This window comes from Oreochromis niloticus, linkage group LG12, assembly GCF_001858045.2.
Source record: "Oreochromis niloticus isolate F11D_XX linkage group LG12, O_niloticus_UMD_NMBU, whole genome shotgun sequence".
Lineage (NCBI taxonomy): Eukaryota > Metazoa > Chordata > Actinopteri > Cichliformes > Cichlidae > Oreochromis > Oreochromis niloticus.
This window is the reverse complement of record NC_031977.2, coordinates 16,070,600-16,214,778: the sequence shown is the minus strand read 5'-3', so window position 1 is coordinate 16,214,778 and position 144,179 is coordinate 16,070,600. Positions and strand designations below refer to the sequence as shown.

Here is a 144,179-nt window from a genome sequence, read left to right as displayed (position 1 = left end):
GACTGACTTTTGATGTGCCAAAGTGTTTAAACAATATAAGATGAATTTAAATAAATCTAATTAGACTAACGTGGTACAAACATGTTGGTTGAACAAAAGTCAAATTAATTGAATGTTACTGTTAATATTATGTTAAACCTACACACATATATCGTGTTGACACAACACAACCAAGATGGATTAATATAACATGATTTGTTTAGATGGAATATAAGTGGCAAGATAAAGTTACGTTCATCCAATGACTTATTTTTTTGAGTGCAGAAGTAGCTGTTTGTTCCCGAAGAGTGCTGGTGTTAGCTGGTAAAACCAACCAAACAGAGCCAAAGAAAAAGACAGCAACTTCACTTGATGAATAAAATTTATTTTTTAAATTACACCACCAGAGTCATAGCCAACCAAAAATAAAGAAAGAAACAAAGAAAGAATTGTCTTGTGTATAAAAATTTTACCTCTCTGATTTATTGTTGCTTTACAAAAAACTTTTCTTTTACTGAGCCTCTTAATGGTCTGTGGAAAAGCTGTAAGGCAATCAATTATTACTTTAAATGCTTATATGTGTATTCTAATGTTTCCTGATGGTTTTTGCTAAATTACCTTTCAGGAAATGTTAAATACCTTATCAAACAGGTAACATTTAATAGTATATCGTGCCTTTGCAAAGTACTTTAGTTTGGTAAATTGATTGAAATGATTATTTTGGCATTTACTAACCCCACTCTCTTCTAATGTAACCTTTAAATGACGTTAGATCATCCAAAGTTACCTCTCTTGCTGTTTTGCTTGGTTTTAGTCTGATGTGTTGCTACCTTTCACTGTGCCTACAAAGACTTCAGTACAAGAGACTTGCAATACTTTCACGTTGTCTTGCAATAACAATTGCCTTAATTTACAGTACGCTTCCCTGAGATTCATTTGAACAATCTAGTGTTGGTCCTATCATGTAATACTGCACAGCCAGTGAACTGATAGGAGGAAAGACTATAGATATTAAGGAGAGGAGAGATGATATGACTCTCTACGTCGTGAATTTTGAGCTCATTAATCATGTTATGAGGGTGATCTTTCAGTGTTTAGCTGCTGCTATGAGCATACAGCTGCTTTTCTGTTGTGACGAGTGAAGATGTGGCTGGACATGCAGTTAATATTCAGGTTTCTCCTGCTCTTGTGGTTGAACTTATGGTGGATATGTCTGTGGTGGATATAGATCTGGACTGGTAGCAATCCTAACTACAAAAAACAGCTTTTTAATGCAGAGGTAGCAAAGGTACAGGCATTCTTCACTTGAGTAGAATTATAGAAACATCTTCTAAAAAACAGTCAGGTGAAGTTTGAAGGACTCATTCAACATCTTTACAGAAGTATAAAAGTTAATAAGTACAAGCTCTGAAAAGTGCTCAAAGTATAAAAATAAAATGTAGCTCCTTGAAGGACATTTCTACAGCTCTGTTGTCGATGGGTGACTTTGCTTCTAACAACATGACTATAGTCAGGGGTTAAAGTGGGATTAGCCAGATGTGCTACACCTAAGACTGGCTGTCGTGTGCAGTGTGGGGAAAATAATCACTTAAAAAACAAGAAGAAGATGCTCTGTGTGTACAGGCTGTGATCAGCTGACGTGCTGCTACTGCTCTGAGCTTTATGGAGCTACACGGGCCAATTCATCAATATATAAGAAGATGTTTCATGAGGCATACACTGCTACACTGACAGTATAATGTTTATTCTGTCATTTTACTAGACAGAATAAAGTTGATATAAAAAACAAATCTAAGGTTCATCAGCTTAAATTCAATCTGATGTCAGCAACCATTGATGTAACCTAACCAAGAACCAAGAAAGCCACAAATTCTCCTCATCAGAAAAAACTGAATGCTTTACTGTAAATTCACCCTGAAGTTCCCTCCTTTTAGGTTCAACTTATGTCTGGAAAGTGTGCAGTGAAAAACATAACTGCAAGTTGGAAAGTAAAGATATTGTGTGAAAATATAGGGAGTAAAAACTTACCAGAAGAAGAAATAGCTAAAAATTGTATTTATGTTTGTTGTTTTGGTGTTTTGTTGTTCTCATCATAAATGATCATCTTGGACATGAATGTTTTGTCTCCGCGTATGTTTAGATTCTAAGGAGATGTCTAGGATGCAACTTGACTTTCAATGGTGACCCACAAGTCATAACTATGTTTAAAATAGGCGTCTTTTTATATTCTTTTTAATTTGTAGAATTTCTTTGATCAGTTTCTCTAGACTAAGAGCAAGTTGTTGCAAAAGTATTGTAAAGTAACCAAAAAGTTAATGTTTGTAACTTAACATAATACCTGTTGTAAGGTAATGTGAAAATAGTCCTTAAAAGGTTTTTGTGTACAACACTAAAAAGGAAACAGCAATGGAAAGAAAAAAAACTTTGTTTTTAGTGCATCTTTTGGCGGCTGTTTCACCCACTCATTTATCCTGTGACTGGACTTTAAAAGAGCTACAGTTTTGATGTTCATATTGTCAATACAAAGTCAGAGTCAATGGTTTTGTACAGTAAAAGCTTGTATCCCTCAGGGTTGTGTATGCTCGCTGCTGTGCTGGTTTTGTTTATTGGTCTCTCTCAAGTTCTCTTGTGCAGTCCCCGGAGATATCAACATTAAATTGCTTTTTGGTTCAGAAGCTACTCAGATGCATTAGAAGTTGTAATGGACTTTGCCTTAGTGAAGGCGTCAGGCAGTGTATTGATTGTGCCTACTGGGTACAGCTGAAACTGCTTCACACCTCTGAATAATTCATGTCTCTATTACAATTATTGTCCTAATTGTAACAATGTTTGGATGGCAAACTGCAAGGAAGGGAAAAAGAACTTACTTTGTCTTTCTCTGTCTGCCTTATATTATGTCAAACTGTGAATAGTAATGTGATCATTTTTCATACAATGTTATAATCTTATCCATTATGAAGATGATAACTTGTGTTGCCTGAAAGGCAAACAAAGTTTTAGACGGATCACGCCTCTTAGTTTTAATTAAAAATCACAGACAGCTTAATTGCAGTGCAGTTGTGCTCTGCTGGCCTGTGATTGCTTCAGAAACTGAAAACGAGATTGTACGAGGGACTGCTGCTAATATTGCTCCGTGCTTCTTGCCCCATCGCTCCCCCATCAAGTGGACTTTGCAAACTTTTCTTTACAAGTTCCTTATCACCGTGTAATAAAGTGTCCTTGGAGGATGGATTCTTTAAAACGGTACTTTGATAGGTGAAAACTGCAGGGACAAAATGTCACTTGAACTCATTCTGTATGCAACAGAAAGTCAAGCGAGGCGCTTAAAGTTCTCCAGCTCTTTGAGGCTATTGTGTCATATTTGCATCTATTGAAGTAAGCCGCTTTTGAAATGTACCTCAGCAGAATTATGTATTTCTGAATTGATAATGCTGATCTGTAATTCACTGCAGCCTCTTAACAGTATGTAAGATGCCATACATATTTATGAAAATCTCAGCCTCTGGCTTACATTTAGCTGATTGTGCACTTCCCATACAGTCCAGTCTGGTCATAATCCATCATTATGTCTTGAAGGGGAACGACTGCCCCCACCTCCTGCACCCCGCTCAAGGTGTGTTAAATTATTGGAGATTTTTATCGAAACATTTTAAGTAATTTTTCATTGTATTGTATTTATTGTGTGAGCTTATCAGTGAAACATTCTCGCATGAATTGAAAATGTTGCTGCTCGATTCAACATTTTTTATTATCATCGCTGATTCTTCCCCCTGTTTCAATCTTAATACATAATAAAGAGGTTTAACTATAACCGAGCTTTCCCTTTGCACTTTAAAAAGAATTCTGACTCCTAATAATATTCATCCCTTTACTTGCTGATTTGTTTCTTGTGTTATTCTCTTAAATTCCTTGCATCTGATTCCCTAGGGCACCTTGTTTTTTCCCATTTGTTCTCCAAATTTAGAACCTTTTACCTGTCTGCTGATGTACCCATGTCACCCTTTCACTAGAAGTCTTATTTGTCCCAAAAATGATTTGAGTGATTCTGTGATGCAGTGGGTTGAAAGCCTCCTGTAATCACAAACGTCTTATTTGCGGTCTGCCAGCAATTCAAAGGTAATTGATAAGTGTTGGCGTCGGCATCAAAGTAAAATAACATTTGTACATCAGAAGCTGTCAGTAACTTCACAATCAAGTATTAAATTGGGTTGCTATTTGATAGGGCTAAAAACAAAAAACCACAGAAACAAAACAACATTATCTGATTACCCAGTGCATGCACACTCCACTAAGGAAAAAATAAATAAAAAAGCTGTTTACAGAGACTCCAGCTCCCTCAAATTGAGTTAGGATTAAAAAGTACTATTGATTTCCCTGTAATAACAACACTTTTTGCTAAGCCTAATGTTCCCTTGGTGCAGTTTAAGCCCAAATGTTGCCTGAGTCCTAATTTCCTTAAATTGCTCAATCATCAAGCCCGAGTACAATCAGACGGTGACATTCCAAGTTTCATTGTTACCAACCTTGTTCGAAAAAGACTTTGAGAGTTGTTTAAATCAGGTTCATTTAAAAAGTGAAAAAATTAGCAGTGTTTTTATCATATGGAGCTTCACTCTGGTTTGATTATATCATGGAATTCATCTGGCTTGCTTCAGCTCATTTGTCTCACTTAAGGTAGTAGTAGTTGATGTGTTTTCAGTGAAATGTCCAGGACCCCATTTATAAACACATACACACACACAGTGTCAACAAGAGCCCTGAATATACTAGAATAGCTTGACCATATCTCATTCTTCCATATTCTCCCAGTCTCTGTTGATGATCTAAAACTCGAGTGTTAACCATCACAATTGTTTCCAAAAGCCATTAGTCTGTTGTACATTGTTTATATTTCAAACCTTTCTTGTATGACCAGGGTCTCACTCAGGGGTCTGTAATGAATTTTGATCTACAGATCAATTTACAATTTTAGATTTTACAACACTTTATTTTGAAGAACTATTGTCACAAAATAATAATGCCTGGTTCACCCAAGTCTTAACAATAATGGTTATCAAGGAAATTCTGGAACCTTTGAGATTTATTATATCACTGTATAACCACTAGCCCCACCCTATCATGGGATTTACTGAGGTCAATTGGCCCAGGATGTGAGTGGGCGGTAAGGCGAATGCTCAAACCTCTACTTCAGAGAGACCAAACAGCCACTTCATAAACGGCACGACATAGAAGAGCCACCTCGACGGGTCAAGACTCGGCTGTCCATCTGCAATCAAAGGACAAAGGTCACTGTTTCGAGGATGCCAATGTTCACGTTTTGGAAAGAGAAGACAGATGGTTTGAAAGAGGAGTGAAAGAAGCCATTTATGTGTCTGTGGAGGTTCTCAGACATCCAGGTCATCGTAGTCTAAGGAGCTTGGAAAGAAATCGTCTGAACTTCTTTAAGTTGCTTGAAGATGTTTCACCTGTCAAGCTTCTTCAGTTCTAGGGTCAAATGGTGGAGAGTCCCTATGTCCCTATCTATGTCCACTGCGAACGACCATCTTTGAACAGAGGCAGTGGCTTACGACACCAACTGTCTGCCATCTATAATCCAGTTTTGAGATCCCTTCCCAGATGCCTTAATGCCCACTCACAGGCCATTTGACCTCAGTGAATCACATGATAGGGTGGGGCTAGGTTTCACAATGGGTTCACCCGAAACCTTGGCTGATTGTGACCCACACCCGTTTTCACATCTTGGCTCATGTGATTAGGCACAGGATCAATAGAGGGTCCATGACCCTCGTGGGGGGACTCCTATAGGCCTTAAAATCTCGGACTCTACACCAGTTGCTTTTAGAACTGAAGAAGCTTCTCAGATAAGAGGTGAAACGTATTCTAAGAAGAAATCCACATGCTTTTCTTTCTAAGCGCCTTAGACTACCATATACAATATTAACAACAATAATAAAGGTTATTTATGAAAACAGAAAATGTTTCACAAATTGATTATTTCAAAGCAGTGGTAGAGTGTTTCCTACACTCACTGAAATGGGAGCTCAGGTGCCAATGGAAAACGTTCTGGTAGTTTTCATCTAGTATATTATCCTTTTCTTTATTGGTATTTCTGCAAATAGCAAATAGTAAAGTTCAACATGTGTTTAAAATATACAGAAAACCATCAATAAGAAATTAATTATTAATTATGGCGAATTACTTCATTTTAAAACAGTACATTGTACTGTATTTTGATAGATTTTTTTTTCCAGTGCTGTTTTAGTATGTTAGCACTGTTGTTTCACATGAACAAGGTCCTGGGTTCAAATCCACCAGCTGGCTGGGGCCTTCCTCTGTGGCGCTTGCATGTTCTTTCTGGCCTCTTCCCACAGGCACACACACACACACACACACACACACACACACACACACACACACACACACACACACAGACACATACACAAAGTCTTAAACACAAGAAAATGGGTGGATAGACTGTTTCTGAGATTCCCACATGGCCCTTCGAGGACAAGCAGGTTCCTGTCTCTACCTGGTTGGAACAGAGACAGTTCTCGTGAAAGGGTCATGGTCTCCCTTGACTGCGTGCACGACTGGCATGTACAGTTTCACAGTTTTAAGATTAATATTTTAATAATTTCATTTGTGTCTCTTTGAGTCACTTTAGGAAGTCATCAGATGAGAACAGTGCTGAAGGACAAAGCCATCAACAGAAGCAAATTATTTCGATCATCATTCTCTATTTTTTAAATGTCCTAGAATTAATTTTGAACATCAAGAAATCCTTAAATATAACATTAAGTAACCCAGTGATATTGTATTGCTGTTTGTAACTAAAACTCTCTCTTAAATGCAGACTGGCAAATGCAGTCAATTTTGCCCCCCCAAGTACAATAATATGCAATAATATCTGACATGTCTGGTTATCACTCCTCAGGGCTGCACAGATGTTGAACTGTAAAATCGAGCCCAGGGCAGCTGAAAAATGCAAAGTGACTAAATTAGCATTCAGTTGGCTGTATATCTTTGAGTAAAAATCTTGCTAAAAATGGGGGGAAAAAATAAACTTTAGCCTTGGATTGTGTGCTCTTAATGAATTCAGTGTTGATAAATTTGTTTAAACATGAGGGAAACAAGATGATTTGGAGTGCCAACGTAACAGGGTCAAATCACTCAACAGCTGAGTGCAAACTCATATGCAACTTCACACGGAACAAGGTTAGCACACCGTGCAAGTGGAAAGTACTTACTTCAACTCTTTATGTACAGTAATTTGACTTTGTCCCATTTGATGAAATAGAAAGCCCAACTAGTGCAAAACGTTACACACGGCAACAACCAAGGGATGTTTAAAAAATAATGACAGTAACCTGATTTCATAGTGTAGAAAGTGCAAGCACACACAGTAAAGTCAGTATGTCGGAAGCTTTGAATTGTCATTGCGAGGATTAATAAAGAATGAGCTTCTTTAATGTTTCGCCTGAGTGAGCTCATAAAAGCCGACGTGTAGTGAAGGAAGAGATGGAATACAAATAAACTCAGGCCCAATAAATGTCACTACTCTCCTTTTGTGTTTTCAAGGTATTCAGGAAATGGGAGACTTGGGTGTCCACGTTAGGGAGACAGGAGAAAGAGGCTGGGAAACTAATTTTTCAGACGCTTGGTAAAGGGCATTGTAAAATGCTCTCAATTTGTCATACACAATTGGCTGCATGCTTTCAGAGCACAGAGGGAAAAGGCTGTATTTTTATGTAAGGTCTGTGCTCTATCTGATTCTACCTCATCACTGGAGACTCAGCGAGAATCTGATGGCAGAATTGCCAGAATGAGCTTTTGTGAATGTGCAAAACTCTTCCTAGGCCCATCGTACATTTTGTCTGTGTATGCCTTTTCTTTTTGCTCCACTCCAAGTTATTCACACATTCTGATTCACCTCTCTTGCTTTACTGATTCAATTCAGACTTGAGGCATTTCTGCAGCCATCTTGTGTCCATACTGAATAAGAGTCTAATTGACGAACCTATTCACCTTTTTTTTTTTCACAAGGACATCTGAAATTGACAGTGCTTTGTGAGAAAGAGTTGCCAGACTAGCAGCTGCCTCACAAAAGGCTAGTCAGTGGGGCGAATGCAATATGCAACCTGGCTATGTAAAATCGGTTTGCAGAGTAGTTTTGTGGGCAGTGAGGAGGATGGCGGTCAGCTGAAGTGCAGCGTTTGATGGATAAACCTGCTCGCAGTGATGCGATGCGGGCAGGACTTTATGGCTCAAAAAAGCGCCTAAAAAAAGACAACTGGTTTCAGTTCTGGACTCTGGATAAAGCCTCCTTCGTGTCTTTTTAGCAGTAAACCGTGTAAGGAATAAATGGACATTTTGTAACTTTATCAGGGGAACCCACTCATAGTTTTTTAAAAGACTGTTTCACAGGACCAAAATGTATATTAATGCTTTTTTCATGTGGGAGGACTTTTCCCATTTTTATGCCACATTAGCGGCGTATCTCTGGGGAAGGTTTGGTTGGTCAGTCTGTTGGTCTGCCCACAACTATGATGAGATTTTATTTATAGGGAAATGAGCTTAATAACTCTGAAAATCTTTTGAGCTCCACCAGTGGGTTGGCATTTGTGTTTTTCAGTGATTGTTTTAACAGCTGGATGACTCATTGTGAGACTGGGGAAACAGATGGTTCTCAGGTGATGAATGGTAATGATCTTGGTGATGACTTGACTTTTTTCTCTAGCTTCCTAGTAGATCAAGCTTTCATGTACCCTGTGCAATTCCAACATCTGTTCAACTGATAAGCACAAACTGCATACTGGCCAAGAGTCCTAAAGACTTCGCTGATCTCCTCACTTTTCTGCATCACTGATAGTCTCATATTTGTGATTTTGTTTTTTTTATGAAAATGCCAATAGATTGCAATTAAATTTTGTACATTATATAACTAATGTATTACTGATCATCTAGGAACCCATCAACGATTTTAATGATTCCTCTGGAAACAGCAGCCAATATTTAATGTTTGTTTACAAATGTAAATAAAATTGAAAAAGCAAAAATATGTTTAGGCAAATGGTTTAAATGTTGTAGTCAATACTACTATTTCTACTGGTAAACAAGGACTAACAAGAAGCACTCCAAACCTCTCCCGAGGCCCCTCACTCATTGGGCAATATTCACTTTTAAGAGAAAACTCTTGTAGTTTGTATATATATATTTTGTTTCTTTTGTTTAAAATGTTCTTAGTGCACTAAAAGCAATTGCAACGTGCAGGCTTTTGATATTTGCCTTATTGAAACCCATTTTAATACACTTAAAATCATTTTTAGTATAGACAGATCAATACTTTATTGATCCCAGAAGGGAAATTGTTGTATTATAGCAGTATAAGTTTTTTTTATGTCGATATAGAACATGTATAGCACTCATTTAATTGTTTAGTAAAATTCATTTAAATGTGTAGTAATAAATATCAAGTGAAAAAAAACATTTTTGATCAGAAGCTTGTTTTGTGTTCCAATATAGAAGCATTATTTTCTCTTTGACCTTGAGATTATTTATTGACCTTGAAGGAGAGGTCAGAGGTCACAGTTCAAGTTCAAGTTTGTTTTATTTATGTAGCACATATTAATACCAAATAACTCTCATACAGTATTAAAAGTCAGTGGTCAAATGTGATTGGATATTTTTCATTTTTCCACTGTACTTTCTATATGTTGACAATACTTAACACGCTTGCAAGAATCACAGTTTCTAAGATATAAGGCTTTTTGTAAGTTTTTGACCAATAAATGATTAAGGTGTCCTTGAACACCTTGGTGGATGTTAAATGGATTTAAATGTATTGTTAACGTGACCCCACACCACACCGCTACAAAGCTGTAACAGAATAAAGTCAAACCCTTTTGAGCCACAATGTTTACAGACAGAAAGAATGACCCGCACGCACACATGCGCTACCAAAAACAAAGGAGGTAAAAGTATGTTTCTGCCAATCAGAGACTGTTTTGCTGGTCATAGTTTGAATTTCTTTAAAACGTTGATTTTTTTAACAGGTCCAACTTTATAATTTTTATACCATCTGCATTTTATCATTGTCACAGCGAGCATCTTAGCAGCCTTACAACTGCTACCCAGGTAGTTTTATTTCCATACCTTTGCTGGGATTACAGTGGCTTATTACTTCACTCTGATGCAACCCAACAGCATACAGTACATCACTGAAAGGAAAATGCTAACAAACTTGTTAAATACTCTGATACATGCATATGCAGGTACACACACAGTCCTCATTCTATAAAGCACATGTGTCAAACTCCAGGCCTCGAGGGCCGGTGTCCTGCAGGTTTTAGATGTGTCCTTGATCCAACACAGCTGATTTAAATGGCTAAATGTCCTCCTCAACATGTCTTGAAGTTCTGCAGAGGCCTGGTAATGAGCTAATCATTTTATTCAGGTGTGTTGACCCAGGGTGAGATCTAAAACCTGCAGGACACCGGCCCTCGAGGCCTGCAGTCCGACACCCCTGCTATAAAGTCTCTTCCCCAAAGCCAAAGGCTGTCAAAGAAACAGAAGACACACATGGAGCCCTTGAGCTGCGAGGGCCCTGGGCCAAAATGCAACTTAAATCAATTCCGTTTGATTAGGTGCCACGGCATACACTACATCATTATAATTCCATTAACGCAGGGATGGATTTTCAATGAATGTAACTGCAGGCAAATAGTTGGGCATAATTGTGTGAAATGAAATACAGCATAGGTTTGGAATATGGGTGTGAATTTCTTTCTTTTCTCCCATTTCTCCTCCCTGTTACCAGAAAAGGACTTTGCCTCATCCTAATGCTGTGGTCTTGATCTGTTTCTTTTTGCAAAGCTGCTTCTGCCCCACAGCATGTTAAAAAGCTTTTAGAATGCTTAGTCTAAATTATTTCACACTTTATTATATCAGCTTTGGCTCACTGGGTCGGGGTAAGACCACCATGCAATTGCCTGAATACTGATAAATAAATACTGTATATATGCCACTGGTTACAGCACGGAGAGGTTAAGCATGTGAATAAGGTCTATTGTTGTTTTTCTACTTTGCTTTTTAAATAGTATTAGACACATTACAGCAGCAGACTCAAAGCCAGGATTTTGATAGAGGGCCGGACAGACTCGTAATGTGATTACGCATGTCATCCATGAGGGCAAGTGGCTGGTGCTTAAAGAGCATCAGAGCATGAGCGGAGCAGTGGTAAAGCTAGCCAGATTTACAGCATATTTACTGCAATTTTATGCCCAACTAATCAACCTTTTCTGAGCATATATATGAGCTATACATTAGGCAGAAATATTTAGACTTGTCCAAGGATTTTATCTCCTGATATGGAAAGTATTTCTATGGCTGCTGAAATACCTCCCACTTCTTAGATAGTTTTTTTTTCTTATTTATCTTTATTGCCTAGTCTGGCAGATGAACTCGGACTTGAACTTCCCCGGTTCTTGAGCTGAAAATGTTTGCACAAAATTTCAGCTTTGCTTCTGTATGATTTCTTTCTCCTTTTTTTTTCCAATTACTGATCACAGTCAGCTCAGAGTAAACCGGTCCTTAAGCTGCTGCAGAGTTTGTGTTGGACACGGTGCATCTTTAACACAATGTGAGCTGGAGGGACTCATCAAATATTTGTGTCTTTCCCAGTCAAGCAACACAGTGCTTACACTGGCTGGATGACTCAGTGCCCCCATGTGCCCTCTTGGAAAGTTCCCCTGCGTAGAATGGATGCTGCAGACATCCGCAGTGACAGAAAGTCACTGATGAAGGTCAACAATCCATCAGGCCCTAAGGAGGAAAAAACTCTGAGCCACCGAGTGAACATTTAAAATGATGAATGTATGCAGCAGATTAACATAAATAGCAGAGTAAATGCTGACCAAATGTTTTCTTTGTAAGGTCAGCGTTTCTAGTTATATATCACAAATATGGTATAAGCTATAACACTAGCACCATCCTCATATAACAGCTTGAACCAAAACACTGTCATTCCCAATCTGACTTAACTGTGCAAGTAAGTAAACAGTAATCAATAAAAACTGTGCCGTTGGATAAAATGTGAAAGTGCTATGATGCAAATTCTTCTTCAGCATGATATGTCAGGACACATCTGTCAAATATTTCCAGCTGATCATTTTTGCCTTGAAAGCTACTTACACACCTGCACTTTCAGGTTCTCACTTGGGTAAACTGTTATACAAATACACACACAAATCCTATAAATCCACGTGTATGCACATCCATATCATTCATTACAATATTACAGTAACAGAGGAGCAAAACTACTGTAGTTACTCTGTGGTTCAATATTTTGCTGTGAGCCACCAGCGCTTGCCAATGAGGCAATGGAGCAACAACTGTGCCAGTTTGTGTTGAGCAAGGGGAAATCAAGGGGAGATTTATGAGCATAATAATGAATCCTATGCCCGCTTTAATTACAACGATCCTGGACTCTTTGAAGTATGCTGTTGCAGCTGGAAACCGTTTGCCTTGTGTCTGAGTCCTTTACACTGAACAGATAAACACGGCTCAAGTACTAAATTTGCATGTTAGTTAGAATTTTTAAATGATTTTCTCATATTTGTCAGCATCGGTGTTAACAAATTACAGAAAGGGGAGCTTAATTTGCCAGCTCTGTTTACATGTGTAATGCTGAGAATATTTAGGATTCGCTCAGACTTTCATTGTCTATTAGTGAAATCGAAACTGAACAGGGAGCTTAACTAGGTTTGTGAGCTACAGTAAGCCATTAGCAGCTCATGAGTCATGGTGCAGATGATGCTAATATATTTCGTGAGTGAATTTTGAATGTCAACCAACCACCATTTGGAGGGCAAAGATGAGCCCCGCGCAGATGCTTTTCACCCACGTTGTCTCTGATGCACCTGTCCCCACCGTATGTCAAGCACTCCAATCACCGCAAACCAACCTAAACAAGGCAAATCGATCAGTATCTGTGCCAAAGGAGGTGTGTGACAGTTCCACCTGTGTTTCACCAGGCATTCACTTCCCTTTCTCTTGCCCAGATAAAGAGTCTGATCTCTGGCAGAATAAAAACGATCTGTCAGCTCCTGGCAGGCTCAGGCTCTCCAAAGAATCAGACTCCCGCAACACCCACCTTCTCTCCCCAGGTGATGGTGATAGCAGGGTGGATGGGAGGGAGTTCCAGTTGATAACAGTTTTTATGATTCTACATTTCCATATTTTCATTTTAAGCTTTCCTTTTGGATTGATAAACATTATAAATGAGAAGAAAATGGAAAACAAACAGACATTTTTCATTTTTATATGTTTTGTAATATTCAAATGCTGGTGTTTGTTGAAACTGCTGTTTATCTTTTAATGTTAATGTTAAATCATTCTCTGTCCAGGGATTCATTTTTATTCATTCCTTTACATCATAATACTGCGCATGATCCTTTACATACTCGGGGAAGTTAGCCAACCTCAAAGGAGTAACATGAATAAACCCGCAAAAAGTATGGGTCCAGCTCCCCATAAGAAAGTGGAACAAGTGTATGAAAAAAACAGTAGCTTTTTTACTAGGTTATAAATGCACATGAGAAATCATCTGCAAAAGTTCAAAGAGGAAGAAAAAGCAGTGAGACTTTGACTGTGACGGAAGCGTCGTTTTGAAAAGGCATGGGTTAAAAAATAGTGAATCCTTCCTTTTAAGCACATCACATCAAACAGTTTATAGGATGGATCTGGAATGCGTCTTATACGAGCTATATGATTTTCTAACTCACAGGAGGATATGTTTATAATGTCTTTTATTAAAGTTCTGAAAGTTTTTCATCCAAACAAGAAAAATCCCATGAAATAATTAAAAATCCAATAAATTCAATTTTTTCAGTTTTGTGCATGTTGTCAGTTCGGTTTTACAAATAACACTGTCTACATACTGTTGTGCACCATTCAAAAATACATTTGTAAAACAAACATATATCATGTGCTAAAGGGTTTTTACATGGTCTAAAATTGTTCTTCATTGTCTTATTGATTTCAAGGGAGAAATCCTCATCATCTGCATATAACTGATGATTTTGTATGTTATGTAACTACTGCAAAATAATGAATGATTATTAGATTATTACATTATTTGGTACACTGGATATGCTGGGTATTTCACAATGGAAGGCTATAGTGAAAAAAAAAAACTAACAACTTAGAATTAAAATTATTCAGTCGCTAAAGTAACGCTGGGTTATTTTCACATGTTTCTGAAGTGTTTTTTCAGATCCTGTATCAGTGTTTAATTTCTCTAATTTCTCTAGGGTTTTGCGCCAGCATTTATTGCTGGTGCCTAAGCTCATTTGACAGATTGACAACTTGTTATTGTGTCTTATTAATATACTTCTTTTGTATGCAAACACTTTTTATGCAAATTGATACAAGACTGCAGGTTTTAATGTAAAAACAAGTCCAGCATGTTTGTATGCATGACAAAGCACATAGTACGAGTGTGTAGACAGGTAAGCCTGATAGTCTTTCATGATCAACTTATTGCCTGTTTACTGACAGTACAGAAAGTTAAGGTTCCAGCCAGCACCCCAAAGAGCAACCATTTTTCCCATTTCATACATATATATTTCATTTTTTCGCCAGGAAGATTGTGTTGTTGTGGAACAAGGTCAGAGCCCCAGAATACTGCAGGGGGAAACATGTTAAGTGAGCTGAGAGGAGCCAGAGTGAGCTTGATGGATGCTTGGCAGGTTTAGAGTGGAGCGCCTTAAGACCTCTTTCTCTCTCTCACACACACACACACACACACACACACACTCCTTCCACTGACTGGAGTCTCCTGCTCTTTTCATTGGGTGGCAAAGGTTTGCATAGCCTGGCTCGTGGAATCAATCAGGAATACTCATGTGAAATTAGTGAAACTGCAGGGGATGACTTATTTTTTTCCTTAATGGCTTTAATCTGGGATAAATGCACTGTTAGATCTTTCTTGCCTTGTTTAATGCTGTTGAAATAGAGAGGAACCCCCATTCCTGCGACTGAGCAACACTGGCCTCTATTGGCAGCCAGAGAAACAGGACTTAACATGAGGAACAGCAGGTGAAAAACATAACTACATTATTAAATATAACAAATCTTTCTCTGTCTACCACTCTTTTTATCTGTCTGTATGTGTGTTTAGGATGTATTTGTGTGTGGCTTTTTTTCTTTGTTTGTGAACATGTCAGTGCAGCGCATTGCAGGCACACGTCTGTTCTCTTTGTGGCTGCGTTTGTTAATGTCACTCAATACAGGCAAATTGAAGGTGCCATTGTTAGTGCCGGAGGGCAACGGGAGTGCATTTGACAGCTTGACAGCTCTCATTAGCGTATTAGACACAAACAGTGGCACAGATGCTCCCGGTCAGTCCTTGGTCAGCCTGGAGCTTTGCTTAACGGACCACTGACAGGTGGCTTTGTGGCACTCTGTCTCGTGGTTGACAGGGTGGCAAAGCAGAAGCTCATCTTCAATAGACTGCTGGGATTGCCAAGGACGGTAGATATTTCACAAGCATGAATAGTGTAAGACTATAATTAAATGAATTGTGAAGGATTTGCAAACATGTAAACACTGAAGCCCAAGTGAAAATACAGAAAACAATAAAGGAGAACCAAAGAAATGGAAAAACACATTAGCATCAACCGTTTCTATGACTGTTGCCATGTAGCGCTTGCAAGAAAAAGGGTACCTTAAAGAAAAACGAATGCTTGCTTATTGCTCGTTATTTGTATTATAAAGAATTTTCAAAGGCAATCATAACAGGAAGCTCATATATGCAACCTTGAACTGCATTTGGTCATACAGCCTTTAAAGCAAACTCACTCTCTCGTACAAGCCCAATGCTCTGGTCCAGTGGTTTGGTTTGAAATGAAATTTTCCCTTTTTTTTCTTCTTTTTTTCGTCTTTTCTGCAGCTGTTTTCATTTGTTATGGCACAAAGCTCAAAAGTTCACTTCTCACATTCACTCCTCACCAGCTGAAAAAAATCTTTGCCAGAGGCACAAAACTTCTGTTAAACAGAATGAAAGTTAAATGATTTTTCCAATACACCTTTTGAAGTTTGTACAATACCTCGAGGGCAAAATAGAGTGAGGCATACTAGTAATACAGTCAGTAATAATCCTGTGCAGGCAAACAGTTGGAAAGAAAAGGGAAAATGGACAAAATGTAATAAGTGAATACAGCTAAAGATCGTGAATAAGTGACCTTGTCAGGATTTTTTTTCCCTGCTTTGCTCTGCTTGGAATTCAAGAGAATAATTCTTTGTGTTACTGTGAAAGCACACATTTATTCAAAAACTAATACAACATTAAGGACAAATAATATAAAAGAAAGACACATTTTTGAAAAAAGGTTGGCAGTTTGTTCTTAATGTTCAAATGAAGGACCTTTTTACAAAATTTAATAAATATTCATTCTTAGAGTTTTATAGACATTTTTCAGAAGTAAATAACCAACAACTGATGGCTGATGGATATGTCATTAAATAATATCAATCAATCAAGAAAGGACTGCATTCTGGCTGTTGCGGCTCCACCAGCCATCTTTCAGTGTGAGTAATTCTTTAGATTAGTTAGGAACCTTTAACATATCCAGATAATAACAGGGCATGTAGTTTTTGTATTACTATGCATTCCTATATTACATATGTTTGCTAATATGGGCACACATTTTTAGTAAACAATTATGTCTTGTGTTTCTCTCATTTACTAGTAAATGGTTGTGTGCTTAGTATAAACTGAATTTAATATAAACTGAATATATGTAGTAGATAAGTTGTTCTTACTTATTAAAAAGTATTTGTTGTGTAATATGATTTTTTTTTTCAGGTGTCATCATTATTGTTTATGCAGGAATTACCCCTTTTTTGTTAGTGGTGACCTTAAAACAATTAACGGAAAACTTTGGAAACACATCACACCTCAGAGGAATGAAAGGATGCCACATTGTTTGATGGAAAATAATATGATCAACCTACAGAGGGCTGAATTCAAAGACATCCTGAAAATTAAAGTGAAAAAATGATGCCTCAGGCTAGTCTAGTTTGCTGAAATTTCATTGCATTAGCTCAAAAAGACACTCAGTGGTTTGAATGCCTCCCAGATCTGGGCTAGGGAATCACCGAGCTCCCGGACAGTCTGAGGTGCAACCTGATGATGTTGGATGGACCAACACATAATGTCCCAGAGATATTCTATTGGATTTCGGTCAGGCGAGCGTGGGGGCCAGTTCCAGGAACTGCCCTCGTATTTTCGCTGCATAAGGCCAAGCACTGGCGTGCACCAGGAGGAACGCAGGACCCACTGCACCAGTGTAAGTTTGACAGTAGATCCAAGGATTTAATCCTGATACCTAATGGCAGTCAGGGCGTTGTTGCCTAGGCTAGAGATCTGTGCGTCCCTCCATGGATATGCATCCACAGACCATCACTCACCCTGATCTATGTTATAGACCTGTGAGAAGCACAGGGTGCCAGTGGTGGCCCTGCTAATCCTGGTATTCTATGGTAAATCCCAATCAGTCTCCACAGTGTTGTGCAATGACTACAGGGCAGACTAGAGGATGCTGGGTCCTCAAGCCACCCTCATGAAGTCTATTTCTATTGTTTGGTCAGAGACATTCACACCTGTGTGGCCTGCTTGAGGTCATTTTGTACCTCTGGCAGTGCTCATCCTGTTCTTCCTTGCACAAAGAAGCAGCTCCTGCTAAGGGGTTACAGACCTTCTTATCCAGCTCTCCACAAGTAACTGCAGGAATATGCTTTTGCACTTTAGACTGTGCTGGGAGACAGCACAGTCTAAAGTCTAAACCTTCTGACAACACACATTGATTTGCCATCCTGAAGGAGAACTACTGTACTTGTGCAATGCCTGTAGGACCAGGTATCACCACATGCTATCACTAATGGCACTGACCCTAGCCAAATGCAACACTAGTGAAAAAACAGTCAGAAAAGATGAGGGGAAAGTGTCAGTGGCCCCCACCTATAAAACCATTCCTGTTTTGAGGATTGCCTCATTGTTGTTCCTCTGTTGTTAATTTTATTAAAACCAAAGCAGGTCAGACTGATTAGCACCCTCTTCTACTCAGATGTTTGACTGACACTATGCTACACTCTCAGTGTTTTTTTTTCCCTTTTTGTGGAACTGGAGTGTATACATGATATACATGATTTAGAGGAACAGCAGTGTTGCATGAACATAAATCTAAGTAGGGATGCTTGTTATTTAAAAAGTTCTGAATATACAGGGGGCACAGGTTGCTCATCCCAAGAGGTTTAGGTCAGCGTGTGCAGTTTCCTCTAAATCCACTTTAAAGATTCATGACAAATCATGCCTTTATGTGCATGCTATAAACTCCCATACAGTAGTGAGCTAGCTGGAGGCAAAGTGAGCTTCTGTGTACATCTGTACGCTTTGCAGCCTGCGTGGATGAGTGTGCCTGTGCATTTCCTGTACACATGTAGGATTCCCACCTACACTTTTGACTGAAATCCCAGGACTCCCTGAAACCCTAAAACAGACGAAGCGAGGCATAAATTTAGGAAAATAAACAGCAGAGCAAAAGAAATGAAGGGAGGTTGCACATTTGTGTGCAATCCGTCATTCCTTTCAGACCCTGGAACAGCAGATGAAGCCATCTAGATCAAACTGAGACAGATTAACACCTGATAAAGTCCCCTTTCATCACTGCACATGAAGCCAGAAATAAATTGTACTTCAGTCCAAATAAGAATCGAACCTTCGCTTTCCACAAAGCGCTATGATTGTGCAAATCAGCTCTTGTCAGCTGCATCCATTACCTCTCCACCCCTTTGTGGAACATTATTGCAAATCTAGACAAGGAGAGAGATGCTGTTTACCCTGGCAGCTAGCCTGCTATTCATCATATATTGTAGCAGATTGGTTAATAACTGCAAAAAGCATTTACTTATAGAAATAAACTGAAGTCATCTGACATGCTGATATACAGTATATTCCACACTGGCTGTAATAACTCTGTAAATCAAGCTTGTGATAATGTTACCATGTACTGTAATTATGCACATGGCCTACTATATTAACATGCAAAGTCATGCACACATTTGATTAAAGGTTTGTTTACTGATATGACTAAGCCCCAGTTTCACGGGATAGTAATTGGCCGACTTAAATGAGATTGTGAGTTATTATTTAAGATGCCGACTTTGAGTATTTGTGTAAACAGTATGTTTGAGCTGCTCTTTTTCACACTAAGGATCTCACATGGCTATTGACAGAGCACTCTGGGTAAAAAACAGCTTTGCTTATAAGCCAGGGGAAAGTCAATAGCAAGAAATTAAGACAGTCAACAAAAACAACAAACACTGGACCGCCGGGATGGATGAACCTGAGAACACGAGGCAGGGATGGATTTCAGGACTGTGCCACTAACCTTATACAACAAGTGGACAATGTAATAACATCAATATTTATAGCCGGGTGTGATGACATTGTTTGTGATGTGCACCCGGCCCCCGGGATGATTCCCAGTCCTTTATTGCTTTGCAACAGATTGTGCTGACAATGAGAGGGCAGACACGTGACAGCAGGCCAGGTGATGACCCTGCACTGATGGATGTGGCAGCCATGACGATGGGAACCAGCTTGCCGTGACATCCAGCATCATAGCAGACAATGTCAGAGCTATCCCAAGACTTGTCAAGAGAACAGCATTTTATTAGCTGTCAACACGGGAATGAAACGTTTACTTTGGTCTGAAACATGATCTACTGAGGGTGACATAATACAGGCATCACACACAATAGTAGCTACACCAGTACATCAGGCCAGGGGTACATTTTGGAGGAAACTCCATCTTAGCCCTGTTTATTAAATACTAAGGTTTACAGTGAAAATTAGACATTTATTAACAATTAAAGCATTACTTCAGTCACTTCTTTAAAAGGTCAAAACAGCAATTTTGAAAGTATTCCCAAGGTGGTCTTCAAATAAGTGAGCAAATTCAAAAGATTTAATTTTGCAAGACACTATTGTCAGATTCTCCACGTTGAATGATTAATTCTTCCTGCTCATTCATAACAGAGAACATTTGTCTCCTCTTTCTGTAATAAATTTCTGTCTGCATTCAGAAATTGTTTTCAGGCAGTCAGATGTGGAAAATATTAAATTGGTTCATACATAGAATTCGTGTAAATTGTCTTTCTTTCATTATGTGAAAAACGGATGAAAAGAAACTTTCTTTATTTTTCTTTCAATGTCTTAGAAAGTCCATCTGTAAACCAGTCTCGCCGTCTTCGCCCATCTCAGCATTGCCTTTGGAACTGATTTGAATGAATAGGAAGCGGGCTGTATTTTTAATTAAAAACCTTAATGTTTTAAATCAGCACTCAGTTCTGAAAAAGATCATTTAAAAAAGGTTGGTGAGCCACAGTTTAATCCAAACATCCCTCTACACCAGACAATTACAGTGGTTATCTAACGGAATTTTACTTGACATGCACCCTTTGCATAGCAAGTTTAATTTTATTCCTTTTGAACAAAGGTTTATAGTCTCAAAATGCAGAAGAAGGTAGAAAAATAGTTCAGGCAGCTTTTCTGTCCCACAAGCAGGTTTTACAGGAGCTGCTTCTCAGCCTCTAGCCAGTATAAAGCTAATATAAAAGGCAATTTGGCAGCTGAAATTAACAGTATCACCAGAAGGACATTATCAAATGAAGAATTAAAAGTGACAGCGGACACCACCTTCCACCACTGCCCACCACTCTGGCATAGTCCTTTACTGTGTGCTTTACCACAGTACATTGTGTTATACGATACTAAACCAGTTTAGACGCAACTATTTTCATACAACCATTAAATAACACAAATTCAAGTTAGTTAAATCTGTTTTTAAACACATTTAAAATCTCGAAATAGCCAAATAACCTAAGCAACTCATCCTGTGCAGATCCACTGACTGATTTGAAATAAAAAAAATACATTACAGGCTTTGAATTTCCATTTTATCAAATGCTCCATCTCTGAGAGTGACGTTATCACACATTAAACCACTTTTTCCCCCTTGAAAATACAACCATTGTACCTTTAGCTGGCAGACTGCAATCCAGACTCCACGAAAACAGCTGTGTGTTTGGTGATGTTTGTTGAGCTGTTTGAAATGCTGCATTTTAAATTATCCTCCTTTAAAAAAAACAGAAAGGATTTCTATTTATGTTTGCTTCACTTCAGTAGAAAAGCTGATGAAAAGAACCACGACAACAGCTTTATTGATATGCGCATGCACGAATGACAGGAATGATGGTACGTGTGCGGGCTGACGGAAGAGAGATGGCATTATTTTCTTGAAATGTTGATCAAATATTTCCACTGCATCAGATGGAAGCAATGCCAAGCTATAGAAACAAACAGAAATATCGACTCACTTGATATTTTTATGTATTAAACTGTCGTCAGATTTGAATACTCATCAACTGAAGGTGCCAAAGCACGTTTCCAGGTTGTAGCTGCCAACTTTAACCCCCTGGATACAACTAATGTAGTCTGAGTCTGAAAAGGAAACTACATAGCAACTATGTCCAGTGTTGGGAAGGTTACTTTTAAACTTTTAAAATGTATTCCACTACAGATTACAGAATACATGCCCCAAAATGTATTTTGTAACGTATTCCATTATGTTACTTAATGAGAGTAACGTATTCTGAATACTTGGGATTACTTAATATGTTATCATGGTTTTTACAACTACATGAATGTACTATTGCTGTGTGATTTATTACTATTACTTAAGGTTACTCGCCATACCAATTATTCCGCACGTATATAAAACAGGTCCGCGGCTCCAAACCATAGTAAACCGACCTCTGGCTAATGCGTCGGGCTCCGTGTCGGGCTCGTAGCCGAAAACTAACTTTACTTTGTTGTCTGGGTCAACTTTGCTAGTGAGAGACAGAGAGAGGCGTTGAAAGGCTTTGAAGAAAAACAAGAACACAGTGTACAGTCGAGTCTTAATAGCTTATTTACAACTGGGCTCATCAGGCACTCTTTTTGGCTGCAGTGGTTATTATTATATTTACGTGCTTCCATCTCAGGTTTCTGGTCGGTTACAGCTTGTACTTTTCGACTCTCCATTTTCTCCCTCCTTCACGCTCACAGACACATAACGTTATGACAGTCCATTCTCCCTGCAGCACGGACTACACTGCCCATGAGGCTACATTCTGTAGGGCTAAGCCTATAACACTGCCAATTGCATTCATATTAAATCATTTTTTGAAAATTTCTTCACGTCATTATGCGGGCCACAAGTAGAGGTGACATGGGGAGCGAGATTGAGACACAGGCATTAGAGCCTCTTAATGTGTGTTTTGTTTGGGTTTCCACCGGCGTGGAATTACCAAAAATAGAGAGGGCATAGCCTAACATATGAAATAGGAAAAGACCGCTGTGTAATCCATTTATGTCAACATAGTAACTGTATTCTGAATACCACCTTTTTAAACGGTAACTATAACAGAATACAGTTACTCATATTTTGTATTTTAAATACGTAACGCCGGTACATGTATTCTGTTACTCCCCAACACTGAACATGTCTGACTCAGTGAACTAAAACAATTAAACAAACGCTAACAGATTTGCACTGTGTAAACAGAAAACAAAAAAAAAAAGTTCTGTACTTACTTATTTCTTTACTATACAAGTACATCTGTCTACTGCCACAAGGTTGAGACTGTTGTGAACCTCAGTTTGTGTAAAGCAACAAGAAAATTGTCTCATATGTTAGGCTGGTTAGGCTTTTGATTGGCTCCTTGAAGACAAAGTCGGGGCAAACAACATCATCATGCTTTAGTGGAATATTCTGTAGGTTTTTATTCAGGATTTCATCAGTGCCAAGTATTTATCGTTACACCCTAAAAAATCCTGGGTTATTTTCACATCTCAACTTCTGGGTAAAAGCCGTAGGTTCGTAAGCTGGGTTAGTATGACCAAATATTGGTTCAAAAGTCATGACTCAGGAGTTGGATTGGTAATGTGCAAGGTTCTTTAATTCACTCCACAGCTTGACTAATTCTGTTGGGTCATAAGTTGGGCGTAGGTTGATAAAATATTGAGTCAAAATTTTACCCAATTCTTAGGGCTAAAGATAAGCCTCAGAAGAAGCCACATCAGTCTTCACAAACTGCCATGTGCTGACCCCCTTTTTTCCCTCGTTCACTACACCGCGCAAAGGGCACGCACATGTCTGCGCTTAGCTCGCTTGCTACTGATGAAAACGTGATGGCAACAGCAACATACGTGAGTGTTTATACTGCCACCACCAATATTTAGCCACCATCTTTGATCCTCACTCTGAGATCTCGGTAGCTTAAAGGTCCGCCACTCCGAAGTTTACGTGTGATCAAAGTAATATAAAAAACACTAATTTACGTCCTTCTAAATATTGTTTGTATTAAGCCTTTTGGTTCTTAGTCAACACACAAGGCTAAGCTGTTAAAGGGTTAACCTGGCGGGGCTGAGAATGTTGGCTGCACTCGGACCCTGCTCAGTATACAGCTAATCTCCTCTTCACTTAGATGGAGGCACTGCTAGCTACTCTACAACACTGAGTGAAAGCAGTCTGTCATTGCTTCACAGACAAAAGTCACCAACTTAATTGTCCGAATGATCGGTCCAGGGTACTGTGCAATCAAACTTGCTTATATATATTTTTTTAACTTATATCTATGTACATTCACTTTAATAAAAAATTAAAAATGAGAAATGTTATGCTTGCTAACTTTTGAGTATTGTGATGGACCGAGCAGTAAAGGAGCATCAGACACAGGTTAAAGTGCAAAAAGTATTTTTTTTATTTGACCCTAAAACATACTTGGTTAAATTATACAGAAAATTCAAAATCTTGGGCCTATAAAAGAGGCCAAAGTCACAGAACTCTTCTCAAAAGCTGGCAACTAACAATACTACTAACTCGAACCGAACTACCTAAACGAGACAAAGGGGAAACTTTAACAGTGACTGAACAGCCAACAAAAACACAGAAAGGCGCCTAACACACAAAACCCAACTAAAACTAACATAACAAATTCCATTTCCCCCCATGATCCAGAATTGTGGTATAACCCAATTTGCAGGCTTGCTTCTCCCCTTTTCCAATGGACTGGGAGCAGCTGCCACTGAGGTAACTCAGAAAACAAAGAAGAATTAAATCATACATACATAACAGTGTAAACTAAAATGTGCGCACTTATTTTAGAGTACAGTATTATGTGATTGTATAAGTAAATTAATTCTAAACCCAAACCAATTCTTTATTACCCTGTAAATTAAATCCTATATTTAAAGAAAGAAAAATGTAAGTGTAGTGTTGTGTGTAAGCCTCTATTGTAACACTGATGTTTGGTAGATATTACCACTGTGTGGCTGTAACTTCAGCTGTCGCAAGTATATTCAATTATTCTAAAATTGACATTAAAAATGTTGAAACTTTAATTATTTAACTTCAGAACATCCGTGAGGTTCACCTGAGGGGGATATCTCTGGTTGCCAGTCTTGAAGAACACCAGCCCATATATATACATGAAATATGGAGGGTCCAGATACTTATTTTACACTTAATGGAGCGCTATAGAGAAAAGTGAGTATTTCTTGTACATAAACTAAATCACTTGTAAGGTGGGGTTTTTTTGTTGGTGTGTGTGTGTGTGTGTCATTTTCTCTGTGGCTACATTTGGGCTTCTTGGTCAGCACATCAGTGACACTGCCCAAGTAAAATGACTCCAGTGGCGACTCCTGGGTGATGTAAACAAAGAGGATCAGTCAAAAATGTTTGATTTCTTTTTTTTTCAAAGCTTCTGCTCTTTGTATTTGTTTATTTTACAAGAAATCTACAGAAAGGTAAAGTTTTTGTTTATGAAATTTTATTAAATGCAACTGTTTTTGCTTGCAGCCCAACTTCAGGAATAAAGTCAATTTTGGCATCATCAATAGTAGATCAGTTTCCATGTTTAAAGGACTGCCGTGGCACAGGATATGTAAGTGTCTACACTTCAATGGATACACACAACAACAATTAAAAAACCTGAATACTGATCAGTTTTTCAATCAGTATAGTATAATCAGTTTCAATGTGATTATAAAAATAAATATACAATTTGTATGTACTCAATTTCCATATCTTTAAAAGATGTGTGCACATTATATGTCACTCATCCAAGTGACATCTTTAGTCATATGCACATTATAGATGCATAAATAATAACATTTGTTGTAAATCTATTACAAAGTTGGCAAAAGGGTTTGTAAAAACCTTGTGACAGTATAGAGTGTGTGAAACACAATACTTGATCTTGGCTTAGTCCATCCCCTAACAATTAATTTCAAGCACTGACAACCACAGACTGGTCTGCTTCATTGTTGTTTTGTCCTCTCTGAGCAAATGTCAAGCATAGTGTTGGAGCTCACCGCTCCAGGATTACAGACAACTTGACATTAACCAAACAACTGCAAATAATCTTTTAAATCTTACTTTATTGACCCTTTTCTTTTGTTTAAAAATTTCAGGATGTGTGGTTCAGCCCTTGCAGAACTCATAGGCCAGCAACTGGATTTCTGAAGGAGTTTCTACGCAATGTCAGGAAAAGGCTTCGTTCTATCAGGAAGAAGAATTCAGAACCAAAGAAACCCCGAGAAAATGTTCACCTTGCCTGGTACTAGAAGATAGATTTGTTTCTGCTTTTTGCAGCAATCTAAGGTCTGTTGATGGCTGCTTCAAAGCATTTTTTGTTTTTGATGCAGGTTACCCAAAGTCATGCGTCCAGGTTTGGGAATTCCTTCACACTGCCATCTATCCCAGGAATAGATGAATCCCAGGACATGAATCAAATATATAGTCAAATGAATGAGGGCTCATTTAGCTATGATGGAAGTGTAAAATGTTGCTCATAAAGCTGCATGAAGTGGTCTGACAGGGAGATTCCCTCTTGTCACTTTTCCAAAGTGTTGATGTATGTTAAGTACTGAAAAAATCATGAATTCATCAGTTTTTTTAAAGTTAAAAGTTTTTACATATAATTTGCTCTAAAACAGAGATGGCTTTACATAGCATGTCTTCATGTGTATTAACATGGACATGTGCTGTAACCAAAGACTGATTTGAAGTAATGTATATACAGGGAGTGCAGAATTATTAGGCAAATGAGTATTTTGTCCACATCATCCTCTTCATGCATGTTGTCTTACTCCAAGCTGTATAGGCTCGAAAGCCTACTACCAATTAAGCATATTAGGTGATGTGCATCTCTGTAATGAGAAGGGGTGTGGTCTAATGACATCAACACCCTATATCAGGTGTGCATAATTATTAGGCAACTTCCTTTCCTTTGGCAAAATGGGTCAAAAGAAGGACTTGACAGGCTCAGAAAAGTCAAAAATAGTGAGATATCTTGCAGAGGGATGCAGCAGTCTTAAAATTGCAAAGCTTCTGAAGCGTGATCATCGAACAATCAAGCGTTTCATTCAAAATAGTCAACAGGGTCGCAAGAAGCGTGTGGAAAAACCAAGGCGCAAAATAACTGCCCATGAACTGAGAAAAGTCAAGCGTGCAGCTGCCAAGATGCCACTTGCCACCAGTTTGGCCATATTTCAGAGCTGCAACATCACTGGAGTGCCCAAAAGCACAAGGTGTGCAATACTCAGAGACATGGCCAAGGTAAGAAAGGCTGAAAGACGACCACCACTGAACAAGACACACAAGCTGAAACGTCAAGACTGGGCCAAGAAATATCTCAAGACTGATTTTTCTAAGGTTTTATGGACTGATGAAATGAGAGTGAGTCTTGATGGGCCAGATGGATGGGCCCGTGGCTGGATTGGTAAAGGGCAGAGAGCTCCAGTCCGACTCAGACGCCAGCAAGGTGGAGGTGGAGTACTGGTTTGGGCTGGTATCATCAAAGATGAGCTTGTGGGGCCTTTTCGGGTTGAGGATGGAGTCAAGCTCAACTCCCAGTCCTACTGCCAGTTTCTGGAAGACACCTTCTTCAAGCAGTGGTACAGGAAGAAGTCTGCATCTTTCAAGAAAAACATGATTTTCATGCAGGACAATGCTCCATCACACGCGTCCAAGTACTCCACAGCGTGGCTGGCAAGAAAGGGTATAAAAGAAGAAAAACTAATGACATGGCCTCCTTGTTCACCTGATCTGAACCCCATTGAGAACCTGTGGTCCATCATCAAATGTGAGATTTACAAGGAGGGAAAACAGTACACCTCTCTGAACAGTGTCTGGGAGGCTGTGGTTGCTGCTGCACGCAATGTTGATGGTGAACAGATCAAAACACTGACAGAATCCATGGATGGCAGGCTTTTGAGTGTCCTTGCAAAGAAAGGTGGCTATATTGGTCGCTGATTTGTTTTTGTTTTGTTTTTGAATGTCAGAAATGTATATTTGTGAATGTGGAGATGTTATATTGGTTTCACTGGTAAAAATAAATAATTGAAATGGGTATATATTTGTTTTTTGTTAAGTTGCCTAATAATTATGCACAGTAATAGTCACCTGCACACACAGATATCCCCCTAAAATAGCTAAAACTAAAAACAAACTAAAAACTACTTCCAAAAACATTCAGCTTTGATATTAATGAGTTTTTTGGGTTCATTGAGAACATGGTTGTTGTTCAGTAATAAAATTATTCCTCAAAAATACAACTTGCCTAATAATTCTGCACTCCCTGTAATACAATGAATTATATACTTTTTTTATACTTGCATTTTACTTTCATTGATATATTTTGTATGAATTTTGCTGTCTATGTTCTATGTATCATATGGCAATAAAAAGATTTTTTGAGAAAATCTGTTTTGAATTTAGTTTTTACATGCTGAATTTTATAGTAAGTAGAAATCTTAACCCAAGCGTTAATGGTAATATAACCCTTGTGATGGGTTCTGAGTTTCAACCCAATTTTTGGCAACCTCAACTTTAAACATTGGTCAATTTAACCTAATTTTTATTAACCTCAACTTTAGGTGTTGGTCAGTTTAACCCAATTTTTGGTAACCTCAACTTTAAACGCTGGTCAATTTAACCCAATTTTTGGTAACCTCAACTTTAAATGTTGGTCAATTTAACCCAATTTTTGGATAGTTCTCCTAACCCAGTGTGCTGGGTCAAACCAGTAACCAAACACTGTTAAGTTGAAACAACCCAGCATTGGGTTACAAATTGGGTCATTTTTAACCCAGCACTTTTTAGGGTGTATAATGTCACTTATTCTAGAATCTGACTTTGTTTATATTAATTTTATCTTTTCTTTTAAATAACGCCAATATATTTTTATGTTGGTGTATGTAAACAGTGTGATAATAATAACTTCAGCAAGTAAAAATTGATTTAACTTTTTAACCCACTAGGAAAAAACAATTTATGTCATGCATGTTTAAATTGCCGTACTGCTGATAAAAATGAATAATGGATTTTTGAAAAAGTTTATATTTTTTCCATTTATGGTTATAATTTGTTTTCTTTCCTATATTTGAAAAACAAAGTAACATCAGCACCCCCATGTTCCAATTTTCCTTGTTTCCTAAGTTAATAAATAATAATATGTATTTGAAAAAAGACTACACACTGATTTGTACCATGCTATTAGAGTGTGAACTGATTCGCAACAGGAAATAAAGTGGAGGAAATGTCATTTGCATTTGTATCTTAACAAAACATGACTTATTAACTATATGGAGAGAGGTATAGGGCTGTAGCAGGTTATCAACAGTAGTTGTTTCTCTGTGTGAGAAGAAACAGGAGAAGCACTGCCAGAGTCTGACAAAATGACCCCAAGAGGGCGGGTTTCTGACCAAACTGTGAGAAACATACTGCATAAGAGTGGCATGAGGGCCCAAAAGCCTTTAGTGCAACCTGTGCCCACAGCCCAAGATTGTGCGGTTTGTCTGACATTTGTCAGAGACCACCAGAACTGACAGATATAAAAGTGTATGAAGAAGCTGTGGTGAACACGCAGATCTGGGGAGGCATATCCTTTATACATACCCATTACACAGACTTCCACATCTTAGCTCAGTGGTTCCCAAACTTTTTTTGCCAGGCCCCCCTTTTTTACAAGAAAATGTTTCCCCCCCCCCCCCCCCCCCCCCCCCCGCAAACTCCATTGCGGTTTATTTCACACCTCAAACATTTAGTAAACAATTAAGCAAATACAAGTAAATGGCAATAAATTACAGGTAGTAATAAAATACTAACTCTTTTACGCTACGTCCACACCTACACGGGTATTTTTGAAAACTCAGCTGTTTCTATGCGTTTGGGCTTTTCGTCAACACGTAAACGGCGTTGCGATTCACCGAAAACGGAGATTATTTAAAACTCCTTTTTTGCGTTTACGTGTGGACGAGGATTACAGAGTTCGTCACAACGTCAAAGGTATGTGCCTCTTTTCACGTCACGCTGTGCGCCACGTTATTGTTTACATGAGATGAATTGCAGAATGGCAGATAGAGACAAAATACTGTATCTGCAGTTTTTACACGCTTACATATACACACGCAGTTACTGTCCCTCCATTTAGAAAGGCAGAGGCGTCACGGTGTAATTATTTTACGTGTAGTTGTTTTTTTTTTCCTGTGTAATAATATTCAACATTGCTATCAATACATTTTTCAAAAAATGCCTCTCTGTGCAAAATGGGTTTAAACACATAAACAGCTGTGGGATACTGTTTGTCCGTGATTTGAACAGGGGGAACAAATTACGGCAGGATCAGCCTGATATTATTTGTATCCCGCAGTAACTTTACTGCATAAAGAGCTAACATGTCCAAAATGTCAGGAGTAGTTAGTTATTACAATAAGTGTTTGTGAACTAAAAATCAAGAATGTGGGATACTGTTTGTCCGTGATTTGGAGAGCCCAGCGTGTGCTCCCGACGCAGGGAAACTAATTTTGCAGGGGAGACCTACCTCGGCACTTGTGCAGGTGGAGCCAAAGGGAAGATATGCTTCACCATATTTTCCAGTCTTTGGCTTGGAAGGAAGTTGGTTTGGAAACATATTTAGCGATGCTTCATCTCCTGCTTTGCGTTTGTGTGGGAGCCCCGTCAAAAACCTGTCCACAGTGTCCAAGCGCTCTTTTTTTTTTTTTTCATACCGCCCCCCCCTGCAATGGCTCTGCGCCCCCCTAGGGGCGGGCCCCACACTTTGGCAACCTTAGCTAAAGATACCCTGACTAATGTTATTTATGGGGATAAAATCCTCAGAATCCCAGTACAAACATATGCTGGTGCAGTGTCTTGGTGCAGGACAATTCCTGAACTCATGTGAACACAGTATTTAGGCAGTTTCTGGATGTCAAAGGCATTGACTGGCCCTCGGGCTTAGCCAGCCTGAATCCCACTGCGAATCTCAGGGGAGTATATCACTTTATCGACATCATCAAATAACGCTGAGGACTGTCAAGGACCCAAATGTGGGATTAGATCCTCCAGGACACATCCGCTGTCTCATCAGGAGCATGCCCAGATGTTATCTCATGCTTTTTGCATGTCCAGATGTTATCTCGTGCTTTTTTGCTGAAGTTCTTGTCACGAGAACTCCAGTGAAAAGCAAAACTAGAAAAAAAATCATTCAGGAGGGATAGGAAGAGAGCAATGGTCTGTGGACACCACCTGCAAAACCATTCCCTTTTTGGAGGTTGAGTTATAGTTGCCTATCCAGTGCACCTGTTGTCACTGATTTATGCTTCCTAAGTAGACAGACTGAGATCCCGGAAGTTTACTAAGTAGCTTGGTTAAATAATTAGAAAAGCCAAATTACTGTAAGTACACATTTAAGGAATGAAAGAAACACTGAAAGAACACTCATGCTTAATTGTTGAGTTGAATGAAAATGACTGCGGTATTGTGAGGACACTGTGAACACGGTGTGTGTGTGTGTGTGTGTGTGTGTGTGTGTGTGTGTGTGTGTGTGTGTGTGCCCCTGCTACCAACTGCCATGCTTTTGCTTTAATGAGGAACAGAACTACAAAGGTAGCCAACTAAGCCCTTCTTTACATGTAATGTGTACTCTTTTTTTCCAACAAAGACTGTGCATATCAGAGCGAAAATGTGTGTAACCTCTCTATGCAGCAGTGAGAGTTTGGGTTTTTAAATTTTATTTAATGCATCAGAACAATACAGGACAAATAAAAGAGTAGCAAATGGCAAATAAGTCAAGGTATTGCAGGCAAGCAAACACATAACAGATAACCTAGTGTGGAGGTTGCAGTATGTTTTAGCTCAGGTTTCTGCCCTTTGATAACTTTCATATGACACTGAAACCTATGAAACTGATATTCATCTTCCAAATTAACAGCCGTCATAAATTAATGAATTAAACATCCTTCAAAATGCAGAACCCAGTTTGTAGTATTAATCAGTGAAAAGGTTGCAGCAATACTGCATAGGGATGGCTGAACCATCTGCTCTCATTAAGTCTGCTCCTTCTCTCTCTCTCTGTCTCAGTCTCAGTATTTCCTTAGCAATGATATGTTTGTGACAAATGCTGAAAAATGAAGATAGCTTATCAAACAATACTTTTTTACTCCAATGAAGCCCGCAAGGACACGCACTCACACGCTGAAGTTAATTTAATCCCCAGATCACTATCTCTCCATACTTTCAAATAAAGAAAGTGATATCTGCTGCCTTACCTACACGTGGATTTTTTTTTAATAACTGACTCTGAAACAGTGTCAATCACACATGCTAAACGACGTGAGCAGCATAACCATCCTTACCCATTATATCTCCACTTTAGTTAATGTATGCCGTTCTGAGAGGAATGGGTTCCTTCACATTTGAAATCCCATGATAACTGAAAAACCGCAAATCGATGTCGTTGTCTGTCTGTGGATGAGACAGCATAGTGTGAAACGTTTTTCTCCCTGTGATGAAAGATCTCAAAGGCAAATATAGCCTAAACAATCTAATTCTAGACACTCATATTTTCATGATATTTTATATATTCTTCTTTTATATTTTTCTTTCTTTCTTTCTGTTTTATACCTAATGGATCATTATGGGGTAAAAAAAACAACCTGAGGTCGCTTCGGATACAATTGAACTACATTTCCCATACACATTAGAGTCTTTTCTATTTCCCACAATTCTTTGCGCCGCTCTACGGCTCACCGCTGAAACAAGAAGGTCGCACTCTTTAACGGTGTATTGAATCAGAGGAGAGACTTCCACAATGCTCGGACAAGCTGTGAGGCGATTCGCAACGTCTGCTGTTCGTTCTTCACACTATGCTGAAGGACCAGGAAAGGTGAGACCACCTCCTGACAGCAGCAGTTTTACCATAATGGTGGTATTTTGTGATGAGGCCTTGTGTGTACGTACAGCCTTGATGTTAGCTAGCGGTACTTGGAGGTCATGCCTGTCAGTTGACGAGAGTGTGATTGTATATCGAGCCAAAATAGCCAGACTTTGGTTATTTTATATTCTACATCTACGTTATCTCCAGTTTCTGGTAACAGATTATGTAAACTTGTGGCAGCAAGGACAGAATTGATGACAGGGACTACGAACTGTTGGCTAGTATTAGCCATGCTAGTCGGTTTGTGGCGACACCGGTGAAGGCTTTTAGCTTGCTATGTAACCACTTTGGAAAATTTGAATAACTTTGAAACCATTCTAAAATGTATATTGAAAGGCTTAAGTCTCGTAAACACTAAATTGCGGATCTATTTGCATAGCAGAAATCTTAATTCCTGTGCAAGCTGCGCTTCCGCCTCCTGCTAAGGTCAGAGCTGTAAGGGAGGAAGAGAGGTGCGCTTAACTAAGAGTTCACCTTCTATACTAGTAAGCATTTATCAAAATTTCTGGTGATTTTTAAAAAGGGCAAATGACCAAAAAATTCCAGTTTTCCAAGTGTACGTATACGTATTTATTGTAAGGAATATATATTGTAATGCATGGTAGTCTTGGCTACTAAAGAAAACATTGCTCTGGGAGCTTTATTGCATTTTTTTTTTTTTTTTTTAAATTTACACACAGACTTATTACAGATCAGGGTCAACTGTAGCTTCTTTCTAATATTAAGGTGCACTATGGCGCTCTATTTGTCTTGTCTATAATTCTGATCATTCATAGGTGTAGTAATTGTGTTCTACTTTTCTAAGCAGTTGCCTACATTGTAATGGTCTCGTCTTTTTACAGAACCTGCCATTTTCTGTGGACAACAAGTGGCGTCTGCTGGGCATGATGGTGCTTTTCTTCGGCAGTGGCTTTGCATTCCCCTTTATTGTCGTCAGACATCAGATCCTGAAGAAGTAAAATGGCCCAGTGTTGTAACTCAGCCTTCAAGGTAATTACACCTGCCGTTTTTATCAAGCCCCATCTGCTTTTCGTTAAAATGTCAGCATGATGGGTGGCATTTTCCTCGACATCGGTTTGTATAGTGACCTCAGATGATCGCAGTCCTTCACTGCGCCTCTTTAGCCTTTTTCCACTGTGGCATATCTTAAATAAATTACCTGTATGTCTGAGAGTGACAGTAACAAATGTCATGTGGGTTCATATTGCTGCTATGTTGTGCAGATAAGCTCGCACTTCAGCGAGTTAATGTGACAGTTTATTGCAGACATCGATGTGTATCAGGTGGGAGCGGGTCAGAATTGTTGTTGTCACATTTTCTCGTCACTGGTGTTTACTCAGAAATTGCTTTTCTGACAACCTGGCGTATGCAAGTCATCTTATTGCTTTCTTCCCCCATTTTCTTGTTCTTTCCCGCAGGTTGGCAGCTGGAACATATTTATCCATCAGAGTTCTATCGATGCTGAAGAATGGGAATCACCTAATTTTCTTTGTAAATAAAGTCTCCTAAAATGAGATTATCCTTGTCCATGTTTCTTACACAGCTTCCATTCATATATGCACATTGTTTAAAGTATCAACAGGGATTCCAGTTGGCTAATAAATTATAAATCTTGAAACAGGTTATTTCCTGGCAATAATGGGCTTCCACTGAAAAACCAAGCACCTTTTTTAATAATGGGGAAAATATTTGGTGTTTAACCTCCAGCATTAATTGTGATTTTTGGTTGTGTACTGTTGTTCACAGCCAGATTAAAATGCTCCAGAATAATTGGTTTTAATGCAGCCTTGTGTAAGCATAGTTTGTTTAGACTCACCTCATGTTGAGTCTACAGACAATGCATGAAAGTAGGTGGTAAATTTAAATCCTTTGTCATAAGCTCCTCAAAGGAATGAATAAAGTGGGAAATTAAAAATCGGTGTGAGGGGGTTTGCAGAAAAGAATCCAGTCCTCCTGGTCTTACAACTCTGATACGTTATTGTTCCAGCCCCCGTCCACCACTCTGTAGCTCGGCTCTTCAGTTAAACTCAACTGAATAACCTTTTCAGTTCAATTAACCCTGTGCTGCTGGCCATAATTATCCAAGGACAAAGTATTAAAAAGGGTGGTGTGGCTGCTCAGTTGGTATGGAGGGGTAATGTAAAAGTTAAGAGGCTTTCTGTGTATATCCATTCAGATCTCCCTTGTGCCGGCAGTCATCTTTAGAAATTGGCTATGGTTCCTTTTTCATTTGCTCGTGCTGTGCAGCAAAGAGGTACCTAAGTCGGCCTAAAAACATAAGGAAAGAGACGCCGGGACAAGCTGTAAGCACAAGAAACAATCTGTCCTATATCTTTTGCCCCCTCCCTCCCCACATATCCTTTTGTGCTCGCGCAACTCGAAGGAACTTGTAAACCTGTCATGCTGTTATGTATTCCCTTGCATTGGTAATGTTATGCTGCTGTTATACCTTTCCGCTGGAGCAGCATTCAGGTCATGCGGCTCTTGCGAGGTAGCGATAAACTTATTGGACATTTAATGGGGTCAACAAGTGGAGGGTTATATTTCATAGGTGTGTTGTATTTTTTGGCACATACAGGTTGACCTTTCTTAGTAGCTCAAGGCTTTTCTGGTCAAAAGCACTTCTCAACATATAAATAAGAAACACAGCATTATCACAATGCCACACTGTGCATGCAGGCACACAATTTATGAATCTCCAAATGCTTGTTAGTACACATTTAACACCCACATTCGCACAAGCACAGCATACTAATGTAGAAGTCTGATCACCGCATGTCCCGATTAAATGCAGCAAAGACGGGAGGTCTTGAGCTGCATTGTCATTCTGCTCAATGATGTCTCAATAGGTTCTCTGTTTACCAATTAAAATGCTCCATCCATCTCAGCCATAAACAATCATCCTTGCTCAGAATGGTCCTTATCAGTACATAATGAACCATCACGGTTAAGTGTGCGAGCCAGCAAATTGATGTCCTTAAGCTTCTGACATGAGGCATACTTCACGTTGGCTCTTTTAAAGTGCATCTCAAAGATCACTCTCTTCTGCACAGAGAAAAAGAATGAGCTTTCAAGTGTCATTAGGGGAGGGGCGCTCATTGAAGTGATCCTCCATACAAAGTCTGCTTTTGAGTATCAAACACATGTCCCCAGCTTAAAACAGTGACTGTTAAAAAGTCAGCTTCCTCATTCGTCCGCATTCCTCCACAACCAGCAAGTTATATAATAAAAAGAATGCAGCAAATTATGCGCATTTATTCTTTGGACTTAAAAAGCAGAGCATTTTGTCTAGTGAGTTACTTTAATTCCATTTTGATACAGCAAAATGTAAAAGCTTCACTTTTGGACTGTGAACTCTTGACAGTATGCCACTAATTGAATAGAACTGCTCGCAGCTACTTTAAATTTTGCAAATGGTTCACTTCAGTGCCACAGCACTCAGAGTGCTAATTTGGGAATGTCCCCAACATTTGGACCCTCTTTCAGAAAAAAAAAAAAAAACCAGGGGGACGAGGACTATAAAGACATGAATTTGCTCCCACCGAGGGTGCAAAATTTAGATTGGCGCCGACACTTACCAACAGCTACCAGCCTGAGAGGAGTGTCATGATATCTGGGCATCCGAGGGTGAAAAACAAGCACTAAGAAGGGAGTTCTTTCTCTTTCTAGTCATAAATGATCTATTCTCTGCCATTATGCACTCTAACTGGAGCTTTTAAGAATTCTAGTTGATGCCAGGCTCCAACAGCGAGGACCAATTAGATACAATGCTGTTATTTGGACAAGGACCAAGCTGCAGTGCAGTACCAGCGACTTATGAAAAGTACATGAGGGTGTGCTGGCACAGGTCATATTATAGGAGGGGTACTACAGTGCCCACAGAAGTCTGCATCACCCATTTATTATTATGATTGTATTTTTTTTTAAGATGGGCATGCTATCCACACCAGTAACACCATTATAAAATTTGCTGATGACACCACTGTCATAGGACTGATCGACAACAACAATGATTCAGCCTACAGAGAGGAGGTTCAGCATCTGAAGCAATGGTGTGACGACAACAACCTGCATCTGAACACAGCCAAGACCAAGGAGATGGTAATCGACTTCAGAAGAACAAAGCGATCTGAGCACTCTACCCTCTACATTGATGGGGAGGAGGTAGAAAGGGTAGAAAGCTTCAAGTTTCTCGGAGTCCACATCTCGGCCGACCTTACCTGGTCCACAAACATCTCCCACCAGGTAGGGAAAGCACAACAAAGGCTGTACTTCCTCAGGAAACTACGTCAGGCTCAATTATCCCAAAAACTGCTAGTAAACTTCTACCGCTCCACCATTGAGAGCCTTCTGACTTACTGCTGCACACTCTGGTTCAACTGCTGCACTGCAGAGGACAAGAGGAAACTGCAGCGGGTGGTGAGGGCAGCAGAGCGGGCAATCGGCACTTCACTAACTCCCCTCAGAGACATCTATACTGGCAGACTTCAGCAGAAAGCCAGCATCATCATTAAAGACCCCTCGCACCCTGGACACTCACTTTTTTCCCCCCTTCCCTCTGGTAAACGCTACAGGTCCATCAGGTCGAAGACAAACAGACTCAACAGAAGTTTTTACCCACAGGCTGTCAAACATGCCCTACCTCCACCCTGATTGGAGGATAACTGCACTGCCAACACTCATGGACATTACACCTTATTTATAAATCGTATTTCTGTTTATACTTCAATGCAAACAACACCCCTACCTCTTTAAACTGTATTTATTATAACATTATTTAGTATAGTTCCAACAGCACCGCCCACCCCCACCCTCACTCAATGTGCAATATCACTGATCACACTGCACCTCTCAATGCACCTGCTAGTTAGATGGCATGTATGTGTATGTATATAGATGTAAGCGTGTATGTGGAAATATGTGTGTGTATGCATGTACGGATGCAAATATGTATATATACATATATGTATGTATGTGCGTGTATGTTTGCAGGTGTATGTATAACTTGTACATATCTTTCTTGTGAAAATGTAAATTTGTCATTGTGTAAATACTTACGCTATTGTGTACTTCACACACATGGAGAGATGCCAAACTGCCTTTCACTGTTCTTGTAACAGTGACAATAAAAAGCTATTCTATTCTATTCTATTCTGTATCTCCTCTGCATGGCACTTTGAGTGTTTGCAGGAAGGAAGCAGAAAAAGAATGAATTACACTATGATTGTGCACCCAGCATGCCAAGTCTCCTGCAAGAGTTTGTCATGCTGCATTTAGTATGTAAGTGTGAGGGTGGGGGAAAGAGAAAGGCAGGGACTGCTACTGTGTGAGTTTGCACCTTCACCGTAGCGATATCTGCTAAATTCATTACTCTAGTTGCCTTTAAATGCTTTAAATCCCCCCGTGTACACACACTAATTAAAGCAAAGCGCAGTCATTAAAGTCCATACCAGCTCACCATTAAGTGATTGTTTAAAGTCATGCAGATGACTGTGGATAAAACAAAAAGGCTACCTGCAACCGCCGGAACTGCAGCTGCAAAGGCTGACAGCCTTCACTGTATACACTGCATCCTCCCTCCTTTAACTTATTTGTTCTTGCAGTTATGTAAATTATCTTATTTGCAGTATTTGTGGCTATTCATTGCAGTCTCTGTAGTGCTCTGCATCTCACGTGTGGAATCTAATTATAGACTCATTTGCACTTCAGAGGAGAAGATAGTGGGCTCAGCCTGGTGTAGAGCATGCACAGAAGTCTAATAAAAAAACAGACTCTACGTTTTATTGAATCCCCCCAGTAAGAGTCACATTTCACATCCAGCCACAGCATTATAGTCAATTATGTTTGTAACTGTTAGCTGGTGAAAGCTGACTCAACAGTGATTGACAGTTTTATAAACATTTACTTACTCTGAATGAGAGAGTGGGTGCCTGACAAATTCTCTCCAGACTAAATTACCCCTCTGGGGGGGGATTGTTGGGTAACTTGGATGAGCTCTAATCAGCACTCCTGCACAGCCTCGTTCCACTGTGCCACCAATCGCTGTATTACATTGCAATACCGGGGAGTTCTCTGGATTCGGCCTGTACCCATCATATCAGCACGACGACAATGCGAGGTGAAAGCTGCTGTCTCCAGTCGCTGAGCAACACCTCAACTCTGCACTGTCAGTCAATAAAGTTACAAGGACACGATGAACTCCCAAGTTTTCTGCCAAGCTCGTCCTCCCCCCCCCCACACACACCCTCTACCTTCTCTGTTTACTACACTTTAGCTCAAAGATGCTGACGTGTGGAGAAGCACGGAACTGTCAGTGCAGGAAGATGAAGTGAACATGCGCCTCCCACTTTGTCGGGAGTGGGGCTCCACTGCCTCAGCCGGGAACTCTACACAATTAGTTCAGAGCCTCGAGGGGGATGGCTGCTCATAGGAGATGAATGCTCGCAAGATACGGAGTCAGTTGTCTATGTGAGCCTCTTTGGATGTCACAGGAAAAAAGTAGCAATAATATATTTTTTAAAAATTGCAAGTAATACTTTAATTTTTTATGGAAATTAAAAGTCTGATTAGGGTAAGGCAGAAGAGTCTTGGTAATCCTAGCAAGACTGAACATGTCTAAAAGCATTTTGTCAGACGCACACGCTTACATCTCTGTACAGACTTCATTCCACTCTGCAGCCCTTATGTTCATTAATGTTGCAATACCAATGCATGCACTCAGCTATCTTAAAGAGACCTGCCCCCCTCCCCCTTTCATCCCTCCCTACTTCCTTTCTTTAACAGTGGCAAATCATAAAGAGGCTGTAAAGCCAAAGGAGAAAAATATGTCATGTGTCACATCAGGCTTTTCTCACATTCAGTTTGATATGAGCAAGCAGAGACTTGGCGGGGATCCCGTCCGAGATTCTGAACCCAGCATAATCTCCAAATCCTCTCCAGCCCACTTCAGATCCCAGACCAGCCTTGAGTTCAATAATGTAACGCTACACACTGCCGCAGTTAATAGTAGCAAGTTTCAGGGTGAAAAAGTTTCCATTTTAAATAATCATGCCCACTTCAGTCCACGCTCTCCCACTCCGAGCCTTATGTTAATGCCTCGGATGACTCCAGTGTGAATGGATGTGCAATTTTCCCTCTTCCTTCATACAATATACAGTGAATTTTGAACTTAGCTCTGTGCCCTCTGAATGAAAATCATTTCTTTTTATCTTTCATCTTACCAACCGCGTGTTATCAAATCCTTCCTGACGTGTAAAAAAAATGATATCTTGTGAATAAATAAAACGAGCAAGTGGATTTCATTTTTTGTCCCTCAATTTTCTTTTCTCCTGAAAGTTATTATGTCGTGTTTTAGTTTATTTAGCAGGAACAAGAACCTACTAATTTAAGCCTATTTGACGTTACCAAACACCTTATTTCTTTCACTGATACTTCACAGAACATAATCTATGCTGTTTACCTTGTCAGACCTCCAAAGAATGTTATTATGGCTGTAAAGCAGTATGTGGCATCTGCATGAATATATATAATAGTCTGTTTGCTTATTGACTTTAACAAACCCCTCTCATATATGCCAGGGCTGGGTTGGTTGGGGTCCATGTGATCTACACAGAGAGGAAAAACTAACAGCGAAAGATATCTTTTGCTCGAATGAAGCCTCTCTGGAGATTTCTGCTGCGATGGAACTGCGTAAATGTAGTGCGGGAATAAGGCCTGACAATGTGAGACTAGTGGAAACAGAGAGCGAGATGGATGGCGGGGAAAAAAGGCGGGTTCTGTTGATCACTTGTTGTTGTTTTCGCTGCTATGACTCTCTTTTCTCCCGCTGACAGAGAGAAAATATTTGAACCTTTCTTCTTTTTCTTTTTTTTTTCTTCCTCAGCCAGAAACTGCGTCTGTTGCTCTCCAGTGGTCTCCTTCCCTTTTTTACTCTCACTGGAAACATTCAACCCAAGGCATTTTCACACAGCGAGAGGCATCTGCCACCACCAACCTACATATTCGCACGCACATTTGCTCACATACAAACCTCTGAAACAGATGAACAAACATAGTTCGAGTGCATCCACAAAAAACGCAGCCAAAAATATGTAAACATTATTTGCATAATCACACACAAGCCTCCGTGAATCCAAACACACTTTGGGACTGAAGTCTGGGATATTCGTACTTAGCGTGCAATTAAACTCAATTTTTTCAAGACTCTTTTTTTATGCTCCATATATTTATGCTACTTACAGCTGCATTAAATAACTAGACTAAATGGAGCTGCTATACATCCAGCAGGTCTCTACCTGAAATGGTGCCACATATGCAGACTATAGCAATGCCTGTATTATTGCTCCAAAGCAGCAATAGATAAAATAGCTGAAAGTACAGACAGATTGACCAAAGAAGGCAGAGAAATTCTAATGAACGTAGAGAGCAGAACTGAGCAAAGAATCAGCACAAGTATAGGAAGCATACAGTATATTTAGGATTGTTTCCCACAGGGAACAAATACCAGCCTGAAGTCTGAGAGTCAGCACTTTTTTTTCCCAGTTTTTTTTGCAGCTCTGTTTACCATATTTGCAAGATTTCTCAGGTAGCTCTGCAGTGGTCTCCCAGGATAGAGATACAGAGGTGTGGAGTTAAGAGAAGAAGTACAGCTGCGCACTACTGTAGTGCTCCTGGGTAGCCTTACAGCTCCCCCACATGGAGAAAAACAAACTACTGAGCTGTGACACATAATAAATAACGGGAGATGTAAAATACTTGTCAGTGCCAAGGTTAGGGTATGCTGCATGGTGAGGAACTTGCTTGACTGTCATCGACATATAATCTAAACAACTTCTGTGCCTCTGTCCAACAATTGCTACTCGTTCATAATAACGCCGATTGACTCTAGGCAAGTTAAACTTTGAGGTAACTCGTTACGTGAAGCACTGAGCTGCACAGTCCATACAAACACAATTCGATCACACCACATAGTTCTTGCGAGTGCATTCGTTCAGAGGGCAGGATGCAACTATAATTGTTGCCTTTGAACGCAGGAACAGAGCACAAACAGAGACACAATACAACTGACTAAGCCAAGACTGTGCTGTGCAGGGGGAAATCTGAATGAAAGGGGTTTGTGTCTCCCAGAGGCACGGAGCGAGGACTGGGGCAGAGGAAGGCACGGGGCGCACAGAATGGTTTATTTTTCTGCAGACCAGTCTCCTCCAGGATGTTCTTTGGACACCACCACAGATGTTTTGGATGTAACGAAAAGGCACAATTGGGGCTGGCCTGAGTTCAGTTTTGGTCTGTGAATGGCGCCTTTCAAAGGTTCTGCTGAACCACATGGTGCCCAGGACCTCGGCCACAAAGCCTCATTAGAGTTACTCGATATTGCAACCATAAAGAGGCTCAAATAAGTCCGTTATTTATTTATTAAGTTTGTTTACTTTTCTCTTGATCCTGAAGAGGCATGAATATTTGTAGTACAAATTAGATGATGGTTTGAACGTGCCTCTGCATGACATCTAATCCCTCCAGTACTCTGAGCGTGAAATACCTCGGCAGACAGAAATGTTTCTGCACATCCTTCAGAGCTGCTGTCAGTGACGAGGCGTTTAAAGTTTAAAGGTGGTGAAGTGCTAACTTTATTTTTACAGCAATTACTCGGAGTTATACAACTTTAATTACCTTTCACTTTTCTGCTGGATACGGACCGCTCAGAGTTTTGTAGGCTCTTCCTCTCGTTAGATATCACAGTTTTTACCCGTGCAGGCTTTATAATGTGAGTGACATTGCCGCTTTCTCTTTGCAATTATGAATGCACAATTGGAACCTGATGTAATCGTTACCTGCTGAATTTAGATTTAGCATGTGCACGTGGAGGTCAACACAAATAAAAAGCTTTCCCTAGGCGCCGCGGCCCCTTTGCACCGACAGAAGAGGCCACGATATCCAATTAATAAAGGAGGTTAAAGTTGACTTTCCACTGGCTGGTCCAATCTCAGCAGGTGCCCTGGTTAATTTGGTGAACAAAGTCATGGCGGGGGTGGGTGGCCACTTAGGAAAAAGCGAGTCGAAGGAGAATGGATGGATGAGAGGAAGCAGGATAAAGACTGAGGGAAAGATTGCGGCCCCCTGACAGCTCAGCACGCATTGCAAATGAGGAAGCTGACGGAACAAAAAAAAACACCTGCTGAATGTGTAATGGGAGCGATCAGACCGGTTCAGGAGAAAACTGCGTGCTACATCAAACGCCAAAACAAAACTTTTGCGACAACCAGAACTAGATAAGTCCACTGAAGTTTTTTTTTTTACTGCCTCAGTGGAATGACTCTTTGTGTATCAAGTCTGCATGTAAATGTCACATTTCATAGACTGGCCTGGTGTTTGTTACACAGCAAAATACTGTTAGGAGCTTTTTGGGGGTTTTTTTTTTACATCTCTGCTTAGTCCAGAGTCGTAGTACATGATCAGAAAGGTTTTTCTGATGTGACATGCAGCTGTTTCTTTTTCAGAGGCCTCCCCTCCTCAGTTCCCACATGGATATGCAATCAGAAGCATCGTTCACTTGACTCTACCGGGGAGGCCAGTGACTCTTCTCTCTGCAAAAGGAATCCTGCGAGCTCAAAAACAAAAAGATGGACAGCTGTTGCCACAATACACACACCCCCTGTGACAAGCCGCCACGGACGAAGCTTATGAGTATATCCACTTTTTCCCTAAATTCACATACAAGCACTGTTGGCAGCTTTTCCTCAGCAGGCTGAGAAGCATTCCTGTCTGCCGTCTTTGTTTTTCTCCTCCCCCTCCATCTCTCACCCCTGCACCTCCCCGTCTCCGTCACATCTTCCACGCTTTGGTTTATGAATCCAAACTGACGGCAGGCAGACTTCTTTTCAAACTTTGAGAACAGTGACTCTGAATAGAACATGTAGCCCTTCGGCTCCTGGGGGCTCCAACACTCCTGAGCTTTCTTGAGTGGTGCATTTCAGAAGTGGAAGAAAAAAACACATATTCAAAATAAAGAAAGTGACAAAGCAAAATATATATATATGAATTTCTTTTCTCCAAAGAATTCAAGAAAAGGTAATCCTAGAAAGCGCAGGTAATAAAGGGATTCATGAAACTTGGGGGTAGTATTTGTTTAATGAAAAAAGAAAGAAATCTCAGAGAACTTTGGCCACACATTACTAGGATTTCACAGCTGTTTCATCATTTCCAATGGAGATCTAGCTTATCATTACAAGCTCTTGAAGAAGGCACTCTCAGCAGTATTATCTTGATGCAATGTCATCAAATCATAGAGTGCCCTTATTCTGAATAAATGTTTTCATCTAGCCTTGAAAAGCTTCCCCTATGGCTACAGCATAATATTTCATTACTTTGGTGTAATTTTCACCGGAATAAATTGAACAAAGTAATTTGATGCAGCTATGGTCTTTTAAAGTTTGAGATTGAATTTCACCTACCTTCAAAGTCTGCTAACACAATTAAGCTTAGTTCTTTGACTTTAAATGTGATTCTGTTCCAGAGTCTCTTTGTTCTGAACGTCTTTTCTTAGAAGTTAATTGCATTTTTTGGGGGGGTGTTGTTCAGCAGTATAAAATGGCCATTTATGACGCCTCACTTATATCTCTTAAACCAGGCTACCCTGTTGTTGAGTACAACACTTAAGGTAAAATTTCTATATACTGTTTTTTGTTTTGTTTATATTTTATACTTTTGATCTGTAGAATTTGGGTTTTGTATATCTATCTATGTGTCTGTGTGTGAGAGAGGGAGTTTGAGGTTCTGTTCTCAATAAATGTCCTTTTTTGAGAGGATTTGGGAAATACTTGGTTGAGCTGATCAATGAAGAAAATGTGATAGAGAATAGGAAGAGGTGAATGAGGAAGCACTAAGAAAGGGCAGCTATGAAGCGGATGAATAGTGGAATGGCAGCTGATCCAGATGACACACCTGAGGAAGTATGGAGAGGAGAAAGGGCAGTAGACTTATTAACTAGATTGTTTAACACAATCGTGGAGAGTGAGTTGATTCTGAGGAATGGAGAAATGTTCTGATCCAGCTTTTCAAGAACAAGGGTGATGTTGGTGTAAAGTTGATGAGCCATGTCATGAAGCCATGGAGTTGTTGAAGCTAGGTTAAAAAGAGAGGTGATGATCAGCAAGCAGCAGTATGGCTTCATGCTAAGAAAGAGCACTACAGATGTAATCTTTGCTTTGAGAGTGTTATGGTGTGTTGAAAGAGTTGCACTGTGGCTCTAGAGAAAGCATATGACAGGGTGCCAAGAGAAGAACTTTACAGGAAGAGTGAGACAGTGGTGAGGTGTGCAGTAGGAGTGACAGATAAATTCAAGGTGTGGGTGGGATTACGTCTGCCCTGAGTCTGTTCTTGTTTGTGATGGTGATGGACAGGTTGGGAGATCAGGTCAGGCAGGAGTCTCTGTGGACGATGATGTTTGCAGATGACATTGTGGTCTGTAGTGGTGGTTGGGAGCAGGTGGAAGAGAGCCTGGAGAGCTGGAGATTTGCTCTAGAGAGAACAGGAATGAAGGTCAGTAGAAGCAAGACAGAATACGTGTGGACAGGTGTAACAGTAAGGATGCAAGGAGCAGAGGTAGCGAAGGGGGGTAAGGTTAAATATCTGGATTCAGCCACCCAAAGCAATGGACATCGCACAAGAAGTTGAAGAAGAGAATGCAAGCAGGGTGGAGTAGATGGAGAGGAATGTCGTGGGTGATTTGTGACAGAAGGATAGCAGCAAGAGTGAAAGGGAAGGTAGTGAGACCTGCTATCATGTATGGAGTTTGAGGAGGTGGAAATGAAGATGTTAAGATAGTAGATAGATAAGAAAAAAACAGGAACCTTTCTGTCATTTCCTTGTTTATCTAGTACTCAGCTACTTTGGTATGATATGAGTGGCATTGTGGGCGGAGTCTTTAACAATAGAAAAAGCTGTAAAACATTTGAAAATACAGTTAAAAGTTCAAAAATCTATGTACTGCTTCACATTTTCCAAAGCCTTCTAGCAGGCCAGATTGGAGTCTTTGCCGGGCCGATTCTGGCCCCTGGACATTATGTTTGACATCCCTGGTTTAGACATACAGAGGAGTGATAGTGGATATATTGGACAAAGGATGCCAGACAGGAAGAAAAGAGGAAGACCTGAGGTGGTTCATGGATGTATGGATAGGGTGAGATGGAAGCAAATAGTCTGCAATGGTGACCCTTAAAGGGAGCAGCTGAGTGAACACAAAGAAGAAGTTCTCGCTAAATTTCAAATGAACCCCACTTTTAATGGCTGAAAACTTCAGTGGTTCATTAACTTGCTTTCCTTTAAGATCCCGGGAAGGTCTGTTAAAGCTAAGTGAATGACCTGCCTTACAGAACAAAAAAATGGTCCAATTAAACTCTGCCCTCCATCACTGTATTTAACCTCAGTAATGACTTACTTATGCAGAAGAGGTTTGATTCTTATTCCATTTTTTCATGGGCACATTAATGGGAAAACCACAGGTTCGCTCTCCACAAAAGGCTTGGTCTTAACCTGAGGTCATCACATTAAGACAATTGCAGTCTGCAAACATCAAGAGTTAAATATTTGTTAAACACATTATAATCACTGTCACTGTCAAGTGGCCAACTATAGCCCAGCAGGTAGAGTGGGTGGTTTGATCTCCGCTTCCTTCAGTCAACGCGTTGAAATGTCATTGCCCTTAATACATTATTTGTGGGTGTCTGTGATAGAAAATAGTGCGGCATCACAGGGAGTAGGTGAATGAATTTGAGCCCCTTCTTAATGTATTCATAACATAATTGTGTATCCTTTTAAGTCGTGCTCAGAAGCATAATCATGGATAAAGGTCCATGCACAGCTTGTGACAGCAAGTGACTCTTTAGCTCAGGGTGATGAAGAGGATGAACACAGGAACGAAAAAAAAGAAAACAATGGGTAGTCAGTTACATGTTGTAGCTAAGTGTCCAGCCAATTGGCTCTTGCAAGCCCAGCGTCCCTGTAGCCTCCTCTGCAGCCATCTGTGAGTAATGCTCTGAGAATAAGCAACGGGGAGCTGGGGAACTCTGAAAATGCTGAATCAAATCAGCACGACCAGCTGTAAGAGAAGAAAAGTAAGATGTAGAGCCCTGGGAGTAAAAGAAATAGAAAAGTAAGTAAAAGAGAAGACTTGCCTTTTTTTACAAAGTGAGAAAGTAATGCTTAAATATCAATATTGCAAGTAGAAACATGACACTAGTCACAACTGTTGTAATTTTATAGCAAATATTTTCACAATTCAGATTTCTCCCTCCCCCCTCCACAATACAATGTAAATGCCAGTGGATTTGCAAATCTAGAGACTTGCAAAAGAAGGTTTTAATATTTGTTTAACTTTTTTTCCCCCGCTTTCCATCACAAGGCTAAGCAGATTTATAAAACATGCATGAGCGTAGCTGGGACGGGATTATCACGAGAGAAATGCAATAAACTTCGTGAAATGGCACTACACATTGCTTTCAGCCTCCAAAACCCTCGTCTCCTGGATAAGGGATTTCAAAACAAAATGTGTATTCTTGCATTCGTTTGCATGTAATTGGGGGACTGCGGAAGGGAATGACCAATCGAGGGCGAAGGGAAGGAGGGGTCGGTCAGGGAGTTTGGGAGGGTTGGAATGGGCTGCTCTATCATCTCCACCCAGACGCCGCTGGGATTTAGAGTGAGAGACAGTGCAGAGCTGTGGAGAGACAAATCACTTCTCTTGACCTTTGAGAGAACAGCTACATACAGTAATAATCAACTGAACTGGGGGGGGGGCACTGGCTATAATATTGAGCTTTTGCCACAGAGAAGTGCTCCTCCAACATACTGCTGGAGGAGATAAGACCGGAAGGGATGGAGGCCTAAGCGCTCCTCGATTCCTTACATGGGCTTATGATCTCCTCATCTTAAAACTCTGGTGATGATGTGAGAACTTGTTTATCTCTCAGTTTAAAAACAAACCACGATGCAACAGTGCACCACGAGCGCTCAAGTCAGTTTAAAGATTTCTCGCAGCCGGATCAAAGTCTTTCCATCAGCGCTCCAGACTGCATTCTTCCTCCAGGGTAGCACTTCACTGAGGTCTTGAACACTGAGATTTCCACTTTATGTGCCTTCATTAAATACTAACTAGTGCCATTTTTCGCCTCCCTGTGATTCACAAGCTCTTCTCTGCACTTTGTGCCGTACAAGACTTGTGCCTTCGGTGATATGCAAGCAATGTTGCAGCTTTATGGCCCCCTAACTTGCTCACCTGCCACGGTATAGAGGTTAGTATGATGGACTAGTTACTTGTGGTGCCTGTCACTGTAGTGTGCATTGCACTCTGATCTACATCGTTCTGGGCTTTAAGTACTACTTCATGCCCTGAGCAATTATGGGCTGCTTCACTATAGTCAGCCAGAGAGAAAGCTGAAGATGTATTGGTGGGAATAGCACCGTTTCTCCTAGTGAATTATTCATCTGTTACATTACTGTAGAAATGATTTAGATCTTTCTTTGGATTGCCTGATTCACTTTCTCCTATAATTTCTAACAGCCTACTCTCTGTGCTTTTAACATGAGAGAGAGCTAGGCCAAACTTCAAGCACAACATCCATCCATCCACCAATCCAGCAATCTGCCAAGCCATCCACCGTCATCCATCCATTTAATTCAATTCAGTTCAGTTCACTTGTATTTATATAGCACCAAACCACAACAGCAGTCATCTTGTAAGGTAGAGATCCTACAATAATACAGAGAAAACCCCAACAATCAAACAACCTCCTCTGAGCAAGCACTTGGAGATAGTGGGAAGGAAAACCTCCTTTTTAACAGGAAGAAACCTCCAGCAGAACCAGGTTGGGGGAGGGGCGGCCATCTGCCATGACCAGCTGAGTCTGGGACAAAGACAGGACATCCATCATCCATCCATCATCCATCCATCCATCCATCCATCCATAATGCTTATTCACATCCCTTTTCATGTTTCCCCACCCCTCTGAGTTACCCACTGACTCTAGAGCTATTAGGATCCTTATAGTTCAACCATGTCTAACTGCAGTCCGGTGTGCACAACAGGAGCAGGCCCAGGGGATTCTCCCACACCTCATCACTTAGACAAATTAATAACTGCCATAAAAACTCAAGTGACTTATGAGGCTGTGAAAAAGCATCATCTTCCACGAACAGTGAGCTGTATCCCGTAATAAATTTTAGGGGGAAGCACGCATACGTGCCACTTTATTATTACAAATAATAAATGAACATTAGGCAACTGGTAATACAACCAATTTGTCTTTCTGAGGCTTGCTAATGACGCAAAGTACTGTGGGTGAACTTATGAGAGAGAACTCTGGATATTCTGGCACTTTCCATTAAAAATTGAAATGCAATCAGTGTTGTAATCTTCAGCTGCAACTCTCGCTGAAGTCAATGGCGCTGAAACAACAGCGAGCCAGTTCAATCTAATATCAATCAATCATAAAAGATTGTATTTGCCGGATGAAACTGCTGAGACCGAGAGCTGTACGCACAGCCACCGCATTCTGCAAGCCAGACGGACGTGACTAAAGGTCCACCTTTGCGTTATATTTTCACAGCAAATGTGAGCAGACAGGTCTGAACTCTGCTTGACTTTCCATAAATGCGTTTACTTGATTTTTAAACAGGGGACACCCTTGTTTGTATGCTCCATCCTTTGCCTCCGCTTGTTAAATATCCGGCCATCAGGTCACAGGATCATGGGCACTGGGCTGATCTGTCTGAGCCGTCTGCGGTGTAGAATAACAGAGAATCCCATCCTGATTGCCAGTCAGACAGCACAGCATATACCCAACTCTAATTAAGTTAATGAATAAGATGAATCATTGTTCCAGTTTCCCAGAAAGCCACTTCAGCGAGAGCCACAGTAAAGTTGTGCTTCATATTGACACGCAGAACAGAAGGGGGAGGATTTTAGGCTGGGTGTACCCCATAGTGTTTGTGTGTGTGTCTAAAAAACAAAGGGAAAGCACGTGGAAGAGTGTGGGTAGGATGGTGTGAGTGAAAAATAAGCGTACACACAAACTGCATCCTCCCTTCCTATGATTCAGTGGCTCAGTAAAGCCCAGATGTCGTAAACAGGATTTATGTGGTTTAATTAAGTTTTTGTACAATTACCTTTATTTACAGCTGCGAGAAGCAGGCACCGGGGAATTCATGGGATTGTGAGCCAAACAGAGAGGTTGTAACTTCTGTCCTTTACTTCTTATTGTTGCCAAGATAGACGAATGACACGTCTGGGCACGCCAGCGACAAGTTTTCTTTGGTGGAGCTTAATATTTAAATGTATTCCAGATCAGAGATTCTTGTGTTGAAATAATGACTATTGTTGATTCGCCTGTCTGCTTTATAGCTTCGGATGATGGACAGCCAGGCCGGTATGTTTGATATTTGAAGAATATCCTACTATTCTCAAACATTTCTTGTCTAAATGTATGTAAATATAGCCTGCCAGAAATGTATTCTAAAAAATGTACATTCCCTCTGGTTATCATCTGCTCCCAACACGCATATTTCATTCCCACCAAAGTGTTCCCCAATTTCAGAGGCAAGATGAGGCTGATGTGTCTCATAATGGTGATGTATTTTCTTCCTTCTATCTATATAGATGGCAATTTAAGGACACCTGTTTCATACTTGATGTTACATTGCCATCTATTGGCCAGAAGATAAAAGAAAGAAAAGAAAAACAAGTGTCTCGGCTGGTTGCAGATATAGGAAATCAATCAAAACACGTGATTCCGTGTACCGCGTCTGTTTGTTTTGACAACAACAACAGAAGCCCTCTCGGAAAACTGTTCCCATCTCTGTGTCAAACCGTCAGAGCACATGGCAGTGTCTGTGTGCTGGCTCGCTGCCATGTGGCACACAGAAATGTCTGTGACTGCTGGCATTGTCGCCCTTTCAGGAGTCTCGTCAACACAGGCATTGTGCAGTGACAGTCACGCAACTTTATCACTTGCAGATGTTTCGCTTAAAAATGCATCGCGTCAAGAAGAATGCAGCAAGAAAAGAGGAGCTTTTAGTGCATTATCTGTGATACCAATTACCTTTTCAATGTTGTTTTCACCAGGGTGACTGCAGATGAATGGTACAATGTGTGCTCTTTTTCTCAGCCCTGTCAAAACAAGGAGCTGCAATCTCACCACAAGAGGGGGCTTCATCCACACCTTTTATCTCACTGGGATTAGGCCTTGCCTGGCAGCATGGAGAGTCACTGCCGTTCTGCCCACTTTCTTGCAATCGGTAAATGTCAGATTGTTTGTTTAAAATGTGACTTAAATGACTGATTATTGATGATTTTGAAAAGTGTCTCTTTGTGTTCAAAGTTGTTCATCTTCTTATAGCTGTACACTCTTCTAACATGTACTGATGGTGAACAGCAAAATCAATACCACAGGCTGAACCCAAGTTTTCTAAGAACAGCTTTTTTTTTTCTTTCTTTTTTTTTGGCGTGGGCGGGGGGCGGGGGTGTTTGGTTTGTACGCGATGGCCTTTCGTCAACCCTTTTGAATGGGATGGGACATGAAACTAAGCTCAGACATGCAACATGCCTCAGAGGCATCCAGTCTGAATTCAAAGCTTTACTTCTCATTATGGTCTTCATAAAGAGGCTTTTCGATGTCATTGGCTGGAGGAAGTCTATAGAGAAGAAGCAAGAGAAAGAAAAATAAAAAAAGCAAGAAAGAACAGAGAGTGAAACAAGAGTAGTAAGGCTGGATTTGCCTTTGATTAGACAAGCATGCCAGTGCAATATAGTGAAATCTATCTATCTATCTATCTATCTATCTATCTATCTATCTATCTATCTATCTATCTATCTATCTATCTATCTATCTATCTATCTATCTATCTATCTATCTATCTATCTATCTATCTATCTATCTATCTATCTACCTATCTGTTACAAACTGGCCTGGATTATGAATTCAAATGCTTCATTGTTATTGAAAGAGTGAACGGATGAATAGCAAAAGCACCTTCATTCATCTCAGGCACATTTTTACCATGCTTTGGAAGACAGTAAAGGAAGGGAGCGGTAAAAATAGTTCCTGTCTAGCCAGTAATGATAAAACCATACCTCATCATGCAAACGCTAGCCTTCATGTATTCTGAATAAAGCCAAGAGCAACATCAGGAACTATTGACCTGTTCAGTCATGCACAGCACACACAACAGAAGTCTTCAGGAAGTGTTTCTTTGAATTGTCTCAAACACTTTCTTTATTTTCCAAATCCCAAGGCATGCCAGAAAGACAGGTATACTTTCAGTGCTCAGCCTTGAATCAAAGGTGCTAGGACAAATTCTATTTTCTGATTACAGTTGCTAAGAAAGTAGTACTCGTGGAGCTGGAGGGCAAAGAGTGTCAGTGTGGGTTTCTGTGTGCCTTTGTGAGGAGTGGTATAAAACATTAGCTAATAAAAGCAGGGGATAGAGTACCCTTTAATTAACTGCAGAACAAGTTTTGCCCCTAAGCAAAAAGAGGAAGCAGAAAAAAAAAGAGAGAGAAGATTTTAGAAGATTGCCCCTGGTGAAAATACAAGCTCTTTGCTGCAGGCTTGTTCAAGCTGACATCAGTTTATATATTAGTATCGACATCATTACAGCGAGGAGCAGAAGGGCCACAGGTCCCGGGCTCAGTTAATAAAAACAACTACATATATATTTGCAAGTGGTAAAGGCAAGAAAAAAGCTTCCTTAGAATAAACAAATAAAAATTAAGTAAAGATCCTTCCAATCATATATTTTCATAACCGTTTAACCAGTTCAGGGTTGCAGTGAGGGCTTGAGCCTATCTTAGCTGTCTTGGGGCATGAGGCGTTCCAGAGCTACAGAAAACCACTCACCCTCACATTTACACTGAAATGATCTCACATGTGTTTCTGCTGGAATGAATGGGTTAAGCACAAAAGATAAACATGCTTTCTCTTTTAATGGCTTGTTCTAGATTTCCACACCTGCAGTGCCCTTATTTTTTTTTAGTGTGGTGTCTAATCCCCCCATTTCTGCGCCACTTAATCCAAAACAAAGCCTCAGCAGCCCATGGGAGCTGCTATGTTGGGACCCAAGTTCATCACATTGTAAGTAACACACTTTTTATGACATCCATTCAGGGAGAGGATTATGCACACAAAGATAGCAGACACTCACCTCTTGCCTCCAGGCACTCGGCTGATTTATAACACAATCTATTCCGTAATCTAAATTTGTTTTGCATTATTCAGGCTGGGAAATGTTTTGTTTTTTTTCTTCAGAGAGATTATTTGCTTTTTTCCAAGCAACTGAATCATATAAAGAGCTTTCCAATGGGAATAATCCAACATGTAGCCATGTTTCTTTACATATATATATATATATATATATGTATGTATATATATATATATATATATATATATCTCTAGGCCACCACAGCTGAAGTGATCAAACAAAATGCTGATGCCAGTGTGGAGGGTTTTTTTTAACTACCACTAACAGCTGTGCAAACTCTCTCTTTAGCAGATCCTTTGATCTTACAGTGCTAACTTCTATTGTGTTGGTGCTGCTGATATTAGTAAATGTAGGGCACCAATGCAAGATATTACCTATATTTCAAGTGGGAAATTACTTTTGGGTATACCAACTATTATCCTTGTTGCTATGCATTTTTAAAGGGAAATCAATGATATACTAGCATATTTTTAGTCCCTTACTTTTGACTTGTCTAGTGTTATCTTGACAAATTTGGACAGAAGGCACGGCACTGTTATGTTGATTGGAAAAATAAGTCATGCAAAGTAAATAATGATATTCTCACCCAGTGGAGTTGAACAGGGCAAGCAAGGTTAGTGATATCTAAAAATTAAAATGTACAGTAAAGTGATTTCTCTCCTTTCATCTCAGAAAGCACTTGTTAATCAAGCTTTACATGCATATTTGTATCAGTTCTTTACATCACTGCCATCTTGTGGCTGCAGTTGCCTATTGTCTCTGGAAGCAAAACTAACACAGCACTTCAGCCACTGTTGGCTGGAGCTTGTCGAGCTGAGAGGCCATCAGCTTGCAGCTGTTTGTTTGTGCATGCGCATTGTGGAGAAGTATGGGCTTTGATGGAAGGCTGATGAGAGATTAGCGTGCTACACAAGCTATCGCTGGATTTGCTTTCACTGCTCTGAGATCAGTTACCATCTGTCCTTTGTGTAGAAACAGATCTTGCATTAGCAAGTATACCAGTATACCAGATGAATTTTCTCTCAGTAACCACCTCATCAAACATGATGTAAGAAGTTTTTTGATAACTCATTTACTTGTTATTTATAAAAGCTATGATGATGGAGAGCGGAACTTCTGCCATGTCCAGTTTAATAAAACACACAAGTTGAACAGGTGCAGGTTCCACTGACACTTTCAGATCTCTAGGAACTTACTTACTCGACCAAATGTAGAGTTTAACCAGCTGTTTTGCTAATACTCCTACTTAATATTTCATTAATATTTAATCCCTCTCTAGATACATACAGTTCTTTTATAGAAGATCATTTCTGCTGCAGAAATGTTTCTTCTATTCAGAACTTGGCAGAAACAACATGAAAGCATGGATTCATCCTGCATTGTACCAACAGTTCCAGCTGCTGCTGGCATCATGGTGTGAGGGATATTTTTTGGTAGACTTCGGAACCCTTAATACCAAATGAGCATCATTTAAATGCCACAACCTACCTGTTGGTCAGCATTCCCATCCCTTTATGACCAGTGTGTACCCATCTTCTGATGACTTCTGATTTCCACAGTCACCAGATCCCTAAGAGAGCACCTTTGGGATCTAGTGGAACAGATTCACATCATGGATGTGCAACCAAAAAATCTGCAGCAACCGTATGATGAACTATATGATGCTATCATGTGAAACATGGACCATAATTTTGGATGAGTGTTCCCAGTATGTTGTTGAATTCATGTCATGAAGAATCAAAGCATTTCTGAAAGACATTTTACAGGTGAAAGTCACATGTAATTCAAGCCCATGGGCTCACAGCCCTGCATTGAATAAATAGAAGAGAATGAATGAATGGATGGATATTAGTATGGCAGGTGGAGGTTCAGTTAGTGATGCACTTTTACTTAAGTAAAAAGTGACACAGACGAGTCCACATCTCCTCCACACTCTGACCTTGTGATCCAACTGCCGTAGGCAGACTCTGGAGTCATTGCTGAATTCAATATTCCTCAGGTTCCAGTGCACATGTTGCTGATAACATCGTAAATGGGCCTGAGGCTGAAGAGCAGTCATGGCAGGCCACCTGGCAGCCCTATGAGACCCAAGAGTGCCTGTGTGCAGTCTGCTCTGGGTGGTCTGGGTAGAGAACCAGAGGCCAGAGGAGAAACTACCTTCATGTGGTGTGGTTTTCTTGCGACACCACTTTTTGGCCTGTCTCTGACATCTGTGATTATGGAACTTGGCTTTCAAATTGGTACTAGGGCTAACTCCAAATAATGCTGCAACTTGGTGTTGCAGACTTCTACTGTTTATTAAACCAAGACAAAACAAGCATGTTCACTCCCTGTAATGCTTCGGCAGGATTTGTTCAAACGTTTTTATTTAGTTTATTCACTTGAATTATAATTAAATCTCATGCAAGTCCACTTTTTTATTAAATCCACTAATCTTCTCAGTTGCTGAGCAACCGTTTCAGATAATTGTGACATAAACATCAACAAAGCAGTCCTGGCTGTCCTTACTTGCACATTGTCACGATTTGGCTATTTATCTGTAAAGACCAGGAGCTCATATTGAACATATAATGTGAAAGGGTCTTGCAGTCTGATTGGTGAGCCACCAGACAGTTGATTATATACTTAACCTTGCATCCTTGCATCCTTGCATCCGTTCCATTCTGTATATGGCAAAGGCGCTCAACTTAAAGCCAAGGGGAGGCAGATCAAGCAGAATTAAAAAGAATACACCACAGAGTTGAACAGTAGGGGGTTACACATATGATTGGAAAGTGGAGTCTAGTGATTTCCTGAACATGGCACAGATCAATAAGCACATGGTGTGTTTCCAGGTTCTTAGCCCCAAGAGACTGCCCATGTTGATTTGATCAAACTGTGGTTCATTTAGCTCTCTAACTGCCTCGCTCTCTCTTTCTCTTCCTGACATACATGTGCCAACAAAAACATGACACCCCACTTTGATATGTACTCTCTTCAGTTCGGTGGGGAGAAGGTACTCTAGAGAAGCTTCCATTGTATTCCATTGCACTGAGTCTCAATGAATTGTGTGAGTGAGATAGCAAAAATAGCTCTTAGTGGTATTAGATTAAATGTTTAATTGCATTGCTAACCCAACTTCTATCTGTGCCTGATGTCACTCTGTCCTTAATTCATGACATTAAATCCCTGCCTTGTTTTCCCAAAATATAAAATCTTTAACAAATCAAACGTGAATCATCAAGAATGAGAATTCTATACCAAATCATTTGGGTTTGGGGTGAACACTGACTGTATCCGGTGCTGTTGGCCAAAACGTCTGAATCAAGTTGGATGAAGTGACAGAGTGTTTCTATGGTGGGAGAATCATGATTGGAATTTCCATGAATATGAAGACAAAGGGATCAGAGGTAATGAGGAGATGCTAGGCAGGTGTGGTGTTAAGGAGAGAAATTCCAAAGGGCCAATGGAAATGTATTTTATGAAAAGAATAGAAACGGTTGTGGTGAGCATGTACTTTGAGAAGAAGGAGGAACATGAGGTGACAAATAAGGATGGAGGAAGGTGCACACAGGTGGACTCTATGCACGGTTGTGTCAAGGGACAATCTAACTGGGTAGCATCAACTAGCAGTGTGCAGCATGATTTTAGAAGTCAAGACGAGGAAGCGGGTGAAAGCAGAGGCAAGGATTAAGTGGTGGAAGAATGGTGCATCGAGTTCAGGGAAGCATTGAGACAAGCTCTGGGTGGTAGGGAAGAGTTACCAGGTGACTAGGAAAGTACAGCTTAAGATAAAGAAAGTAAATAGTGCAGAGGATTAGTAAGGAGGAAGTGAGGGCAGCTAGTAAGAAGCTGAAGAGTGGAAAGACCGCTGGTTCAGGCGACATGTCTGTGGAAGACAGTGGACTTTTTAACCAATACACCAATTTCCAAATGCAAAGGGTGATGTGTAGAGCTGTAGTGAGATAAAGGAAATAGTTGTTGAAGCTGGTTAAAAAGAGAGGTGACAATCAGAAAGCAGCAGTACGGCTTAATGGGGAGAAAGAGCACTTTACTTTGAGAGTGTTGAAAGAGAAGCATAGAAAAGATCAGAATGAGTTGCACTGTGGTTTTGTGGATCTAGAGAAAGCATATGATAGGGTGTCAAGAGAGGAACTGTGGTATTGTATGAGGAAGTCAGGAGCGGCAGAAAAGTATGTGAGGGTGGTGCAGGACATCTATGAGCACAGCCAGCCAAAGCAATGGACAGTGCACAGAGAGATGAAGAGCAGAGTGCAAGCAGAGTAGAGTGGCTTGAGACAATTATCACAGCTCATTTTTGAATTAAGAACACAAATGAAAGAGAAGATCTGCAAATTGGTAGTGAGACCTGCTATGATACATGGTTTGGAGACAGTGACAATGAAAAAAACACATTAGGCCAAACTAGAGGTGGAGGTGGAAGAGCTTAAGATGCTAAGATTTCATTGACATCAAGAGATCAGGAGGTATAGGATTAGAAAGGCGTATATCAGAGGGACGTCTCAGGTTGAGCAATTTGGAGACAAACTTAGAGATGGTTTGGGCATGTGCAGAGGAGGGTGAGTGGATATATTGTAAAAAGGATGTTAAATTTGGAGTTGCCAAGCAGAAGGAAAAGAGGAAGACCTCAGATGAGGTTCATGGATGCAGTGAAGGAGGACTTACAGAGGGTTGGTGTGATACGTTAGTGTATAGTATAATAGTGAGATGGAGGCAAATGGTCCACTGTGACAACCCTTAACAAGATTGATGCAAAACAAGATCCTTAAGCTTGAGGTTTGAGTGGTACAAAGTGATCTTTGTTCCATTTCATGAATTTATCTGCTACATTTAACAAGATGTATCTACCTATAAAGACAACCCTATGATAGTGAAGTGAGGCCCTTGCATCTTTCCACAGGCCTGATTTCTCATTTGCTTCACAACAATATTGATCAGTTCGATCTGTTATGGGGTTTAAGGAAGGATTCCACAGGAGCTCCCTAAAGGGGTATTGCTCCAGTACCACCTCAGCTGTGAATAATGCTAATAAAACCTTGGAGAGATGATCAATGCTGAGGATTCTAACGGCGTGAGAATGTTACGCTCGTTTGATAAATGAGCCTCAGCTTGTTTTCATGTTGGATATAGTTTCTGGCACCGTGTAGTCAATTGAAATAAAACAAGAGTTTCATGACAGAGTACAAAACAATGTTAATGGTATACATTCCAGTAATTATATTCACTCTATGCATAGCATATGTCTAGAAATAATTTACATGGCATGTGTTCAAAAGGGCACCAAAATAAAAATTAAAAAATTAAAAAGCACACACACAGTTGTCCTGTCCCCTCCATGGAAGCGCAAGGCACACTGCTGTGGCAGTAAGCATTGAACATGTCTTTGGGGATGCTCCATTATTTACACCATGCCTTCCTGTGGGCCCGATGAGACATGACAGGAGCCACAGGAAGCTTATGAATTATACAGAAGGGCCTAAAAGCACGAGGGGAGAGTACAGGGTGATGGGAAGGCCTGAGGACACAGCAGAGTATACTGGGGCTGCAGACTGCAATGCACATGTCACTGCAGCCTGAGGGGCTGGAGGGATCTGAAGCAGGCAGAGAGGAAGGGACATACTTTGACACAGGAAGATGTGAGAGTAGAGAGGGGGAAAATATGCTGCAGAAGAAGAAGAAGAGGAAGTGTAAAGATACAATAGAAAAATAAAGATGGCAGTTGAAAACGGCAGACATGACTGATAGAAACGCTACAAAGGCTTTAACGGGACACAGAGGAGAGAAATAGCTAAAAGAGCAGCAGCAGTCTTAATTTAGGGAGAGACATTAATCCCTTATGGGTGCATATAAAATAGAGGAATGACAATGATGTCATGCGTGCATGTGTGCATTGGACAGTGGGGCGTGTGATGTCTCAGCTGTTGCTCAAATAGGCTGCGCAGTGAGTAGCTTCTAGTGTCAGCCTGCATGTCCTAATGGAGAGGATAACCTCATTTAGGCTGTGACTCATCACCTTATGCAGCAAAACAACACACAGTGATAAAAGATTCCGGTAATACCCTTCCTGTCTTAGTAAAGTGATAAGATTTAACCAATAGTACCAACAGGCATTTTGAAGATTCATTTCTGGCACATATTTAGTATTAGTATGGCTTCTTTCTCTACATGTCTACTTGTCATACGTGTGTAATATTACTGAGGACAACCATCTGCAGCAGGATTAACCCCTGATGCAGATTAGTGCAAGTCCGTAAGCGTATGGTCTAGATTACAATGGCTATTTGCTAGATAGAACCACTCTTTTATTGCTCTCTCTCTTATACACACACACACACACACACACACACACACTAATGTGTTTTATGAGTCTGATATTTGTAAGTAACTTTTTACAGGAAGTGCCTCTAATGACAACCCCTTTCATTGGTCCTCAGGGAGCTGCTGTCCATCTCTCACAGCATCCCCAGACGGGAAAGGGAACCGCCCAGACTGCTGGTGCCAGGGTGATATCATCTGATAATCAACCTCAAACATGGGCTCCGAGCCACACAGTGCATTTTCATATAGTGAAAGGTCTTCATCCTTCACTCTCGCTTTTATATCGAGGGTTTTTTTCTGCAAATATTGATCCCGGAGATTGAGTGAAATTGGTGTGTCATATAAAAAGGGAACTTGTTAGCGCTATATATATCTGAATGGGTGCCAAGTAAAGGCTTATTAACTAGAATCCCTGTTTCTTTAACCGTAAACCAGAATGTTATTAATTTAATTTAATTATTTATTTATTTTTAATTGAGGCAGCCCATTAGTTGTAGCATGTATTATGAATATCAGCTGTCATTCTACATGTGCTTGAGCGCTCTCAAGTACATGTAGAATGATATGAGGAGCACTGGCATCGCTCCAGAGCTCCTCTAGACAGCAAACATCAACATGAGAGACAAGCTGGACTTGTACTTAATCATTTCAATTATCATAATAATTATTTAAAGTGTTGTAACTTAAAAATTGGCTTTTTGTGAATGATTGTTACTATCTATGTCGGTGTGAAAAGGTAAAACCCCACAAAAGTAGACATCATAACTTTTAGAAGCCATTGATGGTACATGGTGCTATAAATGAAAGTGAAAAAAAAAACTGTCTCATTTGTCAAAGTTTGCTTCATAAATGAAAAAGTGGCTGAGTTGTACAGAGCCGCCTACTTTCCACAGCCATTCATCGCTAAAAGTGTGACTGAGGGGGCCATGTGCTCTGTCCCCCACCCCCAGTTCTCACTGCCACTCAGCCCATATGTGCATTCGAGTGGCAGCTGCAAACTCCTTCCTCCCTTCTCACTTGCCCTCTGATAAAAAAAAAAGAAAGAAAGAAAGTGAAAAACAGCTCTGCGTGCACATAGGAGAGCTTCTCTGGTCAGCATGTGTCTGACAGCTACTGTGAGCATCAGGAAGACACACAAAGCTCGAGAAAAGGCCTTTTCCTATCCAAAAACAACAAACCTATTATTTACAAGGCCTCTACCATCACTGTAACAAGCTCTTTGTCTTCTTTTGGGATTCTTTGCACTTATTTTCTCATCAAGTAGGGGCATTAATTACATGCATGTGTGCACACACCACACATCACAGTGGCCTTCCCATCTGCCTTGTCCTGCTCCTCCGGGGACAGGACGCGTAGCGCAGCAGGCATATATGGCTTATTTAGGCAGCAGGAGAGGAAGTTTCCTCCAGCGCCACTTAAAATATTACAAGACATGTGGGCCATTCAGAGAAACAAACATATACCGCACACAGAGACACGAATATGCAGAAGGCCTCACGATCCTGCCTCTTTCACAGTGTCTATTTTAGACATGATAACACTCTGAGAAATGTCACCTCACTCTTACCCACACACACATCATATCTGTTCAGTGTGGCAAAGTGCTGTCACCTTCTTCAGCTAATGTATCTGGGTTAAAAGAGGTAATAAAGTCACGTGGATTCCTACTATAGTTAAAAGAGCACATAGAGTGTAACTGAAAACACTAGAAATGTCTTAAAATCCAGGCCAATTTTAAATCTTACAGATCCTGCAATGAAAACTTCAATCTGGTCGTACAGTGATTCTAAAAACCATGAAACTTAATGCTCGTGGATCAATTATACAACAAATATTCTCAAACATAAGTTAGAATATCTGCAGATTCTTTTGCACGTTTGCCCGAGGAATTCCAAGCACATTTATTACACACAATAACATTTTAATATGAGCTAAAATGTGCAGTGAACACTTGAAATACAACCTACCACAACCTACCCATATTCCAAATGTAGTCACTGAAGTTTTTTTTTTTAAGATGACCACTTAAAGTTTCATGTCACCACCGCCACCCCGGAATTCACATTGTTAATTCACACGTGACATTAAACTTTAAGGATCTGGTTAACATCAGACATGGTGGGGCGGAAGGTTTCATAAATCCCATGAAAGTAATGTTAGAAAGCCAGCCTCCAACTCCAGAGGAAAGTGACTCATGTTATTCATCCATGTGTCACTCAGTTCCTTTTTAAAACTTTTATGTTAATCCAGTAAATAATTCAAAAAAGTCCTGATGTGCCTACAAGTATCATGCAAGCATGCAAGTGTTAATGCGAGTACTTCGCTTGAAGGAGTCAGTTGGGTGGCACACATTAGATTTTATTTTAATCTTTTTAAAGGTGTTTGGCTTATATGAGAGGAGGTTGACTGAGAGAGAAACTCAGAAAGGGAAGTCCAGTACATCTAAAACCTGTCACGTTCAGTGCTCAGTTACATTTCAAATCTAATGTATGACTATTTCAGACACTCTAACCACACAGGAAGAAAAGCAATGAACACCCAAACTGGGGTTTGTGCTACAGTTTGGCCACTCTACCATAAATAGCAATGAGAATACAAAAAAAAATTGATAATCAAACCAAGACATTCAATACATTTTTGTAATGCATAGCTCATTTGCAATTACTAATACAGAGCATTTGTTACTATTGCTACATTTTTTTTAACTAAATTAAAAGCCATCCTGCTGCCTTCTGACATCTCAAGCTGCATGTCAGTAGATAAAAAACCCAAAGCAAAACAAAACCAAACAAAAAAACATAGATGTCTTCAAAGGCACTGGAGGGTGGAGATCTTCCAATGTGCTGTCTCTGAGGGCAGTGGAGTGTTATTATAATATGATAATGAATATGGATGAGAGCTCTCAGCTGACACCAAGTCAGGCTCCCATGGTACTCATATCAGTGCCCATCCTCATATCTGACAATGCAGTTATGGTGAAACAGAGCAGAACAACTGGGCTGCCCTGCCACTCTCCCTCACGCACTTCTTCCTCACCCTTGGCAGTTTGTCAGTGCCGGCCCCCACCTCATTCCCTGTCGTGCAGCCCACACCCAGAGATACAGAGATGAAGACAAAAACACAAATGGTTGCACAGGAATGGATGCACACAAAAATGCACACACACACAAAAGTCACTGTGTGCAAATTCACACATGGGTGAAGTCCTGGAAATTATATTTTGGACTATCTATCTCGCCTCTACATGTGTAAAAAAAAAAATAATAATAATAATAAAAATCAGTTTTCACACCCCATTACATACATGCACAGAGACAGAGTTGAATTCAGACATGGCCGAGAGTGGTTGAACCGCCATTCAGCAGGTATGAGGTTGGTCCTCTTGTATCACGTCTACTAAGGGAAGACAATTAGCTATATCCTGTCTGCAATCTTATTATGCTCCGTGTGGGAGGATCTGCAGGACACGTCATCTGCCACTGGGACACATGAGATGATCCCAGTCCTCCAGATTACATCACCATACAAGGTCAAATGATGACTAGCAAGTAAAGGACTGAGCCATGAGGATGCTTAAAATACATAATTATATTTTAACATTTATAATTCTATGAAATTAAAAGCAGGGGCATTGATGATTTAATAAAAAAACAAAGCAAAAAGCTGTTCTGACACTTGAACAGACCACTCACACTGAAGTGCCTTGATTAATGAGCATGTTTAAATGTCTGACTATCCTAGTGGGGAATGTTTGTTTTGCCTGCTTACAACTGAGTATGCATGTCTTTCAACTCGAGTGCCTCTGATGATCATACGTCAAGTCAATGTCAGCTTCTGGATTTCACAGCTCGCTGACCTTCTGTGTCACGGGACTTAAGGGATCTCTGCACTTTAGAGGAGAACACAGGCATCAGCTCCCTGAGTGACCAACACGGGTCCAGGGTGTGCTTCCTCCCTTGTTACACAATCCAGATAATACTGTGAATAGTTATGTGAAATACTAAGTAGGCTACATCCCATGGAAATTGCTTTTTTTTAAATAAATAAAGCATTTAATATTTTTTGAAACAGTGTTTACAGATGAGAGAAAAACAAACAAAACTAAAACACCTCAAGGAATAGTTTGGGGTTCAGTTGTTTTATCTACAAAACATGAGTATATGTTCTTTTGTGAGGAAAAAGTAAGCATCGCCCCTTCATAGTGCATGAAGGTGCACCCCTCACTGATAACAGCTTACTGACTATCATGATTGACCATTATGTAAAACCTACATTACTTATAGACAGCTTTTGAACTGGTAGAATGATTGCTTTTCAGCAACTGGGAGATCTTTATGAAGATTTTACCAGACTCATAGTCATCTACATTTTTTCCGTGAATGCCTTGAAGACCTCTTTAGATACTGGCTTGAAGCCACCAAGCAAAGAGATGGGAAGCAAAGTGAAGATAACAGGAGATCCTGGATGTCAGAGTTAGGAGAAGATAGGTTCCAGTAACTATCTAATACAGGTCTAATCACTGGTTTCCAATCTGAAACTCACGATCCTGATTTTGGATCGGAAGGTGTGATACTTTTTTTCATATCTTTTTCATGTGACCCTTTTATTTTAAATAAACAAAATTACAAAAAATACTATTTTAATTGTCATCTAGCTTCAACTGGGTATCTGATCAGCCTGAGAACTACTAGTACAAAAGCAAAATGATCAGAGAGCTGTTGGCTCAAAAACTGAGAAAATAGGTTAGAAAGGCCAGGAAGCAGAGAGAGAGGAAAGACGAGACCTCCAGATATTCTTTTCACAGTGCCAGCTGCTCTGAAATGGATTTATGTGGAGGTAGAACAGTAATGGCAGCTGCCCTCTGGGCATGACTGTAGATGGTGGGTGGACAACAACGGTGGCCTGCTGCTTAAGCTGCTCAATATATGGCATGCATGCGCTCTTATCTTAAAGTTAGCCAGTGGCTGATTTACTGGAACTTATGAAAAGTTCCAGTAAGCTGGCTAAATTGACTAAAAAGTCAATTTAATTCATAATCAGCTTCACTGCTTCTGCTGTAGGTGAGACAGGACTGTTTTATATCTGATGAATTCAGAAAATTCACCTTCCCTTCTGCATGTTTAAAGGGTGTGTGCTGAGAGTATGTATAGAGTAAATATAAGTTTGTATCAGTCGTTTATCTGTATTCAAAATATGATGCATTCAGAAAAAAAACAAACATAAAAAGCCAAAACATGTGTTTTTGTAGGTCGTAAGTAAGGTGTCACTTGGCCAGCTAATTAAACTTTATGATTATCATTGTTTTCCATTGTCCTTAAGTGTATGCTTGTCTGCACCAACTTGTGCATAAGTCTAGTAAAGATTAATATACAAACAAATGTCAGCTAAATGTCTTAACAGTGGTGAGTTCACATTTAGCTGACATTTGTCAAACCATATTCATCCATATTAATAAATAGACTGTCCATATATATATATATATATATATATATATATATATATATATATATATATATATATATGGACAGAGAGATCAGAGGAGCAGTGTGCCTCTAAGTGACACTAGAATGAGGAAGAGACCTTCAGAAAGTTTTTGCTACATGACTTGCAGAAATAGTTGCCTGCCGCTGTGGCAGCTACGCTTCTGACGTTTACCCACTAAGTGGAAAATGGACCCTTGGTACAAGTGAGCCAGTTTAAAAGCAGGTAAATAAGTGACAAGTTTACCACCTGCCAGATTAAAATATAAAATGCTGTGATCTAGTTATTGTGTAATTATGCAATATAAAGGCCCTGCTCGCTGAGAACAGGCTTTTTCAGAAATGATGGGAAGAACTTTTAAATTGTTTGACTAGTGCTGAAGCATGCATAATAAACCTTGCTGCTCTCAGTGTGAAAATGTCTGTGTAAATGGTTAACAGCATAGACAAAAGAAAGTGAAATGACTTACCTTGAAAAAATCACCACAAAACTCATCCACAGGCTCAACTGTGAGTTTTTCTTCCAAGAGCTTTTTGTGTTAGTGTGGTGCTCCACCAGCCACTCTTCAGTGTTAGTATTTTCCTTTATTAGCTTAGCTACTTACTTTTTTTACACAAATATTTACATAAAAGTGGCACATAATCTTGCTTTGATATTTTTAGTGCACACATTCTGTGTGTATATATCTATAGCTACACACACACACATATATATGTATATATATATATATATATATATATATATATATATATATATATATATATATATATATATATATGTGTGTGTAGAGAGAGAGAGAGAGACAGAGACAGATATAGATATAGATTTATTAGAGTAGCACCCCCCCCCATGTGTATGGTGGCCTAGCCTCTCTATATATACACCCCTGTGTGTTAATTGGTGAGCTGGTCAGTTATGTTAAATTAGTCTTGGTTGGGTTCTTGTTCTTGTACTTCTTTACACAGCTTTGAGTTTTATTTATTGAGTTTTATTGACACTGTAAATCATTGTCCATTCAGTTAAAGGACTAAAACAAAACCTTTGTCCTCGTGTCTTACACCTTGGTGTTGTTCTATAATAGTGCTTCACTGCAGTTTAGCACAACATGCAGATTATTCTCTTCAGCTAAAGGAAAGAGGGTGAAACAGCAAACGCATTCAACTTTGCAACAATTGGGCTAAAATTGTATTTATGCATCTAGAAAAAAGAAAGAAAGAAAGACTTGGGTCCGTGCGTTGCACAAATCTGAACCTGGCTGCTATTTTAACGCTGTTAGCAATGACGTCTGCAGCATTAAAAAGGACCATGCCAGAATTAAAAATGCAAGCCTATTTCACTAGGAGCCAGCAATGAGATGGAACATCTGTGCGTGCTTTTTTTAAGCGTTTTGCCTTCACATTGGTATTTTAGTAGTATTATCATGGTATTTATGACTTTGCAAGTAAAGCATTTTCCTGTTTTGTGTAAACGTAACTGACAGGTTGAAAATTGGTTTAAGCTGTATTCTTGCTGCCCTGTAGTGCTTTTGCTAATATGTTAAGGTAACCGCGTCGAACATCTTAAACAACTGAATAGCATTGTAGCATATCTACCCAGTATCTGTTTCTAACAGGATGCAGTGGTGAAATGAGTTAAAATTAGCAGCCACAGCCTTTAACTCCCCCTTTTCTTTTCTTTTTTTACCAAAAGACTTTTATTTAATATAAACTAGAGGACATGGAACTATACATGGTGTCATTTACCTAGACTTTCATTACCTATCTGAAGGGAAAATAGGAACACACACACAAATCACAATGTGAAGTTGGGGCTTGAAAGGGAAACGCTCAGGTTTAACTGATAACATCACGTGAGATTTTGAATCACTGTGTTCTTGTATGGAAGCAAGAATAAGAGGTACAATAAAAAAAAAAACAAATCTTTTTGCAGTTGTAGATTAAAATGGGAGCTGTAAATAAATCCTGCCATTAAGTGTTTTTTTAATTACTCTTTTCTGTTTATTGTACAGAGCCGCTTATCTGATAACTAGTGAAACTTGTTCAGTGTTGCTGACGTGTTAAAAAACAGCAGATCAAAGGTGTAAACATTTCCTGCCACAGTATAGTAGTTCAGCAAGAGATTATTTGCAGAAAAATATCTAGAGGACTGATTTTACTCTGCTACTTGTCTTGTTTTCTGCGGCCACTGAGACCCTCTGACCCCTCTGGTAAGAAAAAACAAACCATTATGAGATTCTATATTTTATTTACGTAACAAGGACAATATCACATTTTATTCAACTTAATAAGATTTAACGTGATTGAAGATGCCATGGATTAAATTTGGGGGAAAAAAAGTTCCGCTCTGTGTTCACTTAGCTGTGTCTGATCTTTAACTGGAGAGGAGTGGGAGAGGGACAGTGTTGCCAACTTAGCGACTTTGTCGCTATATTTAGCGAGTTTTCAGACCCCCTAGCGACTTTTTTTCTATAAAAAGTCGCTAAAAAAAGACGTGAAAGCGCTTATCGCTTTTACTCTCAACAAGCAGCGGGTGCTGTAACACAGTCAGTTCTTCTTTTAATCTTTTACTCTTATGCTGTTTTGTGGATCACAAGGTTTAAAACTACTTATAAACACACACACACAAAGTAACTCCACCAGAGTGCCAATTTCGGGTCACTTTTGCCAGTCCAAGCCCGGGTAAAGGAGCAGGGTTGGAATTGTGACATTAAAAAAACAATAATTGCTAAAAGAAATTTAATTTGTAGTTCTAAATAAACTCTAAATGCATTTAAGACGTTTTTTACTCACTTTATGTCTCTTCCATGGTGTTATTTCTCTCTCCAACAACATAGGTTACAATTATATTAGCGTGACCAATTATGCAAATTAGGTGATGACGTCATTTAGCGACTTCTAGCGACTTTTAGGACAGCCAATAGCGATTTTCCTTACTGAGGAGTTGGCAACACTGGAGAGGGAGGGGAGACAAGAGCAGCGCAGCAGCGGGCAAGCCACCAGCCCCGAAACCCAGAAATAAAGCTTGTACGCAGATAATAAATGTTGGTAAACGACATGGCAGTACGCGGAGAACAACATGCCGCTCCGGGGATATAGGCGATAAGGCTGAAGTCGTCTGGGAACGCTACTGGAGACGGTTTAAAACTGAAGAAAACAACACTGGGAAAAAAGAAGGGGATTACACACAACAGTGACAATAAAACAACACTCATCGACAAGTGGTCTGCTTTGGTGCCGAGGGTGAAGTCCGAACATCCCCCCAGTCTCAAAAATACCAACAGGAAATATAGGTGAAGTGATATTCTGTTGGAAGTATTGTAACGGTTAATCTCAAGTAGTGTTTCTGCGTGAACTCTAAACTCAGGAAACAATGAAGACATAGCGAGCAAGAACTCATCAAGTGTCTCGAAGCTGCTAGCTGTCCCGCTAGCGTTAGCTCGGTGATTTTTGCAGGGAGCGAATGCGAGGCGAAGCTAACGCCCGCTAGTGCAGCCAAGTAAGCTAAGTTAGCTGTTGGCTAACATTAGCCGGCTACCTGAACGCGTTTTTGAGAAACTTTTGGTGTTGTTTCCCAGGAGCCCAAACACCGAGGGATTATTGTGAAAACAGAGGGGAAGGGCAGGTTCCCTTCTGGACTTTCTCCCCTCTACGTATTTTTCTACTATGATGGCAGCGGAGGTCAGCAGTGAGGATACGGGCTCGGTCGCGACAGGGACAGGGGTGGCAGGCGGAGGAGGCCCGGAGACGGCGGCCCCTTTCCCATACTATCCCAAGCCGAGCAGAGTCCGAACCACTGATTTGGGGCAAGTGCCGGCACCAGCCACCCGACAGCATTCAAACACATCTCCGGACTCCCTTTCAGAGATTAATATGATCTATTCCTCCATGCCTAGTGGGGATATGACCGGAGCAGGGAGTGGCGTAGCAGGAGGTGGATATTCAGTTTTTCAAGGAACAAGCTCAGGGACAGTGGGCGGCATGTGCTGCTCTCCAACTATGGAGGGTCCAGCTAGTCGGATCTCACCCACATCAACAGGCCCGGATGGGCCCACTGTCTTCCCACCACTTCCACCACCACCTCCTCCGCCTCCTAGCTGTGGGGGGCTCGGTGGCACTATGGATGAAAGCGACATGCAAGATGGGATGGAAATCGACGAAGAAGAGGTGACGTTCCCACTCTCTGCACCTCCCACTAACCAGTAAGTAAACCACAAGTTAAGTGACGTCTATGACTGCTAGAAAATAGAAACACTTAAGCAATTTATTTATTGTATTGCGTTTTCATAGCCTTCCTGTTTTGCACTTGAGGTATATTTGGTAGATGTGGCTTTGAAATAATGCCAGTTTCCCAAGATACATTACCTAAAATACATCTGTTGTGCGTTTGCACACCTGTTATTCTAGAAAGCACTGAAATAACTGAGATCAAATTGAATTGACAGGAGATTCAATATGAAATAGAAACCCTAGCAACACAGTAGTAATGCCTGTTCATTATTTTTACAGAGAGCTGATTCACTTATAGTAAATGCCCTTATAAACATTCTCACAATGGACTACTACATATCAATAATTGACTTGGACAGCTGTTGTCAGCATAGCCTCATTTCACAGGATCACCCAAGCAGAACAAGTATTATGTATATACACAGTAAACACAGTAATCAACACTGAGTAATACAGTGTAACAGTAACAAAATTGCTGTCAAAAACATGTGGGACAACTGGTAGTGCGGGCGCTTTTGTTCACGTTCATGCTGTTGTTGGTCCTTCAGCTTTGCCCATTCTGCAGAGAAGTCATGGTATACAAAGAACTTCTTTGTGATGCAGTGAAACTGAGCGATTAAGAACATTCAAAATTGTCCACTGCAGCAGTTGTCCAGGCTTATTTGAGCTTTGTTGTTGTTTTTAGATTTCTTTCAAGTGAACTCGGTAGGTTTTTCGTTTCCTGTTCCATGTAATCTTTCAGCTTAACATTCAGCCTCTATGTAGTGTGATTAACTCTGGGCACTGTTCCATTTTTTTGTAGTTTTTATGTTTTTGGAAGAAGATGAGAAATCATTAAGTTTGGATAAAGTCAGTATATACATATCGAGACACTTTCTTTGAATAGTTCTTTCAGAATTGAAGACACTTCTCAGATAAGAGGTGAAATGTCTTTAAGAAACTTAAAGAACTCCAGTTGCTTTTTAATCCAAGCTCCTTAGCCTCTCTTTCTTTTTCTGTTGTATCAAAAACCTAAATCAACAATTGTATGGAGACCAACTTCATTCCAGGTGCCGTTGGTGACAATTGTGACAATTTGAACTCAGGGGATGCACAAATACTTCCAAAGCAACTTTTTTTCTTTGATTAAACATAGCGTTTTTCTTGTTTTAGGCTTAAGTTTTAGGCTGGCAAGAACCCTTGGCACTATTGGCCCAGATACATTAAAATCAATGCCTGTGCATTTGACACAAAGCTATACACTTTACTATAAATAGTAGATAACAGAAAAGTGCATAGTTCTCTGTAATGCTACATGGGAAGTAGAAAATCTTGTTTCTGCTTTGCTGCACAACTGTCTACTTACAACCAATTTACAATGCTCTGAGAGAATGGTCATCGTGTCTAAATATTTTGCCTGTGATTGAAGTGAACTAAAACTTAAAACAAAGCATTTGCAAACCTTTTTTCTTTTCTTGTCTGTAGCACAGTAAATTCCGCCTAAGCACTGTACTTTAGAAAGCATCTGACTAATTGTGGGTACTGTCATGACTTTATCAGGCATGCACAGAAACCCATGTTCAAACCTGCGTGTGCGCTGCTGATGTTGTAATAACCTAAATATAGGCCTTCCATTTATTATAGTCTCATTAGAAAACTGCTGAGCTTTGTCATTTCTAGCCCTCATACTGTGAGATATGGAAGTGACTAGGCTTGGAGTGTGGATTCAGCTCTTATTTTAGAAGCCATTCTATATCTCGCTGTCAGATTACAGAGGAAGGGGAAGGGCAGCGTTTTACACTGTTGCCTGTTTTGGTAATGAATAACCTTAAGTGGAATGAACATCACTTATATCTTGGCTCCTACATGTGCTGCTGCTTTGGAAGTTGTAGTTTTGCCCTGGAAATGCAGACTTCTTCACAGGTTTACACTCACACTCCAGTTTATCAGCTTGAAGGATTTTCACTGAGGCATTGAAACAATTACTACATGTTATTGGGGGGGGGGGTTGGCTTTCTGTGGTTTTACTTGCTTCATCATGCGTAACTTGAATTCAAATATTTATCTGCTACATTCACTAAACCTCTCACCAGTGCATAACTTTGGACCAGAGTAGAATACCCTGAATCATTTTGACTCTCACCATCACAATCTCCAGTGTCTTTCTTAGTCGAGTTGTGCAAGAAATGTTCACAACACAAGCTTTTCCGCTGTATTGGCTTTGTGGTTTGGTGAATTGTTTGTAGTGGTTGTGATTGCACCAGAAAGCTGGACCACATTTTTGGGTATTATTAGTATATAAGAATTGTGTGGCAGTTTATTAGAATGAGGTTTACTATTTTTGATTTTATTTCCAAATTCAAAGTGAATGGATTTTCTTTGTTTTTTAAGAAAATTGTATTCTGTAAACATCTGATTAAAATACTACAGTCATACACTTAATATACCGCGTGTGTGTCTTTTACATGAGAACACTTGCGATTGGCAGTAAAAGCACCTTCAGAGAAATGACATCCTGAGAGCACTTATTTTATCACCTTTTCTGTCACTGGATGCTGCTCAGAAACGGGCAAGTTATGAGGTGCTGACTTTGTCTTGTAAAGTTGGCCCAGTAAAGGCTGGGATCTCTCTCTCCTTCTGATTGTGCCACTGATTCACTGTTGATAGAAGGAGCTGATGTGACGTCAGAGGTGCTGCGCAGTGCATCATGCCAAATCTGTTAGGTGAGTAACAGCTCTGAAACAGATAGTATCTGAGATAGAAGCGTCCAAGGTCTCAAATTACAATTAGACGTGTCGCGCCCTGTTTTGTCCTTGGGTCCAGTCATGATTGAGTAATCGTGCCTGCAGTCAAAAATAACTTTTTTAAAACATTATTATTCACCCTCCACTCCCAACCCCAACAAATATTGCACCTCAAAACAAATCAAAAAAAGGACGCAGACTACTTAAACTGTGGCTTAAAAGTAAAGCTGAGGGACATTGACAGCTTACTGCCTTAATCACAGTGATTCTGTATGTGTTGTTCATTTGATTATGTAGCCAGTAAACTGTAACAGTATAAAAACATTCATTGCTCAGCATGAACCTTGGTTGTTAACATCCATCTTGCTAAGCAGAAGGTAAAATTCTGAATAATCTCAACAAGAAAAAGCAATAAGTATGAAACAACTTACTATAACAGTTACTTAAAATCACCTAATTTCTTTAATCACTTAAATAATCCAATCAGGTCTGTAGTGTAATTTTAGCTTTAAAAATAATGCTGAATTTCTCCTTTTTATTTCCCACAGTGTCGGCCCAGCTTGTCTGTGACAGCTGATTATTTTCCCTGCCTGTAATAAATTAATTTCCTCTGTGACAGTAAAACACATTAGCAGAGCTTTCACATTCCCCTGCCAGTGCTGACGAGGGCTAAAGCCAGCTAACCTGGATACATTAGGGCTACAAATAAGACTTGCGGGCTATAGTCAAAAATATTATCTAAACAGGGTATTGTCTAGTTTCCTGTGTGTATTTGTGTGCGTGTATGTAGGTAAAAAGTGGAAGAGGGCTGCATTTTTTTGCTACAGATAGCCATATTATAGGCAATGTATTTGAAAATTTTATTGCAAAATGATGGACATGGTGTAGAGATGTATTAAACTCAATGATTTTGATATTATTTCAAAACAGGCTATTTGCCAGCGTGGAGTGCTTGAGCTGCTGTTTCATAAACTAAGAAACTGCCTCACTGAATGAAGAAAAGATTAAACAGTTTCTATTTATGTACAAACCCACTGGCTTATACATTCTTATATTAATAATGAACAATTTGCGATGGCCACAACAGTCTTAAAAGTGGCACCTTCGGTTGGAATCAGGTTAAGTCAGTCCTTCAGCTTCATTAACATAGTGCTGCCTTTTTTATTTTCATTTTAGGGATTATTTTGCTTTTGATTTTTAGGATTTTTGCACACAGTTTTTGTCCAGACCCTGGGTCAGATTTAGCTCTCAGGCCCTGTTTTGACCATGTGTGGTTAAAAGCACTGTATGAATGTTTGAAAGGATGTTTGATAAGAAGCTGATGATTAACAAAGATGCGGGAGTGAAGATGTCAGGTGGCCCCAGTAGTGTGTGTTCCTGCTACCTTTAGAAACCACTGGCCGTGAGCCTGAGCTTAAACAAACAGCACATTGGGAAATGAGTCGTTGATTTTGAGTTTCCACGAAGATTAGAGGGGATTTTAAGTCATAAAGGGTTTCCCACAGGAGGTTGTGGTAGGCGGAAGGAAGGGGAAAAAAAATTGGAAACAAAACTTGGATTTGAAAATCTGTGGTTGTGTGAATGAGTTTACCAGATTTACCAGTTGGCTGTGGAAACATGTCTGTAAGTTTACTGCTAATTTTGCAGCAACACTACCTAATTGGCCTTTGTGATGAAGGCAACGGAATTCTGATAAGCCACAAGGATTGATTGCATAGTTTAATTAGATTATTCCCTGATGGAAGCTGTTCCCAGTGGTCAATATATTACAGCACTTTTATTACAAAGCAGTATTTGATTAATAACACTGTGACAATCATTACACTTTTGAGCATGCCATTTCCTGTCCTTCATTTTTTAAATTATTGCAGCTCTCCTATTTTGTGTGTGTGTGTGTGTGTGTGTGTGTGTGTGTGTGTGTGTGTGTGTAAATAATATATAGTAGTATTAGGCTGTGATTGCTCGTTGCTCAACAAATATCCCCTCAGTCTCCTGAACCATTATAACCAAGAATGATCATGCTTAGGGCTGGTTTGACTGATTTGCCGATTGATCCCGCTCCAACTTTTATTAGTATAATATCTGTCTTGTGCATTCATAAGACAGTCTATAGTTTCCATATATTTCCAGCTTGCTATACATTCTCGTGCTATACTCTTCCATCGCCCACATTGCCCTGCCTTTTCTCACCCAGCATCCTGTTTTCAAGACTTCTGAACCATTCATTGTGGCCCTAACAGGATCCTCTGAAGCATTTGAGTTGTGTTTGACAATGTGCAGGATTTCTGATTTGAATGACTTTTCTTTTTAACTAGGTTTGCTGATTGATGGATTGGGGAGTGAATGGAAAGTATTACAGTGCCAGGTTAGGCTTTGGTATTATAGTACTACTGTCATGACTTCCTGTGATTTGAAAAAATTCTTTTTGCGGCAGTGATGCCGTTGCAGTGAATGCTGAAGGAATAGCCACATAACTGAAAACTGCTGTTGCATGTTTCCATTTTATTGTGAGATACAGTATCTTGTTGTTTTTTAACAGTTGGACATGGACGTGGTTTTAGTTCTTTTCATAGATGGTGTTCCTAACTGTATGCTTGAACTTGTAGTAATCAAATGCTCAGAGGAAGATTGTTGGCATATGTGGGAGTGAAGCTTGTTATTATTACTGATGTAATCCTGTTATTTCAAGGAAGCTGATTCACAGAAGGACAGCTGAGGTATTGGCTTGAGTGACTGGGGATTAAAGTGTTGGCTGGTTATCATTTAGACTGAGCAAAGCTGAGGATCCGAAGATTGACTTTCCCATATCTTCATCTGTACAATTTCAGGTGTGCTGTCACCCTCCTTCTTGAGTGAGGTTGCCAGCAGATGTTGTTTGTCATGTGACAAGCACAGTATTTTACAGCATCATTATATTTTTTCCTCTTGCTAACTCCTGTTCTGCAGAGAAAGGCAAGATGGGGGGGATAAAAGAATCAAACATTTGATAAGGGACTTGTTGACCATGGAACTTAATCTTGTTTATTAGAAGCATATGCATAATGAAATTAGAACTTGCTCCAACTCACAACTGTTGTCTGTCATCGTCAGCTCTACAACTTCCTTTCTATTCGTTGTGGAAACATGAAAAAACAAATGTAAGTAAATGATTAAAGGATCACATTTTGCATGGGAGTTGTTTGAATGGCTACGCACTTGTGAGTATGCACTTGTTTTTTGCGTAGGGTAATAAGTGTTTACGCACATATTAGTAAAAGAAGGCTGTTGGCCGTGAACTCCTGAAAAGAAAATTCTATAATTTGGGGTACTCCTTGAATTTCATGGCTGTACAAAAGTTCTTGTCCATCAGCAATACCATGCTAGCATGTTAGGTTTTACTTTGCTTCCACAAACATTTTTTTTTTTTTTTATGCAGGTCACAAAGCTTTGTTTATGCTCGCTGTTGTTAAATTCGTGGTTAAGCTTTGGTGCAATGTTTTCTGGTTGCCATGTGCATATGCAAAATGGATGAGCTGGAGGTATGGGTCTGTGTGCACATTCAGCTCTTCAGGTATAATGGTGCATATTTTCAATTAGCACAGGATGCACTGGTTCTGCTTCCCATTTGGCACAGAACTCAGAAGTATTACTTCAGCAGTTTGAAAAAAAAAAAGAGACCTTTTGCATAGGGGTGGGCGATATAAACGATATACGATAGAAACGATATAGATTTGGCCAACGATAGAGATTTTGACTATATCGCGATATCGCGATAGCGCATGTTGATGATGTCATCAAGCTGCGCCTGTTTTGGTAGAAAGTATCACAGCGGCTACAACCATTATCATCAGTAGATTATGTTCTCCTGACTGAAGTTTGGCCCGTGTATAGCATCCTGCTAGGCAATTGCATTTGTCCCTGACCACCAGAATCCCTCACGTTAACTTTTATTGAGTGGAAAAAAAGTTGACGTTCATCCTCCAGCTTCACTGTGCTAATGTTATGCTAACATAGCTGTGTCGCTAGCAATCACGTAGCACAACATTATATACCAGGTAGTCCAACTTCGGTAACCCTGCAAACGCCACTGCTGTTTAGTTTTCTGTCTTCACTTATGTTGGAAGTGGTAGCAGAGCTGTACGTTTTAATTAGTTTCAAAAATCTCTGTCAGAACATGGTATGAAATGTTTAGGTATAAACTAGCGAGCTAACTTCCTGTTAACTTCTAACTCCGTTAAATTTAATAAATTCTGTTTTCATGGATGCATGTAGGGCTGTGCGATATGACCAAAATCTCATATCCCGATATTAAGACATCTATCGTCCAATAACAATATAAATCACAAAAATGTAACATTTTCTGTAAATTCTGTGAATGTCGGGCAGCTCGACTTGCGTGAAGTGTTTCCAGCTGGGCATCGCGTACCTGGAGTCGAGTGTTTTAACTGATGCATGAAACGATACATTTTTAGACATAGGTTGTAACGGCCGCCGTTTTCTTTGTGAGTATTTATTACACGGCGTGCTGCGGGGAAAAGCCTGTTCTAACGTTTGAGTCTAAGGTTTATTTTTTAGCACCTGACGGCTCATTTTTGCTTCTCATCCGTAAATACTCTGCATCTTTCACGTGATTCAGTTTATTTTGAAAAGTCTCAACAGGATCTTGAGCTTTATTGTGAAAGGTTTATGTGGAAAATAAACAAGCGGACATGAGGTGGTTTTACCGTCGTTGTTGCTAACGACAACGCATAAAAACAAGCGCTTGTCTGTCTGTAGTGTGGTTATATTAAATATAAGAGAAAGAGAGAACTTTAGGAAATTAATATAGCCACTACAGTGACCATCAAAATAATGAAAAAATATTGCCGTAAACAGTTTATTTTGCGACACCACAAAACAAACGATAGCGTAAAATGAAACGATAGACGTTTTTATATCGTCATCCGATATATATCGTTATATCGAACAGCCCTAGATGCATGGATGTTAAACTTAATTGTTACACCCGATAAAGCAGCAACGCTGATGATTTAATTAAAGATGAAAGAATTTAGACTGTTTTTAACTCTCAGTGTTCGTTTGACTTTGGGACCTGAAGGGGATGGAGTTTTGGACCCAGATTACTCCTCACTACGGCAGCCGTAATGCTCTGACAATCCATCAAGCAGTCCATCAGCAGGCTTACCAAAGTTGTACTAAAACATTTTTTAACAGATTTCTGCACGCCAAAATCGGTTCAAGGTCAGTGAGCACAACCAGAATTCATACATAAGGCACACTCTCGATTTTTGAGAAAATTAAAGGATTTTAAGTGTGCCTTATAGTTTGGAAAATACGTTATACAGAAGAAAAGAATATATCGTGATATATATCGTTATCGCACATGCTTCAAATTATATCGCGATATGAATTTTAGGCCATATCGCCCAGCCCTACTTTTGCAGATAATTTTGGCAAAAGTACACAATTCGGTTTGTGCTCGAACACCTATATTTTAAAGATGATTGAGGCACGCTTGACTTGCTGCAGTCTTGAGTGTGAAATTTTATGGTGGTGTAGATTTTTCTTGTTTGTTTGTTTGTTTGTTTTTAGTTTATTTTTTGCGCAGTGAACAAAGTAACAAGCATAATCACGGTTTCAGCCCGATAAAATGTGTTAGCCCAAATTAAAGTGAGATAGTCATGCATTACGGGAATCAACAGTGCTGTGTTTATATAAATGGCCTCAATGTCGCCAAACTAGCAGCTGTTCTTCACAATTAATCATCACTATTATTTGATCAATCCAGTTTAACCTGGAGATGATTTTTAAAGGCTTAAGTTTGACTTTCATGGAAATAATTAATCAACCATGTTAAGTGAAAAGTTAGAAAATTCCCTGCCACATAAAAAAAGCCCTGGTAGTGATGGGAAAATTAAGCTAAGGCAGTGTTACTTTATGCCATTTCTAAAGCTGGCATTGCACTGTGATGCAATGTTTAATTTAAGCTTTTAACAACTTAAGAAATAGATTATTCAGGATAGGGCTGAAGGATTTGGGCAAAAAACTATTTTTTTTATTAAACGGATACTACAATTTCAAAATTTCACATTCTAAAGTCAGCCTTGGTTTCAGTACTTGTAAAGTAATAGATTTTAAATGTGAAACTTAATGAGAAGTTATGATATGTTATGATAACATATCTTCATATCTATTACTTTAATTTCTAAAGCAAGGACACAGTCAATTAACAAAGCACTAATAGTAAAAGAAAAATATGCTGATTTGCTTTACTTGGATTCACAATACTGTATACCTTGTTATGGCTAAAGCCAGATTTTTTTAAACTACTTTATAAGGGCAGTTCAGGTGACAAGGTTGGCCTATTTTTTTTTTTTCTTTCTAATGGATGTGTGTTTTTTAGTGTTTGTGGGCAGCATGCAAATGTGTGTTCATACGGTCGGCTGTATATGTGCAGATATGCCACTCCCTACCCCTGCTTTTCCCCTGCTTGGAACACCAATCGCCAGCATGCTCATGATACGTGATTTTAAGGGAGAGAGGGAGAGAGAGACTAAGGGAGAGTAAGAGAATGAGAAAGTCAGAGGATGAAGTGGGAGCAAAGAGAACAGCTTGACAGCAGCTGAAAGATCAAGTCGTGTTATTCTTCAGAATAGCTTCTAGAGAACCAAAGAAGCAGACAAAACCATCCAGCTGTCACCAAAATAGGTTGTTGGTTGCATGTATCCAAGTCCATCTGCATCTTTGTGTACTCCTGTTTATCTTTCTTCCATGGATATCACTCATTAACCCTTGCTACAGGAGATGGACGTAATAAGGCACCAAAAGGGTCACATCACCATGCTTGGTACGGATTTAAAGCTGCCGTTGGTCCGCTCTACACGTCAGAGCTTACAGTTTTTGCCTGGCCAGCAGCGCTGTCGGTGGAGTGGGTGCACCTTGTGAGAACACGGGACACAGGAGGGAGATGCAGCAGAGGGTAAACTCGGTGTAAGTGGGAGATCAAATCAGCCAGTAAATCTCACAGCTTCTTTTTTTTTTTTTGCTTTTAATTCTTTGCTGTTGTAGGAACCCCTTTGGAGCTTTTTTAAAATTTATACAGGTTTAAAAAAAGATTAATGTGAACTGGATTCCAACAAGATATATTAAGTATTAATTGTTACAATTTTTCAGACATGGCGTAACATATGTCTGCAAAACATCTTAAAAATACATTAAGAAAATTGCCTGATGCTTAGCCCTGGTTGGGTCAGCTTAGGGCTGGCGTGCCACTGGTCTGGCAACACTGGCAGAAACCCTGGAGTTATGCATTTTTTACATCATAAACACTCTGGCTGTGTACAGACAGCAGTGTTCCTGCAGCCTGTTTTCACACCAATCTGCTGTCTAAAAGTGGGAAGCTGCTGCCAGAAAGTCTTGTGCACTTAGCTTTGCTAACAACAGTGCAAGAACTCGAAGTGTAAGAGTCACTTACAATGTTGCACCTCCATAATTTGTCAGTTTTACAAGCAGTATGCTCACACTATAGAGCCTGCAGAGATAACATTTTTTCCCCAACCACCATTTCAGACTCCACTAACCTGTTTATTTCCAAAAAGAGTCAATAGCCGAATGATCATGTCTCTGTATGGTGTGTTGAATGAATGGATTACACATGAAAAAAAAAAAGAGTTGTTTAACTGTTGTGCACATGTGATATGTTTTCGTATTTTTACCTAAATTGCAGCCTGTTGTTATCTAGCAATTGCACTTACTTCATGATAGCAGTTGTAATTGAATTCACCACACTAATATACTGCAGAAACAGTAATTTATTAACTGATTTGCTTGGAGAAGGGTTTACTAGTTTATTAAATAGTCCATATGTAAGTATAATTGGTCAATCCTGTTGTCATTGTTAATCCAATTCTCAGACCTAATGCACAGAAAGCTGCTAAAGGTTATTATGTGTAATTGTATGGCTATATGTGATATGCAAAAAAGCTAATGGAGTGCATTAGCTCTATTTAAGAATATTGGAATCTTAAATATGTGTGTAAAAAGTATGCTGTTCAAGATACCAACTACACAAAGTCTGTAGCTACAATGAGGTGCATTGCTAATGTACAGCCATGCACTATTTCTTTTCTTGATCCTGATGATGGCTGACAGTATGTCTGTGGAGATATTTGAGTCCAACTGTCAAGACGAAGGAAGATGAAGAATTGAGGCATAAGCTAGAAAGAACAAGCTCCCAAAACGGCTTAATGAGAGACAGACAGGCACACAGAGAGACGATGTCTAACCCACTCAAGTCACAGTAATCTGTGCCTGTCCTGTTAGTCTTATTGCCCCTAGAGACTAGGCTCCAGCAGACAGGAATAAATATATATGTCAACAAAAAAGCATTTTGTCTGATTTTCTCATGTGTGGTAACGACAAAACTAACCATTAAGTGGATGAGCACAGATACTAGAATTGTTGCTTGCGATCATCATTGAAACTCAGATTTAAATTCTCTGTATAGCATTTTTGACAAAAAAAAGGTTACTGTGTAAATTCAGCCATCTGGTGAAGCTTGTTAAATTCTTAAATCTTATCCTGTAGTTCCTGTCTTTGCTCTTTAAAAAAAATGCTTGAATGATTTTGGTCAGAGTTTTTGGTGACCCCGTTTTGAGCTCAAGTTTTTTAGAGGCTGTATTTTCAAATAGTAGCATGTCATGACTGGACTGTTTTATTTTTGGGGTGGGAGGTTAGAAACAATTCACTCTCTGGATGATACACTTTGCCTTCATGATATTGACTGATTAAATTTGCTCAGATCAGTCCGTTGATGTGATTGTCAGTCATTTTCTTTATCCATTTTCATGTCTGAATGAATGATTCCCTCTGTGGGTAGGATACAATATGGTTATGCTGTTATGGCGATCCTGTTGTCTAATACCCTGATCATGAGTTGAGTGGACAGGAATGACCCAAACAATGCAAACACAATTTGTTATTTATCCTCAGCTTTGTTTATATTATTATTTAAAACGGCTGTATGGAACAACTGTTCCCCTTTTAATTAGACATGTAGGTTTTATGCATGCATGCTCATAATTTTTGTTCTGAAAGCTTGAATATTAAAATATGATTAAGTGTTAATTTTGTGCTCTTTTTTTTTTTCTAAAGATATCCATTAATAAACAAGTATTTTATCCATTCAAGTACTTCTTTGAATTTGGATGAGTGCTTCTCTCTCTCTCTAAGAGTCTGTTGGCTGTCTTTGTGTAAAGAACCTCTCATTGTAGTTAGATTAAAAAAAAAAAAAAGTTTGCTTTGTACTCTTTGTGGCTTGTGGTGCAGGCTGTCGTTTCTAGAACTAAAGCTATAAACAGCACATAACCCCTGTGTCTAGTGATAGAATATTTTTAAGGCTTTCGGCCATCAGCCCTGTATTGTGTCATCCTGCCCAACTCACTAGACTTAACATGTGCAGCAGTGCACAGTGATATTCTTCTTAAGTGCATTACACGGTTAGCTAAACTATCCATGTAACCTACCCAAGTAAATCACTTGTTTACAAGCTTAGCTGGAAGGTTTATTTTGGCCTCTTGTATCGTGATGGAGTGATTAAACAGGTCTCTGGTGTGAAGATACCATTCAAAATGCGGGCATTGGCTTGGTGACACTGTGGGAACATGGGTATTTGTGACCTAGTGTGGACACCACACTATGTTGTCATTACTGTAACGTGTGGGAGTTGCTGGGCTACTGTGCAGTATAATGAAAATGCTAATGTTTTTAACATTAGTCTTTAGACACACGCGCACACACACACACACACACACACACACACACACACACACACACACACACACACACACACACACACACACACACACGGAGCTGTAGTTGAAAAAGTAAATTCCTTATCTTGTGTTGAGCTAAACCAAAACGTCATGGTGTTGCTTGATGTTCGTGTTCTGACATGAAAGAGCATTCCTGAAGCTGATAGTAGCACTGTCTCATATCACCATTGCCGCGGCTTATTTATCTCAACACTTCTCCTTTTGTTTAACTATTTGCATCCCATGTCATCATGGAGGATATATAGCCTACACACAGAGCTGCAGGAAACTTCATCCAAATAAATTGTTTTACTAAATGTAGATGCAAAAGAGCTTAAAGTTTCACAAAAAAATCACATACTTTGATTATATTTTATCATGATGTCACATGTGATGTTACAGCTTTCCTTTACCACCATTTAGTGGTATCCACAATTGTCTCTCTGTTATATGGAGTGTAGCTATCGAGTCCTCAATGGAGTCATTCGATTACATTTAGATCACACATTTTCCTTTTTGTATTTTGTTGTTGTTCATGGTGGGATGGACCTTTGAAATCGCTGCATCATTAACCATTAAAAAAGAATTAAAAAGTACAGCTGCTTGAAATGTCTCAATAAGTGCAATTTCAACAATTTATGGGTTGCTATTTAAAGATCGCAGAGGCTCGTTAAAGGCAGAATGGCTTCACATGGAGTATTATGAACAAAGGAAAACAAACAAAAAATGACAGTATTTGGAGTGTTGAGACAAGAAAATACTTCTTGCTTTCCATGTTCACTCATGTTTACAAGTGCTGGCATCAGAAAGGCAGAAATGGCAGTTCATGTTATTGAAACATCAGAATCATTAATTTGTTCTCTGAGATTGTCATACTTTGCTAGTTCATGTAGTTGGCTACCCTTTGGTGAGCTGGTTCTGGCTCACCGCGTCTTTGTTTGCCACACCCGATTAAAAGAGTATAGTGTGTGTGTGTGTGTGTGTGTTGGAGGAGTCGTAAACAACTTAAATAACCTCATTCCATAATAAGTGGAGCTTAACTAGCCAGTAGGATGTGGTGGAAAGTTCTTTTTGTCTTGATGTTATTGTTTTCAGAGTCATCTGTCTTTGCCTCTCTGTGTTATTTTCCCATATTTCCTCAACCTCTTAAGGGCTCCTGGCCCTGCTCTCTCCAGCTGCTCTCAATTGCCATCTTCAATTCTCTTATCACCAAAAATCCCCCCCAAACCTCCCTCATGGACACACTCCATCTCCTCTTCAGCAAGCTTTCTCTAGCTTCCTGCATGATAGCAGAGTTGATGGCATTTTTCTTTACAAATGGAGACCTGTACTTCCCTAAACCAGATGGGAGCCATTAAGGTCTCCTGTGAAAAGAGCTACTGCAGCACCTCATTCATCCTCTCACCTCTGCATGTTTTTCCAGTCACTGCCCTCTGTTCTGAGAAGCACCACTGGCCTAAATTTGGAAAAACATGTTAATTTTTTACCGCAGCTGGCAGGGCCCTTTCAAATTCAGCCCCACCTGCTGAAATTTTAACCAATGTTGTTCTTAGGTCTTCTGTTTAATTCAGAAAGCAAGACTTAAATAGAGTTACTAAAAACTGAAAAAGCCAAACATTTGCTTTTATGAACCTAAACGTTGTCTTTTGAACTAATGGACATACAGTGCTAAAGTTTTAGTTTAATCTCTAGATTCAGTAGAGATTGTAAAGCCTTGATTAAACTTTGTTCATCCGTGAGTCTGTTAGGTTCTGCTCAGGTTAGAGTAACATAAATTTCATCATCAGATAAGTGAGCAGGATGGTCAATGCGGACTGGTTTTTGTGACTGTGAAAACTTTGCTGCAGAGAAATATAACTACAGTATGTCACTATGCATGAAGCCAAATGGACTTCAAAGAGGTATAGCAGGAATAAATACTCGGCCATTGAGTTTGTGGCCTCTGTGTCCAAAACTAGGTATATTCAAGGTTGTTTGCTGTGTGTAATGGCTTTATTGTTTTTATATAGCTTCTTTTAGTTGTAGTTAAATGTAGCTTGACTTGTCAACATATTATTTCATGGTTAAAACTTTAGAAATTCTGTGTATACACACCTTATGCTACATGTTTCTCCTTTGGGCAATTTCCTTACTGTTTGTTTTCTCTCAGGTGGTACCATGGCAAGCTAGACCGAACCATTGCAGAGGAGCGCCTGCGCCAGGCCCGAAATCCTGGCAGCTACCTCATCAGGGAGAGCGACCGCCGGCCCGGTTCCTTTGTCCTGTCTTTCCTCAGTATGACCAATGTGGTCAACCACTTCAGGTATGATTTTTATACACCATTCAAACAGAATATAACTCTCTGTGACTGCTCGCAGAACTCCGGAAAGAGAAGTTAATTTGAACCTACTTAGCCTACAGGGTGTTTCTATAATTTACAGATAAATAAGAGTGGTTCAGGCCTGAGGTTTACATAAAATGGGAATCTCATCAATGTCTTATTTGTGTTTAGCCTAATATCTATGTAGACTTTGAACGCCTGTCTAGCATGGTGTTGCTAACATCTGAGACCAGAGAGAAATGTTTGGTTGGAATAGTTAGAGTAGCATGGTGCAAAATGAAGTGTTTCATTTTTTTTTCGATGGCATCTCACAATAAGCAGGATCCAGGTTGTAGGTAGTCGCCTTCGGGTAAGATAAAATCTCTTAAGTACTGAAGTTATTTATTACCTGTTAACCAAAAGGGCAGAAAGCTAGAGACTACAACAGAAGGGCAAGTTCAGAGATTAGCCCTTACTTCAAGACTGTTAAGGTTTAAGAAAGTAGATTCTGGGGTAGTTCAGCCTTTTTGTCCCACAGATTCAAAGATTATGCAGAGCTTGAGAACAGTGTTTTGTCATGGCAGCTTGTACACTTAAATGTTTGCTGCGACTGGTGACGCTGTGTGTGTTTGCGTGTAAGGTGGACAAGATGGGGGTTTTTTTTATGCAATGTGTGTGGGCGGACTTGATCCAGAAGAAAAATGACACCACACTTGTTTAACAACAGTACCCTGGAGCATTTTACAACCTTACAGTCAATAAAAAAGACGAGAAGAAGATAAGACATTACAGTCTGTCCTTTCCTTCATGGTTATGGTATGTTAATATTAACTCTGCAGCTCACCAAGATTCAGGGCAAACATCATCTAATTAAGTGAAAACGACATGATCTCCTGTGGACGTATTGCCATGATGTCATCAGTGATGGGAGAAAGGAGCTGCTCTGTATATGATTTATTCATGTTATTTTAGTGAGTTAGTGTTTGTTAGAGATTTGTGGTTCCGTAACTGGTTGCAGTTTAGAATCTGCTTGTTAAGTGATAATGGCCAACCCTGCTTCCAGGTCCAAGCTCCTGCTGTGTTCATTAAGGCTGTTGTCTTAACTTGTAATCTTAACTAAATTTTTTATATATTTCATTACTTAATACAAACAATCCCCTAAAAATAATCTGTGATCATCGTAGGCCTCTCTGCCTTTTTATTAGCACTAATCATGTGCATCATGCCTTTAAGCTCAGCTTTAAAACCTTACACACAGCCTATGGACTTACAGTTTGCCAGACACCACATATTTGAATGCTTCAGATAAGAATCTCTCTGAAGCGAACTAAAATTTCAATGGGAACATGAAGCTTAGGATCAAGAATTTTTCATGGTGAGTAATCCAAACCACGCAGGAGAATATGCATGACTAACCTTGAGCTGTGAATGGATCATCTCCAGTATTCTCTGGTTGTTTGGTCAATTTTCAGATTCGTTTCCTGCCTTTTGATTGCATTTCTCATGTCTTGCACCATCACATTAACTTCATTTGGGAGCCATCAGAAAGTTGATATCAGGGTGTTTATTGTTATCCTAACCATAGATCTGTAGCTAGCCATCAAGTAGCACACCATTATATGCCAGTTAACCAAATTCCAATAACCCTACAAACAATGCCGCTGTTTGGTTTCTGTTTTAATTTATGTCTGAAGTGAGAGCAGAGCTGCGCATTTGAGTTTTTAGACATCCATCGAGCTAGTTGACTTCCCGCTAACTTCTAACTCTGTTAAACTTTGTAATTCCTGTTTTGTTTTGTTTTTTTCCATTGGTGCCTGGATGCTAAACTTTAGTGTAACACCTGGAAGGGCACCCACACAGATCGTTGTAATTGAGATGAAACAATTTGGGCTGTTTTTAACTCTCAGCGACGCCACGGTATTTGAGTTCAGGAACCGAAGAAAAGTTTGACCTGCTAATAATGTCAGCAGATAGCAGTAATCATACCCGTACACTGCAGTGATTTTCAGGTTTTTAACCTGTGTTTCGATATGAGCTTACCTTTGCACATATGCATGTGATGAAGCAGTTTATATCCTCAGCTGTGTTTACACCAGAGCTGGATGATGTATCATAGGAACAGTGATGGAAGTAATCGATACAGATAATTTAACTGTCAAATAAATGAGAGTTGAACTCTTTTTGATTGTCTTTACTGCCCAGGGGTTTACCTGTACTTAAAGCTAACCATAGCACCTTCTTTATTGTTATGTTTTCTATTAACAGGATAATCGCCATGTGTGGGGACTATTACATTGGTGGGCGGCGGTTCTCATCCTTATCAGACCTGATTGGTTACTACAGCTATGTGTCTTGCCTTCTAAAAGGAGAGAAACTGCTATCACCAGTGGCCCCTCCAGAGGTGAGTGACTCCATGGCTGAAGGTATACAGTGTATTTCAAAGTACTGCGTTTAAGGTAAATGTAAAGTCTTGTAGTGTTTCTCTGTAATTTTATTTGACCCCCGATTTGTTTTGTCACACCATCCCCAATGTTTCTGAACTCAAAGTAGGCCAAGGTTGTGCTATATTAAAAATGAACTCCTCGTCAGTGTTTAAAAGACTTAACATAACGTGAGAAGTTTCTTGTCTGCTTTTTTTTTTGTGCTGATATGAATGAACTATGACTTTCAGATGGCATATCATTAATGATTTCCTTTTAAAAACTGAAATTGTGATGGTTGGATAGCTGTGTTTAATGTAGCTAATAAAATGTGTGACTGGCAGCTTGTTGAATTAACGGTCTCCTATGCTGTTTTGCAAATGAGTAGAAAAGAACTTTCCCCAGGGCTCTATCAAAATTTCAGACCCTTTTTATATATACTTAACAGCGTGCAAAATGGGACAAGAGTAAAGTGTGCATAATGAAACCTAATCTCCTGAAATGTCCCGTAAGAGTTCTGATCTGATAAAACGTGTGAGGGTTGAAAGCTGAGTGGAAATGTGTACCTTTTGAGATAACTCGAAGCCAACCTTCACTCCTTTATTATTTATTTCTTTTTTTAAGCCACTTGTTCATTACAAGAGGAAGTATTTTACGGTCTTCCTTTTCCTTTTTTTTTCCTTTTGCCTTCTGGCAGATTTCAGAACTGTTTAAGGCAAAGCCTGGGCTAATGTTAATTATGCTTTTTAGGGTAGTGGGATTTACCCCTGGGAGCTGTAGTAGAATACTTGATTTTCAAAAATAATTGGAAGATTTTACATGAATATAATTCTGAAAGGTCAGGGCTAAGAATGAGGCTTTTATTCTTTTTATTCCTGTTTCCACAGCCTGTAGAAGACAGGAGGAGAGTCAGGGCCATACTTCCATACACCAAAGTGCCAGATACTGATGAGATCAGGTAAGTGTCATGTGTGCACAAAATCTGCTTTTCTTGTCTTGTCAGGTAAAATCTTCATGTCCCAACCATCACTTTTCTAAAAGTATTTTTATGAATGTGAACCATAATCTTTCAGTTGCACACGAGCCACAGTGGCATCCTAGACCTAAAAAAATACCTATTCTTAGCACAAAGAACAGCCTAGTCTTCCTTTCATTTTTGTGGCATGACACAGCAGGCTGGAAAGCACATTATCTGACTTGTGACTGAAAAACGGCCTTGTCCCTGTCATTAAGCTGCAGTAGGCACACTTACTGATGATCCCAGCTATTCCCGATTTCCTAAATCTGATAAACATCTGTCTGAAGTCAACCTCAACGCTGAGCCTGCCAGTGAGCCAGGCTTAACTGAGCACACAGGCATGCAACATATACTTCAGATTAGGGGTAGGTGACATGGTTCAAAATTATATCATGACAATTCAAGAATATTTCCAGTATCAAATTTATAAAATAGTTAACAAAACGCTATTGATGCTTGCAGGCAGCAGTTTAAAAAGTAAGTATATGGAGGGCATTTTTTTCAACAAGTTACTGATGCTGATGACACACTTCCTAATTTTAAGTGTGACACGAGGCGCGACCAGCAGCAGCATTCTAGTCTAATAGTAGTGACACAGCAAAAGTCAGATTTAAGCACAAAAGTAGCCTACTAAACATTTTAGTTAACATACCTAAAGTAACTTAACCTCGTAAGACCTGAACTCTTTCATGGCTTGCATTTTTAATTTCTCTTTGCTATTTGGGCTGATTGGACCTGATGAATGTAAAAACAAAGAATTACCTGATTATTTTTTTTTTTTATTTTTTTTTTTTCTGAGGAAAATGAGATCCACATAAGAAGACATTTGTTTTAAATTTCGATAGAACAGTGGCAGTGTTCTTGTAAGTGGATATCAGGCCCTTGTAGAGCAAAATTTAGTATTTTGGTCTACACAACCCAAAATGCGATGTCCACATATGTGGACACCAGGTCCTAGGAGGTTAACTTTAACTCTACAGGAGCCTGCGCAATATTGTGGCTTAATAAAACTGAAACTAATTTGGTATGTTGTATCAAAACATACCAAATGATGATGCTCGGTAGAGTCTAAATCGTCATTGGAGCCTGATACAAGGCTTTTGCTTTCAGACATGCCCGGGCTTGTCTCGTTGGGTGTACTGTGAATACATGATGTTGCTATAGCAATGATATTGAGATATGACATTTTTATATTGTGTAAAAAATTATGCTGGTATTATCATGACCGAAATGATATGGCACACCGCTACTTCAGATTCTAGTAACGCTTTATTTCCACACTAAGTTATTATTGTCTGTATATCTGTTCACTTTACTGATCCCAAGTTGACATTAAATCACAGTCGAGATGATAGTTCCCCTACAGAGCGACAATGTGATGCAGATAGTGTTGGATAAAGTCTTTCTTAGTTACTTGATTTTGACTTGATCTATTTTCAGCTTCCTTAAAGGGGACATGTTTATTGTTCACAATGAACTGGAAGATGGCTGGATGTGGGTGACCAATGTTCGCACAGAGGAGCAGGGACTCATTGTGGAGGATTTGGTGGAGGAGGTGGTAAGTACGGCCTGATATTGAGAAGCTCATATCACCTTATTTTTCAAAATATCTTTATCAAACAATAAAAGTAAATTCTATGGAAAAAACAAAACAAACAAAATTAATAGTGGCATCTGCACAGCAGTGTGCATCAAAAACAAGCACTGCACTAGCACTGTGAGGTGACTGCAACATAGCACACTAAAGCAGGCAAAAGCATAGCACCCACAGTTGGGATGGGATATATGAATACACAAAATAATTGCATGATATTGTAAAAACTACAGTCATTTCTGTTTCTGATCATTTTCAGGGCCGGGAGGAGGATCCACATGAGGGAAAAGTGTAAGCTGCATGGCACTGAACTGACTTACTTAGTGTCTCATATCTGTTCTCTTCCATAAAAATCTCTCCTGTCTGTTACAATAATTTATCACACATAATTGTATTATTGTATTTTATTATTGCAGAAAATGCATCCATACGCAGAGCCTAGTTTGCTTTGTCTTTTAGACATGTGGGCACTACTGAGCATTTGGTTGATTGCATTAATTCGGTCTGTTTTCCTTCTGTTGCTCTCCTACAGCTGGTATCACGGAAAGATCACCAAGCAAGAGGCCTACAACCTTCTGATGACAGGTACACTTTCACTCAGCACTGCAGACATTAGTTTCTTTTTGTCCCAAATATGTTGTGAACATTATCTAAACATGTCGCTTTTTCCGTCACTCCGCTTCTTTTGCTCCTTTTAATTTCATAGTTGGTCAAGTGTCCGGTTTTCTAGTCCGGCCTTCAGACAACACACCTGGCGACTACTCCCTCTTTTTTCGCACCAATGAAAGCATCCAAAGGTTTAAGATCTCCCCCACACCTAACAATCAATACGTGATGGGGGGGAGGTACTATAACAGGTATGTCTGCCTTCAGTGTGGCGATGCAACACACTTATATATAGAAAGTTGCAGTATAATTGTAGCATTTCTTTAATGCAGCATCAGCACATATTGAGGATGTCGACTAGTTGCTGATGAGCTGAGTGTCTTTTCTCTCTGGCAGTGTTGATGACATCATCGACCATTACAAGAAAGAACAGATTGTTGAGGGTTACAACTTAAAAGAACCTGTTTCAGTGCAGGTAAGTACAGTTATATGCTAACGTCATATAATGAACCTCACTGTATTTTTGACATTCGACAATGTGGTTTGTGTGTGTGTGTGTTTGTGTGTTTGTGTGTGTCTCTGAAGATGTCGGGGCTTAGCATTTGTGCAACCTTGGAAAGGCAGTGTACAAAATTTTTTTCTAAGATGTCATTTTGTTGATATTTGAGGTGAAGTTTTAGAGCTTAAATGAATGCAAGGTGGAGGACTTAACCTTAAATATGCTAAAGTACTAAATTTTAATATGATTGGACTCTCAGTGAATAGTAAATGTAAATTTTTAATAAAAATCATCCACACTTCTCTTAATCAATAGACATAACAGACAGAGAAAAGCGATGTAAGCTGGTCTTTTGAATGATCTCGTTTTACCTTTGTCCTTATATGATGTTTGTTTTTGTATTTACTGTAGCACCAGGAACAGGTTCTGACTGACGTAGTGGATGGGAGAGAAATTTATAACACTATCAGACGGAAAACAAAAGATGCTTTTTACAAAAACATTGTCAAAAAAGGCTACCTCCTGATCAATAAAGGTTTGTGTAACGTCGGCTCGTTTTGTCTGGGCTTCTATTATCTTCTTGTAACATCGTGAGTAACTATTATCTCATTCAGAGTCTAAACGTTGATTTCTCCCACAGGCAAAGGCAAACGGTGGAAGAACCTTTACTTTATCCTGGAGGGTAATGACGCACAGCTCATCTATTTTGAAAACGAGAAAAGAGCCACGAAACCCAAAGGGCTGATCGACTTAAGCGTGTGCTCCGTCTACGGCGTGCACGACAGTCTGTTTGGCAGGTTGGGCTTTGAAACCTAATCAGTGGTTTCATTTTTTTACACTTTAAAATCTGAATGCTTAATGATAGCAGTTGTGTAGACAGTGTATAGATGGAAATTAGTTTAATCTTTAAAGCATGTTGTCTTCTGTTTTACTTTTTCAGGCCAAACTGTTTCCAGATTGTTGTCCAGCACTTTAGCGAGGAACAGTACATATTCTACTTTGCAGGAGAGGCTTCAGAGCAGGCACAGGTAAACGGAGAGTCAGCACTTTACTGTCACAGAAAATGGTCAAACAAGGCAGAAACACATACACATTCATATAAATATTTTTATACACATTTATTTTTCTGAGAGCGGAAGGGTGCTTCTCTAAAAGAACAAGTATTTCAACATCGTTATCTACTTTCGTAGAACTCAGCCGACTGGTATTCTTTCCATTTGTCTTCTGCTAGATCAGAGTTCAAATTTATTCCATTATTTATTTTATCTTTCATGTATCATTGTCTAAAGTGGAAGTTAGAATGCGGGGAAGAGAAAAGTAGGAAGGAAGGAAAGAGCTCATGAACATACTGCATTGTTTATCAAACCCCTTGAATTAGAGGTGAAACACTGCACTTTAATCTCGCCTCAGTTCTTTGATTTAAAATCTTTATACAATGTCATAAAAATGCTTGAAAATGAAAGAATTATTGCTGTAGCTTCGGTTTGACCTGACGGTGGCAGTGTTGTTTCACTGTAGAATTACACATGTACACTGTAGCAGCGGTGGAACAGGTTTGCTTTAGGACAACAGTTTTCTCTTGTTTTATATTGTAATATATTCATTATAGTATATTTTGTCTTAGATACATTTGGGGCCACAAAACATTTTCAGTTTCCAGACACAAGAGGCCACCAGTTAGAAATGTCACAATGAGTGAAATTTTATTCCTTTTGTGGAATAAATGAGTACACACAGTGTAAATACAGTATAGTGTGGGTTTTTTAATATTTTGGCCATTTTCTTTCTTTCCATTTTTCTGCAGGATTGGATGAAATGCCTTCAAACCTTCTGTAATAACCTAAGGAAAACCACTCAGCCCACCTCCAACAAGAGGCTTAGACAGGTTTGTATAGCAGGAGCCAGTGTGTGGTCATGATGGCAAAGCAACCCAGCAGATGATTAAATCCAGTGAATAAAGAGGCAGCTCTCATTCAGGTGTACGGGCAAGAGAAGGCTGCAATTGTGACATCAACATTTTAAAGTTTAAAATGTATCAAAACATAATAATATTGTGAAAGATTAAACACTGATTATTAAAATGGCTTGTATATTAATTCTTCTGTGATGAGGCAGTTGTTATTATTTTTTAATTAAAGATTAATTCAGTAGTTTGATGAGGTTCTCCTCAAATGTCATGGCATATCAGGAAATCTAATTATTGCAAACTATCAGTGCATATGTTTTAATCTTTATTGCTGTCTTTCAGGTGAGCAGCCTGGTGCTGTACGTGGAGGAGGCGCACAAGTTGCCGGCGAAGTATTTCACCAACCCCTACTGTAACATCTACCTGAACAGTGTCCAGGTTGCTAAGACGCACCCACGGGAGGGGCAGAACCCCGTCTTTACTGAGGAATTCATCTTTGAGTAAGTCTGTTGTACTTGTTTATTTCTCTCCTTTGGATTTTGCTGTTATGTTTCTCCCTTCATGTTTTATCCTCCTAATGTTTCCAGCTATTTTTATTGCTTAGAATCATACTTTATGGCATATTAGCACCATGCTATGTAGCCAGTGTAGTGCCAATGTTTACCACTGTTTGAGAGAGCGCAGATAAGGGTGAGGTTGATGTTGCTAAAAGCCTGCAAAGCGACTCTACCCCAGAATCATATAGGAGTGATGTAAGTAAGGAGATTCACATATTCTGTCTAAGAAAACCCATACCTTTATGGCTGTGCACACTAACGTCATTGAGTAAACAAGCTGCACAGATGGCATTAAACATGTTTTTTTTTTTTTACATTTTTGGAATTTGGATATTTGCTCAGGCGACTGACATCCCTCTCACTCGCAGAGTAAATGTCATGCTTAAATTCACCTCATTGTTGCTTAAACAGCTTCCAGCCTGATTTAGCAACTTTTCATGTCACTCTAGTGACAAAGAGCCTTGGACTGTGGCCAGCACCGCTGTTTGAGCAGGGGTCTTGCTCTCCTGCCAAAGATGCACATCTTTTTGTGTCTGCTCTGTTCAGTGAGTGGCAGAGAGCAGCTGAACCCTTGAGTCAGTGGTTTACATACATGCTGTGTTTTTCATCTGGTTTGTTAATGCAGGCAGAGGCCTTACACTCTGGAAAACACACACACGTTTTTGTTTGAATAATTTGACGTGTAAATGTAGCTTAAATTACAATTCAGCTTTTGTCCTTAACTTGTATGTTTGGTGGACTCTTTAATAAAATGCTTTTTCTTGTTTCTCAAGTGTAACATGCAAAAAATACACATCTAACATCTGTGATGTTTATCTGAATAGATCCTTGAAGATGTATATCTCTTATCTGTATGGCACTGTAGTTGTAGTTGCTATTTTTGGTCTTTTGATTCTTCTGAGCTCTCAGTCTGCAGTAATATAAATGACCTGGCATTTATATAAATACAAGAGCACGCACAGGAGGAACACAGACTGAAAGCAAGTGAATGATTTGTTCACAGACTACAATTTCTTTCTCATTTTTTTTAGTATTATACTCCATGTAAATGTAGTCATTGTTTTACAATTGGAGCTTAAATGCTGTGCATGTGATGTTAGTGAAGTTGAAGTGTGTGCGCTACTCTACATAGCAATCCAAAACATTAATGTGGCAACATAACAACATACACAAACAGATTAAAGTATATTCACATTTATATGTACATATGTTAACAGATGAATTTGAAAACAATGCACTTGAATACCAGTACTGTACATTTGAAATGAGCAGTGTGTGTGGTTCCCGGTTTAGAGAATGATAATGTTTAACTCTGTTGTTTCAGTGACTTGTCCAGTGAAATTAACAGATTTGAAATCAGCTTGAGCAACAAAACAAAAAAGAGTAAAGAAAATGACATCTGTAAGTAACAGCTTCAAGTTTTAAAACAGATTCAAATCTGCAATTACTTTGTTTACATCATCTACCCTTTTCTCTCCTTGTTCATCGATGCCTCAATGTCTTTTCCCTTCTCAGTGTTCATGCGCTGCCAGCTAAGCCGGCTGCAAAAAGGCCAGATGATTGACGAGTGGTTCCCTCTCAGCTCCCACGTTCCTCTGAAGGGCATTGAGCCTGGCTCCTTACGCGTACGTGCCCGCTACTCTGTGGAGAAGATCATGCCCGAAGAGGAGTACAACGAATTCAAGGAGGTCTGAACCACTGAAAAGTGGCTTTGATTGCAATGTCTATTAACTGTCTACTCGGTTGTTGACTTTATATTATGTCCTTGTTGTGCGTCCTTTGCAGATAATCTTGCAGAAGGAGTTTTATGTCGTCTATGCTTTGGCACATGTGTGCGGTCAGGACCGCTCCTTACTGGCAAGTCTCCTCCTGCGGATCTTCAGGCACGAGAAGATTGAAGCCCCACTACTCAGGACACTCAATGACAGAGAGATTAGCATGGAGGGTAGGAGTCACAGCTATTGTGATCCAAGGACACAGAAAGCTTAGGCATCTAAACAGATTGGACTTAAAGAATTATGAAAGAATCATTTCATTGAAAGCTAAAAGTGACAATCATGTTGCTTAGTAACTGGGAAGTCGTCGTGTCCACGCATTTTAAAAACCCTTCTCTGCTTATGCACTACTACCAGATGAGGCCACAACATTGTTCAGAGCGACTACACTGGCCAGCACTCTGATGGAGCAGTACATGAAGGCCACCGCAACACCCTTCGTCCACCACGCGCTCAAAGACAGCATCCTCAAAATCATGGAGAGCAAACAGTCCTGCGAGGTAAACGCCTGATAAAATGTTGCATTAGGTGTTGATACTGTACATTATGGTGAAATATTTATCTTGTTTAATTTATTTGTCTATTTCCCCTCCAAATCTCGGCCTAAATCTACCTTTTTTTTAAATTGTTTTTAAGTTGAACCCTTCAAAACTGGAAAAGAATGAAGATGTGAATATGAATCTGGGGCATCTCCTCAACATACTGTCTGAGCTGGTGGAGAAGATCTTCATGGCTGCTGAGATCCTTCCACCGTAAGCTCATTTACCCTCACACAGCAGAAAATCAAACCACATGTCCAAGAAACCCAAAAAATCAATTCAAGCATCTCTGTAATTACTTTTTCAGCACTTTGAGGTACATCTACGGCTGTCTGCAGAAGTCTGTGCAACAGAAGTGGCCCACCAACACCACCATGCGAACGAGAGTTGTAAGGTAGACAAACAGCCAAAAAACACTGATTTTCTTTAAGAGTATAAATGTTTGTTTATTAGGTTTCAATATGTTATTATGCTTATCGATTCCTTTTCTAGTGGCTTTGTCTTTCTAAGACTGATCTGCCCCGCCATCCTCAATCCCAGAATGTTCAACATCATTTCTGGTGAGCATCTGCTGAAAAGCGCACACGCCATATCGTCTTTGCTCACTCTGACTCGCCACTGTGTGCATTTGACACTACTGTTCCCTTTTGCAGATCCTCCATCTTCAACAGCAGGCAGGACCCTCACACTGGTGGCAAAGTCTGTCCAGAACCTGGCTAACCTGGTTGAATTTGGTGCTAAGGTATGAATTCTTTCATTCAGCTTTTCTAGGAAGGCGTGTGTCGAGATTTGACAGTTGTCTCTGCTCATGAACAGGAACCCTACATGGAGGGTGTAAACCCTTTCATCAAAAACAACAAACACAGGATGATCATGTTTCTGGACGAGTTGGGGGTGAGTCATATTTGTTGCTGAAAGCATAAAAGATTGGTGGATTTAAATGCTTTTTAGTTTTATAAGGTAAAAGTAAAGTACTATTAAGATATCTCAGCAATTCAGTGTGTAGTTACATCTCTTGACATAAGCTCTAAATTGAGTGGGCTTTATGTCATCACTGCTTTTTGACTGTTGGTCAAATTAAGAAAGTAGCTTGAATACTACATTGGCCTTAGGGAAATTATTAAAGGATACCTTTCATGTTTTCTTACATTTTGTAGAGCCAATAACCCTTTCATAAGCTTTGAAAAACTTTAAGAAACTCTTAACTGTGTTTCTAGAATGTGCCTGACCTCCCCGAAGCCACGGAGCACTTTAGGACGGACCTGTCCCGGGACCTGGCTGCGCTGCACGAGATCTGTGCCACACACTCAGACGAGCTCCGGACGCTGAGCAACGAGAGGGGCTCAGGACAGGTTAGAGACCGCTGCCACGTTCTCGCACAGACATCGATTAATGCCGTCCTGTTTCAAGAGGCTCATTTATCTCCCCGTTTGATCTCCGCAGCATGTATTGAAAAAGATGCTGGCCATCACAGAGCTCCTCCAGCAGAAGCAGGCTCAGTATGCCATGTCCAACAGCAACAGGTAGTACTGCACTCTTCCTCTCCTCCCATCCTCCCCATCCTTGCGTCAAGTCTCCGAGTGCAGCCCGGTGGAGACATGGCATGCTCTACCCTCATCACCATGGCAACCCATCCACCGTTCTCCATCATGTCTTCCTCTGATAGTCCCGCCCATCCCACCCACCTGCCATCTTGTCTCGTTCACCACAAGAGAGCTATGCAACAACAGCAGCTGAGTACAACAGGCGACGGCGTACTTTAAAAAATAAATTAAAAAAAAAAAAACCCAAGAACTTGCACCAGTAACTGACAGCTGTATGCACAATGCAAATATTTGTTCCCCTCCTCCATTAACTGTGATTTGGGTACATTTATTCCTTTCATCACTGAGGCCAAATGCTGAGAGGGGCTTTTTGTACCCAGTATGTGTTTTCAATAGCACAGGTTGCCAAAGTGCCCCCCACCCCTCCTACTCAATATGAGGAAACTGACAAGGAGATGCTAGTTTTCCTCAGACCCCTTTACTGGAAACTGGATTACAAGCAATGATGCTTTTTTTTTTGTAATTAGTGACTTAATTTGAAGGTGGTGACAATATCTGCAAAGTACTGAAACAAGCATCTCTGTATGTCTGTGGTTTGTTTTTTTTTTCTAGATTGGAACAAAGTCTTTCAAAAAAGAAAAGTATGGTTATTTTATATTAATAAATTCTCTTGCTGGAATCATGAGTATATACATGAGAAGAGCTGCATTTTTCCCAATAATTGTATCAGCTATTTTTTGATTATCTGGTTGAGGCTTTTTTTTTTTTTTTGAAACTTCAAGACACATAATCAGAGAAACCAAGTAAAACAAAAGTGTTTACAGCAGTAAAAAGAAAAAAAAAATTGGGATAGTACAGACTGTATCAGACATGCATGCACTCATTAAACTGTTTTTGTAAAGTAGATTACAGAGTGGGTTTTTCTTTTGGTCTCCTGATTTGAAGGAGGAGAAATGTGTGCACATGGTGTCACGTGACATCGAAATATGTAGAAAACTCTTTATTAAAAAAGCAGAAGAGAGAGCAAACAAACAGCTGACTGCAATTATGACATGAACACCTGCATTTATGTCATATCCCTTTACAGTAAAACACTGGAATTAATGTGTATATATAATAACTTTAAACTCTGCTCAGTTCCACAAGTCTAGAGGAGGTCTTCATCAGTCCATTCCTGAAATAAAAAGTGTAGATTTAGAAAGAATTGCATTAAAACAAAACAGTTAAACTGAGAACAATGTTGCCCCACCTCACCTCTTCTACCAACCGTGGTTCTTTTGCTACATGGCCATCTTCTTCATATCCTCTCTTTCGTTTGCTGCGATGGGAAAAAAATTAAAATTTTAGCATGTAGGCGTAAAACTAGTTTTGCAAACACTTCTGCAAATCTCAAGTGTTGTTTTGCGAGAAATAACCGTCCCACATCTTTGCTGTTAACTGGAACTTGTCAACTCTATCGTCTACTCATTTCGGTAGTGTGAGACCTCTAGTGTGTAGTGCCCCTCCATAATCACTCTTAGTTGCATTTTGTGTTTCTCTTCATTATTTTAGTTTCTGTGACTTCATTTAGACTCTCTTCACACCATGTTTAGAAGCCACACACAGACACGACTGGTGAGGCCATCTGTCTGGAACATTTTAATGCACAGCAAACAAAGTCCCTTTCACAAACGTGTTCGCTTTATCTTACAGGACAGAGTGCACCATCATGTCACTCGCTGCTGCCATCCAGGTAATGTGAGTTTTCGTACGATTTTTCACCTGAGAATCAAAAGTGTGGCGGTTGGGCCGCACAGCCAGCCAAAGCGAGGCCTCATCATCCCGTGAGGTGTAGAACCGAAGACTGGAGCGAGTTTGTACTTTCCAAGCATGTGGCCTAGATTCCTGGTGGTATAAATGCAATACGGCTGTTCTCCATGGGAAACCCACTTGCTGCGTTTCTGAATGCTGTCCTTCCAAAGCCCTTCTCGAAATGCTTCAAACGATGACGCCGTGTTTAAAGATGGGCAAAAAGCCTCGAAAAGATTTCTGTGAAGATCTGAGAGACTTTACTGCAGTTTTTTTTTTTTTTTTAAATCCTTGCTATTCCTGCCACTCCCTCAAAAAAAAAAAAAAAAAAAAAAAAACCTGAGCAGTTACGGTTGGTGACTGACATAGAACCAGACAAATAGGGGGTTTGGTGGGGAGGCACCCTGATGGGCCAACTTCTGTCTCGTGATGACACAGGAGAAAGGAAATCCAAAGCATTGAAGTAGCGTTTTTTTTTTTCTGCCATCATCAGGGAATTCAAACATAGCACCTCTTGCCAAGACAACACGAGCCTTAACACCCTTTCTACTCACTGTCCTCTCACCCACGTCGCCTGATTTTTACGATAAGCTCTTCCTTTAAACCATTGACGACTTCCACAGTCTGTGTGTGAACTTCGACGCAGCACGGGAGTCGCTTGTTACTTCTTTTTTTTGGCTGTTTTTTTTTTTTAAATATGCTGCTTTGTTTATTGATGTTATATACTTAGGCTTGTATAGAGGAACTGTGTTTGTGTACGATTACAGCTGAAAGGTAGTCATAGGAGTTTGTAGGAGATGCCTGTAACCCATCCTGTGCATGTGTTAATCCTGACGGATCCCTTATTGTGTGTGGGCCTACATATATGCTGCTCTAACAACGATCACCGGAACTCCCCTTTATGCCTTTTTGGACGTTTTAAAAAAAAAAAAAAAAAAAAGCTTTCACGCATTGCAGTCTCTCTCTCTCTCTCGCTTTTCCCTCCACCAACAGGTGGCGTTTCAGTACATAGATCCACCCGGAGAAGTCATGCCACGCACAGATTTACCAACTTCAACGTCATAACGGTTGGCCCCGTGTGCCTCGTCGTGATTCGAGCAGCTGCAAAAGTCTGAATCTGTGCCTGTCATAGCGCAAAAGTTTACCACACTGTTTACTGTAGTTGCACTTAAGATACCACGGACCTCACCGAGTGTTAGCAGACATCTGGCGACAGATAAGTGACAATGTCTCCTAACATCGCCCAGAAATTAAAAAAACAAAACAAAACAAAAAAAAAACCTCTCCTCATCAGCTATACCAATATCAGCTGTGCTACATGGTATAGATGATGTAGGCAGAAATGTGGCGTCCTGTTGTACTTTCTGTATTTCATACAGCTGATGATGATGATGTGTTCCTTTTTATTTTTCTACCTGATTACTGAACCTTGAACCTTTTGCATCTTAGATACGACAACCTGGCTAAAATAAAACAATATATACCTGGACTTAGTCGCTTGTTTGTGTGTGGTGCCAGAGTGCTACATGACAGTTTTACAGTGACAGTAAAGGTATTATTTTTCTTTCTATATACATATGTACACACTTATCAGCTTTATATATTGTGATTTTAATATCACAATGTTTAACTGTTGGAAAGTATCACAAAAAAAAAAAAAAAAAAAAAACACGGGGTGTTAATGTCGTCTCCTTACTTGCTTGAACTGGCAAATTCGGCATGAATCCTCTCCAGCCTCTGTTTGGAAATATTCACCTCCTCTAGTTTAGGAGGCTCATATTTCTTCAGGAGGGTTTTCATTCCTGAATAAACAGAAAGCAACAAGTTTGAAAGTGCCTTCACCAAGGCCAATGCCCTGTTTTGTAGCTTTAAGGCACGTGAGTTGGATTGGCATTTAAAATGTATTCAGCTCTTCCTTATAATAGTAATAGTTTCTGTATCTTGCAGTCAATCGGACAAAACCGCAAGAAAAAAAAAAACTTGCTCTGGAGAAGCTAAAACAGCTCAATATCACCATCTTGTGGTGTCAACTTGAAGGTGCGGTTTACTCACGTCTCATGGAGTCGTACATCCTTGACAGCGTCTCCTTGTCCTCTTTCAGTCCTAAGCACTCGTTCAGGTAACTGGGCATGAGAAATAATACATAGAAGGGATTGGTTTTGATTAACATACACAGAGACAAACTTCTTCAGAGAAATTACATTTTTTACGTTTTTTTTCCCTGATTCAATCTTTGCTTTTGTAATGTATTTACTGTACATATAAATTAAATAAGCCAGCCAGTCGTCACTCTGGACTTTATGATGAAATTTTAAATTCTAAACATTAGCTAACTTTTTTTTCTTTTCTTTTTTTAAACAGCGAGGAAGATTAGATTTATAATTAACAGACATAATATTTCAAATCCGTGTCTGAAATTCAAACTGACCACTGTCACCTGGTTACTGATTTAAGAACTTTGTGTACTACCTCTCCATGTTAAGACCGGCTCTCGAGGCGCTGTTCAGAATAGCTGTCAGAGCGATCTGGGAGGGAGAAAAAAGTAGTCCTGCATCTGTCATGGCTGCCTGTGTCAGAAAGTCATCAGCAGTCTTCCTCAGTGACTCTGGGCTTTCCAGTGTAGGGTACCGGGTCTGGAAAAAGCGACAAGTTCGAATGAAAACTTAAGTAAGCGAGATTAGGGCAGCAGTAGTTTCCGTCTTCGTGTTTATAGTGTGAAGCAGTCATAGGACCACACCCACCTTGAGGTCGATGAGCAGACCCTCCATGGGTCTGTAGGGGTTGTGGACCACCAAATGAAAGTTGAGCTGCTGGATTAGCAGCAGCTCATACTCCAGGATCTGCTCCAGAATCCTTTCTTGTCCTGCTGGGGTCTCCTGTACAAGATTGCCCACAAACTGGGTGCTGGACACATTGAATTCATCTACTTTGCAGGCCAGGTATGTACACGTCAGCCTGAAACAACAGGTTGCTTAGAACAACGCTGAAAAAAACCCTGAATGCTACAATTAACTCATTATTCAACACGGCATGAAGGTTAAGCGGTTTTACTGTTAGTTAAATAAAGCATTTTTATACACAGCAAATCATACAGTGACCCTCCCCCTATGCCCTATGGATGCTGCACTTTTATCTTGGAAGGAAACATTCCCATTAGGAGGAAAGTGTCATAGCAGGAAGTAGGAGATCACTGAGAACAACTTCGGTTAAGATCGAAGAAAAAAAAACACCCAAAAAAACAACAACAATTGAATTCATTATGAGTTCGGGTAAAATTGTGATGTCAAAGAAAAAGAACCACAGTGTTCAGAGAATCTGTCTGCACTTAGTCTCTGTGACTTAATAATGTGACAGTGGGTGATGATCACGTGGGTCACCCCGTTAACACTGAGCACAGACTGAACACCTGAGATGCTTTGCCGCCACATACTCTTAGGCGTTTCTCATTCTGACATCTGCCCACATCATCTCTCTCCGCTGAAGATCAACTTTGACTCTTGAATTGAGGCTTTCAACGCATCTAAAGTCACATTAAGAGACCACCACAACGCAAACTGAGTTACACTACAACCGTCACATCACTTTGATCATTTTAATAAAACAGTTCAAAGTTTGCCTGTGAGTTTAACAAACTGTGAATTTCTAAAACACACCAAGAGATGTATGCTTCTGTGTACAATCTTCACTGTAAGGATGTCACCTCGTAGCCACAAACCCCTCTAAAACCCTACAACGTAACCTATGCAGTAACCTGATGTCCACATCTGCAAAGCTACACATCGTATTGACTCAGCATGCAACTGTTGTAATTGGCCTGCTCAGCACTGTTGAGTCTCTTTTACTACTGTCAACTACTTTTTTTCACCTCACTGTTTGAATTTATTAGAGAAAGAAAAAAAAACTAAACCTCAATATAAGGACTCACATATGTCAACAAATTCTTAGAGGGAAACTGCCAAACCTATCAGAAACTTTCCTTAACATACATTTCCTTTAATGTGTCACTTGTCTGTATCCCTCAGTGGACCCCGCGTTTTTTGCCCACCCCCAACAATACTGTTGGTTTTCCTTTCACCGACCAGCAGCACTTACATGATAATCCTGGGGTGGTACTCCATGACGGAGTTGCTCAGGTAGAATCTCCTGAAGTACATGACGGCTGTACCCTGCAAAACGAGAGAAAGACACGTGGTTCACGGATGTCCGCGAGGTCACATGGCTCTGTTCAAAGAAACCACATACATACATACCACCACAGACTTTGGCATTGTGGGCTTAAAAGCATTGCAGAATTCCAGCAGCCTCCTCTCATAGTGCCGAAATAGGACGTCTTCCTCATGACGCTGCAAGAACATGGACTCACTCCCCCCGGGCTTGTTCAAAGAGGAGGGAGTGAAGGTAACTGTCACACAGACGTTCATGGACTACATCTTTGGTTCAAATGTGCTTAATGACATGTTTAATCGCAGCTTACCTTCCTACTTTCTAGCGCCTTGTTGCGGAATTTCTGATTGGCCTTGCACCTCATATGCTCGATTTCATCTTCACTTTTAAAAATCCAGTATTTCTTCTGGGAGCTGTTGTGAAACATGTCGCCTGCTGTGGGGAACACCGCAACAAACCTGCCTGATAACGGGGACACACCGAAAAAAACGTCAACGTTAGCCTGCCGTCCAAACTTTGATACATCTGAAATAAAATAAAATAACTTACAGTTGTTGAGTGTATTTAAAGGTCAATCCATCCGCGACACCGATGCTGTGCGAAAATAATTTTTCTATGTACAAATGAGCGCGTTTAATGCCTCAAGACAGTTCAAAACTAACGTCTTATCAAGCGGACTCCAGCAATAACAAATCCCACGCGCGTCGCCATTGGATTACGTCGACCTCGTCGGTTATTGATGACGCACACAAACACACATACACATATACACACACACACACCATCTGAAATAAGTCGTATTTAGCGACGTTTTTGGTAGTTTTAGACGGAAATGCTGCTTGAAATGCGCTGAATGGCTTCAATTTATATCTAATTGGGGTAGTTTTGGTCCCCAGAGGCAAAAGCGTCCCCAATGAACGGGTGTGTCAGCTGATATAAGTCCCCAATTTTGACACAAGTAAACACACAGACGCACACACAGATAAGCAAACACTGAAAACGCCCCCCAAAAAACAGGAGGTTGGAAAGAAAACGACTGAAGCGCCGTGAAGACGTTTCACCTCTCACCCAAGAGACTTCTTCAGGTGATATCCCACCTTTGCGTGGTCACGTGTGATATAGCTGCCACTTTTGACAGTCTGTAGCATTGAAAGAGGTGTCTGACCTTATGCGTCCTCTACACTCGGGTTAGCACACGCTAAATAACCCAGAATAAATAAGCATGTAAACCTTGAATAAAGGCCCGCATTAACAGCAGCCCCCCTCCCCCCCCCTTTCCCCCTTCTTCTTTAAATGAGCCAGGACTACATAAAGTTCACACTGCTAAAGCTGGTTTGTGACTATATGTTAGTTAAAATCAAGGATTTGGATAATCTTTTAGTGGGGGGTGGGGGGCAGAAATGCGCAACAGAAACGAAATCACACGGTATGTTTAGACAGAGCCACTCAACCCCCCACCCGTGTTTCCGCACGCCCTCATTTGCATAAACATGAGTAATTTATGAATAATAAATGCCCTTGCATTCAGCGGGAGCCGTTAATTTGCATATCACCACAGCTACAGTTTTATTTCCTTAGTGCGGCGTTATCATGAAGCCCTTCGAGCCTGCATAAAACCAGGCTCAAAGAAATGACGCTTTAACAGGTATGTGCGCACTCGGGACTATTTTATATAATCTTAACCTTTTTCTCTACAGGCGCTTTCCGTGTGAACGCTCGCGTCTGAGCTCTGTCTGTGATAGGCTTGTGCACAAGGCTACGCCGGGCTTCTACACTAGCCATCGCTCGGTCTTGCCCTGTAAATTGCATAAACATGAAGTGCCGATGCATTATTGATGAGACCATTGCAACGTTTACTGTATGTGCGCATATGTGTGCGTGCGCGGGGCTGACTGTGCATGCACGCTTGTGTTGTCAGCCTAACACCTCTCCCTCTGCTATTTCGCATAATTCTGCAGTGTGATGACTTATTTTTGTCTTTCTGTGTTGTGTTGGGCTATCTTGAAGGTTTTTGTTTGTTTGTTGTTGTTGTTGTTGTTGTTGTTGTTTTTACATTTCTTGTGTTTAATTTGTCATTTATATATGTATGTGTAGGGGTTTTTTTTTTCTGTTTTGAGACTTCATCACTTCATCCTGTGCCTTCACTATTTACAAAAGAAATGCTGGCTTGATGGTGAGGCAGCAAGTGAAATCTGCCTCCCCGTGAGTGTGTATGTTCATGTGATGGGTGATTTGAAGGGAGAGACGGCACAGTTTTAGGTCAGGTGTGTGTGTGTGTGTGTGTGTCCCTGTGAGTAAAGGTTGCTCCTATGCAATCTGACAGGCAGTGTTTTATGGGAAATCAAACTTGGGTGATTTTGTGGCATTGCCAGATCAACTGAATGATCTTTGAGCCTCCCTGATCGAGTTAGACTCATCCTCCCAGAGTCGAGCCCACACTCCTGCCTGTTATATTTCAGCCGCATATGAAAACCTTTTCAGGCGTGCTGAAATAATTGCAATTCACGGACACAAAGTCAGCTAAAATTCAGCCGCCGATGCTGTGTGAACCATCACCTCGCCTGTACGCAGCTTTGTAAACTATTCATGGCGGTGATAATGCTGAGGAGGGAGGCGAGGAGAAGCTGGAGGAGGATAATCCCCACCCCGTGGCCCACCTTCCTCATCTCATCTATGAAGTTACTTTCTAGCACGAGAGGAAATAATCTGGATATAACCTTGACAATGATGCAGATGATTTACCAGAATGAGCCTGCCTAATCCATTTTTTTGCCCGCCCTTGCCCTGATATTCCTCGTGTTTGCTGCAGCTTTCAATCCATTTCAGCTTCACACGCCAACAATTAAATCCCGATTCCGACTCGCCGCATGTGCATATTAATTTTCTACTCTCCATCCTGCAGCATCCAACGACACCCCCACCCCACCCCATCCAAATTGGTACCCAGGTTGCTATGGCAACCATAAGTGGCAGTGCTGATGTCAGAAACTCCTCCAAGGACAGTCATGCAGGCATTGGGTCAGGTGATATGCAACGCTGCTGGGCATCCAGGAACAAAATGGCGGCCACTCCCCCCACCACCGCCTCAGTTTTCTTTTCTTTTTCTTCTTTTTTTCTTAACCACATGTGAGACTCTCTCTTTGAGCTTAAACAAAAGCGAGGAGTGCACCTGTGCTTCCCCCCCCCTCTCTCTCGCTCTCTTTTTGTTTTGAAATGTGTGATATGGATGATGTGGGATATTCTCTGTGTGATTGGTGTGAGCGAAAGGCATCACAGAGCTGAGCTGTCTGAGCCCCTCAGAGATCGGCTGCCTGTCTGAAGAATTTAGAAATCTGTCTGGCTATTTAAGCGCATTCACATCTGTGTGTCCCTTTGTGTTTGAATGTGTCCGTACACTGGTTTTCTCAGGTTGGCATTAAGCAGTCAAAGGTCCCCCCCCCTCCTCCCCTTCAGACACTCAGCGCTCCCCCACTGCCTCTTTCTCTTCTCTGTCTCTAATTGAGCTTTGTGTCTACCTCCATCTCCATTCAAATCCAGCCTCATTTGCATACTGCCGCTGCGTGCTGGACAGCTCCCCAGCTGTACTGTACAGAACTAAATGAGGAACACAGACCCACTTTGCGTGACGTGAATACTAAGCAGGCGCGATAGTCATTTTCCTGTTTCCTGAAAATACTACCTGAGAGATCAGGGGTAAATAGGAAGGAGTGCGGTTGTATCAAATCAGTTGCTTCAGAGACAGACGGGCATTACCAGACTGGGAAGGGGATGCTGATATAGAGGCAGAATTAATTAATTTTTTAAACGAAACAAGGCACTGTAAAAAGCATCATATACTCTAATTTGACTTAAAAGTTACCAGACGTGTTGTGATGTAGGCTACGAAGGAATCTGTTGACAGTTTAACATTTAAAACACAAGCGTTTTGGTGCTCCAGTTTCAACCTGACATCATTTATTTTTGTATTTAAATTTAAATCCTGGAAATTCTGGAGGAAAACAGGTTTCACCCACTTTTTCTTTTCCTTTTTTTTTTTTCTTTTGCCAGTTACATGACAATTTGGCCTCCTATTGGCAGGTTTAATTTGAACCCTACTGCCCTTTGGCTTCACTCTCACATCATTCCCGTTGAGGCCCGATTTTAAGGTCCCTTGCATTTTAGCAGAGGCAGTTGCTCAGCATTGAGGAATTTTTAGGGACATTTTGCTTGAGTGCACAGAGACACGTAATTATGCTGTATTTTTGATGCACTCCAGTCACATTTAACAGAATGTTAAGCACGCTCTTAATGGGAAGCTTAAAACCCCCCCAAGGCCAATTTTCATTTCGAGCATACTGGTAGAGATTTGTGACATTTCAACTCATTTCAGTATTCAATCAAAGACATAGCTCTAGGGAGAGCACAACTAGCATGCTCTTTACGGTAAATCCAACTGTCCTTGGCTTTCCTATGCAGCCGCTTCCTCCATAGTCACACCTTTGAGAATTGGAGCAAATTAAATGACCCATTTTAGCTTTACCTTGAAGACAAATGCAAACACTGTGAAAATGTTTCAGTTTTTTCTTTTCTTTGTTTCTTCAGTGAGTTTGGATATAAGGGCTTTATTTAGAAAACAAAATCACATGTGCTCATTTTTAAATGTCTGCCAGTGTTTAAATCAGCAGGGAATGAAAAACACATTGTGCTCCATCATTCTGAGCATCTTAGGCTTTGAGGAGAATGTAGAGGAGGACAGACAGAGTGATGTTAAGGTGCAGTCATTCTGGTGAAAATCCAATCCCTTACTGTACAATGCTCCAACAAGTCCTCCAAATGACCCTTTATATCAATGTACAATGTCCTCACCTCTCCAAATAGCCGGGCCATTTGAGTAAAATGCTGTACAGGTAGAATATTGTGTGACCAATCTCTGGGCACTGTTCTCTGTGCCCTACTCTATTTGAACATAAAAAAAATATATATTAGGGTATAGTTTGGATTGTTATTATTACTAGATTTTTGTTTGTTTTCTTTTATTTTAAAAAAATCTATTATCTCTCTTCTATAACTTCTTCAGTTTTTAGGGTAAAATAATTGCAAAGAAACTAAATGAATCCCCAGTGTCTCAAGTAATACATCAGTACGTTCTGGTTATTACTTGTTGTTAAATTTAAGAAAAAGAAAGTATTTTTCATTCATTCTAAATTTTCTATTTTAAAAAATCAACACTTTTCTTCGATAGCCACATTTTTAATGGGTTTGTACCATCACAAAAGCGTTGTGCCCGCGTGTGTGTGTGTGTGTGTGTGTGTGTGTGTACGCGTACATGAGGGCTGTACATCAGTGTGAATTAGCTTTCAGAGGGGGGTTATGCATCTTAATCTAATTAAGAACGAGGTGCCTGAATATAGATGAAGAATTATGAGCTTCAAATTGGGGGAGGGGGAGCTGCGTTTCATCAAGTCAAGTTGCCCAGCAACCAAAACCATTTATTTCAGACAAAAAAGAAGAAGAAGAAGAAGCCCTCTAAGATTTAATAATCGGGTTGTCTGCATTAAAATGCAAAGGACGTTGGCAGACTGCACCTGAAGGACGGCAAAAATTAGTCAGGGTAAATTCTCAACTTACAGGTGAATTGCTGACCTTCTGCAGTAAGGGCCTGTCAAAATAAACCCTTAAACCCTGCAAATCAGCCTAAATAAGCTTTCAGATGCAGCTTGTAAAATGGAAGTGAATAAAACCAAAGCGCATTTGCATACACTGTGTTTTTCTTCCCTCTGTTTGAGCATGCTCAAGCGTGTTTAAACACAGTTGTTATTAATTAAACTCAGTGTTGATTTGTACTGAATTTTACACTCAGATTTACTTGTTTAAATGAGTCACTTTAAAATTAAACTCAGTTTAATTACAGACTAATAAAAAAACAAAAAAGCATGTTGTGTAAAAACTACACCTATTTTGGCACAATCGTCATGAAAAAAAAAACAATATTTAAAATAAATAGTTTTTTGATGTATTATTTTTGTGAAATAATCATAATCTTTTTTTATTTCTTCAGAAAATCCATATATTAAACAAACATTAACTTATAGAAGTACTCTTTTTGGCTCCTCTAATCAAGACGCGAAAGCTGGGCATTGAAGTGCTCCTGCTGTAATCTCTGGCACCCTCCCCTCTTTTGTTTTCCTAATTGCCACCACCCTTTTTTTGTTAGAGGGCATTCTTATAAGTGCATCAATCTGAGCTGGAGAGGACTGAAGGCTTCCTGTGGACTTCCTGTGGACTTCGACAAAAAGCCCTGTCAGGTAGATCAGCCATTAGTCACCAGTCTACATTGTCTCTGACAAATCTGACGTTTAAAGTACACGCATAATTCCAAAGCACTCTCTGTGCAGAACAAATTGCAAACGCTTTATTCCGGAAACATCATAAATGTTGGCTGGAACAGAAAACATATTGATGGAAAAATAATTATTTAGATCTTTACCCAGTTAAATTTGATTACAACAAACAAATAGTAATTGACATTATAGCATTTTCTTTTTAAGTTAAAGGTAATTACCTCCATTTTTTAAATTTTGTTCTGCTTTGATTTAAAGAAGATTTTTTGGTATTTCATCTTGTGACATAAAGTCACCTTCATTTTTGATCCGGGCATGCAACAAGAGCAACAACAACAACAACAACAACAATAATAATGCTAATAATAATAATAATAATATTAATAATAAAGAATAAATAAATTGGAAAAAATATTTATAGATACACATCCTCATTCTTGTCTTTTTAACTGTGTATCTGAACAGGATTGTAACTGTACATATTCATACGACTTCAGTGTAATGTGTAGTAAACAGTGCCACAGCGGCCTGATTAAATAATGCCCTCTTGTGGTCTTTGTATGAGGACTACTGAGGGGAAGTAAAATTAGTAATAAATATAATCAGCACTAGAAATAATACACTTTTATGCGTTTGTTCATTTGCTTTAATTTCCACACACACCCAGTACTTGCATCACATTTCCACTTATGTTGTTACATCCACGTCCCATTTTAATTGTGTTTCTTGCGAGTGTCATTTAAAAGAAACCCCCAAACACACAAGCGCTCACACACATAAACTCGCTCACTCTTTTTTTCTCTAATGATTTGAGTTACTCTTTCTTTTCACTAGATGGGGTAAGAGCATCATTTAATAGACCGTTAAGCCTAGCAAACGTTGCCCCACTACACCTTTGCAAACAACGATTTCATGATAAAACTCTTCTTTAATGATTTTTTATAGAAATCCAAAGTCTAAAATGGTGTCACCTTTGCAAGTTTTGCTTAAAGTACTGAACTTTCTTCCCTTTGGGCCATAAGCAGCACTTACCAAAGTGCCTCAGATGCAAAGAAAAATCTGAATATCACAAAATGTACAAAATATTGGAATACTGGTTCATATTGAAATATCAGTTCTGCTTTGCTTCTCCAAAGCATTTTGCAAACTGGATATAGAGATGATTTGCAAAGCTTCTGCTGCAGTCTGGGCAGAGCTACTCTGAATATTTGCAGTGTTTGTTTTTAACAGAATAACTCTCAGAAAAACACATCTTCCTGCTGTACAATATTTTTGAATCTATTTTAGATTTCATTTCATTCTTTTTCTCATATATTCAGTCTCTCAAAATTGTGTTCCTCCGCAACTCATAAAGTTTTCTCTCTGTCCTCCTTCTTTATCAGCACCCTCCCACCCTCGCTTCATACATTCATTTCAGAGTACCATTAGCTCATGCTTGTGTTAGGGCCGCTGTTGTTCATCCCAGCCCAGCTCCTCAGTGTGTTTGAATTGGCATACGAAAGAGAAGGGGCGAGCTTAACCGCCAGAACTGTGAGACTCTGTGGAGATGACAAGTAGCTCCTTGATTAACCCATAGGCTGGTTCAGCAGACCCACACTTTGCCTGTGTTCTTTATTCATTTCCCTTGTCCCTTTCTTTCAGAAAGAGACCCAATAGGGCCCAGCAGGTGAATGTAAAGAAACGTGAGAGGACTCCCCTCTGATCAGCCTTTCAGACCCAGACAATGGGCCAGCCCACCTCTTGTACTGCTGCATTAAAACCCTGATTAAAGCTCTTCCTGTTAGCGATTGATTGAGGATGCAAAACTAAAACCAACAAAAACCCGCGCTGCTGAGGCCTGATAATGACTGGGCCCCACCTACAAAGCACAGGCTTCAAATGATTAGTGGGGTTTTGTTTTCTTAGTAGGTGTGAGAGTGTGTGTGCGTGTGAGTGAGTGTGTGTGTTAGAGAAAAAGAGAGAAGGGTTAGGGAGGAGAGGTTGTCTAACCATACCAGGAGGTCTTCAGGCTGATAGTTGTAATTAATCAACGGGCTTTCTAAGAAAAGACAACAAAACTTTCTTTCTTTCTTTCTGTAATGTCTGTAGACGTGCACACTGGGAATGTGTATGCATATCTGTTAATGTGTATGTCAACACAGTAAAAGGAGATGATTAAAAAAAACGTTTCTTTGGCTTCAAATCTATTAAATAGAAATATAGGATTGCATACACCTTTAATGTGTTTTCAATATATATATATTATAAAGTGCAGTGGTGTTTTTTTAAATGCTTAACATTACTTCAAGTGATGGGTGTGTGTTAAATTAGGGTTGTTTTCCTTTAATAAAAGAATAAAACTGTATCCCAAATATGCCTTTAGCCTGTGCAAACTTTCACACACTTATCATAATCAGGCTTTCGACTGAAGATTTTTAAACGCTCACGCTCGTCATTGTTATGTAAACAGCCTTTTTTGCATGTTAATCCTTTTACGAGAGAACATTAGCGCGGCGCATGACGACATGGGAAATGATTTGTGGAGAAGACGCTGAGAAGGCTTTAACAATATGCGTGTGTGTGCATCTAGAGAAAAAAAAAAGGGGGGGGGGGTCTTCAAGAACCCATAAATATTGCATTTCTTTGTTTGACGGATGTTTGACACATTTTCATGCTTCCTTAACAAATTCCACTGTCATATTTTTCCTTTTGTCAGTCATCTTCCAAACAGCAGATCCTGACAATTATCCCAGAGAAACTCCTGATCAAAACCACCTTATTCTCTCTGCTGCTCAGCTCCGTCACACACTGATTCCGCATCACTCTTTCCCTTCCCTCACACAGTCTTTATTTGATTCCAGATATGTGTACTCCACCACTCATCTGCTCAAATGCAAAAAATTGCATTTATAAAGCGTCCGTGTCATGTATATTTCACAGATTTTGTAATGTCTATTTGTCGATGCATCTGAGTTATTATAGTGTTGCAGCGCAGTGATTGTCATAAAGGCTTCGTTCTTAGTACTGTAGCAAAGCAGCTCATTCACAGATCCAACACTGAAGGGCATTTCATGAAATTAAGGCTTTTGTTAACGATGGACGTGGCGGCAAAATAATGGTAGCGATGGCTGGAAGAGGTGAATCTTTTTTTCTTTTTTTTTGCTGGTTATTTTAGCTTTTGAGCTTTTTCCCAACAACAGTTACAGATGTGTGAATTAAGCGAACGATACTGCTGAAGATGTCGAATTAATCAAATAGGAGCGATGCGTAATGAATCAAATTCCAAGCTAATATTTATTCATTAATATTTTCAGTCTGTGCAGTTTTTTTTTTTCAAATAACTGCATGTTAATTTGCGATATTTCATTTAAAAATGCGTTCAAAGAGTTGAAGCTACCAGAAAAAAAATCACACATATATTCTTGGAGTCTCTGAGTAGCAGGAAGGCAAAAAATAGAGACAGACAGGTAGAGGGAGGCACTGAGGAGGCCCTCAGGCTGCCGTGAGGGTCCTGGACAGATTGGCTTTGGGGCTCCACAACGATCCTCACATCCCACACATTTATCAGTGCAGGGTTACTGTACCACATGGTGCCTGCACTTACACTGTATGCTCATGCAAACACACACACCTAGACCCAGACGTACGCCTACGCCTGCTGTAAGCCTTATAGCCTTTTTAACTTCTTATGTACACCTCTTCCTCCCACTCTACTGTTATTAGCCTCACGCAATCACAATACCTGACTCCACCTCCCGGCATGTATATGAGTCAGAACAACATGCAACTCAGTTATTTTCACGAGCCGTTGTTAGGCCATGCGTACAGTTTCGCCACTGCAAAATCAAAGGAATCGAACTGGAAAAAGACATTAGTACGAATTAAGGAATTAGCATCTCCTAGCATGGTGAAGAAGCACATGGTGTGCTATGTTTTTAAACACAGTTGTAGGAGTTTTGCTTTTATTCTTGCAAGTTAAAACCTCATCCCAGGTCCTGAGACTTTATGAGTAGACTATGCTTTTTTAGTTTTACATGAGACATATGTGGCCTCAGGCATGTGAAATGAAATTTAAACTTCTAACTGGGAGTCTGTATTTCTTTCACCTGGTGCACCACTTTGTGCTTCAGAAACTTTTTTCTTTTGGGCGTTAGTCGTCCTTGCAGGCAGTGGGACAAGCAGGGGTTTGTTGATATCTGTGCGAAGCTATGAAATACAGGTCCTGTGTTCCACTTCTGTTCTGCATTCACCCTGGTGATTTATTATAGAGAGAACATGACATTAATCTCTCCCTAGAAGGCTACTTTTTATGAGAATTTGTTGCCAGTCACAAACGAAAGTCCATATAATGAGTAACATATGGATTAAAAATGAAAGGATTGTGCTGTGAAAAGGGAAAAAAAGTAATTTTGATATACAGATACATTATTTAATTGCTCTTAGTTATTTGTTTTTCTGGATAAATCTGATAATCAGTGTTATGACAAACTCTTACGATGACTGTATTTCCAGGTCGTACGGTAAGCACAAGACTGGCAGTCTCGACACAACCCCTGTCCTCAGCCACAACCCCCACCCTTGTCCTTGCCCCCACCAACCCACCCTTAACAAACTGTAGTCCTCCACAGCACAAACAGAAGCACGTTGTCACACACTCGACCCCCCGTGACAGCACTGGGTCACGGAAGCCGATGATGGGCTGTGTGTACCATCAAACACACATGTCATTGTGAATGGCTGCCAGATTGTCAGTAACTCTTTTCATCCAACCCTAAAATATCTCGTAGTCCACACACACACACACACATGCACACAGATTGGCTCGGTATCCCAGCCTGTCTGACCCTGGTGGATGTGGATCAGTGCAGAGGCACTGACAACTCTGTCTCTGGCATGCCAACACGCCTGGTGTCGATGAAGTGATGCTTTGAATTAGAAGTGCGTTTGATGCTAAAGAGGAGCTAACCTGATTTGACTGGCTAACGTGATTTGTGTGAGCTCAGACAAAGATAAAGAGCTACGGTGTGTGGAGAAAAATGGATCCCTGCCAGCCCGATCTGCTTATTCAGTCGATAATGGACACAAATGCAGCCAAATGAACCCAAAGGTTCAGCGCAGAGCTAATCTAAAATGCTAACAGTTGGCCTTGCATTGCACACTATTGCAGGTTTTATCACTATGGTTATCTAATAGCCTCTGCTAACTGCTCTTGAGCATTACAAGCATTTAATGTGGCTATCATTGACAGGGTCATTAAGTGTTATCTGATGTGATTGTTATTCACTAAAAGGAGGCATTAAAATGTGAACACATGCAGTTATGTCTGCGTGTTTCCTAGCGATGATTGGAATTTTATATTTTTTGTGTCGATGTGCGTCCAATGTCCATCCCTCTTACTGTATTTGTTTAGCTTTGAATACATTCACAGTTAAAATGTTTTTTTCTCGCCGGCGCTGTGGTTAATTTTGTTGTGAGAAGAGCTTTTGATGAGCAAGTCCAGGCTTCTGGGGGTGTTCTCAGAGGTGTCAGAGTGCCAGAAATGGTGAGACACAAAGTGCAGAAGCGTTGATTGGGCTGAGGTGGGTGCATTTGGAGATCTAGGGGGAAAAGATTTGACTATTAGGATGCCCATTTGGACCTGTGATTTTTTTCTTACAGAGACTTTCTCTGTAGCATCGTAGGAAAAAGCAGACTTTTTTGCTTTATATGTAAAGAAGGTACAGTCCCCCACCCCAACCCCACTCCATAAGGAATATAGAATGATTGTACAGAACAAAGCTTCCCCTCACATTTAAGGTAAAATCCTTGCTTTCTGTCTAATGAAAAAAGCAAGCAAACAAACAAACCCTCATATAGAGATAACTGTAAAACGAAGAATAGTTTTGCCACAATAAAACCTTTTGCATATTATCAGCTGTAACATCTCCGGTATACTCACTGCTGTCACACTTGTCAGCATTCGTTGTGGATCTCTGTGGGGTCAGAGGTCACAGGTGGTCTCAGCAGGGAGGGCAAACCAAAGCTGGGCCTTCTTCTGCTTTTCACAGAAATGCCTTCATGATCTCCGAACGAGGGGCCTTGCTCCTGAAGGCCAACCCCTGTTGGCCCTCTAATCCTGTCTAAATGAACCAGGAAGATGGCTTCTCTGCTCTCTCTCTCTGACCTTTGGGTCCTTCAACACCTCCCAGTATGTGAGGGGATTAGTAAAGCAGGCCTCTAGCATCCCTGCTGTCTCAGTGTAGAGCTGACCCACAACCCTGTGTCCAGGTGGAGCTGTGCAGTGGGTGGATACCCAGGACTGAATTAGCCTCTCTCTTCCTCCCTAAATGAGGTGTCTTGAGGGGCGCCAGGTAAGACAAGTCGCAAGGGGTCGGCAAACCCCTGTGGTCTTACACAAAAAAGAGGCAGAAGATCACCTGCCGCTTTCCAGATCAAATGAGGGCTTAAATAGGGGGTTCTTCTCTTGTCAAATCTCTCTCCATGAATACTCAGGAAGACCAGAGACTACTGTATAGCCTCCCCCAGTCTTGGCCTCCTGTAGACCCAAGACCCTGTTGACTGCTAACACCCCTGTACTTCACCCAGGTCCCCTCACAGTAGCCATCAAGCTCTTAATTCCTACTCTCAGCCCATCACTAAGTACTTTGTGCATAATGGACCTATAATCAACCCCTGTCCAATGGAGCCTTTTCTCTCAGCATGTCTGCTCTCATGTTGAGCTTGCATGTCGAGTTGCAATGAGATGCTAATTAGACTTCATATCTACAGGGCTAATCTGTGTGTTCACATTCAGGTGCTTTTAATCCACTCCATAGCCGAGCAGCTTGCTAATTTGCAGGTAGTATTACCATATATTGGTCAAGGGAAAAGGGTAAAATTATTTTATTTTATGAAATATGATGTAGACATGTTTGAAGGTAGCTGTTGGGATCCATATAAGGGAGTAATTTCAAAGCCTATGCACAATATGTTCTATGACTTTATGGTAAATGGTTAGATCCTGCTCCTGCTACCAAATAACCTCATCAACCTGCACTGTATGACAGGGTAAGTGAGAGGTGGGGCGATCTAGGTGCCTAACACAATGCCCCTTGTCAGTCAGCCTCATTCCTGGGGGTGAAGAGGGGAGAGGGAGGGTGCAACAGAGGCAGCCACAGGCCCTTTGGTCTCTGCGATTGGCCTTAATCCGCCAGCTAATAAGTTCAGAGAGGAGCCATATGCTGCGGTGCAATGTGTGGGGAGGGGAGTGTTGCCTCATGTTACTTACACCAGGCCGGCGCTTTCCTAGGTACCGCCCTCCCACGGTCTGTGCCTTTGTACTGGGGGATCAGCCCTCTCCACGCTGTGAATGGTCCGAATTGATTAAACCCCACCGTATAATTGTCAGCAAATCCTAGCGAATCATTTCCCATCCATTTGAAAAGTACAATGTGCATTTCTCTTTTTCTCCTCGCCTCTTTTTCTTCCTCACCATCCCCACCCCTCAATGTCCTTCCCCTCCTGTTTTTCTTCTTCTTCTTTTTTTTTGTAAGGTCTCCAGTTTGTCCCTGCATGCCACTCTTGGTCCCCCACTCATGAGAGGGAAAGCAGAAGCTGTTGGAGAAAGAGGATAAGAGAAAGCAGGGTGAGGAGGCATAGGGTATGCTTGGTTGGACAGCTGGCCATAGATGAAAGTGGGCAAAGGGGACACGAGTTTTAATCTGTGGCCTAGGCCAAAGAGCAGGGTGCTTATCTGAAACCTTACCTGCCTAGGCACAGCCAGGGAAGAGCAAGGTCACAGTAGGTCAAAGTCAGGCAGTCAAGATTTTAAGGAAGCAAAAGAAACGGAGCAACTTACCTGTGGCCATATTTTGCTGCTAAATTCAAAACGACTTTTAGATGAGTTCAGTGTAGAATGACCTTTTATGTGAGTGTGGCTTTTAGCACAGATTAAAAAGCAAATGGTTTATTTTGTATACCTTTATGAGACCTTTATAATATTCCATGTATTTACAGTTTTTCTTCTTTAATTTGGTTGCAGTTGCATTATTAATCTCTAAAGCAGAGACAATCAGCCTGTGATACTTGTCTTCATTAATTCATCCATGTCTTCAACAGCCTTTTATTGATCTAAGAAATCTCTAGACAGTGAGTCATGACCGTCTGACCCCACCATTTAACCTTTAACCTCAGCTATGGGCCAAGGCATTTCCCAGTTCACGGAAACTGGTAATCATTTCTTTCTTTGCCTGTTTTACAGCTGGCCGCACTGAAGCTTTCAAAACATTTTTTATTTCTAATCACCCTGTGTCAATGTGCTGTGATATAAACATTCTGGTATAAACAAGATCTCTTGGAGATCCTCATCACATATGGGATCATATGCATGAAAACAGTCCCTGACACGAATCCTGTAACCTGACATTGATCTTCAGCTTTGATGCTTGGCTTTCATTACTAGCTGAAGGGCGTTGTTTGTGAGAGCGATCTTCATGTAAAGTGCTCATAAACGATCACAGGCCATGCAGGCAGATTTATGATCATGGGGGTTAAAAGGAGATGTGGGACAATGCAGTATCTCATCTATGCTCATAAGCTGCGTAGGTTCTGGGTTTGCATGCTGCCACGGTGGTGGTGCGGACACTGATGGCTGAGATGACAAGAAGGCAGGAATGAGCTGGAAAGTGCCAGCGGCGGGAAGTGCAGGAAGTTTTCGTAGATGCGTTTGATGGATAACACAACCGACTCATTGCTAATTCAAATAAAAAGTACAGTGGAAAATGTGCATATGAATAAAAAACACATATTAAGATGCTAATTCTAAATGTAGCTAGTGGTCAGGAAATGTTGGCCTCTTATTTTCATGCATAACTGTTAGCCTTGCTATCATCGATGGAAGAAGATAATCCTCAAAGGTTGTCCCTCTAAAGACCCTATCACGAGAGTTAATTATTGTTTCCCACTCATAGTTCTGCAGTGCAAATGACTGCCCTCCTGCCAAATTGCTGCCACACTGCTTTCCATCATAGTCCTTTGAGTTAACTGGTGCTGGACTGGGGATTCCTTGGTTTAACTGCTTTACTTGCTACAAAACCCAGTGTATTTGTTTGTACTGTAACATCACAGTCCACCAAGGTCGCTTGTACATCTGACTGTTATTAAGCATGGACATGTGCAACTGCTGTTGTGATACAGGTGCGCAGAGCACTAATGCATATAAGTGCATCTGTGGCTACAACCACTTGACCATTTGATATCATTTCTTTTGCTTTTTTGGTCCTAATTATTGACTGAAAATTACCAATTCATTGTGCCCAGGGTCATTAATCCTTCACTTGTCTGGCCTAAGTTTTCAATGATGTCCATTAACTAGCCTGGGAGTTCATCAGCAGGCGTCTCCTGGGAATGAGGTTATAGTGTCTGGTTTGCGAACTCTGACCTCTAGTGACCATAGTGGTCTGACCCACACATGTGCTCCTGCACCAATGCGGTCACCAATACAACCACGTCAAGGGTCTTGAGCAAACAGATTAGGCCCATTGTCTGTAAATAGGATGACCAGCTGCCTCACTGCCCATCACGATAATTACGTGACCCGTGAAAAAGAAAACACAAGTACTAGTTTATTGGGGACTGAAGAGGTACTGTCATTTAAAGGAATTACTTGGTAAGATGTTAATGTAAGGTGGGGGGTGGGGGGGGGGGGGGGGGGGGGGGTCGTCTTTGATGATTATTGTGTGTTCGCAATCTTGTTAAAAAAATCAAGAGCGCAAGTCTAAAATTTTTAATAAGCCCAACACAATTTTTACAATTTTTAAAGCCCAACAATTGAAGCACTATGAAATATTTTATGCAAACCAATAACAGTGGCGCTTAAAAGAATTTAAATGGTGTGAGCTTTGTGGCACGACAACAAAGAAACACCATTCTCACCGGCAACACTTTGCAAGGGGGTCTGGGTTTTTCATTTTCTCCTTAACCCCCACTGCACAGCAATTTGTCCCCTACCATTACACAGTAACCACCCTGCCTGTGTCCACCCAGTAACTCCGGCCCTTTCAAACCAAAATCTTAGAGGGCAAGTGCGGCTGACCATACCCTCACTTGACCTTCTTTGACCATATGGAGAGAGGCAGTGGCTAGATTGAGAAGACACTGTTGAAAGGTCAGAGGTTAAATGACCAGGACTGTTTACAAGGCGATGGGGAGTTTAAACATCAGGCTCTTGTAAATTTTTTTGTCCTCAGCCTGTTAATGACTCCAGTGACCCCAGTAAAAGAATACAGTGTATTTCCAGTGTTATATCTAAACAATACTGAACCAGTGATTGCAGTAAAGTATAAACTTATTCAGCAGCAGTTTGTAAATTTAAACGTGATGCAAGAAAAGAATATACTCTAGTAAATAAGCAGCCACCAGTTAAGACTTAAGTCCATCACACCTTGGCTTCTATACATTTTCTCACACGGGTTATGAATCTGATTAGCGTAGGGTTTTCTTTTCTTTGGAGACCCTCTGTTTACATAAAGAGGCCCAGTGGGACCAGCCCCTGAGGTCAGGGGGTCGAACCTCGGTTGTCAGAGAGCCTTGTGACATTTCTTTCCCACGTTTCCTGGCAGCCATTGTCCACGGAGCAGCCCTCCTCCCCCCACGCCATTAACGTTTGGCCCTGGGAGGTAGTGTGGCGTGAGAGGGAGGCCTAGGGGCGTTGGACCCTCAGCGGGTCCCTGGGAAACGGGCGTAACCAGGCGGGGCTGAGACGAGCGGGGACAGCATGGGGTCATTTTCCGGCTTGCTGCCCCTCTAAAGGGCTTTGGAGCACAGTATTGCAGTATTGGCCCCAAGAGGAGTGTTGGTGTGGAAGACTGTATAAAGGGCTTTGTTTGTGCGTGTGTGTATGTGTGTGTGTGAGAGAGAGAGAGAAAGAGGGAGAAAATGTGTGGGTGACTCCACACCTCAGCAGGTATATATGAATATCACAATGAATATTTTACATGACGGCAATAAATTCTGGCCTTCTGATTATATTAACGGCTAATTATATTATTGGGTAAGGAAGATCAATAATGTCACAGGGCTTTTACGTAGCTTTGGCCAGTGCAGGAAAAAAGTGTGTAAAAATTTGAAAATGATGATTCAGCAATGGCAGAAACCAGCATTGAAGGTTCAGGATTGTCTAAAAATATTACATTATCTTAATATTCTTTATGTGAGAATTTCAGAGCTCGCCAGCTTTGAGAAATTAATAAGAAAAGATCGCCTTACATAACAGGAATGCACACATGACTAGCGCTGAGAGCAAAGGTAGGAGCAGCTGAGGATCTTGAGGGAGAGTCACTCGGATGGTGTCACTTCTCTTCCTCCTTTTTTCCTCTTGAATGCGTGGTTAAGAATGGCGGCCATTTTGTTTTTATAAACAAAAACTAAACTAAAATTTAAAAAATATATCTTACAGTTTTTTAGAGGTCATCGCCAGAGAATATTATGAATGTGAAAAAAATTCTGTTCTATTATTTCTTCTCATTTCTGTAAAGTTTGCTTGTTACGTTCATCACAGCTCCATTTAGTCCATTTAATTCGTGATTGGTTTCTTCCTAACAAAGACTAATGGTGCACATACATATTGCTCAAGGTTGACGGAGGAGAGGAAGAGAACAGGTAAAGATTGGAAATTTTACACATGGAGAAAAAGCGAATAGCACAGTTTGTTTGTCTCCAGCAGACCATGCCGGTTCCTGAATGCTATGTATGAAAGTTTCAATAAAATGTCCATTCATCCCATTGTGAGTTTACCTGGGCTGAACGTATTACCAGTAGCATATCAGCCACAAGAACTGTCCTGATAGAATCTCTCCACTCTTCCAAATCGGAGACAAAACATTGCAATCTAGTGGCTGATTGCAGCTATTTTCTTGCTGCTCTCTTTAGCAGAATTGTTTCCTGGCCCCTTTCGAATTGAGTTTATCAGGTGTTGAACAATGGAATCGCGCTGGTTTATCAGGTGTTAAACAACTGAATAGAACATCGCAGAAAAGGTCACAACTTCTCGCAAACTCAAAACCAAACTTTGTTTCATTTTCATTGCGGGATGAGGCCACAAAACCTTTAGATATGAAAAAAAAAAGAAGTCCTGGCTGCTTTGGATGCACTACAGTATTTCTTGTTGAGCAGTCCTGATGCGTGGGAGGGTGCCATTTTATTTTCAGATGTATTTATTCATGGATCTGACATTTTAAACAACCTCTGTGTGCCTGCAGAGTTACAAACCAAGCTAATTTTCTATCATATTCCATACGTTTAAAGCTCTATCACATCCCATAGGCTGTGAGATCTGAAGACTATTCACTTGCCGTCTTTCTCGCTTCGCCTCCTGCGCTCCCAAAGCCTGAACCTGAACTTGGGAGTACAGGCAGAGATTTATATGCATGCCCCTCCTTTGATGGCAGGGTAAATATTCACACAGACAGCCAAGGTGCCCCCTTCATTACCCATGTGCTGTGTGTTTGCCCACCAGTTAAATTCTTAAGGGGATTGTTTGGGGAGATGAATGGGGCCAAAGTGCTGAAGGACGTATCGGAGTTCAGCAAACAAAACATCCTCCGATTGGCTCAGCAGCAGCAGCTCGGTCCAGTGGGCAAAGTTGGCTGCGCGGGGGGTGGAGGTGGGGTGAGGGGTGGGGTTAAGGTGAAGGGGAGGGTGGGTGGGGGAACGAGCCGTTGTACAGTTTCGTCTGTCAATTAAGGCTGCTGTGAATGGCTAGGAGGTGGAGAGCTCCAGGCTGCGCTTGCCATCTCCCTGGTCCTGTTGGATCTGTGTAGATAGCTGAGGTGCCGTTCACCTCAAATAGGAAAAACACTGTCAATATTCATCTATTTAATAACCCTGCATGTGCTCACGGTGCCTTTTGAAGACTGTGGGGTCTGCATTTCCCTTTGATGTACCTTCATTGTCAGACCCTCTATCTCAAATCTTCGAAGATGGAATTGGTGACATTTTCTCTTTTTTCATTCATTCAATCCAACCTCAAAGGTTTCCTGCAGTATTTCTCTTGTCCAAGATGCTTTGTTGTATAGGGGGAGGGCATTCAAGTTGGCTGTAGTTCCTCAGTAGGATTTCTATCCCTGGGTAATGGAAGACCAGGAGATTTAGACAAGGATGTCGCTGACTAAAATATACAGGGCTATATATACACACACACATATATATACACATATATATATACATCTGCTATGGCTGAAGCACAGATTGCACTATATTGCTATAATTTTGAGTTTTTTTCCTCTGAAGTGAGAAACACAAAGATGCACTGGTGCACGTATCTGTATACACACATGCATCCACTCAGACACACAACTCAGTGTCACAATAACACCAATATAGCATTGTAGCCCAGGTGAGGCAGCACTGTCAGTAGAAAATAATTAATATTACACATTTTAGGCCCCTAGTCCAGGAACTCCACTGAGTGTTAGGGCTCACTAATTAATCTGTTTGGTTTCATTATTTTCATTATTTGATATTATTTTTTATGCACAGTAGTAGCTGTCAGGGCTTGACAAAGGTACTGACTTTTCCCAGAGGTCTTCAGCATCCTGATCCTCTAGTCCAGGAATTCTACTGAGTGTGATTGCTAAATGATGAGTTTGCTATGTCATCTGTTTGGTTTTATTACAACGTGAAAATCAATCCAAAGGCACTGCAATTCAGTCCAATCCAGTTTTTTCCCTCATAACACCAATTCATGAAAACCAGTGTGCTTCTTTAAAAAACAAAACAGCTGAAAACACATCTATGTAGACAGGCATTTGGATAATGTTCTTGTGAATTATGGTGTTTCTGTGTGATGTATTTTTAATATCCTTGTAAAACACTTTGTAATAGATTCTTGTCTTAAAAAGTTTTAGTTACCTACGTACTTACTTACCTTATACTGTAAGGTAAAGACTACACAATATTAAAGGATAACCCCAACAATCAGATAAGGCACGTAATTATATACATATATTGATTTGAGAGCCTATCATAGAGAAACAGCCAGACTTTTGTTTGCTGGCAAATGTTTCATTTCAATATATGGCGCTTTCACTATAAAAAACAGCATAAATGTATTTATGTATAAAATATATGGTATAGAGGTTTAATATGAAGCACTGAAATGTTTTAACGATAACCACATCACACTAGGATGAACCGGATGAATTAAAAGAACAAAGCTTGGTTATGCTTTATCGATTTCTCTGTTTTAGTAGCAAAATGTGTGTAAGTGTAGTGGAGACACAATTTTCATTACTTATGTAATGTATATTTTTGTTCTTTAAAATTTAGTAGATATCACACTTGGTTTGTGGTGATGGCTGCTACACTGCAGTAATGCAAACACACCATGTTTACTGGGATACTAAGAACCCTCAAATGATTATGATATATGATATACAGGTGCATCAAACTTACTTTTAAATTAATGCATAGTCACTTACTTTTCTTTTAATTTAATGAAATAAAAATAGACATTCAAATTTAATGAACCACGTGTAAAATAGGCTGAAATATTTTTTTTTAAAAATTCAATATTATGTCTTATTACATGTTCATAACAGAGCATAGTGGCTCTACACAAAGTATAAAACCTTCAACCTTCAACTAAACAAGTATATTATATTGTTGTTGTTGTTTGTTTTTTATGTAAACCTTTCATCAAGATCTACAAATGTGTTTAACTTTACATATGTTTTGGTACATATGTAGTGAAGCTATATTCATCTCACAGTGAATATCTTGTATCTTATTGAAAAATCGTAACTATTAATAGCCTCACTGCAATTTTCACACTTACAAAGCCAGGCGGTAGGCCAGTTCTGGCCACTGGGTCACATGTTTGACACCCCTAATGTAAAGTCTATGTATAGAGTCCCAGTGAAATGAATATCATAGCTGTTTCCTCACGACAGAATATCTTTCAAGGTTTGTCTGGAGAAGGACATAACTGTGGAGCCGGCGCTCCTGAGCATGCAGCTGTAATGTCTAACAACTTCCTCCGTTTCTCATATTCAGCTAATTTGAGTTTTCCCATCTCTCCGTGGTGCTGTGTGCTCTATACATCTTCACCCACCATCCCCTCACATTTTCACTCCGTGCACTCTCACTCTGGAGGACCTATACACTCTCAGATAAGAGGAAATGAAGTCTCGTCTGCACAATTTGAAGCGCTGCTTTGTAGCTGAAAGTGAAATGGCAGCACCGCTCCTCTCTGCTCCTCTCCGTCTGGTAAAATAAGGGCCCTCTCGTTAAAAGCACTTTACCTGTGCTCCCTCTATGGATCATTATTCTCATTAAACAGATTTGGGGTTACATTCAAATCACAATTACTCCGAGCACTAACTGTTAATGGGCACAAGGGTTGAAAGAGTAAGAGAAATGTTTCTGACATTTCTTTTTATATCTCTCTTTGAGCGTGGATGAGAACACATCAAAAGGTGCAAGGTGAGGCATAAACTCACCTAAACCAGGATGAGGATTCATTTCAAAGATGTGCAATGTTGAACTGTACCTGAAATCACAGCCAAGGAATTTAATCTTTACGCTGGATTTTAATCTTTCCCTCTGCTGGGGACAGTTTCTTACATAATGAGTATATGTTTAAAATGTAGAAATGAGTTTTCTCTCCTGGCTCGAGTTACTAACTAGTGCACATTTTTTGACCCGATTTGACCTTTCGGTACTTAGTGAAAGTTTTTTTTTCTTTTTACAATATATAGCCCACACTACTCTGCTTCTGCGCAGTTGTGTGTGTTTGTTTGAGGAGTGTTGTATATGTACCAGATAGTTGAGAACACCCCCCTGGGCCCTCCTGCACAATGCCAAGAAAAGTGCAGGCAAGATACTTTCATCTGTTCACCACCAAACTCCTGCTGGGTGTGTGTGTGAATGTATGTGTGTGTTTGTGGTGTGTCTCTGAGCTGTAAAGGAGGCAGATATGTCACCTTGGGCACTGCAACACAGGGAGGAAACTACTTTTTTTCTCTTCTTGCATTACAGATACAGTAACTAGTCCTAATTTGGCACTTGATATACAGCTTTCACAATATTTAAGTAAGTCTCTGAACTTTGTATCAAGTGTTCCTCAAATAAAAAATAAACCCTTTTAAAAGTCGCAGACTCACTTCTTCCTGTGAGAATTCCTTTTTTTATTTAGTAACCTGCAGACTGCCTCAGGAAAAGAGTCTCATATGAAGTGTCATTGATGACCAAAAGAAATCAAAATGTGGATGCTCTTTACGATAGATGTGTGCGTGCGCCTGTGTGTGTGTTTAAGAAAATTAGAATATGCAGTAAGTACACAATTTAGCAATTTGTGCACATTGGTGAGCATTTATGTGGCTTCACCTCACTGCTACTATGTTGCATGCGTTTGTGTGTGTGTTTGTGTGTGCGCGCGCGCTTTTGCAGTATGTGTGAGGGCCTCTCCTGGTGACTGCCTAGGGCAATAGCACAGGATGTAATCCCGTGTATGCCTCCAGTCTCTTAGCTGCCTGCGTAGATGTGGAGGAACGTTTTAGCCCCTGCAGTGTGCCGTAGGGCAAAAGTGCTCACCCTCCCGTACTGCTAACAGACAGCAGCTGTTGCAGCACCGACACACTTTCTTCTTCTCTCTCTCTCTCCCTCTCTCTATTTCTGTCTGTGTGGCACAGTTCGATTTGCAGCAATGAGAGATGGCTTAAGGAGGGAGAAATTGACTTTTGACAGCCATTATATTAAAGTATGCACACTTTCACAAATTTGTATCAGTATCCGGAGGTGAAGAGCACTCTTCTGCCTGAAAATCAAATCATCTACTTAATGTATAGCCTTATCTTGATTGGCAGTCGGTTGTGCAAAAGCGGAGAAATACAGTGGGTAAAACGTACTGATAGAGAAGCCAAATGTCACGCAGACGTCCTCAGCGCTCAATCCAGGCCCCGCAAGTGACAAATGACTTCGGCCCGACATGAAAAGCTTTGTTCCATATGTGCATGAAAATGTATCACTTAAAATAATCAGCAAGGGAGATTGTCCAAAGTTCCGCCGTATCCTTAACAAAGCAGAAACAGATTTTTGATGTGCGTCCGGCTGCTGGGTACTAGTGTGTCTCCAACTTTTAAAAGTAACAAAAAGCAGTTAGAGCTGTAAATGTTAGAACATGGGCAAAAGCTGGTCTTGATCTGTAACACATTATTATTATTTTTAATATATATTACGTATTATTATTCCTGAATTATGTAATTTATTATGTAATCATCCAGCACTCCCACGGTGTAGCTGATGGTGTAGACCTGGGATGTCAAACATAAAGCCCACTTTGATCTAAGTGGGTCAAATGAGTGAAACCACTTTCTCTCAGTATAAAGACATTTACAGCACATGTCAGTTTTTCTACATGATAAATGTGTAAAATTACAGAAAATATTTTGGTGCACAGATTGTCCCATATAGCATAAAGCATAAAGTTTTTTTTTCCCTTTGTTAAAACTGAAATTTCTATAGTAGACTGTAAAAAATGTTTTTTTAAAGTATGTAGTATGAATAGATCTTTATCAGCAGGAAAAGCTGTTAAACTTATAACAGTAGAGTTAAAAAATTTAGGCCCTCCTTCATATTTTCCAAATCTTTTCAACAGGCTGGACAGGAATCTTTGCCAGGCTCATTCTGGGCCCCGGGCCTTATATTTGACACCCCTGGTGCAGACAGAAGAACTTCCTCTGTTTACAATGTCAAAATAGCTTTTAGTGTTTGCTCTGAAACCTGTTAAAGGCTAAATCTAAAGTTCCCGTGTCATTACCCTTAACTAACAGGTTCAGCTTTATCACGGCCTGACCTCCTGTGGCGCTTGACAGTGATGACGTTCACGGAGGAAGGCTGGAGTAGTGACAGGTGGTCCTCGTGATAACTATCCATCCGCCACCTTCTATCTCACTATGGTGTGACCCTGTGTCACCGATCTCATCTCTGATGTCTGCAGTTGCATCAGAACACGGTGAAAAGACAGATCAAGAGGTGTCATGATCGATAGGTCAGAATGAGAAAGTGCTGAAAGGTCAGCGCTAATTGATTCCCACATTATTGCGCTGCACCCTCTGTGCTGCTGCGTCTTGTTGAGTGTTGCGGGATATCAGAACCCCTGTGTATTTTTAATAACATCAACCGATCCTAATTATTCGCTCTGCTCTGGCAGAAGGGGCCGGCCGTGACATTTTCTTCATCTGCGCGCGATGTGTTATCTTATCTGCACGGCCCTCACAAACTCTGACCTGTCTCTCTCTGTGACTGTTCCTTGTTAGGAGGAAAGTCTGCTTGCCCCCCTGCTGCATGTAACCTCTGCCATGCAACCATCATTAGTGACTGAGAGTGGGTGTACGCGGTTGCTGCGCCGCGCTCTGACCAGCCTTCTTGAACTCCAGGGGGCTATCGTGGAGCTTTGTGGGGTTCAAATCTTGAATCTTAGACTGCTCGGCCGAGAGCAATCCTGGCAAGACGTTCACTTGTGCTCTCGGCTCTTCATGGGAAGAGGATAGGGCCAAATCTGATTTTCACCTCTGTCTAGGCTGGTGTGAAGCTCTGATGGAGTTTTGACTGGTCTCAGAAGTGTAGTGACATGAGCGGATGAAATGGATGTTAGTGGTAAGCTTAAATAGAGTACCGTGTCTTATTTAACACAGTCATTGTGTATTTAGGACATGAGTGATACGGGAGTGCTGTCTCCCCTGGCAAACTTTTCCTTTTAATCTGGCAAAGGCCAAAAAAAGAAAAAACCCAGACTATAAATTAGTCAGAGTGGACCTTTAAAAAACAAACAAACAAAAAAAACCCACACACAATACAAGCTGAACGAACTGAAAACCAGGTACAGGCATGCAACTACACTACTACTCCTTTTGACCCTCTAAACCCGTTTTGTCCAGCACTACTTCTCTGAAATAGCATTAGCATAAATCTCCAGCCCATAGAGGTAATGATGGCGTGAAATTATGGCTGCCTCAGCAGACCTTATTCCCCTCTCTGCACTCCCTCCCTCTGGGTCCAAGGCCTCAGCCTTCGACTGAGACTGTCTCCCAAGCCTTCTTTCTCTCCATCCCCTCTCCCTCTCTTCTTCTTTGCCTTCCAGTTCCATTCAAAGGGAATGTGTAACTGAATTTGAAATTGAGTGCCCTTCTTTCAAGGACCACGGCTAATGAGACGTTTTGCCTTGAAATCCAGGCTGGATGGGGGAGACCCTGATGGGCAAGGCCTGGAGATGATAGCCACCCTGTATGTCAGGTGTAAGGCTGTCCGGATCTCTCACCACTGTGAAGGGGAAAGGTGGTTCTATAGGAGTGAGAAATAAGGATAAGCCTTCCTAGAATGAGCACTCTTCTCTGGGTCACCTGGGGGCTGCCATTGTGAATCCAAGATCCAACCTGAAATAATATGCCCCTGTGATCTGCATCAATGTGCAAAGAGAAGACTGACACCAGCCAGGCCTCCCCCTTTTGCATATATATATTAGAAGCCCATAAGGGTCTGTAGAGACATAGGAGGTGAGGTGACAATTAGTCCAAGATGGAAGAAAGTACACTGTAGTGGGTCTGAGTGAGTGAGCTGAGGAACGATGCAGGACGGAAAGATGTAGGAGAAAGAGATGGAAAAGGGGGTCGGACCCATAGAAACAGGTACACTTGACAGTTTGCGGTCTCGGGATCATCCAAGAGACTCTGCATGGGTGCGATGATGAAAGGAATCAGGAGCTTTGCGTCCTAGGAGTTCACCCTTTAATCAGGGGCCCAGAGGAGAGAACCTTGCAGCCTGGGGGCCCCTGGACGCTGCTAGCAACTGTCATGCTAATGAAAGAGGCTCAGGGTGTGAATGGAGAGGCTAGCTTGTTACCAGCGTGCTAATTAATGCATGTGTCAGGGCTGTGTGTGTGTGCATGTACGGGTTTTATGCATTTTAATGAGGTGTCTGTGTACGTGTGAGAGTGTGCATGCTTGTTGGGATGAGTGGGATTTGAATCGTGGAGTGAGACGGATGTGCGACCAGGTTTAAAAATAGGGGCTTGAAAGTGCAGAATACAGCAGATGCATCTAGAAACAGGATGGAGATAATTTGTTGGGTATTATGTGAAATCAAGACGCGAGTCTGCCAGCAACATCATCTTACTGCTCTGTAAAAAGATCGTTTTCAGTTTCAAATTTTAATTGAAAGCACACACAATGGAATCAGATAAAAGCCTGTAATTAATACATTAGAGTAGTTTTATCTATTAAACTACAGATTCTTCTTCAGCTGCCGTCTGCTCTGTCTCCATCACTACCGTGGAAACAATCCTGTCTGATTTACTTTCTCGTGGCTGGCTACATCACACTGGCTTCTGTTGATCGGCGCTTTTGTGTCTGCCAAGTCTCAGACTATATGACTAATAATTATCTTTGGAGATGTGTGAAGGGTCTCATTCCAGACAACCCTTTCTGTCTATACCCCACGTTCCCACGGATGAATAGCTGGGGCTGGGTGGGTGGGTGGGTGGGGGAACTTGTGGATGGCCACAGGCAAAGCATATGGCCTTAGGCCACAGCATTGTCTGAGCTTGTTTGGGAACGACTAAAAAAAACTGCATTGTTGCACGTGTCACCCAGACAAGACGCAGGGGCGTGTGTCAAGGACAAAGAGAAAGCCATCGAAGTCTGTGACCTTTTAATTTGCTGGTGGCCTCTCCCACAGACCGTGGTATCGGCCATACATGCTCCCATTCTGTGATTGGGGACTCGATCAATGTCGCCGGTATCGACAAGGGACGCGTTTGTTTCATTCAGTTTGATGCAAACTGATGCAACCCAGGTGGTAAATGCACGTGCTGAGTTTTCTTGTAAAATTTTTTATTCAACACGTATGAACTATATTATTTCCACAATCAGAGCACAGACGAATTAGGTTCAGTCTTAAACGTTTCGAGGTTAGGGCCTCTGAGAGACTTGCTTATTTTGCCTGAAATGTGAAATTCTCATCTGTGAAGAATTAGAATTATTTTCCAGGGCATCAAAACTAATATCTCTGGAGATGTAACCCAGTGCGGAGGTGATACACTAACGAATTATGAGCTACTTTTCCTTCATCAGTCAGCTTGCGCGCAATTTTAAACAGCCTGTTTCTACATGCTCAGCAGAAAGAAAAAGAAAAAAGTTATTCTTTGGATTAAACAGTAAAACTAAAACGTGAAATTCGCTATCATTTAAAAAATACCCTTTATGTATTTTTTTTTTTTTTTTTTTGTTCTCGCCATTTTCAAGTGAGACGTACCGTTCTGATTAACAAAACGTTCACACGTTCCATAGGTCACTGTCCAGCTTCAGGAGTGCCAGTTACACTCGAGGTGCCTATATTTTGTTCCACTAGTGCTGCCTCTCATATTCCACCCTACCCCCAACCTTGTCTGCCCTGTAAAGTGCCATTATAAAAATGTCAAGGGGTCCCTCTTTCTCGTCCTGCCTGTCAAAATCATGTGCTATTATGCAAATCACTGTGTGAACATACATTCTCTGAGATTTACACAGGCTATATGGGCTACGGGCAAGAGTGAATTCAGATGATTGCAGACTTAATCATAGAAATACAAAATGCACGTGTACATTTATGAACATGTGAACATTTTACACTGCCCCTTGGAAACATTATCATTGTGTTACATGTATTATTTAAGCAGCACCCCATGTTTTTTCCTTTCTCTTCATATAAAAGGTGATTAATGTAACATTCATGATTTCTAAGCAGAAAATGAAAGCGGATTCAGAAAAATAACATGTGGATCAAAGAGGCTCATAGAAATCTAAAACTTTTTAATATCAGTATTTGAAGCAAAAAACTTCATGGAAAAATAAAAAAATTATTAAAAAATCGGTTTAGTTTTAATTCCTATTGAACTCGGATAAATTCCCAAATTCCACTATATTCTTCATGTCGAGAGGATTTTCATTCACTGATACATTTTATTGAAATTGTTCAATGGCGGTAGGCCCTTACATTGGGTTTAAAGCAATTTTTCTCAGTGGCTGTTAGAAGTGCACATGAGATTTTTATCCTTTCACATTTCTTAACTCTTTCCCTTTTTAAATGCCTGTGTTTGAATTGCAGTGTCAGGGGTAGTTTTGTGGTTCTGCAGAAATGGAAGTAGTGTATGTGTGAGAAAAGAGGAGGAAGGGGATATAAAAAGATAGAAATATGTAATTTATTTATTTTTTTTTGTGGAAAGCGTCAATGTACCTAAGATAGAGGTCAACCCTATAATGTACCCAGTTGGAGGTTGGATCATTAAAGCCATTTACTATGGCTTTCATTGCATTGCTTCTTAAGTAATGACAGAGGTCTTCCTATTGAGAGCGAGTGAAAAGAGCTATGTGTATCCTTCTGCTGCACCTGCCCTATATGGAGTGTTATATTAAAGAAAATCAAGAAAGGACAGATAACTTCACTGCTCTGTGACACATCAGGGTATCCATTAGCTGCAGGAGAGCACGGGAGAGAAAAGGAGAGCGAAACAGAGAGCGGGCCTTCTGTTTTGACAGCCATAGACCGGAATATCGCTCCATTGTTTGTTTCTCAGAGACAAGGAGTCATGGATGTGGTTTGAGTGACAGTGAGTGTGATGTACGCTGACGCGCAGAGCTGATTCACATTTCCTCTAATTGCTCCACATTGCCCGATCTTGGCACACATGTAGAGCATGGTAAGAGGCGCCTCTTTTTAGGTTGAAACAGGGAATGCTGTGATTTGGCATACAAAGAGAAAAGGAGGCACAGGGGGTAAGAAGAAGAGCAGGAGGAGGAGGTGGAGAAGGGCTGGAAGAGGAGAGCGCTCTATTATTCCTGATAGACTACTCTGAAGGACAGAAAGGTGATGGCCCTGTTTGTACAACTCTGTGGCATAATAATGTCCTGCGTTAAATCTCTGGCCAGTTAAGGCGTAGATGTGGTGCGGGTGCGTTAGATGTATGACATGAGGCACATTCAACCAATCGAGTGTCACCGAAGCAAGCCAGTTCTGTGGAAATACACCAAATGGAGAAACAAAGAAGGGGACGTGAAGGGTACAAAATAGTGGCAGACATGGCGTCACTTTTGATTCATGGTGTGCTGAAGAGCATTGAGATTGGAGGAAATCCTTGCAGGGGGGGAAGCCTCTATCCTTGCTGATGCTATTTTAATTAAATAGTTGCTAGGTTACACATTGCAGAACGACAGAGGTGGGTGGTGTGGCACAGGCGCCTGGGCAAGGGTGTGTGCACGCGTGAATATTCGTGTGTGATGGAACATGTCCCTCAACAAAGAAAGCACATCCCTTTTTTTTTTCCACACCCAATCTATAATAAGGATTTCAAATGTGAGACATATTGACATGAAATACAGTGAGAGCGATTTTACGCTCTCTAAAACTCTCTCCAGCTCTCTCGCTCGCTCTCCCCATATTCGTCTGTCTTTTTCATTTTTTTTCCTCTCGCAGATCAGAGGACGGGGGGAAGCCCCCTTTCATCTCTGTGACAGCGCTTTTCACTTCCACTGGTGACTGGTGCTCCTATTGCACACCGGGATGCCAGACAGAGCAGAATGCCACAGGCCCGTGCGCCCTGGCAACCGCTCCTGCTTTAGATGCCCCCCTCGCTCCACAGCGTACTCTGGGAATACGCGCACCCTTCTCCAGCCTCCTTTAGCCGTCCACTCCGAGCCTTCGTCCACAACCTCCAGACAGGTCACTGATGGATGGAGCAGGAGAGCGCAGAGAACCCCTTGATGTTGGAAATAAATCTGACAGGCCCGGATGGATAAGGCCAAGCATTATATTTCTCATTGGCCTCACGCTGAAGTGTGTACGTGAGGAGCGGTTTGTCCTATTTTACTACACCATTTTCTTTACTTTTAACACCCTCCCTCATCTGCGCCCCAGCCCTTCCTTTCTTCTCCTTTCCTCCTCTATGGCAGCAGAGATAATGCCATAATTTACAGCTATGCATTGTAGAAGATGAATGATAGTTGCTTTTCTTGCTTAATATGCATTCACCACTACCAGATAATAGTCTTTTTGTAGAAATAATAAAAGAAATACCCTCAAAAAGAAATTGAGCATTTTTATGTTATATCCCTTCTCCATAATGTGCTAAAAGTGATGTATAATTTTCGATCTTTCATTAGAAACAAAATTGATAATGATGAAAGTGTGCTACATTTTTCTATAGCTTTTCTTCGTTTTTCATGTTCTTAAGTGAAATATTGCACGAGGGGGGAAAAAGTTAGCTTTTCTTTTCCTCCCATAGGTAGTCTCTTGAGTGTATATGCAGCCTGCTTAAGAACAGGGGGAGAAAAACACACAGACACACACACATGCATGCATGCAAACACACACACACCCACAAATAATTTTGCAGACGTCTTTTTGCAAAAACATCTAGTCTTGATGCATATACAGCATAAATATGTATTCCATGTCTCCGTCACAAACAGCAATTTCTCTTGTAAATTCACACTTCCATGTCTTCTCAGCAGACTGTGTGGTAAAGGAGGCTGGAGCTTCGGTGTGTGTGTGTGTGTGTGTGTGTCTGCGTGAAAAGAGGCTGGGGTCCAGTGTCCAGGGCCCGGTTTCCCTTGGGAGCACTCTAAAATACTCCACTGACCTTCCTATCTCCTTCAAATGCAGGTCATGGCGAGGGGTCAGAGGTCACTTGAAGCAACAGGATGTCAGCGTGTGATCTCCGTGCAAACAGGTTCAAATTGGCTCCCCGAACACGGCGGTGCTTTGATTTTCCTTTTTTGGGCAGGGGGGTTAAAAATGTATGAAAATGACCTCGTTTGTGGTTATTCGGTCAGTGAGTTTTGCAGAAAATAGGTGACACGGTAGTAAATATACAAAACCTTTCTCCTTTTTATATTAGAGACGTACAGCGACAGCCAAGATATTACTGTTGAAATGTCCTTTCAATATTAGACAATATACCACCAAGTCAACACGACACAGTATTCTCTGATTGTGAATAGTTTTGACACCCCTCACCCCCCCACCTCGACGACTACACGTCGACTGCATGTTTATGAATCTTAACAGATCCGTGAGGAAACCTGCAGAAGCCACTCATTGCATTTCTGCTAATTGACCGGCTTAAAATAAATTTCTCGCTTTTACCCGGAGCAATGTTCAGAATTCGCAGCCTTCATTCAAATCAGTCTCAGTTCCTGAAAACAGCGCACAGCCACATTGTCTTAATTAGGAACATAGGCTGGCTTTACAGCAATGTGTGGGAGGACCTGGAGGTTGAAGTGCTCCGTGAATGCAATGCGCATCATCATCCTAATAAAATATAACTCCGAAAATTAACTCTGTTCGACCTGAGGCACGCAAAACAACAGGGTCCACTGAGCTAAAGTGATGCAGGTTTTAGTGGCGTGTGCGAGTCTACGCGTGCGGACGTGTGTATGTGTGTGTGTGTTTATATAAATGCATTTGTGAATGCTCAACCACAAAGGGAGCAATTATGTAAAAAAAAATGTTTGTTACTATATTACTTCCTTTATTGGAGTAGAAGAAGTAGAAGGGAGAAAATCCCCAAGAAGAAAGTGCGATGCATACTTGCAGCTGCTTTGTCCTAGTTCGAATGCCACATTTGCCAAAGTGCATCAGAGTGTCAGCAACTCAAAGATGAAAAATGGATGAAGACAATAGTGCATTTCTCACAATTTCCCTAATAAAGTGTCAATCAAAAAACTGCATGAATGACACTAATATCATATGATGCAGCATTCCATATCAAAGATATCACCAATGCTCATCCCTCCCCCTGCACCCCACCCTCCTTCCCCAGCCTCCCTTTTGCTCAATCTAAGGCCTGTCCTCCCCTCGTATTATCACCATCATCATTCGGACATGAAAGGAGAGAAACAAGTGCTGCACCGCTGCCAAGGAGAAACCTTGATCTCGGAGCATTTGCATTCCCCACCTTGTTCCTGTGGATGTGTGAACGAGTTACCCAGGTGCTCTCTCATTGGATGGCACTGAAAAACAGGCACTCTGCTAATGCTCCAAACAAGCAGGCTCTCCCACTTCCACTCTCCACTCCCCCCCCCCCCAGCTCCACATACTGTCACACTCAGCTGGTGGCACTAGAGGGCAGTCCACTCTGTTGGTTTGTATTGTTAAGGCATCTACATACAGTAGAATTTGCCCTGAGGAAAAAACGGGACACAGAAAGAATTTTTTTAAATATATAAGTCATTGATTTATTCATGTGAATCCCTTTAGAAAAAAAAATCTATTACATTTCTGCTTAATGCGCTGCTTTTTTTTTCACCACGAGACATTAAGCTTTTGCTAATTAATTCGGAATGCACCGTTAATCTTTGACTAAGCATAGTTTGTCTCGCAAAGAGTGGATTACATATGCAAGACACAGAGTATGAAATTCACTCACTTTTGGTGGGTTAAGATGCCATAGTGTCTCGGATTCACGAACATACTGACATATCTGTTAGCTCACCTTAGAAAAGATGATGCAAAACTGTACAGTGAACAGACAGAAGATTCATAATTGCATATTTTGCCCATGTGTTACACTTAAAAGACCAGTACTACAACTCAGTAGTGTTCAGTTTACACAACAGTATTAAATATGGCAATGTGTCCATCTGTCCATACATCTTCTTCCACTATAGGAATATTAAATGATTAAAAAAAGGGGGTGAAACATTCCTGTTATTTTACATTAATATTCAAGAGATGAAATTCCATTAAACCCATGATATGTCGACACACACACACAGATTTACAGGAGCTATACTGTGGCAGTGTGTCTGTGGTCTAGTGTCTATCAGGAGGCTGCTAATTAAAGGCCTACAACAATGAAGCATGGAAACCTCAGAGGAACAGTGCTCATCTGAGATGAATTAATGTAAGAGCAGTGGTGATTACCACGGGGGCAGTCAGCCGTTTCATATTTCTAGCACAAGGCAGTGGACCTCAAATTTTTAACCATGACGAGATTTAAATGTAGTTTACACAGACAGGATTTTCATCGTTCCAGTCCCCCCTCTCGCGTTTTATTGCGTTGCATTGGTAACCAGTGGAATTTTAACTAAATTATGTCATGGTACATGGAAAGCTTATCAAAGAATACTAATTATGTGCGGGGACGTGAACAATGATGACATCAGTGAAAAACTGCACAAAGTTATCTGCAGCGTTACGCCTGCATGTTGGGTTTCTGTGTGTTGCGTTATTCGCCTCGTCAGTGACTCAGAGATTAAAAATTCTGAATGTTGTGCTTTATGATTTCCTGAAATCTCACTAATGTTCTGTTTATGTTCTTTTATCTTATGTGTCAATAAAAATGTTTGAATCGTTATGTGGTTTTCAAGAGTCTCTTATAAAATACCTGACTTTGTGAAATTTAAGGACAAGTTTGGTTTTATGTTAAATGACCTCCCTTTTCCCTGAAATGTCTGGGTTTTTAATTTATTTTTTTCCAGTTGTTGTCATGCTAATAAAAAGACAATAATTGCACTTAAGATGTTTATTTCATGCTGATATCAGTCAATCAAGCTGTAATCAGCATTCAGTTCTGCAGGGAACCTCTGTTTTTCTTATCTCGCTTATGATTTGGAGGTATCGCTATAAAGAAGAAAAAAACAACAAAGTAAAAATAGGTCGGGAGAGTTCAAGACATGTGGAGTGCTCTCTTTTAGGCCATTCATGGCACAAGGTCAGGTCGATCATGCAAGTATGGCGGCCGCGTCTCACAATCAGTGTGAGGATGGGATCACTCTTCTGTGCGGGACAGAAAGCTCACTATTATAGCTTCGCCCCTTCAGAAGCTTCACAGTTCATCTGGCTGTGTTAGGGATGGAGGGGTGTGGCGGGGGGAGTCTCTGCTCCCTTTCCTGAATCGGAGCTCCACGCCGCTCTATGGAGAAGGGACGTCTGTGAATAGGACCCACTCAAGAGGAATAAAGGAACCTCTCCACTGGTTTGTTTTGGAAGCTGTCTTATTGATCTGTCTACCTATGAATGAATGCCATGGCCCAGTTTTCCCGCTCATGCGGACAATGGCACTCAAGGCCTGTATTAACTGGCCTGATGTTGTTCCCAGAGAAAAGAGAGTTTGGGAGCGTTTGTCATTTCATCCCTCCATCTACTCCGATAACGATTCCCACAAGAATGGAGACCCCCAAACTAAGAAAAGCAAATCGATGGCCATTGACTGCCTTAATCAATGCCTGCTTGCACGAGGACATATTTTATAATTAGAGAGATGCTTAAACACAATTACAGTATGAGTAAACACTCATACGTAGCCCATTTAAGCTAGAAATAAAAAAGAATTATTTTTAACTTAGTCTTGCCGAAGACCTTGAAGATCCAAAACTGAGACTGTAAATGCAGAGGAAAGCTTTTAATTCCAAAGCAATTGTAGCACTGATTTGGACCGAGGACCTTATGTGCTTACAGTCTTCAAGTGCAGATGAAGCAGCGATGCTTTAGAAATGGGCCTCTGTATCCCCCGCCTCCCCCCATGCAATCATGAAGGCCACACCACAAAAACAGCTCTGCAGTAAAAGCCAAGGCGTATAAAAACATCAGCAATTTATTAATTTAGCAGTTTACCAGAAACCACACCTTTTTCCATCACCAAAAAAAGTGATTTGTCTGTGAGAACTAATTAAACTGGGAGTGAAACACATAATACAATGCTTATTGTTCTTTCTAGGGTTCCTGCTGGCATCCTTTGGAAGAGAGAGTCCACAAAAGTACAGTCTCTGTTGATCACGTTCCACAACTACAGTATGGGATATCACCAGAAATGTCCTGTAAAAAATGAGTTTCCATCTTTATTCATCTGGAAACAAGTTACAGAAGGTGGCATGGCTAGAAAAATCAGATAAAACAAAATGCACAAGGTCTTCTTTTAACTTTTCGGAGCTTGGTCTGACCTTAATGAGCCAATTGCATTTTAAGTTTTGATAATTAACCTACGTCCCAGGTGTGTTACTGCTAAAGTTGTGTATGAAGCTACAGGGCGGGCAGACTACAAGGACATTAAAAAGGACAAATTAAAGAACATAATTTATTTAAGACTAAACTCTAAAGCAGAAATAAATACATGAAAGAACAACAGTGTGTTTAATTTGCTTTGTGAACCCAGCAATGAATAACAAACACTTTCAATGGTAACAAACTGAAGAAGCGATGCCCGATAAGGCATCCGAAAGAACTCTTTCACAACCGATCAGAACCACGCCGTCAAGCACAGGTTCAAAACTGATTTTAGCCCACCACACACTCCGACAACGAAAGAAAAGGGTTTGCCATTAAAATGAGAAATGTTTACAGGCCTCAATATGTGTAATAAATAGAAAAAAACAACAAAAAAATGCAGATCAATCAATTAAACTGGTCATTAGGACAAATTACATTTTGTTTGAGAGGCAGATTTAGACAGATTAGACAGGAGTTTAAGTACAAGGAGTGAGGGGTGTTAAATCAAGTCATCAAACAAATAATTTCCATAAAAAACAAAGAAACAAAAAAAAAAAAAATCTCGAAATTAGGCAGGATTGATACATTCATTATGTGCATATTCTCCATCCTTTAAAAACACACAACTAAAGCTAAGACTTTTGACATCAGGAGCTTAGAAACATTGATATGGTGGTTCTGTACAAAACTGAGCTGGAATTTTGAAATTACAGCTCGATTGTATATTAAAAGCAAAATGAAATGACCGGCCAGAGAACCACAGCACTGTGCGATTAATCTGGCGCCACGTACCCAACATTCCTGAATAAACTGGACAATCGCATTGGCCAGTGTGTCATCTGCACAATGACTGCTTGTGCGTTTGTTTAAAATCACCCACCCCCGAGAATTACAGCATACAAAGAAACGGTAAATACCTCAATATCGTTACGTGAAGCAGAACTAGTGATTCCCTCTTTTTTTATCCTTTTTCCTGTGGAAGGAAAAAGCAGGAGGAGTGGTGGGGGGGGGGTTAGACTCACTTGGCACGCTTTTTTAAAATTAAAAAAACAAAACATTTGTTCTGCTGGAAAAAAAAGAAAACAAATCAACGATTGTTCTCACGAGGTTAAAACCAATGAATGGATAGAAGTAAAAACAAAACAAACAATTTAAAGGCAGTAGCTTATCAACAGTTGCTGACATCATCTCCTCACCTGACCTTCAGCACAGAGCCTTGTGCTGTAGATGCAGACACAAGCGTGAACCCTGACCCCGTCCCTCCCATTGAATCATCTTTGCATCTCCCACATCTTCTATAAATGGCTCAGTTAAAACCAGGAAGGTTCCAATGCAAGTATGATATCAAAACTACGCCTTTCTTTAAAAGAGTCTCTCCTCTATCTCAGTTTAGACACATTTAAAGAAATCAGCTTTGAGTCAGCGAGATGTCACCCTTTGAGTTGAACACTGCTTCTCGCTGCTTTTATTACGGACGCCACAACCCTGGTTAGACTACGGCGCTTCCCGAGCAGCTATTCTGGGAACATCCCAGCCTGTTCCTCCCTCCTCTAACACAGACGCTCACCGGTCAGCAAGAAATAGTAAGACTCTTCTCTGAGACATTGCAGGAAAAAACAAAACAAACCAACAAATTATATTAAGTTTGAAAAATATGTTAAAAGTTTCGATCAAGAGACAAATCTGGGCCCAAGTGTGGCAATCATCAGTTTCCCAAAAATGTAAAACCACACATGCACACACATAAACAGCTGAGGTGATTGTAGATCTAGATTCAGTGACATCCTTTGGTTTAAATGCAGCTTCTTTAAGGTGCATCAGGTTTAGGACCTTGAATATGCCCGAAGGACTCTTAGCATCCAGGCCCCTAGCAGCATGTATGCACTCTGTGGTTTAAATAAGCCAGACTCTTCCTGATGTGCACAAAGCTGCAAAGAACCTGCATTTTCTAAGCAGAAGATGTCAAAAATCTGAAGATGCTGATGAATTAAACTCATTGCATGTGCTCTGTTGTGAACAGTTACCATGGATTCAACTCCCCTCACAGAAAAATGGTGTAACTGATCAGAACTGCCACACCAATTTTCACCTAGTAAAATTAATTAATTCTACTGTATTTATTTATTTTTTTTACAGCTCTTCCGACACACTGCTGATACCGATTACTCTTACAGTCTTGTTAAGGTTTATAAATGTTCTTGACCAGATCAAAAGTTGTGGTCACAAGTAAAAACAATGTCAGAGTTCATGGTCTATGGAGGAAGCACTGGAAGTTGAACCAGGAGCTCTGAGGATATGACTGAAGTTATTGTACTGGTGGTCAGAGAGAAGGAGGAAGGGAAAGGGGGGTGTTGAGCAGTAAGTAGGCCTCCACTTGCCCCCCCCCACTCAGTCCTTTTTGATCAGGCTGTACACATTGGTTGCACTGTGGTTGTGTGTGTGCGGCCGGAGGGGGGGGTGTGCCACCGGTGGCCTGGTGATGCTATGCCGCCATGAGATACTGATGGTAGAAGAGGCCAAAGAGGGAGGTGGAGAAAAGGCAGGCAGCAATCCACCAAGTGAAGAAGGAGAAGAGGCCCCGGAAAAGCAAGGGGCTGAAAACAGTCCGCAGGCCTCCCAGGGCCACTGAGAGCTGAGCTACTGATGCTCGGGCTCCTGTTTCTATCACCGTAGCTGCTGTTGGAGCTGCTGTTGGTGCTTCACCCATTATAGAGTCCGAGTTCATTTCATGGGTGCAAGGCAGGTCTTCTTCATGATAAACCCACCAGGAGTGACCACCTGTAATAAGTGAGGAAAATGGGAGGGGGAAAAAGGAAATGTAACCTGAAGTTGGAGGAAAATGTGATATTTTAAACATGAAAAAATATATATTTATCAAGCAGTAGATGACTCACCTAAGGTTTTTAGCAGCAAGGTTGTGTGTAGCAACATCACCAGGGGTGCCACATATTGTAGTGCAATAACACACAAATAGTAAAAAACACGTGCAACCTAGGTGAAAATTAGACAAGAAAAGCACAGTTACAATAATAATCAACCAAAATCAGCAATAAAACATGTTCTTCACATTTTAAGAGCATTTCTGTCATAAATAAAAATATTAATTAATTACAGTGATCAGTTTTTCTGTCTTTTGTAGACTTGAATCTAAAAAACGTAACGGAATCTTAACGCTTTTTGTTCTATTTGTAGTTGTAATAACACATTATATTATTCAGGCTGACGTGCGTTAACATTTAATCAGCTTGTCTGCAATTACTAAACTATCAGTGCTTTTTGTTATAAAGAGCACATCTTTTTGCGTAACCCAAGTGTTCAGCTGACTGAACCTACATTTATCCGTAAATTATTTTTCTTAATTGCTTCACCTCTGCAAAACCAGCATCTTAGATCAACCTTAACAACACAGTCGCACCTAGGAGAACAGTGATTGCAAACCTTGGCACAACCAGAATTAACAGGATCGTGTGCAGTGAACCTGCTGCCTTCACAATGGCTGCTTTGAAGACGAGGACCAGGTCTGCAACTATTCGCAGTCTGTGCGATCTTCAAAGTTACTTTGGTGCATCAAGGCAGCAATTTAACAGCAATAAGACAATCAGTCTGCTATCAGTCTGCAGCTGAACGGAGTCAAGTTGGAAATTGCGATAACTTTGATAAACTGGTGAAAATCACCTGTTGCACATCTGTTGCGTAAACAAGAAATTCATACTGACTACATGCATTAAGACTCCAGCCAGAACCAGGATGAGAAAATCCTCCATAAATAATGATGTTATTGCCGCAGGAAGGCAACTTAACTACAAACTGACACAGGCGTTCACCAGCATTGATTTTACACACTCATAACCACAACAGAACCAGTTGAGTCGAATCCCATGTTACAAAGAGACACATTGCAGAGGAGTTGCGCTCATCAGCAAAGACTGATTCCTATTGATTGCAATGTGTTGACGATCTCTCTGCGTTTATAAGTTTGACAGCAATTATTTACAGACCTTCACCAATCTGTCTGAGAGTGACTGCAGTTTGAGACCGCACCCAATGAGAAAAAAATTCAAAGCAATGACTGGGCAACTACTCATGTCATTAGGTGATGTAATCTAAACACTGCTCTGAGTTTCAGTGCTCAACATAAGTTGAAAAGGGTACTTTCATTTTCTTACATTAAAAAACAGAGTGGTAATTGATTAATAATGATCAATAATTATGACTAATATCATGGGAAAAACAAAAATTGCCCACCATCTTCTGCAGGTCCACAGTACTTATCCGTCCTGCTTCCTTCTTCATCTGATCCACACCCTTCTGGGCCAAGTTGAGGTAAGCCTGCAAGTGATGTCTCATCATAGCAAGCCGCAGCACACACATCAGTACGATCGCCCATAACCGCAAAGTATCATACGTCTGCTCAGTCATCCTGACAGTAACAGAAAGACAGGAGTGAGAAGAGGAGGGATGAAAGGATGGCAGCTTTTTTTCCCCCGGCACACAAACTCAATACATCATGTATCTGCTGCGTCATTTGGATGGTAGGTAAGAATGCTGAGACAGAAAGGAAAGATTGTAAGAGCAAAAAGAGTAATAAACAACTAAAAAGGAAAAGTAAGAGAGGGTGAAATTGAGAAATTATGAAAAGGGGGAAGAGTAACATGAAATATGACTTAATCAGGTTTGAGTCGCTGTCAACAGTATCAGAAAGTTCAAGATATGACAGAATTCAAACTTGTGCCACAACTGAAATACGCAAACTCAAAATAAACAAAGAGAAGGTGGGAAAAAAATGGCCTTCTTTCAGGTATGACTAAATTTGTTTAAAGTCCAAACAGAAAATGTGTGTACTTGTTGTCACTTTATCTTTGCACTGAATACAATCTTTATCTCATTTTTGTACATTCCTTTCTCACAAATGGCGTTGCTTTGTTTACATCTGTTTCACACTACAAAAGGACACAATTGCTTTTATTTTTTAACAGCTTGACAACGACGTCCCATCCCTCATCTCTGAGTGCCAGGTAATTAGCTTTCTAGATATCAAGGCAGTTGAACTGACTTCCCTTCCCGAGTACAGATCCGTCAACATGATGTGTAGTACTATAGACTTCCGGGAGAATCATGATGAATTGTTTACACAGACTAAAATGTGGGCAACAAACTAGTTTACATCTGAGTTTTGCTCATATTCAGCCTCACAGGGTTTTATTTACAAAGTTAACTTTGGACTATGATGATGTTCAAACCGTCCTAATTACTAAACTACTTATTTGATGTTTTAGTAAAAAGAGAATTCCTCAAATTCATCCAGTTACAACACAAAGCTTAAACTGTATTTACGAGCAAGGAAAATGTTACTACACAACGTGTCCCAGATCTTTACTTACAAAGGCACACTCTCCTTTCCCAGAGTGGGGTTCATTATGTAGTCCTTGGTAATAGGCTTCACCCACAGCAGGACCATGATGAGAGGGGACAGGAAGTTGATATGAAGCAGAGTCCTACAGAAATAAACGCAGCACTTAAAAACAAGGAAACTCTTTCCCCCCCCCTTCAGAATCATCTATGAATTCATACATTATAGAAAACTGAAGACATCAATGAAATAATCAATTTTTAAATGTTAAGAACGTAACTTTCCCCGCGAGTGGTGAGAAGATAACCAAGACACACATTTGGAAGGAATGGAGATAATCCCTGCTGGCGACAGGGTCTGAAGATGTAAGCTCATGACACTTAAGTAGGGGAATGGAAGAGGAAGCCATTTTGGGGAGTCTGCTATGCCAAAGTGGATTATCTGAATGCGATGTGCTCCCTGCTCTGTACCCCCTATCATGGTCAGAGGCATCCCACCCAGTGAGTTCTGAAATGGAAATCTGCCTCAACTGAGCAAGCCTTCATCTGACTTGCAGGGTGCTCTCTTAAATTTGACACACTCTGAATAGTAGGAGACAAGTATTACCGGGCTGCACTTGCCCTCTTGATAGTCCAAGATAGGATAGTTTGATAGTTAAGCATTGTTTTTGTGGCCAATTTGAGCACATCCCATATGAAACAGGTCTAACATAACAAATACATTACACAAGGTTAGAGCAAATCAAAAACACTGTCTTACAACCTCAAGGCAACAAGAGTAACTACATCTGGAGGGTTCATTCTTTCATTTATAAATATATTTTGTAGGTCTAATGACACCAGACTGGCAAAAAAAAAAATCTGTATAGAGACATTCGGCCATTGTTTACAGGCTAATCTATCTGTTCTTTACTGGAGGGATTCTGCACGACACAGCCACAAGTGTTCCTTTCAAGGTCCACGCTAAACACGACAGGCCCCATCTGATCCAAACAAATTCATTTTGGTTTAATCTGCCCAAAGAATAGGCTGCCAATATGAAGCAGGCTTCTTTTCATGACTGTTTGCAAAGTTTAATCTTGCAAATAATACTAGGTAATCAAAAACTCTAATGCAACTTCTGCTCCAACATTTGCTCAGTATCATCTACGGAGTAAAGAACTGAGTAGCTCAGGGCTTACAGATTAATGAAAGCAGACTAAACAAGGTCAAAAATGAGAACAGAAGGTTCTTTATAACCATATAACCTTAATTGTAAACTACCTTGTTCCAGCAGCCACTTTTTTTCAGTACTGAATTTGTACATCTATCCTTGAAGAGCCACCTCGTCAGGCCAGGACTCCACTGTCTATTTACACCTACAGGCCAGTGGACACTCTTTCAATGATGTACACATCCTGGACAGGGAGGAACGCTGGTTTGAGCGCAGAGTCAAGGAGGCCATTTACGTGAAAAAGGAAAGACCATCTCTGAATCGAGGAGGGGGCCTAAGGGTACATCTTTTGCCATCTTACAATGCTGTGATTGCAGCCATTCCCCAACTCTCTGTGAATGATACTCAGGCCCATTGATCAGTGGTCTTTGATCAGTGTTCATAAGAATTTGCTTAATCATGATGAAGGAACTGACCTCACAGCCCATTGTTCCTTTAGTGGTGCTAGTTTCAGTGAATATGCA

At 40.4% G+C, this 144,179-nt stretch overlaps 4 protein-coding genes and 4 long non-coding RNA genes across 10 annotated transcripts in view; 6 read left to right on the top strand and 2 right to left on the bottom strand.

Annotated features, from left to right (window-relative positions):
• The first annotated feature begins 24,775 nt into the window (after positions 1-24,775).
• Positions 24,776-26,000, top strand: LOC109204532 (uncharacterized). The gene is made up of 3 exons (XR_002064022.2): positions 24,776-25,026; positions 25,556-25,701; positions 25,790-26,000. It is a non-coding gene; the product is annotated as an uncharacterized LOC109204532 (long non-coding RNA).
• A 6,140-nt stretch (positions 26,001-32,140) lies between these two features.
• Positions 32,141-33,877, top strand: cox7c (cytochrome c oxidase subunit 7C). Its single transcript, XM_003456056.5, has 3 exons — positions 32,141-32,310; positions 33,204-33,351; positions 33,780-33,877. The coding sequence occupies exons 1-2, from the start codon at positions 32,236-32,238 to the stop codon at positions 33,318-33,320; spliced, it is 192 nt and encodes a 63-aa protein (XP_003456104.1). The 5' UTR covers positions 32,141-32,235; the 3' UTR covers positions 33,321-33,351; positions 33,780-33,877.
• LOC112841885 (uncharacterized) lies at positions 32,317-32,890 on the top strand. Its single transcript, XR_003213308.1, has 2 exons — positions 32,317-32,617; positions 32,744-32,890. It is a non-coding gene; the product is annotated as an uncharacterized LOC112841885 (long non-coding RNA).
• A 16,248-nt stretch (positions 33,878-50,125) lies between the features above and the next one.
• On the top strand, positions 50,126-59,477 carry LOC112841893 (uncharacterized). The gene is made up of 3 exons (XR_003213330.1): positions 50,126-50,649; positions 52,352-52,484; positions 59,046-59,477. It is a non-coding gene; the product is annotated as an uncharacterized LOC112841893 (long non-coding RNA).
• Positions 59,478-67,367: 7,890 nt separating this feature from the next.
• Positions 67,368-98,975, top strand: rasa1a (RAS p21 protein activator (GTPase activating protein) 1a). 3 transcript variants are annotated; one of them, XM_013264625.3, is made up of 27 exons: positions 67,368-68,212; positions 68,303-68,608; positions 83,300-83,452; positions 85,715-85,850; positions 86,757-86,827; positions 88,328-88,445; positions 88,741-88,772; positions 89,014-89,066; positions 89,188-89,338; positions 89,484-89,562; positions 89,998-90,121; positions 90,227-90,383; positions 90,527-90,614; positions 91,391-91,471; positions 91,835-91,992; positions 93,374-93,450; positions 93,565-93,737; positions 93,835-93,994; positions 94,182-94,324; positions 94,461-94,576; positions 94,671-94,757; positions 94,856-94,923; positions 95,017-95,105; positions 95,180-95,257; positions 95,581-95,715; positions 95,807-95,886; positions 97,600-98,975. In XM_013264625.3, exons 1-27 carry the CDS (start codon positions 68,073-68,075, stop codon positions 97,646-97,648), a joined length of 3,102 nt encoding a protein of 1,033 aa, XP_013120079.2. In that variant the 5' UTR covers positions 67,368-68,072; the 3' UTR covers positions 97,649-98,975. The 3 variants fall into 3 exon arrangements, with proteins under 3 accessions (XP_013120079.2, XP_025767702.1, XP_013120077.1); XM_025911917.1 differs by having other exon boundaries at positions 67,368-68,608; XM_013264623.2 differs by lacking the exon at positions 97,600-98,975 and having other exon boundaries at positions 67,368-68,608; positions 95,807-96,811.
• ccnh (cyclin H) lies at positions 97,041-102,576 on the bottom strand. The gene is made up of 10 exons (XM_003456057.5): positions 102,409-102,576; positions 102,170-102,321; positions 101,946-102,068; positions 101,788-101,861; positions 100,437-100,650; positions 100,165-100,328; positions 99,748-99,818; positions 99,392-99,497; positions 97,162-97,225; positions 97,041-97,081 (listed from the first exon to the last, which is right to left on the bottom strand). Exons 2-10 carry the CDS (start codon positions 102,284-102,286, stop codon positions 97,055-97,057), a joined length of 960 nt encoding a protein of 319 aa, XP_003456105.1. The 5' UTR covers positions 102,287-102,321; positions 102,409-102,576; the 3' UTR covers positions 97,041-97,054.
• A 166-nt stretch (positions 102,577-102,742) lies between these two features.
• Positions 102,743-104,867, top strand: LOC106096595 (uncharacterized). Its single transcript, XR_003222359.1, has 3 exons — positions 102,743-102,944; positions 103,438-103,504; positions 104,762-104,867. It is a non-coding gene; the product is annotated as an uncharacterized LOC106096595 (long non-coding RNA).
• Positions 104,868-136,743: 31,876 nt separating this feature from the next.
• The window catches only part of tmem161b (transmembrane protein 161B), a 20,767-nt gene continuing 13,331 nt past the window's right edge, over positions 136,744-144,179 (bottom strand). Inside the window, exons 9-12 of the mRNA XM_005473229.4 lie at positions 142,535-142,648; positions 141,399-141,573; positions 140,048-140,144; positions 136,744-139,931 (exon numbers count right to left, since the gene is read on the bottom strand). Coding sequence (XP_005473286.1) covers positions 139,636-139,931; positions 140,048-140,144; positions 141,399-141,573; positions 142,535-142,648 — 682 coding nt within the window. The 3' untranslated portion in view covers positions 136,744-139,635. The remainder of the gene's footprint in view (positions 139,932-140,047; positions 140,145-141,398; positions 141,574-142,534; positions 142,649-144,179) is intronic.

Coding starts and splice junctions, on each gene's coding strand:
- cox7c (XM_003456056.5), top strand. CDS start 32,236: ATGCTCGGACAAGCTGTGAGGCGATTCGCAACGTCTGCTGTTCGTTCT. Junction 32,311..33,203: donor ATGCTGAAGGACCAGGAAAG/GTGAGACCACCT, acceptor GTCTTTTTACAG/AACCTGCCATTTTCTGTGGA.
- rasa1a (XM_025911917.1), top strand. CDS start 68,073: ATGATGGCAGCGGAGGTCAGCAGTGAGGATACGGGCTCGGTCGCGACA. Junction 93,995..94,181: donor CAGAGAGATTAGCATGGAGG/GTAGGAGTCACA, acceptor CACTACTACCAG/ATGAGGCCACAACATTGTTC. Junction 94,325..94,460: donor AGAGCAAACAGTCCTGCGAG/GTAAACGCCTGA, acceptor ATTGTTTTTAAG/TTGAACCCTTCAAAACTGGA.
- ccnh (XM_003456057.5), bottom strand. CDS start 102,286: ATGTTTCACAACAGCTCCCAGAAGAAATACTGGATTTTTAAAAGTGAA. Junction 102,069..102,169: donor AGGCGCTAGAAAGTAGGAAG/GTAAGCTGCGAT, acceptor TCTTTGAACAAG/CCCGGGGGGAGTGAGTCCAT. Junction 97,226..99,391: donor GAATTTGCCAGTTCAAGCAA/GTAAGGAGACGA, acceptor TTCCCATCGCAG/CAAACGAAAGAGAGGATATG.